This window comes from Sarcophilus harrisii, chromosome X (assembly GCF_902635505.1).
Source record: "Sarcophilus harrisii chromosome X, mSarHar1.11, whole genome shotgun sequence".
Taxonomy (NCBI): Eukaryota; Metazoa; Chordata; class Mammalia; order Dasyuromorphia; family Dasyuridae; genus Sarcophilus; species Sarcophilus harrisii.
This window is the reverse complement of record NC_045432.1, coordinates 81753336-81882216: the sequence shown is the minus strand read 5'-3', so window position 1 is coordinate 81882216 and position 128881 is coordinate 81753336. Positions and strand designations below refer to the sequence as shown.

Below are 128881 nucleotides of genomic sequence, written 5' to 3'. Positions count from 1 at the left end.
GCAGGAGAGAAAGAAGGAGAGAGGAAGGCCTGTGGTTAGAGCTGGGTCAGGTGTACAAGAGTCAGTTCTCTTCTCCATGACCTGGGGTCTTGGGGAGTGAGGGAGGGCTGGGGAGCCTGATTCTCTCCTCCTTCACCCCCAGTTCATTTGTACTAGATCTTCCACACGCTGGTGGTTGGCAAGCCAGTGTATGCACGGACACGGACATGGACGTGGACATGAACATGGAAGGTACAGCTCTGTACATTCTGGTCTTCCCTGGTGGGTGACCCTGGTTGATTTTACACCTACTCAAGGGTCACAAGGCCTGCGTTCTCCCCAAACCCCTGCCTCCTTGGCCCGGGCCCTTCAGGTCTTGCTCTTGTCCATTTTTTGTCTTGGCCTTTTTGTCCCAAGCACTCGAGGGCATTCCTCCTCAGCTGTCTGTCTGTTCTACTTGCTCTTTAACCCCTCAGTCTCTCTCCACCTCCTGATTGGAGTCACGCTTTTCTGTCCCTCAGCAAACCTGACCCCTCACAGGCTTACTTTGTTGTATCTTGAGAGAGGCTGGAGACTCAGGTTGTTCCCTCTTGTGCCGTGATCCTGCTGGCTTCTTACTGTCTCTCTCTGCTCTAAACGTCCCCAGGAGGAACGAGGTGCGGCTCCCCCTCTCCGGGCCCTTGCCGCTCTCCTTCCACCTCCACTGCAGCCTTTTTGAAGGCTCCATATTTTGCTTTTTTCTCTTCTGGTATCTTAGAGTCGCCCAATTAAAGAAGTTCATTTTCCATCTGGGCTTTGGATGGACTACAATGATGACTGCAGGACATGTGGATGGATACAATGGAGTACACGCTTAACTCAAGCACGTAAAGCCGGTAACATGTGAAAACGTGACCGAGTTAACTTAAGGAAAGCTCTAGCAGTTCCAGCGGTCGTCAATGTTGCTGCTGTTATCTTCCTTCTCAAAGCAATTGACCTGGTAGAGCTCGGAGAAGGCGTCAACGGGATCTTCCTAGATTTCTGGAGAGCCTCGGCCAGACTTTTGTGCTTTCCTTGCGAATGAGATCTGGGCAACTTGACGGCTTTGGAACAGAATTCTAAGTGCCACGAGCTTTATACCAAAATGGGGGTGATCAGAGTGGAAATCCCCTTGGCTCTGGATCATCAACTTGATCGTTGCTAACAGCAGATTATATATAAGCAAGTTTGTTAAATTTGCCAATCATGCGAAACTGGCTTTGAGGAAAGCATGCAGATGGGGGTGACAAAGTCAAGATCCCCAAAGATTTTGGCAATGAGCTGAATCTAATATGAAATTGAGAAGGAAAAGGAGAAAGCCTTTCTAGAGGCCCTACTGTGTGCCCGGGACTGTGCTAAGCACTTTTTACAAATAGGATCTCATTTGATCCTCATAGCCACCACAGGAGCCAGCTGATGATGTTATCATTCCCATTTTACCCTCAAGGAAACAGGCAGACTGAGGTTACGAGACTTGCCCAGGTGGAGGGCACATTTGAACTCGGATCTTCCTGACTTGGGACTCGGCCCTCTGTGTACTGTTATGCCATTTATCTGCCCCAGAGAGGAAATCGGCGTAAAATTTTAGGTTTGGATTAAGAAAAAAATGGACTTTGCCCACTCATCCAAGATGGAAAAGGTGTAGCTGGACAGCAATTTGTCTGACTGACAAAGATCTTGGGCAGGTAGGGCTGGCTATTAAACCGCAAGCTCAATGGCAGATGGTTCATGTGGGAAAGAATGGCTGGGTGGGAGCAGCCTACTGGATGTCCAGAAGAGTGGAAGAGGGTTCAGCGACTGGGAAGTCTTCCAGTTTACCTCAGGTGGCAGCAGCAAAGTTGGCGGCCCAGATTTCCCCTCTTGTATAGGACGAGGCCTGGTTGACATCTTCAGGGTCACCATGGTGGTGACTGAGGATGAAGGGAGGTTTTCTCTCCTTTCCCCTTTGCTTCCAGATCTATCCGCACTGGACAACCAGCATCGTCACTGGTTGAGGGGACGAAGAAGGAGGAAGAATTAGGGAGTGAAATCAGTGAATCGGATCCTGCCATAAAGTTGGAACATGCCCTTCCCAGCTTTGGGTGGTTTGTTCAGTCTGGATTTCAAAGTGTGCCCAATGCGTGGGGTGCTCTCGAGGTAAAGCTCTAATGGTCAAAGGGAACAAATATGGCCAGAGGGAAAAGGAAGATCTGAAGGAGACCCTGGAGGGACCAGAGTTCTGGGGGACCCTGAGGTGTAAAGGGACAACCTGTGAAGGGTAAGTTTCCTGGGAACAGAGCCTTGAAGGGAGCTCAGGGATGGCCCCCAGAACACCAGTGCTCAAGAAGGAAGTGAAATAGGAAGGTGGCAAGTTCCTGCCATTCTGCTCTGGGTCCAGGCTCCTCTAGGCTCTGACTAGAATTTGCCCAAGTGAATGGACCATTGATGTCATAAATTCACCCCATATTCAGCTCATATTTGGTTCTCTCAATGAAATTTCCAACTGGAACTCATCTCTCATGATAAGCTCCCTATCTCCATTCCAGTTCAGCCCAGGAGGTAAACATGCTCCTGGTATCCATTGGGTACACTGCCAGAACTCCAAAGATCATAAACGGAGAAACCATGGACAGCACGTGAGGTAATTCAGGTCAGCAGCAAAGCATCAACTGTAATGGGCTGAAGCTCGAGTTGACACACTGAGGTCCCAAGCACTTGAGGCTAAATAGCAATTGGACCATACTCTATTAATACATGCTTGGAGAAAGAATGGCCCCGCCCACTCTCTGGGCAAGTCCTCATGTGTTGTATAGGAAATGATGTAGAGACGATTGTGGTGGGTGGAGAGAGAGGCAGAGAGACTGCTGGTCGGGTTCCTGTGGCAGCTGCTCTCACTTCCTATCGCCATCCCCCTTCACCTCTGCAAAGAATAAAGATCGAGGATTTTCCCTTCACCTGAATTCCTGACTCCGGCTGATTTTAAAATATGCGGTCATCACAATCAACCCTTTATTTTTCTCAGGGGGCTGCTGGGAAAAGAAGTAAGTATTGGGCCAACTAGATGGTACAGTGGATAAAGCACTGGTCCTGAAAACAGAAGAAGCTGAGTTCAAATGCGGACTCAGACAGTTTACACTTATTAGCTATTTGACCTTGGGCAAGTCACTTAACCTCAATTGTTGAGAGACAAAGAGACAGACACACACACACACACACACACAGAGAGAGAGAGAGAGAGAGAGAGAGAGAGAGAGAGAGAGGTATTCAAGTCACAGGAAGATGAAGCAAGTCAACTGCCTTAGTCATGGCATACTAGCTGCAATCAGGCCAGCTGGTTTTCAGTGGTTCTAGCTATACTTCCCTGGCAGGAGCATCTATAATAGCTAGTGCCCAGCTGGCTTTGGAAGACTCTAACCCTAAATGCCTCCCGACTCTGGCTCACTTTTCTGCTTTTACCCCAGCAAAAGGAGAGCAGCATAATGATAAAGGAATTCAAAATTACAGTGTGCCTTCTTTCACCCCCAGGCCTTCAAAAAGTCCTACAGAAGCTTTCAGGGAGGAGAACAGAAGGGCAAGGGTCCATCCTCAAAGCTAGTATCAGCTCAGGAAATGGCAGCCTCCTTTAAGGATCAGAGACTTCAGAGCCATGTAGCCTTCTGGGTTCAGGGTCAGGAGGCATCTAGATAGAAAGGATATGCTTAGAAAGCACCAGTGTGGTCAGAAAAAATCAGAGTGTTTGGAAATCCACCATGGAGACTTTGGAAGTCACCAGAAGTGGCGGCAATCAATGCAGTACAGCATTGTTCAGATGGAGACAGCCCAGAGGCTTCTGGGACTCTAGCACACTTGAGGTAGCCCAGATCCGGGATGGAGTGGGAAGCAAAGGGAAGCTAAGACCCAAGGTGAGACTAAAACAAGGCTAAATACCCCATCAAAAAGTAGAATAAGGGGTAGTAGGGGGCCCTGGTCCAAAGCTCCGAGATAATAAACAAAGAAGACGGACCAGCATGAAACATTACTGTAGATATGAAAATGAAAGTAAGAGTAACTCCGTAATAATTACAAGCAGATGCTCAAAGGGGAAACAATAGATTTTCCAGAGGGACTACTAAACACCTGGGAGAAATAAAGCAAGACCTAAAAAAAGAAATGAAAGTTCTGAACAAAAGAATTGGAATTAGAATAGGGAGCTTAGAAGAGAAAGTGGCCAAGCTCATCCAAACGACAGAATTTTCTGAAAATAAGGCCTGAACAAACAGAAATCAGTGACTCCATGACATAACAAGAAATGTAAACTGTGAGAAAGTTGATGTCAAAAACAAGTAACCTGGAAAACAAGGTAAAAAGAGAGAACTTAAGAATCTTTAAAACTGTGATTAAAAAAAATAAAAAACCAGCCACTGTATTTCAAGAAATCATAAACTAGAACCGCCCAGCTCTCTTCGAGTCATAGATCAAGACTATGATGTTAGAGAAGATAGGAAAAATACACTGATCATCCCCCTGAAAGAAGCCTCTAAAAGGAAAAGGCCCTAGGAGTACCATTGCTAAAACCCAGATTTCTCATGTCAAAGAAAAAAAAATGCCGTAAGCATCTAAGTGCCAAGGAACCACAGTCACGATCACAAAAGATTTGTGCAAGTGTGGTGGTCCTCACTTTTCAAAGGGAATCGAAATGACGTGCTACATTGGGATCACTATACAGCATGTTCAACTGTGGCCGATCAGATCAACGAGCGCTCCAAAGGCCTTGCCACAAGTCGGGCACAGATAAGTCCACATCAACAGTAGGAGTGGAGATGGCTCAACATTTGCACATCTCATTTCTTTTGAGCTACCGCAATTCTGCTTTGCTCATAAAGTACAAATGCCTTCTTTGAAGTAGGCAGGTCATGCCTGGCCGCCCTAGAACGGTACGTCCACGTCTTAGAATCGTGGAGCTCACATTGATTGGATAGGCGATATGCAAACAAACTGGGTACCGATGAAATCTATATATGGTAAGTGGGAGGTAATCTCGGAGGGAAAGCATTAAGGGGGGCCACAGAAAGTTCCTTGCAGGTGGGATCTTAGGGAAGGCTTGAAGGAAACTAGGAGGGGAAGATGAGGAGGGAGAGCATTTCAGGCATGGGAGACAGCTAGGAGAAAGGCAAAGAGTTGGGAGGTGGAGTGTCCTGTGTGACACTACTGGCTTATGAAGCATTTACAAAACCAGCCATAGGGATTTTATGTTTGCTCCTGGAGTATAGGGATCCATGATTTTATTGAGCGGGATGATGTGATTAGATCTGTTTTAGGAAAATCACTTTGGTGTCTCACTGAAGGATGGGCTGGAGCTGGGGGGAAAAGAGGACTTGGGGTAGGCAGACCTTCCCCCCCCCCCAATCCTCCAAAGCTACTGCAATAATCCAGGTCTGAGATAATGAGGGTCTTCACCAGGTGGGGACCATGTCAGAGAAGAGATGCTGCAAGGGTGAGATCGCCAGATCTTGGCACTGTCTTGGATATGGGGGGTGAGGGAGTGTAAGGGGTCCAGGATGAATGACCTGAGGGACTGGGAGGGTGATGAGGTCCACTACAGTAATAGAGAAGTCAGGAAGAGGGAGAGTTGGAGAGCAGAAGGATGAGTTCAGTTTCAGACATGGAGAATTGAAAATATCTACGGGGCATCCAGGCTGAGATGTCCAATCGGCAGTTGGAAATCAGTAGAATAGAGAGATTAGTACATAGGGATGAACATAGAAACTGATGAGGTCACCAAGTGAAATGGTAGCGAGGAAAAAGAGAAAAGAGTTGAATCCCACACCCTCCAACATCTCTGATGAAAAGAGCAGAGACGAGTAGAAGCTTTGATGAATGAACCACACGAGTCTAGAGAAATCTACAAAGGTGAGGTGAGTTTATTTGAGCAACTGGAAAGAGCTGTATGACGTGTGATGGTCAATAAAAGGCAAAAGAAAAGGGTACTACCTATCCCCAAGGAGCTTACAGTCTAATGGGGGAGACAATTGCTGTACAAGATAAGTAGGACATAATCAACAGAAGAAAGATCTTAGAATTGAGAGGTACCGGGAAAGGCTTCCTGTAGAACAAGACTTCTTAAACTGTGGCTTGTGAATCCATATGGGGTGTCATAAACAAATGTGAGGGTTTCAAAATGATGATTTATTCTCAGTAAATGTTTGATTTGTATACCTATTTTATATCCCCATATACCTAGGGTCACGTAAAACTTTCTCGGGTGAAAAGGGGGCACAAGTAGAAAAAGTTTAAGAAGCTCTGCTATAGAAGATTTTAGTTGGAACTTAATGGAAATCGGGGAAGCAGGAGGTTGAGATGAGGTAGGAAAGAATTCCAGGCATGGGGGGGGGGGGGGGGGGGGGAAGAGTACAGCCAGAGAAAATGCTTGGAATCAAGAGATGGAATGTTTTGTTGGAACAACAACCAAAAGGTCACCGGATCGAAGAGTACACGAGTTTAAGGGTAAGAAGACTACAAAGGCTGGGCTGGGCTGGGTGGTGCCGGGTTAGGAAGGACTTTGAAGGACACAGTATTTTGTGTTTGATCCTGGAGATGACAGGAAGTCTCTGGAGTTTGCTGGCAAGGGGAGGGCGTGTTTATGTGTGACATGGTCGAACTGGAGCTGGAAGAAAATCGCTTTGGGTTTTCAACGGAGGACAGATTGGAGTAGGGAGAGATTTGTGGCCAGTTGACCAACCCAGACCATTGCCGTAGTCCAGGTGGGAGGAGATGAGGGCCTGGCCCGGGGCAGGTCAGAGGAGAGAAGGGAGAGAATTCTAGGGGTGTGGCAGAGGTGAGATCGACCTGTCCCAGTCCTAGAGCTGGTTGTTGAGACTAAGGGAACGAAAGGGAACGTTAAGGGAGGGATGTGAAGAAAAAGAGTCCGGAGCAGATTGTCCAGGAACACCCCCTTTAAGGGTCCGAATCGTGAGGTCTCTGAAAGGAAGATTGTTCAGTGAGGATTGGGATGACCTTAGAAAGGTCAAGAGAAGGTGTTTAGAGGATCAGAAGACCTGAGCGTGTTTGTAAGCAAAGATGGAGGACTCATTGGCAAGGAAAGACTAAAAATGCAGGAGAAGAGAAAAGGTCTGTTTTAGTTAGTTGGGAAGAGGAGGAGCTGGGGGGAACAGGACTGTGGCTAAGGAGCCCAGCTGAGGCTGTGTGCCAGGAGTCTCAGTGGGTGAAAGCAGCATGCTTTGGTTCACTTCTCCATTGACAGCAGCAGAGAAATTGTGTGCTTAGGGCTTCCAAAATATGAGGAATTAGAGATTGGGAAGAGTTGAGTGGGTTACTGATGATACAGGAAGGTGGTAAACCGAGGGGTTGAGCCTGGACAGAAGGGTCATTTGCCAATAGAAAGAGTCCCAAAGACCTGGGTTCCAGGCCTCCCTCAGCAGGGCTACAGTAGCTGTGTGATTCTGGGCAGTTGTTTAGTCTCGGTTTCTTTCTGTGTAAAATGAAGCCGAAAATGGCTTTACATGAATGCCACTATTTGGGAAAGTTTCAATTTATTTTCAGGTCCTCTCTCTCTCTCTCTTACTTAGGCTAACTGCCTGAGGACTCATCCCCATTCAGTCATCCTCCACATTTCTTTTGAAGAGGTTTGGGGGTGTCTGGACTCTTTGCAAATGTCTCCAGCTCAATCCCACTGATGTTAGGATGAGCTTTTACAAAGAAATATTTACTTCAAAGGTATAATCACAAACAAGGAAATTTCCTCTCCCAATATTTGGGGTTTCATCTTGTTCCACCTTGCTTTGTCCCACGGGAGGCAAGAATTGAGGTTTAGGGTTAGCTGGGTTCCTCTGGAGCACAACCCTAAGTTCCAAGGCCCAAACCTGCTTTGTGTCTGGTTTCTGTGGGCTTCCTTCTCCGGCTGGCTCGATGCCAAGTCCTATCTAGAATTCTGGTTGTAAGGTCCCCTGGCTATTACTGGGCTGGTGGAACCACCATCACCGCTTGCAACTGAGGACACAGAATCGAAGCAAACAGGTGGCCTGGTGTATTGGTGATCACCCACTCCTAGGCACATCAGAAAAGAGAGCCACTGTGTCAAGGTGGAAAGATGTAGGCTGGTCTGGCTACCCGGCCAATCAAAGGATGTGACTCCTGCCCACGAGGCTGTTTCGTTCTCTTTCTTTTTGAAAAATCAAATTGGGTTTGATGATAGTTTATGTGTTTTGTTTTTTCAAAAAAAAAAAAACACAACAGATCAGAGTTTTATTTATTCAATGTTTTGAATTTTGTTAATTGCTTTGATTTTCAGGATTTCTGTTTCGGTGGGTTTTTAAAATTTCTCTTGGTTTTCTAAGTGTTAGGTTTTTTTTTAGCTGCATACCTAATTCATTCATTTGTTCTCTTTTGCCGATGAAAGTTCTTAGAGCCACAAATTCCCCTCTAAGTATTTCTTTGGCTGTATCTTAACATTTTGGTATTTATTTCATCTCATCATTTTCATTCTTTCTCTCTCTCTCTCTCTCTTTTTTTTTTTTTTTTGCTGAGGCAACGGGGGTTAAATGACTTGCCCAGGGTCACACAGGTAGGAAGGGTTAAATGTCTGAGACCGGAATTGAACTCAGGTCTTCCTGACTCCAGGGCTGGTGTTCTATCCACTGCACCACCTAGCTGCCCCTCATTTACATTCTCTTTAATGAAGCAATTGTTTTTTGACTCAATGTGAGCCATTGTTATTAAAGCGACAAGTTGTGTAGTCCGGTTGCTGTTGCTGAGGATGATGGCAGAAGATGGGACAAACACTGGAATCTAGGTTAGAAAGGCACTGACAAATTGGAGGTGAACATAAGTGAGAGGCGAACCCAATGCAACAACTAACATGCAGAGAGAAAAGGTTCCTCTGGGCTGGTGGGAGAAGATTGTTTAGTAATCTGGGGGTGGGGTGAGAAGAAAGGAATGAATACAAGAGAAGGGAGCAACTGGAAAATGAGAATCGTTGGCAGGATCCAAAGAAATCGTGTTTATAAAGTGCTTAGTTCGGTGCCTGGCACACAATCCGACTTATATTCATACATACACATGTTGTTGTTTATCGAGACCGTGACATCGGGGAGGTGCCGCCATGACATGCAAGTGAATTGATTTCAGGGAGGCAGGGTTGTACGGGGTCGCCTGCCTCACTTTCCCCTCCAGAGCCAACTGGGTCCAGCGGCCAGAGAGAGATCAGGGCAACTGGACAATAGGAGAATTTGACCTTTTTAAGTTAAGGTCGTCAACAGGTCTCAGTGGGACTCAAACTCTCTCTCTGTCTCCTCTCACACACAGACATACAGACACACAGACACACATACACTTGTCCCTTTCCTTCACCTTCTTCAAGGAGTTTATAGTTTAATGGAGGAGCCAATATGCAAATAACTACTGTATGTACAAACAATATACAGAGAAAGGCGAGAAGCAGCTCTCTCTCAAGAAGCTCCCAGACTAATGTACAGGTATGTCCGGACTAGTTATAGTCAAGATAAACTGGGGAGTCTGGGGGCGGGCGCCAGCACGGGGTGGGGGGGACAGAAAAGGCTTTCCGTAGAAGGGGGCGATTTGGCCGGGACTCCAAAGGAAAGCCAGGGAAACCAGAAGGCAGAGTGTGCTCACCGGCAGCTGCCAATATCACCTTGGTGCCCTCTGGGGTTATTCTTGGTCATGAGTAAAGGGGAGTAGCAAGGCCTACCACACCACACACACACCACTTACCACATACACACACAATGCTCACTACATACAAACACACACAACACTCACCACATACGCATAACAGTCACCACATAAACACACACAACACTCACCACATATACCCCCAACACTCATCACACACACGTAACACTCAACTACATAGAAACACACACACAACACTCACCACACCTCACCTTACACACACTACATAAACACACACATCACACACATAACTCACCACATAAACACACATTACCACACACACGTAACACTCACCACATACAAACACAGCTCACATACACACACCAGACACACACACATTTCAACAGTCACACTCGGAATGTTCCTGCAGGATCAGTGAGCCCCCACTGGCTGCATGAAGATTTCTCACTGGGTCGGAGTGGTCAAGGCCCACCACGGCCCACATACTCCACTCTTTTGGCATTTGAAGACTGTCAAATGAAAGGAGTCCTTTGATTCCTCAGCATCTGGGACCTTTCCACATCACACACATACAAAACCAGTTCCCTAGGCCGGGTGCAGACAATAAGCCCTGTTCCCTCGCTGACGGAAGAGTTAAGAAACAGGCCAAGTTCAGGTCTCGGGGGTACCTGAGCTACCTTTCCCCCCAGTAATGGCAAGAGTTCATTTTATGAGCAAACTTGCCCTAAGCCCCAACCTCAATTAGCCTCTTGTGGCTTCCATTGCTCTAGGTGAGGGCCACCGTCAGGCTTCTGACCTGTCCTCTACCCTAGCAGACAGTCGGCAGACAGTAACGGCCAGACATTGATTAATTAGGGACAAGAGAGCCCAAGCTCTAGCACAGATCCGGGACCACTACATCGGGGACCTCTTCTCCAACTCTGCTTTGGTCCTGGCTGCTCAGCTAGTTATAAGTCCACTCAGTCACATTTGGAGTGTCGAATTTTGGCACACTCTGGCCGCAGCATTCTCTGTGAGGTAACAACCTAGTGCTGGTCCGGATCACTCCTTCTTACCCAGATCTCTTTTTCTGGTTGTACATTAGCCCTTTACATTCTGGAATCTTCATGGGGTTAGAGACACTGGTGCTCCCTCCTTGCCCCTCACGTACCGTGTTTCTCGGAACATACACGGTTGTTTATGTCTTAGATTGGAATGGGGCACCTAGCGTTGAGCACCCTTCCTGGCACAGTGAGCCCTTAAAAATGCTTCTGGACTGACTGGCATGCGGATCCGTCTCCATTCCGTTCCTTATTCTGAAAATCGGGTCAACAAAAAGAGAACTGATAAATGAGCCCCGCTGTAGTAGCCATAAGCTTGCTTGGGCTCCCTTACTACTATCCCAGGGCAGATCACCTTAGCCCTGTGCCTAGATTTCACATGCATTCCTGGACTACGAGCTGACATTTCTTCTACGGAGTTTTCCCTAGTTTGCTTGCTTTCTTTTTAAGCTATAGCTGGGGCGCAAAGCCGGTCCCTTTCTCAAGACGGCTGCTCGGCAGCCACTCTGCAGGCATCTCAACAGCTGGACTCCTCCCTCTGGGCCCCACTGCCCCCACTGTATTATAGTTGGGAACGTGACAGAAAAATGCTCTCCATGTGGCCGAAGTGCTTCTCTAGTATCTGGGTTCCTAAGGGCTGCAGCAGATGGGAATTCTATTTTTTAAATCTCGCAGCACATGTCAAGGTGCACATTTGTTCTCTCTAAGGCCTATAGAAGGGGGACAGAAAAGGACATTCCTAAGTACGGAGTGGACACTGAATATGAGAGGAATGAGGGCAGCTGTTCCCTTCCCTAATCAGGCACATGCCGTGCTGTGAAGCGGCCCATCTTTTTGGCAGTTAATTTGACCTTCCAAGAAGAGAAAGGCCTACTGCTCTTGTGGCTGAGACAAGGAGGATATTATTTCAACTTCCTGTTCCTCAATAAAAGGCCTCGATTTTGTACAAGTGAACATCGGCAGCATGACTGGATGTCCTCGACTCGTGGCTCCCCCTATTCTGTTCCCTCGCATCCATGATGGCCCTTGACCCTCGTAAGCCTGCTGTCACGTGGACAATAGCAGGATGGCCAAACGCTCAGCTACGCGTGGACCAAACAGTAACGACTGAAATGTCCCGTTTGGCTCTCGCATCCTCTTCTGCTGTTATTACTGAGCATTCTAAAAGGTTCTCAAGGGTTACTACTGAGCATTCTCAAGGCACCTTCTCGTGCCCATAGTCAGTGTCTAGCGGGATTTCATTTCTTCCACCTATCTTCTTTTCTACGTCCTGCACACTTCTAAGCGGAGGGGACAAAGTGAGAACATCTGTTTGGAAGCCAGTCCTCTGAGCCATAAGCTCGGAGCTACTGGGATAATTGCTGTAGAAGCAATCACGCTTGGGGACAGCGCGAACGAGGAGGTTGAAGTAAGGTCCCTTGTTGTGAAGTCTCCTGGCTCTTGTGGTTTTGTCCAAGACAATGATCCCAAGTCACAGCCTTTTGATCGCTCGTAGCTTTGCTACCTTTGGTGATCTTAGGCGTGTAAGGAGGTTTCTCTTCTGAGCATGCAGGGGGTCAGGTGGTTGGCAACCAGTTGCTTTTTTCAGTCAATTTCTTATAGTGTGAGAATATCATACTTTTTTTTTTCTTTTTACCAAAGATTTTTCCCTTTCAATGTGAGATGCACTGATTTTCATTATGCAAAAACTCCTCAGCTTGATAAAAATCCTTCTATTTAGTCTCCTCCCATTATTTTTATTTGTTCAGGGGTTATTTTATAACTGAAATATATATATATATATATATATGTTAGTGCAAAAGGTCCACAAGATTTTGGACTTTTTTTCTTTCTTTGTATGTCTATCGCTCTAAACGCCGAGCCCCCACCGACACTTAGTAAACTGCCGTTGTACTTGGTCACTAATTTAAAGCTTATCAAATTAATAGACGTCAGGCTGGAAAAGGGAGCTAATGATCTGGACAACAGCTGAGATCCCCAAAGATCTCGACAGGCTCGATCTAAGAAAATGAAATTTAATAGGGACAAAAAAATGGTACATTTGAGTGTCAAATCTTCATCGAGTACAAGAGGAGGCAGGAGTAGACTCTCAGTGGAATGCGCACTCGAGATCAGTTAACAGCAATAATGGTGGCCAACAAAAAGCTAATGCGTTATAATCTCCAAGTCCCCTTTGAGGCTGACATTTGAGGCTGAGATCTCACCACATATGGTCAGAAAAAGGACCGAGAGCAAGGGATGACAGCTGGATGTCTCAGTCCTGCACTGAGACTCGGGCAGTGAATGCGTATAGACCTTAGCCTCAAGTGTATCGTGTAGACCCTCTAGGTGCTTAAGAAAGTCACAGAGTATTTATTAAGCACCTACTCGGTGCCAGGGACTGTCCTAAGGGATGGAGATACAAAGAAAGGCCAAACCAGACCCTGCTTCCAAGGAGCTCGGACAAACGTGGCTAATGACATGCAAACTCTAGATCCACACAATATCTCTACGTGTTACATTGGAGCTGCTCAGCAGAAGGAAGGCACTGGAATGAAGAGGGATCAGGCAAGGCCTCCTAGAAAAGATGGAACTTTGGCTGGGACTTAAGGGAAGCCAGGAAAGCCAGGTGGAGGTGAGGAGGGAGCCAGAAAAACAAAAGCCCAACGACTTCAGACGCGGAGTATGTGGTAGGGATAGGGAAGTCAGGTGTGAGGAGATTGGAAAAGGAGGATCCTCTTCTGGTGTCACTACCGGGCATTTTCAAGGGTTATGATGTTCTCATGCCTATAGTCAGTGTCTATCGGGAGTCTGTTGGTTCCACCTACGTCTACAGAGCAGGAAGGGGCCAGGCTACAGAAGACTTTATAAGCTACACAGAGGAACCGCTAATTGACCCTGGAGATAAGAAGAGAGTCCTTGGTGGCGACCGACCAGATGATACGTTCTGACTTGTACTCTGGGAAGAAGAATTTGACAGATGAGTGGAAGATGGAATGAGTGACAAGTTGAGGCAGGAAGAAGCAAGCTATTTCAACAGTCTATAGCATCAGAGGAGAGAAGGGATGTTGCCAAAGGGGAAACGACAGTACTTTATCACTAATTGGCCATTGATGAGGAAGAGGGAAGAGCTGCAGGTGACCCGGGTTTTAAGTCTGAGTGATGAACATGGGTGATGATGTTGATGGTGACAGAGAAGTCTGGAAGGGAGGCAAGCGAGTAAGTTCAGTTTTGAACATGCTGACTTTCAGCTGCCTTCAGCAGAGATAACAAACTTGGCTCTGCGCCACCAAACTTCCGAGTGCAACCCAGAGCAGATTAGAATGGAACTGGGAAATGTTTAACAAAATAAATAAAAATATGTTCTGGTATTTTGTGGTTTTCTAAGTCAACGGGCGGCTCGTAGGGATCAGTTTCTATCTGTCTTTGACAACGCTGCTCTACAGGATGTCCAGCTGGAGATGTGAGAGTGGAGGCCAAGAGGGTTAGGACTGGCTCAATCTGGGAATCTTCGGCAGTCAGGGATCAGGCTCAAGGGAAGAGGTGACCTCCCACAGGGGAAGTCATTGAGGCTCAGGGCTAAGATGATCAGCCCCTGGGATAGTAGCAGTAAGGGAGCCCACTGAGAGGCGGGGCCCAGCCTAGCAGTGTCAGCGATTGGACCCGACTTAATCCAATTTGTGACATGCTAGAAATGAGTGGCCATTGACTGGCCTGATGGCCCATCGTCAGGAATTAGTGAAAAAGAGAAACACTAAAGAGATCATTCAAGGAAAAGGAATAGAAAGAGAAGCATGCCTAAGACAGAGAGCCTCAGGAGATGCAACCTGGATGAAGATCCAGCAGAGGAGGCAGTAGGAAAGCAGTCAGGAGAGTGGCAGACTGCAGATTAGTGAGAGTAGGGATGATAGAGGGGGGGAAATCTGCTGGGAAAGCCAGGAAGAATGGGATTCCTTCTCCATGTCCAGAGCCTGGCCTGGCAGGGTCAGCTCTTCACATGAGCTGGGATTAGTTGGGCAAAGAATCTGAATGACTTGAGATAAGGAAGGGAGAAAAGGGAACTCTCACTGAATGGCTGGACTCTCAGCTGAGAGGGAATAAAATGGTTCACAAGTGCTGCTGCAGTGTAGATAGCGAATCGAGATAGAAAAGGACAGCCTTGCCACAGCGGGATCCCCATCGAGATCGACACCATTATAAATTTGTAGTGCAGTATGGTTTGTTTCAACAGTGAGCGTGGGCAAAGGCAACACACGGGGGCGATCGTCTAAGGCTGAGGCCTGGCAGGGCAAGCTCAGAGCTAGAATAAGGTGGCAAGAGATTCGAGAGGACAGCGTTGAGTTAAAGCGGCTGACCGAGGGGTCGAGATGAGGAAGGGAATGCAGCCAGGGATGCTGGGATGCGAGGTGATGGCCTGGTTAAATATCGAGGCGGGGAACAATCGGAGGTCTCGAGGAGAGCCAAGGACAGGGTTTGCCGAACGAGATACCGAGAGGTTCACCAACGCAGATCGGCCTAGGTAACAACTGAGATCGGCCATTTTGCAACATCACAATGGAGGACCTCAAAGCGGCCCTCCTGGGGCTGTTGCTAGAACTCAATGAGACAATCTCTCTTCAGTGCTCTGGAACCCTCAAAAGTGCTAGAGAAAGCAGCTCGTCCCATGCCTTGGAGGTTCCAGAGGACGGTCTGGGTTTAATGCTCCCGAAAGGCCTTTTCTACAATTTGGGAACAGGTGCTCGAGATCAAGCTGACGTCAATCGTGGCGTGACTGTGCCATCAGTGGATGGGCTTTAGCCATCGAGGAGCGCCTCTGGCCCTGTGGGCTTCTCGTCTGTTCTAGCAGAACCGGGTCCCCACCGAATTTCTGTCGGGCTTTTCTTTGCGTTTTCAGTGCTTTGGCAAGCATGGTACCTCACGCACAGTAACTGTTTAAAAAATGCTCGTAGACTGATCGGACCTGCCCCCAGTTCGTTTAGGCCTTTTCAGCCTTGGCTCTTCCCTCTCGTCTTACCCTGTCCCCTCCTCCCAGCCACGGGGTGCAGAATCCTTGTCGGGTCAGTGGGGGCGATCGGCGCGTCCGGTGCTGGAAGGGATGACGACATTCTACACGGGAGGAAACCGAGGCCCAGGTTAGGGGACCTGTCCAGTCACACACTAAGCATCTGAGGCTGCCGGCAACGTTTTGGTCCTGTCCTTAACGGGACCCCAGGGGCCTCCTTCCATTTGCTTGTGGGGCACCTGTCCCACAGGACATAGGGCAGGAGTGGCTGTTCTTCAGAGCAGAACCAGGGTGAAGTGAGAGAGCTAAGGCACGGCAGTGCAAGGCCTAAGGACCGCACAGCAGTACCTCCTCCCCCCCACCAGCCCTCTCCTTTGGAGGATCTAAGTCTGCCGGCCAGCCGGCCTTAGGCGAGTCGCTTCCCCACAGCGGGAGGGGTGTGGGACTAACTGACCCCTAACATTCCTTCTGCCTAAAGCCAAGTCTGCTTCTGAAAGCCCAACCTTTCCTTAGGCATCATGGGATTTGCGCTTGCCAGCAGATCCCCCAGCTGGGGCAAGGCCATCGGAAAGCCATGGTCCCCGCTCTCAGGCTGGCCATTTCCTGAGCCCTGGTGCCCGGGATCCCAGTGTGAGTGGCACCCGGGGCAAAGGCCCGACCCCACCAACCTCACAGGCTCAAAGTCTGGGGCTTTTCTGGTTTTATTAGAAAAAGAAGAGGAGAGTCGGCCAGAGGACAGGTGAGTGGGCAGGAGCCATGGCTTCCCAAGAAAAGAGACAGGCTGGAGGGAAGGAGGGCCAGCCAACAGGCCGGGCAGGGCTGCCCTCTTCCCTCTCTTGGAGCCTTAAGGTCAAGGCCGTCCCAGATGGGGGCTGAGGCAAGGGGGTGGGGAGGCCTGGACCAGGGTCTACTCTGCCTCGTTGAAGCGAGTCAGCATGGTCTTGTGCAGGCTCTCCTTGTAGGACTCGGTTGCGGTGATGCCATAGGAGCTGCCCCGAGCCCCCAGTCCTGAGCCACGGACACGGGTCTGGGCCTAAGAAGACAGAGGGCCAGTGGTGAGGGGGGGGATGGCCAGCTGCTCTGGGGACCCAGCCAGTGGAGAGGAAACGGGGCGGGGCAGGCGCACCTCGATGGGAGTGATGATGCCTTGCTTCTTGCGGCCCAGCCCGCTGCCCTCCTTCCAGCCCATGGCCTGCAGCATGCGGCTGCCGATGTTGTCGCTGCCCAGCCCGTCTCGGGTGGGCTGTTCGAAGTCCCTGCAAGAAAGAGTGGAAGAGGGTGAGGGTGAGGACGGGTGGCTCAAATGGGCCAGGGCTTCCCTCATCCTGCTCCTCCCGGGCCTAGGAGCCCCTCGCGGGCCACTTGCAGTGGCCGGCCTCCAGACTATTTCCTCTTCTTGGGCTCCGGGGGCTCTGGGATGCCGTACTTCTCCCGACGCTCTGCTGCCCGGTCCCTGTACTTCATCTGAGGTGGAGAGAAAGGGCCCAGGTCAGGGCAGGGAGAGGAGTGAGGCTGAGGTGGGGAGGGGGAGGAAGACGTACAGGGAGCTGGGGGCTGCGGGGGGAGAAGATGCACGGGGAGCCAGGGGCTGGGCCTCACCTCCATGTCACTCTTCTCCAGGGCTTCCAGCTCATTCTCAGACAAGTGAGCCCGCCGGTGGATCTCCAGGTTTTGCTGGGGAAGGAGGAACGCAATGAGCCTGGCGCGCTGCTCCCCGCCCATGCCGCCCTGACCTCCACCCGGGCCACCCCCCTCCCTGACACAACATACTTTGTGCAACCCAGAAAGCTGCTGGTGGCGGATCAGGGCCTCCTTGCTAGGGAACTGGCGTCGGCAGAGAAGGCAAGCCAGCTTCTGCCAGTCGGTCAGCCTCTCCTCCCTCTCCGCGCTCCGCTCGGGCTCCTCCTCACTGTCACTCTCACCGCTGTAGGCGGCCACCAGTCCCCGGGGTGGACTCTACGAGTGGAGGGGGCAGCTTAGTGCCACCGAGGGCGCCCAGACGGGGAAAATGCCCACCGCCAAGGCCATCCCAATCAGGGGGCTCCTCACCAGGCGCTCATCACTCGTCAGCTTCGGCAGATCCATGGTGGTGTGCTGTCTCTCAGCCAGCGTCCCCTGTAAGAGGGGACGGCACGGACTGGGGTCAGCACTGGCCCAGGAACTGGAGGACGGCAGGCAAAGAGGGCTGGGAAAGGCTGGGGGCAGGGGGAGAGGGGGAAAGAGTACCTTCTTTTCCAGAATGGCATAGCCAGCGTCAGCTGTGGCCGACTCCCGGCGCTCGTCCTCCCGCAGGGAGCTGATGGGTTGGAAGCTGTTTTTGAAGTTCTCCTTCTGTTTGTTGAGGCTCCGGGCCCAGCGCTCCATGTCCTTGGCTATCTGCGGGGGCAGAGAGAAAACTCTGGCTCCAGCCTGCTTTGGGCCGCTGCCACGCCCCACGTCTTGCTCTCCCCATCCGCCCACCCAGTGGCGGCGGCCTTCAGTACCTGCTGGGCCGTCTTGGTCTTGTGCTTTTCCTTCTTCTCCTTGCCTTCCTTCAGGCTCGGCCCCGTCTCCTTGTGCCCATCAGTCACCTGCTCCAGGGCAGGGACGTAGGTGCGCCGCTCTCCATCCCAGTAAAGGTACTGCTGGCTCTGGGAGTTGTAGTAATACTGCCACGGAAGGAGAGAAGCCGGGTTGATGCGGCTCCCCGGGCCCCAGGCGAGCCCTTGTCCCTTGGCGCCCTTTCCCATCACTCACCTGAGAGTTAGGATCATAGTAGAGTCCTGTCTGAGGGTCATAGTAGTAGCCCGATGTCTCGTCATATTGGTAGGTGGAGACGTCGGGGATGGCTGTGGGAGAGGGGAGAGAGGGACGTGCCAGGCTGCTTTCCCCGGAGATCCAGGAGCCCGGTGCAGCCTGGGGGCGGTCCGACGGGAATCCCAACCCAGCCCCCACAGGTACTCACGGTACTGGCCGTAGGAGTCCTGGGCGGCCGGACTGGTAGTGGGTGGTGGGGCAGAACTGGGTTGGGCTGGGCTGAGCAGCTCAGCTTTCAAAACGGCAGGGGACACGATGGTGTAGGGCTGGGCCTGGGGGACACGACAAGACAGGACAGGACAGTTCCACCTCTGCCGGTGTGGGACGTGTCCTACCCCCCCCACGATGGCATACCTGGGCGTTGGGCACCATTCCCGGAGCACTGGGCCCCTCGGCCCCCGGCTGCGGATACATGCCAGGCATGGCACTGGTTTGGGCCCGGGGAAAGGCCTGGATCAGAGGCACGGCATCAACACCAGGTACACAGGGGTCCAGGGTAGGCTCGGTGCCTGATGAGGAGGAGTGACACGGCATTGAGGCAGGGTCTCGTTCCCTGCTCCCCCAACTCTGACGATACCCGTGCCAGGCCCTCACCTGCTGCGGCGGGGTCTCCCTTGGTGTTCGGCACACCCAAGGCCTTGGGGGCACCCTTCAGGTAGCCGCCGTGGCCGTAGAGCGTGGCCTCGTTGCTTGGGCCGCAGTAGGCCTCGTCTTGCTGGTAGTAATTGTAGTCTGGTGCTGGCTCCTCAGGTGCCGCCCAGTTCCCCTCCCCAGGCTGGGATGCCTGTGGGATGCGGTAAGGGATGCTCAGGTGAGGCTGGGCACCGGGCAGGGCCCCCCGGGATTCAGGACACTGCTGCTGCCTCCCACGGCTCCGTGAGCTCTTCCCAAGGTCACACAAGATAGCGAGTGGCAGGGCTAGGATTTGAACCCAGGTGGAGAAAAGTGCCAACCTCATACCTCCCCTTGGCAACTAAGCCTGGGCCCAGCAGCCAGCCTCTGGGGTTTCCAGAGAAGCAAGACAAGGGGGCGTGAGGCCCCCAAAACTCCCGAGCCCTCGGTGTGAGGCACTGGGAGGAGCCCCAAGTACCTGTGAGATGGCCCACTGGGCGGCGGCGATTGCCGTACTGGCCACAGAAGCAGCATTGATGCGGTTGCCATCATTGGAGGCCATGTCCCTATGGGAGAGATGGAGCACAGGGGTCAGGGAGGCCCAGGGGACCGAGGGGCCACAGAGGAGGAGCAGGGGCTTGGGGGGCGGGGGGGGGGGGGGCGGCGTGACCCACCTCTTGGAACCCTTGGCAAACTCCACATTAATGGTCTTGCCATCGATGGTGAGGGGAGGGTGGAGAGCCTGAAGGATCTGCAGCAACTGAGCAGCCTCCTGCAGGCAAAAGGCAGGGTCAGGCTCCAGACCGGGGTCAGGCCCTGCAGCCCCGCTCCCCCCAGCCCCGGGGGCCCCCTGGGCCCCCCTCTGCCGCCCTCACCACGATGGTGGAGAGCTGGATGAAGGCAAAGCCTCGGTTTAGCTGGGTCTGCTTGTCCTTGATCACGCGGACGTTGGACGAAGACAAGACGGCATAGGGAGCCAGGGCTCCCAGGATGGAGTCCATGGTGCTGTGGGGGTTCAGGTTGCGCAGGATGATGGCTTGGAGACGACAAAGAAAGGTATCATGGGGGAGGTCGGCCATGGCCCGCCCACTGCCAATCATGCCTCGGGGCCCCAGGCAGCACTCACTGTCATTGGCGTTCTCTGAAGTGGGCTCAGAGCCTTGGGACAGGGCCTGGGGGGGCAGGAGCCCCTGAGCTGGGTAAGGTTGGGGGAGGGGAAGCAGGCCCTGGCTCAGCTCCCGGCCGCCCAGAGGCATCAGCTGCGGGTCCAGCCGTGAGCCCAGTGGCATCTTCTGCTCTGCTTCTAGAAGGAAAAAAGAGGTGAGACCACTGGCCCTTGGAGCTACAGCGAGTGCAACCCCCCCCCACCCTTGCCCCTGCAGGCTGGCTTTCCTGGGATCAGCCCCCCCCCCCCCGCCCCCCCCCCCCAAGGGCAACTTTCTGGGGCCCAGCACAACACCCCCTCCTCAAGGCCAGCTTTCCTGCCTCCCCCATCCCCGGCCGGCTTTCCTGGACCCAGCTCACCTGACTTGGGCACACCACACTTGAAGCATTTCTCTCGCCGTTTGAAGTTCTGGACTCCACACTGTAAGGGAAGCAGAGGCCAGACTCGGCATGAGGGGCAGATGGGCGCACAATGGCTCCCCGACAAGTCCCATCTGCCCTTCCTCAGGCCCCCGCCTGCCCCGCTCCCATCTCTATGCATGCCGGCACCCTGGTCCCTCCCTCTCCTCCAAGAAGTTCGGCCCCAGCCCGTCCTTCCTTGGCCTTTCAAAAGCTCCCGACTGAGCCAGGCGGGCCTCAAGGCCCTCCCCCACTCAGTCTCTCCCACAGCCCAAGCTCCGGCCCGGCCCTCGCGTCACTGGGCCTTGATGGCTCCTCGGGCCAAGTGTATCGGCAACCCTCCCCCGACTCCCTCCCCCAGAGGGCAGCCTCGGGGTCACCAAGAGAACCACTTCTGCGTTTCTGCCCCCGCAGCCATCCTGACAGTCCAGAGGAGGATGGCACATGCCCAGGATCAAAGAGCCAGAAACCCTCCTTGGCCCTGACCCTGGACTGCTCCCTCCCCTCCCCCTCCTCGGGATTAACAGAGCTGCTGAATGCATGAATGGCGCACCCCACCGAACCTTCTTGGGGATGGGGGGGGGGGGCAATAACTAAGTGAGTGTGAAGGAAAGCTTCACTTCATCCCACTCGGCTACAGAGGCTCAAAGCGGGAGCCATGGGGGCATGGGGGAGGACGCCGTCATTGTAAAGCCACACTTTCCCCACAGCGTGAGATGTCCCGGCACGGACCCGGAGCGGCGGGCCTCTCGAGGAGTCTAAATGAAGGTCTGGGACTCGTGGGGCAGCAGGGAGTGGGGGAGGGCGGGAAGAGGAACCCGCTCGGCACCGGTTCCGGCTCTAAGAAGTCTGGGGATGAGGGCGTGATTTTCCAGCGGCCCCAGCCCTCCTTTGCCTCTCACCTTGTTGCAAAGCCAATCCTCGTTAATTTTGGGTTTGGGGTCGCTGTAGTGCATGGAGACCTTCTGGCCCAGGATGCTGAGGGAGTGCTGTAGGGAAAAGCAGAAGGCCGTGAGGTCCGAGCCCAGGGGGGCAGCGCCTGGCACACACCTCAGCACAGGAGGAGAGAGAGTGAGCCAGCCCTTCAGCTGAGTGGATGAAGGACAACAGGGAGTGGAGGGAGGGAGGGAGGGAGGGAGGGACAGAGGGAGGGAGGCCACGGCCGCAGGGGGTGGCCCCCGGGCATTGCCGCTGCTTCTCCGGACACAAGCACGCGCACGCACACGCGTGGACACACACCAGCAGGCACGCACTGTCTAACCAACAGCAATGGACCGCTGAGGGGGCCACACTGGGGGCCCTGGGCTACCCAGGCTATGCTCGGGGACATGAAAGAGAGGGATGTAGGGAGAAACAGAAATGTGGAGAAGAAGAGAGGGAGAGAGGGAGAGAGAGAGAGAGAGAAAGAGAGAGAGAGAGAGAGAGAGAGAGAGAGAGAGAGAGAGAAACAGAGAGAGAGATAGAAGGAGAAAGAGAGAGGAGAGGGGGGGAGAGAGAGAACAGCCACAATCAAAGATTGCACCTCCTGCCGGGGGGGCCTTCTCCCCCGCGGCCCATCAACCACACTAGCCTTGGCGTCCACAGCTACCTGCTGCCAACCGAGGCCCAGACCAGGACGCCACACCTGCCCTACCCTGCAATATACAAATGGCTGCCGGCTCACTGAGCTACGAGGGGACTCTGGGCCCCTCACACTTTCCTGAGGTTGTACCTTGGCCTTGAGGTGGAAAAAAATGGGAGGGGAGGGAGAAGGGGGGAAGAGAGACACGTATCAGCCTGGCCCTGCCTAACCTGGTTCCCTTTGACAGCAACCTGCCACGCGAGGAACCTGTGCCCGGCCCTGAACCGATCACTCTGGCCACGGTAATGGCTCCTGGGGCCCCAACCTCGGGGCCCCTCCTCATTTGCCTGCGTTGGGGGCATTCACACATGGATGTGTGCTTGTGTACCAGCGGGGAGGGGGGTGGGTAGGAAAGACCAACAGCCAATCCAAACACACAGAAAGAAAGGAGACCGAGCTCTTGCCAACAAAAGCCTCCGGAACACCCCCAAGGCCACTGCGGGAAGAGGGGGACGGGACGGCTCAGGCCGGTGGCTTAAGCAGAAAGGAGGCGGTCACCTGGGGCCGCCTCCTGGTACTAGCACAGCTACGCCTTGGCCGGGCCAGAGGGGGTCGAGGGGAGAAGGGGTTCCCCCTGCTCCGGTAAGGTAAGCCCAGCTCCTGCTCCAAGGAGGGGGGCAGAGATCCGTATGACAAAGGAGAGGGCGCTCCGGGACGTCGCTGGCCACTCCTTCCTCTCGGCGAGCGAGGGGAAGGAGGGGGCAGCGAGGTGGGAGACGACTCCTCAGGAGGAAAGGGGAAGCCAGGACTGAGGAGGGCAGGAAGACGGGGGGGCAGGCAGGGGGCCAACCCCGGGTGGGCGGCTGGCGCCCGCGGGCGTGCGCCAGGCAGTGCCGGTGTGTGCGTGGGGGGGGGGGCAGGGTTCCAAGTGCAGCAAAGCAACCTGATTGGCTTCCATCCATCGTGCAGCGTCCTGCAAGTGACTAAACTCGACGAAGGCGAAGCCCCGGCTCTGACCTGGAGACAGCATTCAGATACAGACGCAGTGGGTTAGTCAACAGCTGGAGACAACGGGCGGGCGTTCCTAGGGGGGGCTGGCAGGGAGGGGAGGAGGGTGGGGGGCGAGAGAAGGAGGGTGAGAAGGGCCAGGGGTGGCACCGAGGGGACAGCATAGGCCGGAACTGCCCACAGGGGCTCAGGGGCACCGCCAGCTTGGGCTGCAGGGAAAGGTGGGGGCCAAAGCGAACCCGATCCTCCTCGTGGGGGGGGCAGTGGCCGGCCCCCCGCTTCCAGGTAGCCCAGGCCCGGATGCCCCCTAAGTGTGGCCGGGCTGGGAAAAAGCCCTCCCAGGGCCGTTCCAGGGGGAGGGGGGGCTCGGAACAGAGGCCGGAGAACGAGTGAAGGAGAGTACCTCACCTCGAAGGCCCCATTAGATGCTCCCAGGAAAGCTATGGTTCAAGGATTGGGGGGCGAGGGGGTAGAGGATTGGGAATGGAAATAACCCAGTTGGCTCTAGTCGAGGAGGGGCAACGGGTGGCAGATGAAGCCCCAGTACCCAAGTCCACGTGGGCTGAGAGCCTGGGGTGCAACTGAAGGCGAAAGGGTCAGCTACAGACTTAGCTTTCCCATGTCCCAATGTGTCCGGGCTAAGGCGTGAACTGACCGACAATGGCTCCGTGCCTTGAAGGAGGGGATACGGGAAGAGAGGCCCGGATAAGGCTCCCCGGCCTTCAAAAAAAGGTCAATGGGCAGAGCTGTCTCAGGAAGGACTAGAACCAGCGGGTGAGAAGGAAAGGGGGACGGTGGCGGAGAGAAAGAGAGGAAAAGCCAAGAAAGGAAAAAGGCAGCACCGGGCTGAGTGATCCCCACTGGGCCTCAGGGCCTCAGCCGCCGGTCCTGACAGCCTTCGGCCGGAACTGGCTGCCAACCTCCAGCCTGCGGTGACGGGCTGGGGCCAGCGAGCCACAGCCCCCCCCCCCCCCTCCCCTTCCCCCACGCCTTCCCCAGCACGGGCAAGTGGCGCCATCCCATCTGGACTTCAACACAGGCTCTCAGTGGAGGAAGGGGACGGTGGGCACGGGAGAAAACCACCATCTCGGATGCTCGGGGTCGGCTCCCCAGGCTAGGGAGGGAATCGGTCCCGGGCTGAGCTCGGCACCGAGCCTCCGCTCGCCCCGTCAGTCAGCCCCTCCCCAGACCAGCACCAACTTCCGGGATGCCCCAGTGGAGGAGCTTCGGGGAAGGAGGGAAGGAAAGAAGAAAAGCAGCCGCTGATGTCAGCTTCAATGGGGAGGTGGGGGGGGGGGGGAAGGGGCAGGAAGGAAGAGATGCACTGGCCAAGAGCAGCAAGAAGAGGGGCCACTGGGAACAAAAGCTCACCTGATGACTTGTTCCGCATTAGCCGCACCTCCCGAGCCTGGATCCCGTGGGACTGTAGTTGTGCTCGGATCTGTGGGGGTGGGGTGGGGTGGGGGGGTGGGAGACACAGAACAGAGAAGTCATTAAGAGTGTGGGGGGCACAGGCCAGAGGCAAGCTGGGAGAGAGACCTCTGGGTGACCCCGGTGGAGAGAGAAAAGGAAAGAGGCCCTGTCCTCCGCGAAGCCCAATGAGCTAAAGCCAACCGGTCCTTAACACTGAGTCAAGAGAGAAGGGAGGGACCGGCACCAAGCTAGAGTCAAACGCTCTTCTCGTATCCTCTTTGGGGCTACGGAGACCCACCAGGGCCACACCCCAAGCAACAGCCAACGAGAGCTTAAGCTGACCTCCTGTTGCAAAAGGTCAGAAGCCAGAGGTCACCTCTAGGACACTATCCAGCTTTGATGGGAAAAGGGGGAGCAAAGAGCAGTTCACATATTGCCCTGGGAACTGTAAACTTTGTTCTTTTATGTTTTGGTTGCCCTATTACAACACCTTACGCTTTTCTTGGCCACCTTACGCATCAAAAAACCCAATTTGTTTGAAGTGGCCCAAGGGTGCCAGGAGAAGGAGAAAGGGTAAAAAAAAAAAAAATCTCATATAAGATGCTCTCTGGTCCCCCAAATCATCACTCCCACAACCCTCGTTCTGGGAGTACCGGAGAGAGCAGACAAAGGCATTGTCGGCCAAGAAGCGCCATCCTCTCAACTCCTCCTCCCCGCCCTGTGGCCCAGAAAACCTTATGGCAACAGATGGTGACGGAACCCAGAAAGGGTCTCACAAGAACACACCAAAGGGGCTCAGGGACCACGGAACCGCTGGGCCCCGCTTCTCCCCTCATAATCTCACCCATTCTGAAGGCTCTATTCAGAGAATTCTCAGAGCCAAATGGTCCTCCCCTCCTCCCCCAGGATCTGTCCATGTGCTTACTGCGCCCTCACCACACCTGCCCCACCAACCCCGGAAACTCTTGTCGGCCTTCTCATGAGATCTGCCCCCTTTCCCGTTCCTGTTCCTGAGGATCCTTCCAGCACCTTCCTCTCTCAGCTCCAAAGTGTGCAGTCATTCGGGACTCTTAGGAGAGCAGCACACGTAGGAGGCAGAAAGAGGTCTGGTTTGAGAAGTAAGGCGTTTTCCCTCTGCCGCTTCTGGCGCTGACTGGGCCTGGCCTCGCTCAGCTAGAGAACGAGGGAGATCCCAGAGGCCATCGTCACGGTCCTTGTCACGCCCTCATGCTCGGAGCGGAGCATCTCGCCCTTTCCCAAACTCCTCCCGTTGGACCTGCTGGCCGAGGACCACCCCTGCCTTGGTCTCCATCTCTGTTCACGCCGTTCTGTCATCTTCTTCCCTGCCCCATCTTAGTCTCAGGTTGTTTTGAGCCCATTTCTTCCACGAAGGCCCCCTGTCCCCCAAAGTCCCAGGGCTCGGCCCTTGGAACTGCTCCACCCTCCCCCGGGTGGGCTGGAGGACCTCCCCCCCAATAGAAAGTAAGCTCACAGGGGGATCCTTGTGGGCTTTCTCTTCCCAGGGCCTTGCCCAGAGCACACTAAATAGTTTGAGAATCATAGTGGATGACGGGGCAGTGAAGTAAAGGTCACGTTCCAGGCTCTGGAGGAGGCTCTCGGGAGGGGAAGTCATGCCCTAGGAGCAGAGAGGGACGGAAGACAGTAGGTGGCTCAGGGGAGGAAGGGGCATGTGGGGCTGGCACATGGGGATGTGAGCAGGGGGCCAGCTCGCCCCCACTGCAGCTCCTGCTCTAACAGGCGAACAAGAAGCAACTGCATGAGACAGAGGGCCCCTGAAGACGTGAGCTGGGAAAGAAGCCAGGGCAGGGCCTGGAGGGAGGGGGCAGGAAAGAGAGGAAGAGGAGAAGAAGGAAATGAGTCTGATGGCTTAAAAACTCCATTCTGAGGAACGGTGGGAGACAAGGTAAAAGCACTCTGTTAGGGAGCAAGGGAGGCTGGCCAAGCCCCCGAGGGAGCCCGGTACAAGGACACGGTCCTTTGGCCTGGGCTCCAGGGCCCCTTGTAGGCTCTGGGGCCAGCTCTCGGGGGGGCCCAAGCACGTGGATAGAAAACACTCACATCTGTCTTTGGACTAACCTCTGCCTTCCTTTGCAATTCTGTTTTTTATTTTAATGTTTTTAAACCCGCTTCTCAGAAGGTCCACGGGCTTCACCAGACTGACGCCCGAGGGGCCGCGCCATGTAAAAGGTGAAGAACCCTGGCTCTGGGGAAGAGGCAGGACTCCCGGAAAGCCAAGCAGCACCAAGATGCCCCAAGCAGGCCATGCTGAAGGGCCACAAGAGTCTTCAGGGGGAGGGGAGGAGCTGAACCCCAGCTAAGTGGTAGGAATTGGGGGAGGCGGACAGGTTCAAGTCAGCCACCATGAGGCAACGGGATGATGGCTGACCCGGCTTTGGGGAGGCTTCCAGCCCGGGGAGGCTTCCAGCCCGGGGAGGCTGCCCGGGGGGAGGGACAGGAGACACACGCACGCACACGTGGGAGATGGGCCAGCCACTGTTGACACACGGGCCCTCCCCAGCTCTCTGTGAGGCTGGGCTGAGGGAATATTTGCTCCCCAGGAGGATGCAAGGATCCCTGAGCCCTGGCACTGGGTGGACGGAAGCACCAGGGATGGGACTGACTCCCTGTTTCCCAGGAGCCTAGCGCGCTAGGCTCATGGCAGCCGCCTACCGTAAACCCCACTCCCCCACAACTTCCCTTTTAATTTAGGAAGAGCCCCCCAACCCGGATCTGGGGGAAGGTGGGATCAGGGTGGCAAGAAGGGGCACAGCACGGCCCCAAAGGCACGTACGTCGTTTTCTGCAGCTGCCTGGGGCAGCATCCTCAGCATGATGATGTGACTGGCCTTCTCCTCCTCCTCCTCCTCCCCTTGCTCGGTCCGATAGTCCTGGTCTCGGTAGTCCCCATCTCCGGGGAAGCCCAGGGGCTCGGTAGGACTGTCCCGCTTACGCTGCTGCGTCTCAGAACCTGAGGAAGCCTCGTAGGAATCCTGAGCGACAGAAGGGGATGAGAAAAACCAGGCAGTCAGCCCACCGTGGGTCTGCAGTACAGCCACGCTGCTCTCCATGGCTTTGAAAGCCAGAAAACTCAGGGAAGCCAGGGCCACGGGCAGGCGGGGCCCTTCTTGGGCCCACAGGGATGCCCGCTGCCCGTGGCCTCCCACTCACTTCTCATGGTGAGGCTGGCCCTTCCTCTCCTCAAGGGGCGGGGGGAGTGGGGGGAGCAGAGGCTCCACCAGGTGGGAGACCGAGAGAGGCGACGCAGCTCAAGGGGTGGAGGACAGCCGCCCACCTCCCTAACACAGGCACCGCCATGGCCCAAGCTCAGGGCGGGCCGACGTTTCCAGAACACGACGGCCCGAGCTTGAGACTACCCAGCTGCCAACGCTAGCTTCATCCTTGACCCCCAGCACAGAAAGGGGGGAGAGGGCTTGTGGATCCAGCAGCACAGGCTCAGCAAACGAGGCCCCGCCCCTGCCCTCGATGGCTGGCATTGATTTATCAAGACCCAAGAGGCCATCTGGTCTACTGCCCCCCAAAACCAGGCTTACACTCCAAGCAGGAGGGAGAAAGGTCCAGCAATGACAGGAAGGGGCGGGAAGGAAAGCAGGCTCACCTTGGGGGGGCGGGGGAGAGAGTGTGCAGCAAGAGCAGCTCACCTGCCATCTCTGCCCAGGCAGTCCCAATCGTAAACGCCAAGGACTTTTCACAGCCTTTCCCGAGGCTGGGCCGTCTCCTTGCCATCAGCCGGACCTTATGTCCCGTGCCTCCCTCCTCTCCCTAACATCCCACGGCCCCAGCCTGGCCCAAACAAGTCAGCCAGAAGCCACGACACCCTTCCCTGGGGTGAGGGCAAGAAGAGAAGATTCCTACTCCTAAAGGACATTTGGGCCCGATTCTTCCTCTCCCCGGTAAATGTTTCTGGTAATCCTACAGAAAGCCACCATAAGGGCCCTGGCTCTGGTCTTGAGAACCCAGGCAGATGCCCCGGCAGCCCACTGGGGGAAGAAGAGACCGGGCCTTTTTCTGCTTCTCTCCTCTGGCTGAAAGCTTGTTCTAAAGCAGGGGCCGGTTCCCCACCGAAAGCTAAGGGATGTTGAGGTTCTCTGAAGTTCTCCTCCCAAATTTCCACAGGTTCCCTAAATGCCAGACCAGGGGGTCCACACACAGCACCTTAGGACAACAGGACCCAGCTCAGGGGCAGGGCCCGAGGCCAGTGACTCAAGATTGTTCTGTGGGTGGCGTGAGGGGCAGCGCCTCCTACGGTGGGCAACCCCCCTCGTCCCGGCTGACCCTCCTGATTACACAAACGTGGGGCTCCTCGTCACCCTAATGTGGCTTTCTCTGGGTGTTCTGCAAGAATCAAAGACTAGTTTGGGGGGGGGGGGGCGGTGAGTGAGTGAGTAGGTGAGGAAGAACAGACCTTGTGTGCTCTGGAGGCAGAGACAGAGACAGAGAATTAGAGATGAAGTGAGTGTCTGTCCCCAGAGACCAAGACCTCACTACCACCACCTCCTCCTCCTCCTCCCAAGAGTCCTCCAGAGACAGACAGGATTATGGCATTCTCAGAGGGAGAGCTGGGTGAGAAAGGAAAGGCACAGCCCAAAAGGCCTGAAGGGCACGGGGTGGGGCAGGCAAGGTCAGGCCCATCATTCCCTGGGAAGAGCACGAGGCTGGGGCAGCACAGACGGGACCAGGCCAGAAAAGAGTCCATCTGCCTCAAGGGGGTCTCGGCACTCACCTCTGCGCTCTGCTCTTCAGATGAGTCATCATAATCATGGCGGGGCTCCTGGCTGCCAAAGTCCCGGGGATAGGAGCGGTAATCCATGTCCCGGTAATCATGGTCTCTCTGACTCCGGCTGTCCAGCCCGTCGTCCTGGAGGCCACGGTCAGTGGCGCCATAGCGGCCGGTCCTGTCTCCACGGCCACCTCTGGAGAGGGGAGACAGCGCCGGGTCAGTAGAAGCCTTTGGGCTCCTATCTCTAAAGAGTGGGCAGGGAAGACCAAGGGGGAGTGTAGAACCCTAGGTCTAAATCCAGCTCGAGCACAGAAGTTGCCACTCCTGAAAGGGCTCAGTGGACCCACCTGCAGCGGCCCACGCCCCATCCCTACACAAGGCTCAGGGGAGGGACGGGGAGCACATTTCCTCAGAGAGGCAGCCATTGAGCTGGCCGCTGCCGCATGCTAGCTGGGAAAAGGACAGAGAAACAAGGGGGAGCCTTTAGCCTGGGAATCGATCACCCAGTGCGACTCAGAACAGCCCCCGGAGTAGCCGGGAAAGAACCACAAGCCAGCCTGGGCCCAGGCCCGGGGCTCTCTACCAGCAAAGCTGGAGCTACTCAGTCTTGCCGGAAAGCCTGGCAGGGGCTGAAATGACCAGAGCGGCACTTTGGGAGCCGGAGGACCTACTTTCTTTACGAGGGTCCCTTGAGAATGAGAGGTAGTGCCAAAGATTAACAATCCCAAACTTACAGATGAGAAAATCAAGGCTTAAGAGAATGTTGGTGGTCTGCCCAGTCCTGATCTTGGCCCGAAGCACTGGAGAGGGAGGAAGACCCCCCCAGGGCTGGGCAGAGTGGGGCAAGGTAAGCCCTGCCTACGAAATGGAGACAACGATCCTGGCATCTTTTTGTGCGCTGCTCGATGGCACCATCTGTGCGGAGGTCAGAGGCCATGGGGCCTCAGGAGCTCCTGCACAAACTGCCCACGCGAGAACAGCCTCAGTAGAGACCTTATCGAACCTAAACGGGCAGAGCTACCAGAATGTCTGGACCCTGACCCGTGATCTCCGGGAGGGATCTGTCCCCAACTTGGCGCTTCTCTCAATCACTGAGCACGAGAGGGAGCGCTGAATGGTGAGCCCGTTGACCTCCAGGGCAAAGCGTCAAGATTTTCTGCTCAGGGAGGGGAAACGTAGCACGGTCCAACCCCTACCCCCCACCCTCCCAGCTCAGCATCGTCTCAGGTTCCAAGGCAGGCCGGGAGTCCTCTGCTACCTGGCATTCCCCACCACGAGAGCCATCACATGCCCACGCGGCCACATCTCGGCCTGGGCTGTGGGGGGAGGCCCTCTGGCTGGGCACAACTGGGGAGGGGGACACAGGGCCGGCCCCACCACACGGCAATACTGCTTCCCTCTCTGCCGTCTCTCTCCCAAGTCCTGGCTAGGCTCCTCAGAATCAAAGGGAGGCCGATGGAGCCATCCCGTCTGTGGCCCAGCATCCCAGAAGAACGCTAGCGTGAGGCTGTCGGGGACGGGCCTTTCTGCTGCTGCTGGCAAGGCAGACAACGGGGCCACCAGAGCAGAGGAGGACTGTACCCAGTCAGCTTTCTACAAAGAATGGCCCCAAGATGTCGGGGGGGGGGGGGGGGGGGAGGGGGGACGCGCAGGGATCAGAAACCTCACTTCTCACACGGTCCTTGAATCTTTCTTGAAGGAAAACATTAGAATCCCAGCTCATTCAGTTTGAGTCCCCTTTTCACCCTTTCCAAACAAACCAAAGTAGACCTTAGAGAAAATCAGAGAGTGCCCCTCGTTTGTGCCACACGTGCCGGTCTCCAGTACAACAACTTCTCTGTTCCTCGCGTCATATGTGCGGCGGACACGGGCGCTACCTGACATTCACCAGTACCGTGTGGGAGCTCAGTAGAGACCCAGGGCCCAAAGAATCCTCACTTCTGGATAGCCCCCTCCCCACAGTCTCACCGTCTTTCATACTCCATGTCCGGGGGGGGCCTGCTCCTGGGCCGATGGCTCCGCCTCACTTCCCAGCTGCCACCAGCCCTGCTATTGCCACCATGCTCCGCCAGCCTGTACAAGAACTCCCGTGAGGGATCTGGGAAGAGAAAGGAAAGAGGGGGTCAGGAGCAGCCCAAGCCCATCCGGGCAGGGCTGCCTACCCAACTCCTGGCATGGAGGAAGAAAAAGACAAATAGCAGCAGCCAATCTGAATCGTCTCCAGCATGAGAAAGCTGGGGTGGGGGAGAGAGGAAGAGGGAGGGAGAGAGAAAGAAGGGGGGGAGGCAGGAAAGAGAAAGAAGGGGGGGCAAAGAGGGAGAATGAGCCCGGGTTGCCACTCTGTTCTGACTGAGAATTTCCAAGTGTCTTTGTATTTTGGTTTGCTCTTATGTAAACAAACAAGAATTATTAACAGTAAACACCTCAGAGGCCCGCTGGGAGAAAGCACAGATACGAGCACCTCTTAGATTGGCTAAGATGACAGGAAAATGATAATTGGTGGAGGGGGTGAGGGAAAACTGGGACACTGATGCATTGTTGGTGGAGTTGTGAAATGATCCAACCATTCTGGAGAGCAATCTGGAACTAGGCCCAAAGGGCCATCAAATTGTGATCCCTTTGATCCAGCAGTATCTCTACTGGGTCTGGATCCCAAAGAGATCCCCAAAGAGAGAAAGGGTCCCACGTGTGCAAAAATGTTTGTGGCGGCCCTTTATGTAGTGGCGAGGAACTGGAAACCGAGTGGCCGCCCCTAGTTGGGGACTGGCCGAATAAGTGATGGGATACGAATGTTATGGAGTATTATTCTGTAAGGAACAATCAGCAGGATGGTTTTCGAAGGGTCTAGAGAGAGATACATGAACTGATACTAAGTGACGTGAACAGAAGCAGATCAGTGTAACAGTAACAAGATTACCTGATGATCTGCTGTGATGGGTCTGGCCCTTCTCAGCAATGAGGTGATTCAAGGCCATTTCAATACATCTGGGAGGGGAAATGCCAATCACACTCAGGGAGAGAAGTCTGGAGATCGATTGTAGATTGAAACATAGTGTTTAAACCTTTTTTTGTTTGTTTGCTTTTTTCTCTCGTGGCTTTTTTTTTTCTCCTCTGGGTCTGATTTTTTTCTGCCCAACATAACAAATCTGGAAACATGTTTGCACATATTTATCCTATATCAGGTGCCTTGCTGTCTTGGGGAAGGGGCAGGTGAGGGATGGAAGGAACAAAATCCAAGATACAAAGTTTAACAATAATGAATGTTGGAAACTATCTTTCCACTTGGGGGAAAAAATACTATATAAAAAAGAAAGCACGGCTACATGCGAATGAACTCTTAAAGGGCCAGAGAAATGGCAGGTGTCATTTTCAGTCACACACCCAGAAAAGAAGTGACAACCGCCAAGAACAGAAGGGGCTGGCTCCCAATCTGTGCCAGAGCCCAAGGTCAAGGCCAGGTGAGCCTGAAGCACTGTGAGCCGCCCGGTTCTAGCTTCCAGGTAGTCCTCCTATGCCAGTGCAGGGGCTCAGCTGCCTTCCTCTACGGCTAGAACCCCGCTCCCCAAATGTCCTGGAAATGACTCAGGATTGAGCTCAAGCTCCTTGTCTCCCAGAATCTGCTCCAAACTATCTTTTGCACCTTTTCTTCTTCCCCAGGTTTCTTCCCTTTTGTAGTCTGGAGTGAATACCAGGCTCCCAGCTACCTCGGGTTGGGGAGGGAAATCCTGGAAGCCCCTTGGAGCACAGGGGGCTTCAGCACCTGTTCCCTCTGGAGCCCTGGTTTTGAAGTTGGACTCCACAGCCAGATGGGGGGAAGGCGCAGATTGTTATTGCCACTAACTGAAAGTGAGCATCTCCGATTACATCAAGACCCGGATTCCGAGAAGGCTATGGCTTTCACCAGGCGGCCCTAGAACCTGGGCCCAACTGGCTCGAGGAGCTCCAGCAGGGTGCCAGGTGTGGCTCAAAAGGCTGAGCCCAGGCCGAGACCTTGGAGGTACCTTTTGGTCACGGCTCGGTGGAGAAGGGAAATCCCTTCCCCCCCTTCAGGTGGGTTCCCGAATCTCCCTCACACATCAAGTTTCCACAGCCCTGCTGGCAAGTTTACAGAGTTCTTTCCTTACAGTCCAATAGCCTCAGCCCCGTTTTTCTGAAAACGGTGAGACTCAGCCTGCCCGGGAGAAGGGCTGGGCTGCAGTTTGGGGTCAGGCCCCTGATTGCCAGGGCTGGAGAAGCCCGCCGATCCGGGTGGGCCAGCAGAAGCCACCAGCGTGCATCCTTTACTAAGACGTTGTTGCGGCTGCCAGAGCCCCACAGGTGAGGCCAATAGAGGGCCTTCTCAAAAGCAGGGCAGATAGCGGGCCCCGGCAACCGGGGCCAAGACAGGGCTGGCTGGGATCGTCACTGGTCAGCACAGATGGGATCCCACCCCTCAGATGGCAGGCAGAAGGAAAGAGAGAGTGGGCGTAGGAGTGGCCTCTAGACTCAACCGGGAGACTCAGCCTAGCCTCTGCCCGGGCAAGGCTGGCAAGGTACAGAGCTGCCCTCGCGAGGGTTCGGGGAGAGGGCCGCGCAGGAGGAGGTGTTGGGTGCCCGAGCAGTCGCCAAGCACATGGCAGAACTTGGGGATGCCCCGGTTGGGGCCTGGCACTGGGGGGGAGCCAGGAGGCCAAAGGAGCGGCCGTGCCAGCTGCCCCGCCCGATCTGGGCCCCGTCCAGCCGCCTGCTCCCGTCATTCATCCATCTGATCCTCCCCAGGCCTACCGCAGCCTCTGGGGAGGGAGGAGGGGGCTGGAGAAGAGGGGAAGGAGGAGGAGGGAAGAGGGAGGGAGAGAAGGCGCCAGGGAGGGGGGAGGGGGGAGGGGGGAAGAGAGGAAGACAGAAGAGGAGGGTAGGAGGAGCGCGCCGCCGCCGAGAGCGCGCACGCCCGCTCGGACTCGCGCCCGCTCGGCGCCCGGGCCTCTATTCCGCACCCCCACCCCCGGGGGCCGCCTGCGCCGCCGCCGCCGCCGCCGCCGCCGCCGCGGGTCGGTGCCTCCGGGCCAGGTCAGCCCCGGCCCCATCGGGCTGCCCGCCTGCCCTCCCCTGGGCCCAGCCGCTCACCTGCCGGGTCCGGACCGTGAGGCGAGGGCTCGGGCACATCACCCGGCCTCCGCCGCCGCTGCTACCACCTCCCTCGCGGGCACGCGCGCGCGCGCCCGCAGAGTGCTCAAGCGCGCCGGCTGTCACCGGGGCCGGCCCGGGCCCGCGGGAAAGCACGGCTCGGACCACGGCGAAGCTGGCGAAGCTGGCGAAGCTGCCGCTGCTACCGCCGCCGCCCCCGCCGCCGCCTTCCTTCTCCTTCTCCCCTTTCTCCGCCCCGGGGCAACCCACTGCTGCCTCCCCCTGGCTGGCCCCAAACTACCAAGTGAAGATGGCGGCGGCGGCGGCGGCGGCGGCGGCAGCTCCGCCCACCCCTCGCCCCGCCCCGCCCCTCATTTTCCCGGCCCCCAGCCGCCCAGGCGCGAGCCCGACCCGTCCCGACGTGCTCTGTCGGGCTGGTGCGCCCTCTCCCGAGCGTTTTTTTACGGTGAACCGCCAAGTCCCCTCAGCGCCTCTCCGCCGAGTCCCGCCCCTAGCTCCTCAGAAGGCGTGGCGATTGGCCAAATGGGCGACACGTCCGCCTAGAGAGGAGGCGGAGTTCCGCCTCACGTGATTCCAGCTCGGAGGGGAGCGGACGAGCCCGACAGATGGGCTCCGCCCCTTGGTCCTTTAGAGCGTCGCGGAAGGATCTTTCCTCGAGCTAGACTCTTTTGGCGCCACTGGACGGAGTGGAAATGGTCGCCGCACTTCCCTTTAAACTCCCTAACTTGGAGTGACCTACTACGTTCTCCGTGCCTTGCTGACCTTTGCGAGCCATCTCTTTCTCTATCGTTGCGTGTTTCGGTAGCGTTAAGATTGACTTTGGCTCCCCAGCGCTTTCCCAGGTAGATTGCTTTTGCAAGTCAACAACTACTTAAGTGCATGAGGATCGTGTGCCTGTCACTGGGTTCCGGGCCCGAGGAGAGGAGGCCGTAGCCTAATAGTCCATCTACTGGAGTTGAGCACTCTACGGACTGTAAAACGTTATTGCTCCTCAGAGCCGGCTCAAACTTTTCGGAGCACCTTGCTGAAAGCGAGGATTCAGGCAGTGAAAAATCATTACTCTTAAAAAATAATTAAGCACAAGCCTAGAGTAACAATCACTGGAGAGATTCTTTTATGGGGGCGTTCGAGGAAGAGAGTTGGACCAGGAATGGGTCAGTTGGGTAACCATGGTTTCAGATCATGGCTTTGACTCTGCTGGTATGATCTTGGGCAAGACCCATACTTTTTTTCTTTTTTTTTTTTTTTGGATCTCAGCCTTTCCTCAATTATGAAAATGGAATTAGATTTGATGACTTCCAACTTCCCTTCAATGGATAAAGCGCCGGAGTTGGAATCAGTAAGATCTGGATTCAAATCCTACCCCCAGACAACACCGTGGGACCCCAGACCCCCTAAGCTTCCACCTATAAAACGAGAGGATTGCATTAGATCTCTCCCTGCTCTCGTCTACGAGCCTGTCTTTGCCATCTGTACCGAGTACAGCTCCACGGAAAGCTCTCCGATGCTTAGCTCAGATGCACAGCACAGAGAAGTTAAAACGAATTCTCAAGCTTCCTTTCGGGTTTTGGATCCTCTTCTTCCTCCCTCCACGTTCCCTTCAGGGTTTTGATCTCGGGTTCTGGCTCACTGCTTCCCCGTCCCCTGGATCTTTGCTCTCATTTCAGTCTCTGTATTAGAATGTCTCGATCCGTTTCTGCTTCAGACACCAAGTCTAGAGTAGACGCGTCTGGCCTCACGTTGTGGCTTTGACTCTAGGTGTCTTCCGTTCTCCTCACCCTCACCCCACCCCATCCCATCCCCCTTTACTCCTAGGTCAATCTGTTCCAGAACCTGTACTTTAACTTAGAGTCGTCTCCGCGAAGGATTTTCAAAATCGGTCCCGCCCTATTTCCCAGCTTTCCCTAATGCCCGCGCCCTACTAGGAAGTTGTTTCCGCTACAGATCCCTAAGCCTCCTCTTCCCCACCCCGGTCCAGTTTAGGGTAGTGTTCACCACGTGCTCCGGTCTAGTGCCAGCGTAGGCTGAACTACAATTCCCAGCAGGCTCTGCTACGGCTACCAACCTGGAGCGTACCACGTGCGCTCGACCAGGGGATTCCCTCGGTACCTCTGGAGCCAGCTTCTCCCTGGCACGGGCCCAAAAGAGCCAGGATCTAGTATGAATTAGGGCAGTGATTAGGCTTGAGGTGGAAAAGGGGCGCATTCGGCAGTGAGAGCAGAGGTTAGGCTGCGAGAGTCGCGTTTAGAGGAACACTTCCCCCTTGTCACAAGTAGTACCTCCCCCTTCAGGCCCGGGGACCCCAAGTTCCGCGCTCAGCCCATCGCTACGCAAGCCGGGGCTCCTCGGCGGCAGTCCGCTCTGGCTCCCGCTCCATCACCGGCTCCAGCTCTAGGGGAAGGCTAGGCCTCGGCGGCTTCGAGCCGGAGGAGGGGGTGAGTTGAGAGACGTAGTGTTGGGGGAGGGGGACCCCGGGGAGAGCTTTTACGGGAGACCGAGAGTGGGGGAGGGGGTTGCGGTGAGGGTTTAGTCCTTGTGTAGCTGGCCCGGCGCAAGAGGCGGGGTCGTCTTTAGCTATTATTCATTAAGGGGCGGGGCGCCTACCCCCGCTCGGACTTTATTGCTCCTTTATTGCAGGGGGGCGGGACAATCCGTGCTGGGCCTTTATGTAGGAGGTGCGGTTCTTCCCCTCCCGCCCCTCCCCCGCCCCCGCCCCGGGATTGCGTGCATTATTAGCTGGCGGGGTGGAGGGATGCGGTTTCTGGCCTGCGCTGGGCGAGGCGGATGGGCCGCGGGCAGGCGCGTGCGCGAACTTATGCCTTCTCCGCGTGGGGAGGGGTAGGCTTGGGCCCATCTTGGGGCGCGCAGGCGCGAGGCGTAGACACCGGAGAATTTCGGCGAGGCTGGGCCTGGTAGCTGGCAGTGCTCCTTGTCATTCAAGAGACGGGAGGGCGGGAGCATTTCGGGGGTGAGGATGGGGACACCTATTTGATTGGCTTGAGCGCTGGGGCCGGGAGATTGGGGAAAGGCCGCTTGGAGGTTTGCTTATACCCGCCCGAGCCGCTGGCATCCCGCTTTCGGGGCATGTATCGGCTTTGCTGCCTGCGATCCGGGGCTCGGGACTCGTGAGGGTGGGGTGTGGGACTCGGGGCTCGGGGGGGGGAGTGGCTCGCCAGCCGGCTTAGGGGAGGGCCCGGGCTTGGGCGGTGCCTGCGGCAGGAGGCGGAGCCACCCGCGGGTTTTGTTCCGGCTCTGCGGCGGCGGCCGCCATCTTGTGTCTGGGACCGAAGCAGCCCGTAGAGAGGCTGAGACTCCAGGCACCGGGGCTGGCCTTGGGCGGCGGCGGGGGCTATTCCCTGAACACCAGACGGCGACGGCGACTGCAGCGACTGCGGTGATCGGGCCCCGGGGAACAGGCCTTGGTAACAGGCCTGCCTCCAGGCCTGCCGGCCGCCCCTCTCCCTCCAGAGATCTCCTGTCCTTCTTCCCTTCTTCTCCCTCCCTCGCTGTCTGCCGCGATCTGTCCCCCCCACCACCACCCCTGCCTCGCCTCCCTTCCCCCCTTTGACTGCCGGGATCTCCTCCCCCCCCCCTTCCAAGCTGAGATCTCTTCCCCCCCCCCTTCCACCCCCTGCTGCGATTTCTCCACCCCCAGGGGGCGGGGCCGCTGTACTGCCGGGCCCCACCCGGGATTCTGCCGAAGGGGTGGGGCAGGGCCCGCCATCAGGCCTGCCTCCCTCACCCTTTTCACCCCGGGACCTTGAGTGGGTGGGTGGGAAGGTGGGTGGCTGGCTGATCTGCATCCACTGGAGATAAGACCAAGGAGCACCCTGGACAGCGCCTTCCTTTCATCCCCTTCCCCTCCCCCCCTCTCTTTTGGCCTTCTGTTGGTTTGGAAGCGTCTTTGACACTCTTCCCCACTCCTACCCCGTTACCTGAGGCTGTAGGAAGGACGACAGATTTGGCCAGTCAGGACAATGGTGCTTCTTTCTTCTTGTACCCTGTGTCATCCCTCGCTTGGCAGATAGCTGACCCACTGCTGTTCCCCTTTCTTCACAAACTGTCATGTGCCTCCTGGACTTGATCAGATCTTCTCTTTCCCACTGACCCCATCCATTCCCGGGCCTGCTTTGCTATTCCTCTCTAACGACACCCTGTCCTGTTGTCGGTCTCTCTGTCTACCTGTCCAGGAGGCTCCTCTGCTCTCATACTCCTCTCTACTTCCGCTGTACCCCAACCCCCAGTATGACCAGTTCATTCCCTTCCCTGACCTCCTGGGCCATCTGGGCACAGTTTCTTTTCCTCAGATTTCCTGCTGCACCCATTTCGGGGCGAACTTCTCCCACGTGTTCTAATTACTATTAACCTGTTCTCAGTGGGACTGTCCCAACATTTTTCACCACATCACCCCCATGTGTGGTTCATTGTTGTGCTTCTTCCCCTTTGAGTTCTCCTCCCTCTCTTTGGGCTCGCCCTAACGACCCTCCTCTCTGTCTCTTAGATGTCCAGCTCGCCGCTGTCCAAGAAGCGTCGCGTGTCCGGGCCTGAGCCAAAACCAGGTTCTAACTGTTCTCCTACCCATCCTGTTCCCTCTGAAGTGCCCACTACACCTGCCAACGTGAGTGCTCAGCCCCGGGTCCCAATGGCCGGGTGGGTCCCGGGGCTCGGGTCGGCCTCACCTCACCCCGTGCGGCTCTTTGTCACTCTCTACGTCTACAGGGAATGGCCAAGAACGGGAATGAGGCTGACATCGACGAGGGCCTATACTCCAGGCAGCTGTAAGGCTGGAGCTGTTGGGAGCTGGGAAGGGAAGAAGCTGTCAAACTGGGGTTGGGTTCTAGAGCTACCCAGCTGAGATCTCGCTCTTACCTCCTCAGTTACGTGCTAGGCCACGATGCCATGAAGCGACTTCAGACTTCCAGCGTCCTAGTGTCTGGCCTCCGGGGCCTAGGAGTTGAGATCGCCAAGAACATTATCCTTGGTGGAGTCAAAGCCGTTACCCTCCACGATCAGGGGGCTGCCCAGTGGGCTGATCTTTCTTCTCAGGTAACCTCGACCCATCTCTATGGCTCATTTCCTCCAACCCCTAACTCTCCCCCCCCCCCCCCCCAATCCCTTCTTCCAATAAGGAATAAGGAAGTTATTCATCCTTTCCCTTCTTCCAAACCTTAGTTCTACCTTCGAGAAGAAGACGTGGGCAAGAACCGGGCAGAGGTTTCCCAACCCCGTCTGGCTGAGCTCAACGCCTATGTTCCGGTCTGTTCCTACACAGGGCCTCTCACTGAGGACTTCCTTAGCAACTTCCAGGTACCCTGAGAGCTTCACCAGCTGTGTCCCAGTTTCGTTTCTCAGATATTTCCACCTGTCTTTCTTTTGGATTTTCTTCTGGGGCATCTGAGAAGGTCTATGCTCTGAACGCACGGACTCCAGTTCCACCTCTGCCACTTCCTGGCTGACCTTGGCTCAATCTCCCAGATCCATCCTTGCTGGGGGGGGAGGGGGAGGGGATCGTAGATATCGTGTGTTTCCCTTCCCTTTGTTGCCCAGAATTGAAAGGGTCACCTGGGTAGCAAGCGACAGGTCTGGAATTAGAATTCAGGACCTCTTGGCTCCAGATCAGCTTTTTCCTGCTTCGTTTTGCTTCCAACGCTAGCTCACCGAATCTCTTGGATCTCCTTGTAAGTTCCCATTTTCTAGCTCCCAGCAGCCTCTGGGTTTACCTCCCCTTAAGTCGGTTCCTTCCACTCAGGTGGTCGTCCTCACCAACTCTCCTCTGGAGGAGCAGCTGCGCGTAGGCGAGTTCTGCCACGGTCATGGTATCAAGCTGGTGGTGGCCGACACTCGGGGCCTCTTCGGGTGAGTCTGTCCTCTGGCCTTCCCGGTCTGCCTCCCTTGGGTTTCTCGGTTGCCGCTACAGAAGGTAAGGAACGGATTCTGCCGCTTCACCCACAGGCAGCTGTTCTGCGACTTTGGTGAAGAAATGATCCTGACGGACGCAAATGGGGAGCAGCCACTCAGCGCCATGGTTTCTATGGTCACTAAGGTAAGGCACTGGCTTTGGGCATCCCTGTCTGGGCTGGGTGGGCTCCGGACCCCGGTAGCCCTCCCCATCACCATCTGGCCTTTTCTCCGGCTCCCTCAGGACAGCCCGGGCGTGGTAACCTGCCTGGACGAGGCCCGGCATGGCTTTGAGACTGGCGACTTTGTCACCTTTACCGAGGTGCAAGGCATGAATGAGCTTAATGGCATATCACCTGTGGAGATCAAAGTCCTAGGTGAGCGGGCAGAGGATGTGGCTGGGAGCAGAGGGGTGGCTGTGCTGCTTGCTTTTGGGTGACCATTCCGACCCCACAGGCCCATACACCTTCAGCATTTGTGACACAGCCAGATTCTCCGACTATGTCCGAGGTGGGATCGTCTCCCAGGTCAAAGTGCCCAAGAAGATCAGTTTTGTGAGTCTCTGTGGGGTGGGGGGTGGGCTGGGGACTGGCGCTATTGCAGGAGGTCTGAGGTCACATCCCATATCAGAGACGAACAGCCATGAGACTCTCGGCGAGTCACTGAACAGAGGCTTGCCTCGGTTTCCTCCTTTGTACAACGGGGATCATGCAATCGATACCCTCTGGGATCGTCGTCGGGGTTTTAACGAGCTCCTGCAGCGCCTGGCACCCAGCAGACTTGTACTGAGTTCCTGGTTTTTTTTTTTTTTTCCCCCTCTCTCGATCCTCCTCGTCCTCCCTCCAGAAATCACTTTCTCTGTCCCTGGCCGAGCCCGAATTTGTGATGACCGATTTTGCCAAGTTTTCTCGTCCCGCCCATCTCCACCTGGCCTTTCGGGCACTCCACCAGTTCTACAGCCAGCGAGGGCGGCTGCCTCATCCTCAAAATCAGGTGCCTAATCCTCACGGGGGAGAGCGACCGTGAGCGCCCACATCACTCTTCCTCTGTCCCATCCTGGGTGTGGGCCACAGGACTAGCTACTTATTGCTCATCGTCCCCCTCGGCAGGCGGATGCGGCGGAGATGGTGAGCCTGGCGCAGGCGATCAAAGAGTCTGCCTCGCCCCGGCTGCTGCAGGAGGATTTGAATGAGGAACTGGTGCGGCAGTTGGCCTACATGGCAGCCGGAGACCTGGCTCCCATAAACGCTTTCATCGGGGGCCTGGCCGCCCAGGAAGTTATGAAGGTGAGCTTGGTCGTGAGGGTGGGTTCTGGTTCGTGTGCCAGGTTCTCTGGGGATCTGGCCTAACCGGCCTGATTCTGCACCCTCCTCTCTCCCCACAGGCCTGCTCGGGAAAGTTTATGCCCATCATGCAATGGCTGTACTTCGATGCTCTGGAGTGTCTGCCCGAAGACAGACAGGTCTTGACGGAAGACAGTTGCCGCCCGGTAAGTTCTCCCAGATGCTGCACGTGAGCCGGGTTCGATTCCGGGGCCGACCCTCGCATCTGACCTGATTTTTTCCTTGCAGCGCCAGACCCGCTATGATGGCCAAGTGGCCGTGTTTGGCTCTCACCTGCAGGAGAAGCTTGGCAAGCAGAAGTATTTCCTGGTGAGTCACCCCACCCTTTGCCCTGAGAGTTGCCTATCCAAGGCTGCTCCTCTGTGTTGTTCGTGAGTTCATTCAGGTTGTATGCTAGTCTGTAGCAGGGCCTGTCCCCGAGGGGCCTTCCTAAGCAATCAGGCCTCACCTCTTGCCTAGTTCTGGTCCTCTTTGGCCCTCTGTTCACAGGTCGGGGCAGGGGCCATCGGCTGTGAGCTGCTCAAGAACTTTGCCATGATCGGCCTGGGCTGCGGGGATGGCGGAGAGGTCATCGTCACAGATATGGACACCATCGAGAAGTCCAACCTCAACCGGCAGTTCCTCTTCCGGCCCTGGGATGTCACGGTGAAGATCTTGGGAGCCCGGGGGTGGTGGGCGGCCGCGGGCTGGCCGCTCAGTGCTTTGACCCCTGGCTCTTTCCTCGCGTGTCCATAGAAGCTAAAGTCCGACACGGCCGCTGCTGCTGTCCGTCAGATGAACCCGCAGATGCACGTGACCAGTCACCAGAACCGTGTGGGGCCCGACACCGAGCGCATTTACGATGATGACTTCTTCCAGGCCCTGGATGGTGTGACCAACGCCTTGGACAATGTTGACGCACGTGCGGAGAGGGCTAGGGGCTACTGGGGGGGATGGGGAGGGAGCAAGGCTCCTGCTGTGACTGATCTCCTGGTGGGTGTTACCCCGTCTACCTCTTTTAAACACTCTCTCCCCCCTCGCCTAGGCATGTACATGGACCGTCGTTGTGTGTACTATCGGAAGCCCCTGCTGGAGTCGGGCACCCTGGGCACCAAGGGCAATGTCCAGGTGGTGATCCCTTTCCTCACCGAGTCCTACAGCTCCAGCCAAGACCCCCCAGAAAAATCCATCCCCATCTGCACTCTCAAGAACTTCCCCAATGCCATTGAACATACACTGCAGGTTTGAAGCTTGGGGTCACTCTGGTGGGGGTGCGGGGGGCCCAGACAGGGAGGTGCCAACATTGGTGGTGGTGGTGGGGCAGTGGAACCAAGCCAGGCTAGGAAGGTCCCATTTTGTGTGTATGTGTGTGTGTGTGTGTGTGTGTGGGGGGAAACAGTGGAACCAGGCTAGGCAGGTGCCAACGGGGGATGAGATGGAGGCTCAGGGTCCCAAGCCTCCCCAGAAGGACCCAATTGTACCTTTGCCTGCAGTGGGCCCGAGATGAGTTTGAAGGCCTCTTCAAGCAGCCAGCAGAGAGCGTCAATCAGTACCTCACGTGAGTGACAGCAACCCCTTTTTTTCAAATCCTCGATCCTTTTGCTCTCCCACACCTCAAGTCTTGACCCCCATGCTAAACCACTGGTCTCTTTTCCCATGCCCACAGAGATCCAAAGTTTGTGGAGCGAACATTGCGACTGGCAGGGACACAGCCCCTGGAGGTACTGGAGGCCGTCCAGCGGAGCTTGGTGCTACAGCGCCCGCGTACGTGGGCTGACTGTGTGGCGTGGGCCTGCCTTCACTGGCACGCCCAGTATGCCAACAACATCCGTCAGCTGTTGCACAATTTCCCTCCCGAGCAGGTAACCAGACCTTTGTGCCTCCCCCAATCTGAGCAGGGATCCCGGGAGGCTGTGGGATCTCCCAAGACCTCCGGGAACACCCTGCCCACTTAATTTCTCTGTCAGTTGACCAGCTCTGGTGCCCCCTTTTGGTCCGGACCCAAGCGATGTCCTCATCCTCTCACTTTTGACGTTCAAAACGTGAGTAGCTTCTTACATCCGGGGCCGTGGGGAAGGAGACTCTTGAGGGAGGAGGTCCAGATGGAGGCAGAGAATCTTGATAATAGCATCGCTTTGTGATCTCCCCCAAATCTACCTTTTCACCCTTACAGCCTTTGCATCTGGATTACATCATGGCGGCTGCTAACCTGTTTGCGCAAAGCTATGGCCTGGTAGGCTCTCGGGACCGGACAGCCGTGGCCACGCTCATCCAGACCGTGCATGTCCCCGAATTTACTCCCAAGTCTGGTGTTAAGATCCACGTCTCTGACCAGGAGCTCCAGAGCGCCAACACTTCTGTTGGTAAGCAGCAGCTCCCTTTGGCCTCCCAGTTTCCCCCTTCCCTTGAAGTTTCGGGCTAGCTCTTGGGATTTTCGGCCTTTTTACCCACTCTGCCCTCATCTCCTCCTGGGGACCCCACCCCCACCCCCACCCCCCGGGTCTGATCGGACACTTTCTGCTTCTGGCGGCACCACAGATGACAGTCGGCTAGAGGAACTGAAGGCAACGCTCCCCAGCCCAGAGAAGCTGGCTGGGTTCAAGATGTACCCCATCGATTTTGAGAAGGTACCAGGGGATTGTGGGAGAAATCTACCTTCGGGGGAGGTGGACATACTTGGGTGGGGGGCGCGGCTCCTCGAGGACTCAAGCTTCCCCTGCTGCTCCTGCTAGGATGACGACAATAACTTCCACATGGATTTCATCGTGGCCGCCTCCAACCTTCGTGCAGAGAACTACGACATTCCTCCCGCTGACCGACACAAGGTGAGAACCTTTGTCCCTCCCTTGGAACTTTTCCCCTCTTTCGCATCCTAGAGGGCAGACTAGAGACGTGGAGGTCGGGGTTCTGTCTGTTCACAGAGCAAGCTGATCGCGGGAAAGATCATCCCGGCCATCGCCACGACCACCGCGGCCGTGGTTGGTCTGGTGTGCCTGGAGCTCTACAAGGTGGTGCAGGGCCACCAGCGACTCGAGGCCTACAAGAACGGCTTTCTCAACCTCGCCCTGCCTTTCTTTGGTTTCTCGGAGCCCATCGCGGCGCCCCGTCACAAGGTGAATCACCGGGCACCCACGTGGGGAGGGGAGCTGGGGGGGGGGGGGGGGGGGGGGGGGGGGGGGGGGGGGCGCAGCGGATGGACGTGCTGACGGCGCGCCTCGGCCTCTCGCACACACACAGTACTATGACCACGAATGGACACTCTGGGATCGCTTTGAGGTCAAGGGACTCCAACCTGGAGGCGAGGAGATGACACTCAAGCAATTTCTGGACTACTTCAAGGTGCCCGAGGGCTGGGGAGAGGGGAGGGGGAGCGGCCCAGGTCTGGGGAGTTGGGCCTGCTGACCCCCGGGCGGTTCCTCCACAGACAGAGCACAAGCTGGAGATCACAATGCTGTCCCAGGGTGTGTCCATGCTGTATTCCTTCTTCATGCCAGCTGCTAAGCTCAAGGAGCGGCTGGACCAGCCGTGAGTGTCCCTGTGCCAAGTTGGGAGGAAGGGGCGGGGAGGACTGGGTCCTTGTGGCGGGACCCATCCCTTATTCTCCACTTCTGGGCCCTAGTCACGTCTCGGCCTGCTTTCGGGCACCAACTCCGTCCGGGCCTCTGGCCTAACCCCGTGGGGAAGGGAAAGACTCAGTGAGTTGAGGTTGGGGTAGGCTGGGGTTTTCACGTTCTTTCTTGGAATACCCTCAGTATGACGGAGATCGTGAGCCGGGTGTCAAAGCGGAAGCTGGGCCGCCACGTGCAAGCGCTGGTACTAGAGCTCTGCTGCAATGACGACAGTGGTGAGGATGTGGAGGTGCCCTACGTGCGCTATACCATCCGCTGAGCAGGCGGCAGGCCGGTGCCTTCGCCTCCCCTTCCCCATCCTGCCTTCTCCCAGGCCCGCTCCCCTCGGGGGGCTGGGTGTCCCTGTCTCCCCCCACCTTTGCCCAGGGCACTGAAGGGCACGACTTTGTACTGGACCCGTAATAAAGTTATTGATGGAAACCAAAGCCCCCGGCTGCCGTGTGTGTCTCTTTGGGGTGGGGCACAGCTGGCAGAGTCTGAGCGGAGCCCCAGTCAGCTGGGGGGGGGTGTCCACAAGTGCCATCCGTAGCCTTGGCTTTGCTCTGAGATGATAGGCCCAGACCGAGCGACCGGGGGCCTGGGCCCAAGTTCCCTCACGTTAGAGTGGAGTCCCTTTGTGCTAATGGGCATCTTCCCCGGGGATTCCTGCCAGGATCATCAGGTCACTAAAAAGCTCCCAGGTAGCCCAGGAGGGGAGCGCCCGCTGGGTGCTTACAAAATCCTACCCACACTTGACCTGTCCCTGTACTAGATTAGCTGCTTCCTCTTAACTGGATGGACCTAACCCTAAATTCGCGCTGGACGCCTGTGGGGACGGGGCTGTCCAGGTCCTCCCTCGGCTACCCTCGACGTTCGAGCCTTCTGTAACAGCTGATTGACAGCTGGAACAGCCGGTGTGGAACCGAACCCCTCCCCCCCCCCCCGGATGTGAGCCCCGGACCTCCCAGAGCTTCCAGTCAGGCGGCAGGCAGGCCGAGAAGGCGGCCCGCTGGTGGATGAGCTCGCCATGGGAATTGGTTCTCCTTGGCCCCGTGCTCATTTAGCAAAGTTTGGGTTTTTGATGGCAGCTGGAGAAGGGGGAGGGAGATGAGGGGGGCTTGTGAGTGAAGAGATTCTGCTCCAATGTTCCCAGTGCTGGGATCTCCAGGACAGCCCAGCATCCCTTCCGCCCATCTGCTCGCACCTATGGTGTAGAGCAGCCAGGCCAGACCATACCTGGTGGTGGGGGGGGGGGGGTGATGAGGTTCCCGTCACCGAAGCCGTGCCGGAACTCCGTGTGCGAAGGCGAATCCAAGAATGGGACCCATGACGGTAAGAAGTTAAGGAATCGACAGCCTGGGTTCAAAAGTCAAAGGGGGCTAAGGGGCAGGGAGTTGCCGAGGGGGGGGGGGGAAGGGGCTGGTGAGAGCAGAGCAGCTTCAAATGAAAGGGAAGGCGGGGGACCGAGCAGCAGAAATCTGCTGCCTCCGCCAGACTGTGGCCGAGGGCTGAGCCTCAGCGAGAGTGGCTCGTCCCCAGGCAGCGGGAGCCGCCTCTGCCAGTTGGCGGAGACTTGCTGGGCTATATCCTCGTTTCCCCCTACCTCAACCCACTGGCTGCCCCAGAACCTAGGGAAGGGCGGTGAGAGCCCGGGCCTCGGCCAGGCAACCTGACAAGGTGACTGGTGTCATTTCAGGAGGCCCAGGGCCCAGTCACAGGACTCCACATGGGAGACGGCAATGTTTTGACGGCTGGGTTCTGCCCCCTGCCCAGGGGTGCTCACTTTCCTATACTTGCTTGGCATCAGTAAAGGTCTTAAAAGCTAAGGAACAAGTATTGAAGTGCCTACTGTGTGCTAAGTGCTTTTTGAACACAAGAAACACGGGAGACAGGCGCCATTATGGTCCTTGGCCAACTAATAGGGAAACTTACCCAAGATCACCCCAGCAGACAAGTGGGGTCCTAGCTGGAGGAACCGAGGCCTGGAATGACCTCGGCGCCCCTTGTCCACAGGCTCGCCTGGCCCGCCTCGCTCAGCAGGGCTGTGCCCGGAGGGGCCGGCTACTTTGTGCGCCGTCCCCCCAAAGTCCATTCAAGGCCTCGATTTCCAGATTCTTGTGGTGTCTTATCTGAGGAAGGGGATGGGAGGCCCACGCTTATGTGACAAACTGTCACTCTGGCAAGGTCATGAGTAAAAGGGGCCACGGAAGCCACCTCTTCAATCCTGACTCCCAGGAAGGGCACCCAAGATACATGGCAGGGGTGGGGTCGGAGGGCAGAGCTGCCTCTCCCTGGCAGTGTCCATAGGCTTCTCCCCGATGCCCCCAGAATCAAATCAAGGGGAGGGTCAGGCTAGTGGCTGGGACTTCACAAAATGGGTGGGGCTTGGGGTCCGAGTAGACAGGATGATAATAAACAAAAGCAATGAAAAAATCAGCCAACTTACCTTCCTGGAGAAAGTTACACCCCCCCCCTCCCCGAACACCAGTAACTACGAGACTGTAGGCCACCTTGCCCACTCAATAAAGATTTTATTAGCACAATTTACAGGCAGCAGGCCAGCAATGAGTATAGTGCTCCAGAGTTCTGAGTTCAAATCCAGCCTCAGCCACTAGCTGGCCGAGTGACCCTAGACAAGTTGAGTTCCTCTTTTGGGACAAGGTGGGCTGCGGGGGCTTGGGGGAGGGCAAGGGCTTGGGGACCTAAGGTGGGTGGGCTAAGCATGGAGAACTGAAGTATGCTGCTTTGAGGAAGGTCCCAGCGAGCTGAAGGGAGAGGAAAGGAGAGTCCACCCTTTACTGGACGGGCTGAAGCAGCGTGGCAGCTTCAAGTGGGAAGGGCGGCTCGGAGACTACGGGCCGGGGAGGGGCCGAGAACCTCTCGCTGGCACAGCATTGGGGGGGCCTCCCCAAGTCTCCTCCAGCTTCTGCCCTCCCTTCCAAGATCAGTGCTCCTCCCTGCCCCCCCATCCCCTCCACGTAAGATCCAATGGCTCTCCAGGACCCCCTGGCAGTGCTCCTCCCCCAGAGCCCTGGCAGCCGTGCCCAATACCGGAGAGCTTTTTCTCCACATGGAGTACAGCCCATGCCCGCAGGACCCCCCCCGCCCCCCCCAGCCAGGCACTAACGCCAACCGTCCAGCCCGATGGAGGTTCCCAAGGCTCGGCTGAGCGGGCTTCGGCTTCTCTGTCCTGCCAGAGCATCCGGGGCCCGCAAGGGCCCTGAGGAGGGCTGCCGAGGGGGCTGGTCCCCCCTCCCGCCCCCGTACCTTCCTTCCCACTGCCAGCTGTGCCCTCCGACATGACTGTGGCGGCCTCTGGCCCACGCCCCATGTAAATATGCCGCAAGAACGAGCTGCTCCAGGTGAAACACGGGCTTTTATGTACAATGGGGACCAGATTGGGGGGGGGGGCATCAGTAATAAAATACATTCTGTATTCATCGTGGCAGCCTTCTCCCCCACCCCAAAGGCCTTGCCCTGGCTGCCCCCAGTGGGCAGCGGACCATAAATTACAAAATTGAGAAACACATTGAGAAGGGGGGGGGGGGGGAGGGAGGCCAGGACTTATTGCTCTGACTGGGAGCAGGGCAGGCACTTGAGCGGCTGCCCGTGGAGGGATGAGCCCAGGGACGGGAGGGGGCAGCGGCCATGGCTGGGGGTCCCCGGGGCCAGGGAGAGAGGGCTAGAGGGAAGCCCTGGGGAGCAGTACCTGAGATGGTCCAGGGCAGTGGGTGCTGGTGATCTGTGGGGATAAGGAAGGGGATAGGGTGTGGCCCCCCTCTCCCCCCCAGCCCCCCCTTCAGTCCATGTCCATGGGCTCGGCCCGGGGACAGGGGCCTGGCCCATCACCAGGGGGTGTAGAGACCGTGCTGGCCGCACCAGGTCGGGTTGGGGACCGCCGCACCTTGTCCTGCCGCTGATAGAATAGAACATAGGCCGCCTTGGACTGTGAGGGTGAACGAGAAAAGGAAGGGTCGCGGGAGGGGGTTGGAGGCGGGGCCTCCTGCGCCTGGGGACTGAAACGCACCCGCGGGCGCTGACGCACACACACTCTCTCGTACACAGACACAGACACAGACACACTCACACACATGCCACTCCCCCCACCCCCAGCTGCCCACCTCAATCTGACTCTCAGATACGGGCGAGACGCTGCTGTCATCAAAGTAATGCCACTGGCCGCTGTCCTTGTTCCGGGCGAATGTGGTGTCTGCGGGGAGCCAGTTGCTTCCGTGAGCCCTGGGGAACGGCCCCCCGGCCGGGCCAGTCCCTCCTCTCCACCCCCACCCCCCCAGGCCCTCCCGTACAGTGCCCATCTCGCAGGCCCCCGTAGTGGTTCGAGACGGCGATGAGGTCATATTTGCAGGGTGTCGGGTCAGCCTCAGTCCTTGGTTTGATGATAAACTCAGAGAAATCGAGGTCCCTGGAGAGGAAAAGGGGGGGGGGGGAATGGGCAGGAAAGAAGATCGATGAGGTCCCCCGCCCCCAGGCACCTCAACCTCCCCAGGCCAGCCTGGGCACTGACCGGATGGGAAACTCGACCAGCGTGTCCAGCTTCTCACGGGAAAACTTGGTGTAGGAGAAACGCTTCAGGTGGATGATGAGGGCCTCGGGGAGGGCCCACAAATCCAGCTTCTTGGTGGCCAGCTGATGGCGCTTACAGGTCGGGCAGTACCTGGACAGCCGAACCCAGAAGGGGCGCGATGTACGTTATCTCCATCCCCGACCTTCATCCCCGGGCCCCGGAACGCTGCCCGATCCTGCAGGGCCTCTCCCCCACCCCCACCCCCATCAAGAGAAGGGTGGCCCCAGGGGCCCCCTCACCAAGGATTCTCTTCTTCCAAAGTCTCCACGGTAGTGAACAGCTCGATGCACTCCTGAAGGCGCACAGGGGCCTTCCTCAGCACGTAGCCCATGCAGTCGTGTTTCACGTAGCCCTGTGCAGGGGGTAGAAAAGGGGTGAGGTCTGGAGCAGGAGGATGGAGGGAGAAAGAGGATGGGGCAGCTCGGGGGCAGGGGCACCAACCTCGGCTTCCACCTCATTGTAGTAGCGCTTCTTCATGTCGGGCTCCCAGTCGATGGCGATGTATGGCTGGGCTGCACGGGAAGGACGAAGATCAGGGTCAGTGTGGGCTTCCCGAGAGACCCTCCCAGCCGTGCCTCCCTCCCCCCTCCTTCTCTCTCTCACAGTTAAAGGAGACGCCGTTGGCATCTTCGGCAAAGCCTCTGCGGTCACTGGTTCCGTTGGAATTCACGGTGTGGAGGCTGAAGAGGACCTTCCGCCGGGGCCTCCTCCGCCGCCGGCGGCGCCGCCTCCTTCTTGGCCTCTTCGCGGGGCCGGGAGGGGGACTGGGAGGGGGACTGGGAGGAGGGCCCTCCCCCTCTACCTCCCCTACCTGAACCCCGCTGGTTGCCCCTGAGCCCTCTGTAGAGGGCCGGACATCCAAGGTACTCCCCCCCCTCTCCTCTTCCTCATCTTCCTCGCCTGGCAGGGAGCGAGCATGGGCAGGGAGGAGAGGGAGAGTGTTAGAGGAGGCAGACTCCAGAAAGAAGGGCCCATTTACCCCAGCCCTTCCCCAGACCCTCCCAGGTGACCCGCCTTCCACCTCCTTTAAAGAACCTCACCCTCACTCAGCCTGCTGGGACGCTTATACAGATCTTCTTCGTCGTCCTCCTCTTCCTCCTCCTCATCATCTTCACTGTTGTCTTCCTCCTCCTCCTCGTCGTCGTCATCCTCGTCGTCGTCCTCTTCCTCGTCGTCATCGTCATCGTCGTCGTCGTCGTCCTCCTCGTCGTCCGATTCGGGTCGGGTGACGTAGCGCCTGGGATCGGGGAGAGGGTGTGAGCCACGGGGCCCTTGGGGCACGGGGCAGATAGATCTTTGGGAAAGATCTTAAGGTGTGTCTGGGACTGCCGTGTCTCCACCTTCTCCGTCTCCTCTCCCCAAAGTCAGTGTTTCTAGAACGGGGCCTCAGACCGAAATGCAGCTGGTCTCGTTTCTTTTGACTGGTTCTGCGCAGCCTAGCGAACCCGGGGTCTTGGGGTTGGGGGATGGGTGGCTTACGAGAGGCGATGTAGCAGAATATGGTAGAGGGCGTCCCAGGAGAGTCGGTCACGGGGCACAGACACCAGTAGAGGGTGTCCGAAAAGCATGAGGCCGTAATAGGAGTCGCTGTAGTCCCGGGCTGGGGTCCGCTCCCGAAGGTAGACGGGCAGCACCACGTCCTCTCCCGTGCCCTCTCCGCCACCAGCCCCGCCAGACACCTCGTACCTGGATCACGAGGAGGGACGCCAGGTGTCGGGAAGATGGGGGACGGCCCGTCATCCCATCCCATGGCCCCGGCCTCCCTCGCCCTGACTCACACAAAGATGTCATCCCGATCCAGGATACAGCTCAGAGACTCCTCCAGCTGGTAGATCTTGTAGAAGCGATGACTGAACACATCTGCCACCATCATCTGTGGAGGGCGGGAGATGATGCAGCCGGGAACCCGAGGGGGCCGGTTTCCCCAGCTCCCCTCAGGTTGCAAGCACTTACCCGGTCCGGAGAGACGCCCGTGTGCTTAGCCAGGGCGACACAGAGATCCAACACTTTCCCTGCCTTGGGCACAACCAGACGATGCTGCGGGGAACAAGACGGCCCGGCTCACATACAGCACGGGCTTCCAGGGATACCCGGGAGCCACGCTCCCACTGCAGTGTTCTTTGCCAGCTCTCTCTCTGGGCCACACATTCCACCTCCTTCCTAGCTGCCTCTGTGCCACGTGTCTGTCCCTGCGCCCAATGCTGCGTTTCCACCTCTTTGGCCCACGCCTGTCCCTCTGTGTGTCTGCAAAGCCTCTCTGGGCCTGGTGCTTTCCTGTGCTGTTTGTTGCAGCGTGTGGCCCTGGCCTCCCTTCTGCTCCATTGCCATCGCTCCCTATCTGTAATGTCTCCTCTGCGTGTGACTAAGTGTCTCCTGGGTTCTGGCATCACGTGCTGGGCCTTTGAGAGCAGTGGCGTCAAGCGGGCCACGGGGTGATTTTGAACACCACACGTTCCCGTTTGCTCTGCTGTATTATGGCTTTTATTATTTCGGGAGACCTTTCTGGGTGACCTTGGGACAAGGTTCTTTGGGGGGAGGGGTTGGAGACCTGTGCTACCTGTCGCTCTGCCCCTGGGCACCAGAGGCCCGGCTGTCTGGGGAGTGCCCTTCGGTCTGTCTCTGCCGCTCTGGCATCTGGCTAAATAGGCTCCATCCTCCTGTCCCTCTAGCTCCTCATGCCAGGGTTACGGCTCTGGTCCATTCTTCAGCTCCCTGTGCCTGACCTTCCACACTGTGCCCACCTCTCCCCACAGCTTCATTCCTTTCCATGCCTCTGTCATGCAGCAGACCTGAGGCCCACCCTCCCACTTCTCAATGACTAGCGCTACCTGTCTCTCCCCCCTCCCCCACATTCTCCTGGGGTTCTGCGCCCTACTCTTCAACATCTTAGGGTCACCTGCTCGGGTTTTCGGCGTGGGTCCATAGAAACGAAGAAGACCTCCATGCCACGTTCTTTGCTCACAGGCAGAGGAACACTCAGGTAGCAGAAGGGGTCAAAGGTTACAGACACCTTTCCACACTCGGGGCAGACCAATGTTGACTTGAAGAGCCCATGGAATGTGTCCACAATTACAGAATCATTCCGACGCTTATGATTTCTCCAGGCTTCATCTGCCACCTCCTGCCAGGGAACCCCCGGCAGTCAGAGAAAAGATTAGTCGGGGGGAAGAGCACGATAGGGGGTGGTGTCATTGCAAGCTCCCCAGAGAGTACCCTGGGTCCGAGTCCTACCTGGTCGGGCCGTCCAGCAGCATCCCGAAGCTCCACGTACTCCTTCTTCTTGACCCGGTTCAGGTCCTCGTGCAGACCATCGAGCAGGAAGGAGAGCAACTCCTGGGAGTCATGCTGCTGGTAGCCAAGGAACTGGGACGCAAAGTGGCCGACCTTCGTCTGAGGGCACAAGGAGCAGAGATTCAGGGCGGCCTCAAGAGGGTTGAGACTCAAAAGCAGCAGCAGAACCAAGGAAGGGTTCGGGCGTGTTGGAGGACACCCGAAGGGCATCGATGACCCCACCGGGGCCCGTGAGGAAGCAACGCAGGGGAACCCACAGACAACTGGCGGGTGGCACAGAGGTTCGAGGTTAACAGGAAAGGGCGGGTCCAGGAGAGCCGAAAATACGAAAGGCAGCAGGACCAGGGAGGGGCTCCGGAGTGTTGGAGGACACCCAGAGGGTCAGCGGGGAGCTTAATGACCCTTCCAAGAGAGGGCTCCGGCTTGACAGCTGAGGGATCACATGAGCGACCAGTGAGTCAGAGAGAGGCTCTGGGTCACAGCTGAGGAATCAGGGTCGCATCCAACTCACTGAGCTCCAAAGAGAGAATCGGAGAGGACTGGATTCGATTACAGCCAGTTCTCGTTTGACACAAACTTACATTACCCAAGTTAAGAGTTGGGGGAAAAAATTCAGAAAGGTGTGGGCAGAAAAGCACACATGAAGAAAGCTCGGGGAAAAGCGTGCCTGGAGTTTGCTCCCCCCATCTTTGTGGATCTGACAAAGCTGAAACGTTTTTGAACAAGACTGGGAAATCGGCACAAGAATTAGAGACAGAAATGCCTGAGAACGATGTGGAGTTCTGGAGAAGTGGGGAACGGGGACCCACTTGAGGGAAGCCCCGGAACCCAGGTTGAGCTAAAAAGGCTTAGGAAAAAACCCACCATCATAGAGCCACCGTTTTTCCCTTGTTCCAAATACTTCCAAGATTTTAAAAGCTCAAAGGCAAGTTGAGGATACCATGGCTTGATATCCTAAGAGAGCCTCGCGTTGCCAGACTCCAGTGAGAAAGGCTGGGCACAAAGGTGCAGGGGGAGGGGCGGCAGACACCTGGACTACTTAAGCAGACCTTTGGTCTCCTAATTCTCTCCATTATCCCTGGGCAGTGATTAATGGAGCAGGTGGGCAGGGACTAACTTGCATTAACTAACTAGGTCTACAGTCTGCTTCAAACAAGCAAGTCAGTGGGAGCTTATGGGATCACAGAGGCACGGAAGGAATAAAGCAAACCATCAAGTGAGGTGCTAGGACTGGGGGAGGGAGGAAAACCGCTGCAAAACTCAGAGCGACCTTGAACATCCGGGGGACCACAGAGCGGTGGTGGCCAGACCAGGCCTGTTTGACCAGGTCAGCGTAGGCCTCAGCGATCTCGCCCTTCATGCCAAGGGGATTGCAGAAATTCAGCTCCTTTAAGTAGTGGTTGTGGAGGAAGTATTCCGTCAGCGGGGGGACATTGCTCAAGCACTGCAGAAATGGAGCCAAGTTTAGACCTCTTGGAGAGCTCCCCCCCCCATCCCCCCCCTAGTCTTCTCTCCCCCCCAACTTCAAGGCCGAACCTGTAGGGCCGAGTTCATGAAGCACGTGTTGCCCAGGTTGGTGAGACCACAGACACCTGGCTGGCCCCGGAAGCCGTCCTCCTCATCTGACACGCTCTTCCTAGGGGCCCCAAGAAGTCAACGTTTGCCTCAATGAATTCCCAGACAACCCCAAGACTCCTCTGGAGTATTCCCATTTCTTCAAGTATCCCCACTCCTAAAATCCCTATTCTTGACCTTCTAAAATGCCTAAGTTCACCCCTGGATTCCCACACTTTCTCCTGTGATCTCTATAGTTTCATAGAGCACCCAAAGGATACATTTCCCCACGGCTCTCAGGTCTCCCCAAGTATTGCCAGAGCTCTTTCCCTCACCCTCGGGTCCCTTCCAACACCCCTGGGATTCTTTTCTTCATAGGCCCTCAAAGATACCACTTGGGTCCCCAAACCACCCTGAGCTCGTCTCTGAGCCCCTTCGGGCCTCGTCTCCACTCACATGATGTGAGGCCGGGAGCTAGGCCACGTGCCATCTTTGTTCCTCGTCTCCATGATGACGACCTGTGGGCAGTGACAGGGCCGGAGTGAGGGTAAGCTGTGTCTTCAGAATCTTAGTTCTTTTGCACCCCTCACCCTTTATTGGACAGCATGGAATTCTGGGGAGTGAGGGGTCCTGAGGCCTTACCTGACCAGGCCCAAGGCAGGCATCTAACACAGACATATGTATATTCCTCAGTCTCTCGCAGGATCCATCTGCATTCTTCACCCACAGGCGTGTCTCCTCGTCTGGCCCCACTAAGAATTGCTCCCTGGCCGTATGAAGGACCAACTCTGGAAGAGTTTCCAAGAGGACCTTAAGTAAGGAAGGTTCACTGCCTCGGCATGGGTCAATCCCCATCCGGAACACTAGACTTCGGTGGGGACAGAAATGCTACCGTAGACTAGCAAACTCTTGCTCGTGGAAACGACTGGAGGGCCAGTTCTATCGACCAGTCCCTTCCCTAGGGCACCCAAACTACAAACGAAGCCCAACAAAGAACAAAGGTTCAAAAACGATCCCTAGCACATCCAGAATGCGGCCACACTTCTACTTGGGGCAACAGTCCTCACCAACAGGGTCTGCACGGCTGAACTGGGCAGGCCGGGATATTTCCATGTCATTGTGCTGACACAGGAGCAGCTCTACTAGGTAGACTTCTACCTTGTGGGTGCTGGGCAGCTCTACCACCTGAAAGGAAGGAAAAGGGACCATCTCCTCAGGGATTGCAAATCTTCGAAAATAACAGGCAACTTCCTTGGGTTCCTCAAAAAGCAAGGTCGTTCTCGCCCCCTGGTGTGCCTCTAATTTGTCTGTACTTAACAGTGCATCGCATCATAAATTGCCGTGGTCTTCTGCAGGATTTTGCCAAGAATTTTGGGGTCTGCGTTTGCTAATGATATCATTCTATGATTTTTTTCTCTCCCTTTGCTTTGTGTTTCCTTGTAAGTACAAGGTTGATATCTGCCTCTTAAAGGACTCCAATAGTTTGCAGAGCTAACCAGTTTTCTGTTTTTAAGATGTGGAAAATTTTGCCTACTGAATTCACTTGGTCTAAAGTATTTTCCCTAAGGGAATTCAAATTTTTTCCATTTGCTGGGGAAGGAGAGGGATACAGCGGGCCCTCACCTTCCGCTCGATGGGTGGCTGCCCGGGCTCCAGCCCATACCAGTTAACCAGAAGATGCCAGGCCATGGCTGGCAGCAGCACATAGTCCTCGCCTTCCACCAGCCGTTCCTTCAGACGCCAGGTTTCTTGGTCTGTGTGTGGGAAGGGGGTCAGGGACAAAGACATACAGATCTCAGAAACCAAAGGGGTAGGGGTAGGGGTGTGTGTGTGTGTGTGTGTGTGGATTATAGAGGAGATAGACTCGGAGGAAAAAAAACAAACAGATGGGACTGAAGGGAAATAAGAAGACTCAAATCAGAAGAAAAAATGAAGGGTCTGAAAAGATGGCTGGACCATAAAGGAAGATCAGGAGGGCACCAGAAACAGGCCCAAGGAAGGCAAAAGGACCAGGGAGAAAAAGGACTATTGAATAGAAAGCTCTCTTTTCTAGGGTCAGCTTGCTGTTCTTCTACTCCTCTGCAGAGGCCCCTTTCTCTCCTCAAGATCCTTCTCATTGCTTGAAGTGTCTCCATTCTTCCAGTGGCCCTTCTGACTCTGGCCCCCTTCCCATCATGCACTTGGCTAGCCAATCTCACTCTTATACTTAGCTTCCACCTCCCTGACTGAGGTTCCTTCTGCCCTTGGGACCCAGAGTAGGGTTCCTGGCTTTGTACCTGCTTCTCCTCTCTTCTGGCCTATATGCCCTCTCCCAAGTCTTCCTTGTTCAACTGAGCAACGTTCAGCTCTAGAATCTTCAAAGGAAGAGAGGCAGGGAACTATCGGGCCAGAATGCTGTGGTGAGCTGTACCATTAAGGTGCCCTTTGCTGTGTCTGCTGTTTTGCTTTGGAATCAAGGGATACACGGGAACTAACGAAGATGGAAGGCAAAACGTCCCAATAAAACTGACTTTCCAAACAGATCAGCGGCTGTGGATACAAGCGCTTTATGGGTGGTCCCTCTTTTGTTCTTCACAACCATGTTGTAAAGGGCTCTCCCCATTTTACAGATAGGGGACTGAAGCCGACTCTTGCCCACAAAGTTTCCAAATGGCTCCTAAGGGACCTGAAAACTCCTTCCTGCCTCCCAGTCTTCCTAAAGCATATGTCTGCCCCTGTCACTCTGGTGTTAGAAAATGTTTCCTGTGGTTTTGAGGAGAAACCCAGAACTCCTCAGCCTGGGATGGAAAGCCCCCTGCTTAAACTTTTCAATTTACCTTTTCAAAACTATTTTGTATCTGTCTTCTCAGGATCAGCTACTCCAAGCATTCTGGCCCCTCCTGTGTACCCCCCTCCCAAGCTTTCAATATGCTTTCTTGGGTCTCGGCTTATTTTTAACTTCCTTCCTACAAAGAGGTTGAAGAGAGGGGCCTGTCACGACAGCTACCGCATGTGGCATTTACTGTGTGTCCAGTACTCTGCTAAGTGCTTTTTAGACCTTTATGACAATTCTGAGAGGAAGATACTGTTATCATCCCCATCTTACGAATAAGAAAACTCAGACAGAGATAAAATGACTTGCCTGGAATCAAGTTTTTCTGACTCCAGACTGGGCCCAATTGACTTTACCACCTCGTGGACACTGGCCCCACTGATATCCCACAGTGGGAAGGGGTGTGTGTGTCCCCTTTAGCAATTAAAACCTCTCGGAAAATACCCCAGGCATTCCCCCCATGGCCCGCTGCCAACTTTAGACAGCAGGCCAGGTCCCTCTAACTGTCCTAGGCCCCCAGCTAGCGCCTAAGCGGGAGGCAGGAGAAACTCAGTCTGAAGGGAGAGGGAGCTGGTGAGGGATGGGACACTGCGGCTCCGTTTGAGTCTGGGCCGACCTCGGTCTGCTCCCGAGATATTAACAGCTGTTACATCCTAGGGGGACTCAAAGGGAACGTAAACGAGCTTCTAAAATGCCTGGCCTGCCCCCTGCCCCCAGGGACACACAGAGAAAAAGTAAGGCAGGATTGGGTGCGGAAGCGTGACTCTGATGACCCGGGTAGGCCTCAGTACCTTCGAAGAGCTCCGCATTGTTGACAGGCCCCGGGAAGGCGCTAGAGTCCTGGTCTCCACCTCGGACATAGGCCTCCCACTGCTGGTACCAGTGTTGTTCCACCAGGAACCTGGGGGAGGGGCGGGAGGCGAGCAGAGCGGGAGGGGGAGGGGTCAGAGCCTGACGTGCTGCGCCCAGCCCCAGTTCGCCGTGCTCCTCTTTCTGTCAGCCAGGCGCCAGGCCCCAGCCCACCTCCCCCCTTCCCCTCCCCCCTCCTTCCCCAGCCCTTTATCCTCGCTCCTCTCCATTCCGCCGCCACCACCCCGCCTCGGCCCCTCCCCTTTCCCCCAAGGCCTCGGCCCCTCCCCTCGCCTCCCCCCCCCACCTCCTCCTTCCTCGACCGTGGCCGCGACTTCGGCCTCGGCCGTCCGGCCCTCCTCCCGTCTCCCGGTCCGGAGGCCCCCCGCCGCTCTCCCTCCTACCAGCCCCGCGGCCTCCAAACTCGCCCACCCCGCCCCAGGCCCGCTCGCCCCCGCCCCGCCCCCCGGCCCGGCCCCTCCCCGCCTGCAAACCAAACGGCCCGGCCCCTGGCTCCGGCCCGGACCCGCCCGGCGACCGGAACGGCCGGCCCTGGCCCCCGGGGCGCGCCCCCAGGCGGCGGAGGCAACCCGCGCGCCGGGCTAGGCCAGGGCCGCGGCCCGCGAACGGCCCGGCGGGGCGCGGGCCCGGGGCCCGGGGGCCCCGGGCGGGGCCCGAGCGGGCGCCGGGGCCGGCCGGCGGCGGGGCCCAGGCCCGGGCCCCTTGGGGGGGGCCCGGAGGGCCGGGGGGCCCTCTTGGCTCCGGGCGCCACCAGCCCCCGCCTGCAGGGCGGGGCCCCAGTGGGGCCGGACGGTGGGGCCGCGCCCCCCAGGCGCTGCTGGGCGTTGCGCGCCCGCCACCCCCCCCGCCAGTGCAGCCCGGGCCGCCCCCCCTCCGCGTCCGCAACCCCAGCCCAGGCTCCGCCCGGGCCTCCCGCCGGCAGCCTGGCTCCCCCCCCCCACCCCCCCCCCCGACGTCGAATCCGCCGAACGCCCCGGCCGCCCGCGTGTTGTGAGGGGCCGCTCGCTGGCCCGCGGCGTGGTTGGGCGCAGTCCCCTCCCTGCCCGCGCCAGACCCCCCGGGGCCGCACCCGCCAACGCTCCCGGGCCCTCGGCCCCCTCTTTGGGGGAGCCCTTTAATAAAAGTTCCCTCCGCGACCAGGGGACAGGGAGCCAAGCCCTCCCTTCCCGGCCCCGCGCCGGGGGGAAGAAGGCCCCCCCCCCCCCCGCCGGGGCCCGGCCCCCGGGCCGGGGGCAAACGGAGAAGGAACCGTCCAGGGCCCTCGGGCCCCAGCTCCCGGTGGTGGGAGCAACTCCCTCTCTCCTGCCCTGCCTTCCACTTCCCCATCCTCCCGAAGCCCGGTTCCCCCACCCGAAGGAGCGGGGTGGGGCGGGGAGGAGGGAGCAGGGGCGGACATGATTCGGGGGACACGAGAAGGGGGCCACAGGGAAAGGGCGGAGCCAGCCCGGCGGGATCCCAGACCTGGCCCTCTGGCACCTCCCGAGCCCCTAGCGGAGAGCTGCGGGAAAGAATTCCTCCCTCCCCGGCCCCGTGGTTCAGGAGCCCGGGTGGGAAGGGGGCGGGGAGGAGAGGAGGGGCTGGAGCCGGGCCAAGGTCCCAGCCTTCTGATTGGCCAGCAGCTGGGGAGGTGGGGGGACACTGATGAATAAATTGGGGGCTCAGGGGGGGGGCAGCCAGTTATTTGATTTACGGATATCATTCTTAAAAAATAAAACTCTTCAAAATTTTTTTTTTTTTCAAAATAACAAATTTTTTTTTTTAAAGGGGACATGGGTGGGAGGGGGGAGGCCTCCTTTCCCTAGCTCCCTCCTGGGGGCCAGGGGAGAGATGAGCACAGAAGGGAGGGTGTCAGTGGGGCCGCCGCCCCGAGCGAGGGGTTACCCCATGCGCCGACTGAGGGAAACAAAACAGACAGCAGACAAAGTGGAGGGGGGAAGAGTTTTAGCACCTTCCAAAGTCGGGTGGAGGAGGGGGGGGGGGGAGGCAGTGGCCAGGAGCAGGAAGTGGAGGGGGTGGGGGGCGGGAGGTGAGAGCTGTGCGGGAGGGGGGAGTTGGGGGGAAAGGAAGAGAAAAGGCAGGGAGAGAGATAGGTAGAGAGCAGGACTGGCTCCACTGCAGCCCTTCTCCCAGCGGCCTCCATGGGCCTCCGGAGGCTTCAGCCTCCAGCCAGTCACCAGCACCTTCTCAAAGCCAGCTGCCCCGAGGGCTTAGAACTCGGTGTCCACCACCCGGAAGGCTGGCCTGCCTGTGGGGGGAAGCAGAGAGCTATTGGGAAGAGTCAGCCGGCCCACAGCTGGAGGAGCCTAGGGGGTGGGAGCCACACCCACCCGAGTCTGTGAGGGAGGCTGCGCGAAGGCCGGTCTCCTTCTGTAACTGGATCTCCTTTAGTGCAAATATGGAAGTAGCTGCAGAAAGAGCAGAGGCCAAGAGGAATCATTGGAGTTTCCCGGCAGGCCCGGCCGACCCCGGATGCGTCCCCTCCCAACTAGCCCCAGCCCACTCACTGTCAGGGAGTTTATGAATTCTGGACCCCAAACTCTGGAAGAAGGGGTGTCTCATGGCGTCATCCGCAGAGATCCGATTCCGTCCTTCAAACTGACAACGAAGAGGCTCAGTCAACTGGCGCGCCGGCCGCTGCCCTGCTTCCCCTCCCCCTCCCCCATCCCCAAGCTGCTGGGCTTCCTTTCCTCTTGGGCTTCCCTTGGGACCCCAGTTCCAGGCAGCCCTCACCTGCAGGAGTCTGCCCAAGAGGTCCGCCCCATCGGTGTCCAGCCTGCAGCAGGAACAAAGAGAATCCTTGGTCCCAGGTCTCCCTCCTTTTCTCCTCGGTCTCCCCCCATCATCCCCACACCCCCCCCCCTGTTCTTACCGGGGTGCGTGGCTCAGTAGCGCCTCCGCTCGATATTTGGGGTAATCGTAGTTTTTGAACTCTTCGTTGGAGGAGATTCCCGGCCAAGTCTCTTCAGTGGGGGTCCCTGGAGGGAGGAGCCAAGGAAAGAAGAACCAGTCAGTGGAGGAGTCTGCCGAGTGCTGGGGGGGGGGGGGGGGCCACCCTTCCCCGGCCTCCACAGCCCTCACCCAGAATGCGAAAGATGAAATGCAACTGCTCCTCCACCGTCGAGCCGGGGAACAGGGGCCTGCCTGTGGCCATCTCGTAGAAAATGCAGCCCACGCCCCTACAGAGGGGGGGAGAAAAGGGGGGGGGCCTGAGGGGGGGGCCCGGGCGGCAAGGTGCCCAGCCAGCGAGGTGCCCGGCCCTCCTCTGTCCTTCCTCACCCATGGCCTCACCACATGTCTATCTGGGTGGAGTAGTCCGTGGAGCCCAGCAGGATGTCCGGAGGCCGGTACCACAGGGTCACCACCTCGTTGGAGTACGTTTTGGTTGGGATGGACTTGGCCCTGGCCAGGCCTGCGAGACATTAGAGTCTGGGTCAGTCGGGCACCGTGGGGTGAGATCCGGGGGGGTGGGGGGGACAGGTCGGGAAAGGAAGGGCGGCGAGAGGGTTAAGATCGAGGGTGCTGGGGACAAGGGGCCAAGGTCAGAGCCAGCCGTACCAAAGTCCGCTAGCTTGAGTTCCCCTCGCTCGTTGATCAGCAGGTTCTGGGGTTTGAGGTCACGGTGTAGCACCTTCTGTCGGTGACAGTAGGCCAGGCCCCGGAGCAGCTGAAACAAGAAGAGCTGGGGAACAACAAGAAGAGGCCATGAAGGCTGAGCCCTGAATGGCAAGGACAAGGGGTCAAGCCTCTCCCTCCCGCAGACCTTGACGTTGTGCACGTTAATGACGTTGCCACAGTCCTCCAGGTACTGCTTCAGGTCCTTGTCCTGACGGGGAGAGAGGAGACAACAGCCTGTGTTTTCCCGAACCCGGGCCGTGCTGCTCCCGAGCCCCGGGCCCCTGCTGTCTTACCAGGTACTCAAAGACCAAGGTCAGGGACTTGTCAGTATGAATGATGTCATGCAGGGTGACGATGTTGGCGTGTTTCAGGTCCTTCAGCAGAGATACTGCGAGGGAGACACGAGGGGAAGGCCACATGAGGGCGGGGATCGGCCCGGGGTTCGAGGGCCTTGGGACTGCAATGACGTGTTCCCTCCCGTCCTCCTCGTCCCTCCCCAGCACCTTCTCGAATGGCGGTGCAGGGGGCACCCTCCTCATGCTCCAGTCGGATCTCCTTCAGGGCAACCAGGTTGTCTGTCAACTTGCTCTTCCCCTTATATACAGTGGCATAGGTACCCTGGGGACCGGGGGAGGGGCGCAGTCAGGCCTGGGACCCAGATTCACCAAGATTCTACCTGCCCCTCCCACCCCCCCCACCCCGCCCCATCTGCTCACCTCTCCCAGTTTGTCCAGCTTCACATACGTCTCCAGCTTGCCAAAGCCAATCTCAGACTACAGAGAAAAGGCAAGGGGTCAGTGGCAGCAAACGCAAAGGGGCCCGGGGACCGAGGGAAGGGACGGTGGCAACGGGGAACAAGACCGAGACGGGACCAGCACCCACAGAGGCCAAGGATTCCTGGCGAGCGGCTCCTCACCAGGGAGACCCGGCGGAGGCGCCGGCTCAGGGGCTTGTCAAAGAGCGGGCTATTGAGGGTCAGCTTCTCCAGATAGCCCTCAGGCAGCCGGATGTCGGCAGGTAGGGAGAGGCGCTTGTTGATGTCCTGAGATTCAAGAGGCAGAAAAGGGGGTCAGTCTCTGCTAGGGACAGGAGGGGGGCAAACAAAACAGACGGAGCTGAGAGGACAGTTCGGGCACCTAGCAATCGGAGAAGCAGGCACGTCGGCGGGTGGCCGGCGGGAGGACGCCCCACGTGCGGTCAGGCCGGAGAACGGCCAGACTCTGGAAACCTCCGGGACGGAACAAAGGACACAACTAAGAGCGGAAAAGGCAGAGGATCTGATCCGGTCCTATTCCTGCTCCCCATCTCCCACCGCCACTAGAGGTCTTCCGGCGACGGTGCCAAAAGACCCTCGTCGCTCGGATCCGAGCCGACCCGGCCAGCCTCCAGAGGCCCTCCCGGAACAGAGTCCGGGGCACAAGACGCCTTCAAACCGGAGGAAGACAACTCGGTCCTTTAAGAGTGGGGGAAAGCGAAGGGGCTTCGGAAGAGCTGCAAGTCAGGGAAGGCTCAGAGAAAGCCTGAAGGTCCCTATCTGAGGTGCTTCTCTCCAAAGAGATGCCAAGAATACGGAGAATCTGACAAATCGTGTGCTAGATCGTGGACGCGAAGCTCTGGTGCAGGGGCATGACCCTTCGGAGCCCCACGGGGCCAAAGGCTTCGGCCTAGACTCCCCGTCCGCTTTAGATGTGGCCAGTGAGATCTCCCCAAGGCGATCAGTGAACTCGTCCCAGAGTAAGGAGAGGGGAGAGCAAAGAGGTCACGACAGACCCAGGATCCAGGAGGGCCCGGCTGCCCCGCGCTCTGCTTAGGCGTGGACAGGGGGACGAGAGCACGGCCGAACAGAAGCGGCCGGCAAGATGGGAAGATTGAGCCAACCGGATGGAGCTGCCCCCGCCCCCCAGCTCGCCATCTCTGGCCAAGCCTACCTCGGTAGAGATCTTGCGGGCCGGATGGTTTCGCATTCGGACCCTCACGGGTGACTGCACCTCGTCGGAGGACGTGGCTGACGCCTGGTCGCTCTCCCCATCTGAACCAATCTTCAGATCTTCATGCACAATCTCTGGGGTGGAGTAGGGGTCGGCTCAGAAGCCAGAGACATCCCTCCTTTCCCTTCCACTTGCCCTTTTCCTCCTCCCCCCACCGTCCCTCACCCTCTATCACACGATGGCCTCAGAGGCCCTCAGACACTCGGTGCCCCAGAACCACTCTGGAGAGCCGGACCTCTGCATAAAGCACAGGCCTAGAACCAGGCTGGAAGTCAGAGGCCACAGACACGGCGGGCCAGGCCTCGGCCAGCCGAGCCGGGGGGGCGTATAGTCACCTAGTCTGGTGCCATGGTCCAGTGGGGAGCTGAGGCTGCGACTGGCCCGGGGCCGGCGGGCCGGCGGTGGTGGAGGCTGCCGGGGTGCCCGGGGGGTGGGGCCAAGGGCGGGCAAGCTCCTGGATGCTCGGGGGGGCAGGCGAACCGTGGGTAGCAGGCTGTGGGACGAGGGCAAGATGCCCTTCCTCCCACCGGGGCTAGGGCCTGGGCCATGGAGCAAAGCCAAAGGGAGGGTGGGTAACGGACAGGGAGGACACGTGGGAATAGCAGGAAGCACACAAGAAAGGAAGAAAAGGGAGAAAACAAATCACCCAAATCCGAAGGGAGCCGCCCAGCGAAAGGGAGACCCCAGCGGGCTCCCAGAAGCCCCTCAGGCCTGCCCTCACCGTTGTCACTGCAGTTACTGTCTTCGATGTTGATCTGCTCAGAGCCGCCAGTCTTCTCCGAGGGTCGGCTTCCCCGGAGTGTCATGGAGAGCTGCCGCTTGATCTTCTTCATTCGGTCCATGGTGACCTGGGGGAGGGGGCAGATTAAGTCCCTGCTCCCCAGGGCTTCCCTGGGGCAGGGTCTCTGAGGGCAGCAAGCCCACCTGGCTGGCGAGAGTCGGGTGGCCGGCCAAGGGCATGGGGCCTCCTACCTGTGTGCCGCCCTGCCCCATAGGCTGGCCAGGGGAGGAGCCCAGGGCCCCCCGACAGAGCTCATTGGGGGGAAGGGCAGGCTGGGCAGGGGGTTCGGCTTCTCCCGCATGCCCCGCAAGTCGGCCCCGGATGCGGCCGTAGAATGGTATGTTCCGTTGGCACCAGCCCCACATCCCCCCCAACTGCCAGGGGACGGAATGTTCCCACTGCCCCAGGGAATCACATGACCCTGGCAACGGTTGCCACGGGGACTAAATTGGACAGTCCCATAGGCCAGCTAAAGGGGGGGGAGGGAGGGGGAACTAGCTAGAGACCTCACTCCTGGGCCCAAGGGCTTTGGGGGCTCAGTTCCCCCCCCCTTCTTACTTGAATAGGGCAGCTTGTAGAATGACCTGTCTGTCCTCCCAGCTGCTGGGTAAGGAGATTCAATAATGAGCACGTGAGGGGTCCCCCACCCACCCCCAGAAAAACCAGGTGGGACAGGAGCTAGAGTTCCCTTCACTTTCTTCCCCAGGGTCTCCCTAGTGCAGTTCTAGGGTTCCTCCTTCCCGCCTGTGACTCCCCACAGAACAGCAGAGTGGCCCGGGGATGCAAGCTTTAAGGCCGAGCCTCAGCCTCACCGCCCCCCCCCCCATCCCAGGAAAGAAAGAGGGGTGTTCCTCTATCTCGGGCCTAGCCCTGGTTGCAGGGAGAGGCCCTGGCTGACTCAGCAGCTATAAATATCTCAGCAAAGGCTGGCAGGGGGGCCTAGGCCTGGGCCTTGGCAGGGAAGGGAGAGGATCTGCAGGGCTGAGACCATCGAGAGGCTTCAGGACTAGGGCCCGGGTACTGGCGGGGAAGGGGCAGAGGAGATCTTGGGAAAGGGAAGGGAAGGACGTTCGGGAAGACCTCAGGATTCTCTGTGTGCCCAATGTATCAGCTGCCCGGTCTTGGCCCCAGATGGTCCGAGGCCCCAGAGGAGAAATGCAGCCAAGCGGGATGTCTGAGGTACCAGCTGCTTGGGGAAAAGTAAGGAAAGGGAGGGCAGGAGGCCAAGCCAGAGAGCTGCCCTATTCCTGGGAAAGCTGGGCCAGCTAAGGCCTTGGGGCAAAGGGGCAGCCATTCCCAGCAGAGAGCCACTGATTATTCAGTGTCCCCTCTTCCTAATGAAGCTTTTACAGGTTCAAGTTCACTTGAGCCTCATGTTACAGATTAGGGACCAGGGAGTCAGAGGTTCCAATTTCACGGTTACGTGGCAAATGTCACGAGTGGGACTCCAAACCAGGGCTTCCTGCGGCACTTAGGTTTCAGAGTTAGCCCCCACCGTCTCCTCTATTGCCCCGATTACTTTGCAAAGTGGAGGTTGCAACCTTGTCCCTTGCCCCAGGAGTCAGGTTCCCACAGGGTCTGAGCAATCACCGTCCTCTGCTTTCCCTCTCAGCCAGCCAAGAGCCCTGAGAAATGGGGGGGGGGGGGCCCTCCGGCCTAGGAATGACAGGAGCTAAGGAAACGGTCGACGGCCTGCCGAGGGGAAGGCTGCGAGGGAGGGACTTTTATGTCTAGGATGCAGAAGAATTTCTGGAGCTTGCTGGAAAGGTCCTGACTACCCAAAATATCTAAGAACGGAACCAAGGTCATACGGTGGGCTAGCAGCTGGGACTTCTGATGTCCACCTGACCGTCTGCTTCTCAGCAGGGAGAGGAGCCCTTGAATTTCCAGAGGCTGCTGGAAGAAGCTCTTATGTAGAAGGGAGCTCGTGGGACCCAGGGGATGGCCAGGGAGCTTCTCTAGGCAGTCAGGTGCTGTACCCTGGGTGAGCTGCACCCTCCATTTGCCTCAGTTTCCTCCATCAAAAAATGGGAATGATAGCATCTACTTCCCATGATGGTTGTGGGGATTAAAGGACAATCCATATAAAAGCTTTTTGACTAAATTGTAGAAATGCATGTTATGATGACAGTGACAGAACACTTTTAAAGGAACGGGGAGGGGGTGTAGTTTTATAGGGAAGCACTTCAGAATTACCCAAGAATCTCATTCCAGGGGAGGGGAGGAGCCTCCTATTCCCGTTAGGGGCCATGTTACTGAGGCTGGGCTTTTTTCCCCCCAGAGGGTGGGGAAGGAAGAAGCAGAGAATCCTGGCGAGTCTTGGGGGAGGAGAAAGGAAGGAGACCTTGAAGAATTGGGGATCACGGAATTAGGGTTGGAAAGGCCCTTCAGCATCACTTAGCTCAATCTCACTTCACAGAGGAGGCAAGGGAAGCTCCAATTGACTTGCCCAAGGTCACACAGGTAGGAAACGGCAGAGCCAGCATTTAAGGCAAAGTCATCGCACTGGAACAAGCCCTGCATGCACCACACTGCCTCTTGTTCTTGGGGAGCCTGGGGAACCCCGAGGAACCGATTGCTGAGGACCGGAGGGCTAGAGATCACTCATTCCCTCCCCCCACCCCCACAGGATCTTGGGGTGCTAGGTAGACAGCGGACCAGGGCAGGGGGCTGGAGGTGGCTCTAGAAGGCAGGGCTGGGGTGGGAAGAGTGGAGGGCAGAGTTCCAAGGTGGCCACACCCCCCCCCTTTTTCCCCAGGCCCCAGTGCATTGTAGGAAACTCCCAAGCTCGCATCCTCTGGCCTGGGCTCCCTCCCTTTGGGGGAAAAAAGGAGGGGGGGCGGCGGGGGAGGGGTAGGCGCTTACCGGAGGCAGCGGGGGTGGGGACGCGGGCTGGGGCGCGGGGGCGCGGGGGGCCTCAGTGCTCCGGGCCCGGCGCGGTGGCGGCTGCGGCGGCGGCTGCGGCGGCGACGGCCCCCTGGGCTCCGTGGGCGGAGGCTCCGGGCAGGCCCCGGAGGCGGCGGCGGCGGCGGCCCCGGCGGCGGCGGCGGCGGCGGCGGCGCGGGAGGTCCCAGTAGTCGTCGGCCATGGCGGCTGGGCTCGACCCGCCCGCGTCGTCCCGCTCAGCCGCCCATGGGCCTGGCCGCCGCCGCGGAGCCCCAGGAGCGAGATCCCGATCGCGCCGCGCCGCGCCCTGCGCCCTCGCCTGGGCCGGTCGCTCTGCCTGGCGCGGTCCCTGTCCCGGCTTCGAGTCCGGGTCCCCGCAGCCGCCCAAGCAGCGGCGGCTCAGGCACCTGCGCACAAGGCCCCGCCTCGGGGCCAGGAGGAGGAGGAGGAGCCCGGAACGTCCCACAGGCTCGACCTCCGGGAGGGGGGAAAGCGGGGACGGGAAGAGCTCGGCTTCGAGCCGAGGCCCTGTCGCGCCGAGCCGCGGGGCCCCCGGGAGTAAAAGGGAAAGCCCTCTGAGCAGACTTGGTACAGTCCCAGGTGTCGGCGGGGGCGGCTCGGGCCGGGCCACGAACGGCGGCGGATGGGGAGGAAGGTTGAAAGAGGAGAAGACGGGATTTATTCGGGGGCGGTGTCAGTCGACCAGCAATCTCTCAGACCGCCCAGGAGAGCTTAAGAAAGTCAGGCGACAGCAACGGCCGGTTCCCAGGCGTTCCCCCGGCCCGAACCAGAGACACAGGACCTGAGCTGACAGCTCCTCCCCGCTGCCCCAGATTGGTACGTCCTTCCTCCGGGCTCTCTTCACCCTGGCTCCTCCCCGAGGGAGGGGCCCGTCCCCTCCCAGGAGCCGATTGGCCAGAGACTCCTTTACCCACCTCCTGCGATCTCGCCCCCCTAGGTGCACAGTTCCCGGTTTGGCCCTGCCCTCCTTCTTCCCACCCCGCCCCCTTCAGTCCCGGGCCAGGTTCCATCTGCCGACCCCGCCCCCGAATCCCGGCTGGGCCCTCGGGCGACAGTCGCACCGGGGTCTCTGAAGCTTGCCCTCTCTGCCATCGCTTTTACGGCGCTGCCGCCGCAAGGCTGGCTACCCGGACCTTGGGCTCGCCAGCGACCGCCGCCTCTTACCGGCGGTGGGCAGGGGCCGGGAGGGTGTATGTGCAAGTTTCACTTTCGTTCCTTTGGATTCTGCCTCTCTCACGGGCTGATTGGCATCCTAAAGGCCTTCCGAGTGGCTTTTCTCCCTGCTCAGCGGCCGCTCCTGAGGGGCTTCCCAGTCTGCCAGCAAACTTGCCTTTCCAGCCTTTCTCAGGGCTCGACGATGTTCCATTCCATACCATATTTAGCCATTCTCTAAGAGTTTCCAGATTTGGGCGATCACCAGGAAAAGATGCCCAAGTAGCTTTGGACGTGTGGGTTCTTTTCCTCTTTTGCGGGCTTAAGCCCGACAGTGGCCCGACTGGGTCAGAGGCCTTGCACGGATAGAAAACCCATAAAGTACTCCGCAATATGGCCTGGAGTCTGCCAGAAACAATGTGCTTGAGTATAGAGCCAATGCTTTTCCACCTTGGAGAGAGACAGGTCCCAAATGACATAGTTTTCCATGCCCTCTGACATGACTGCCCCTGCCCCGAGATTCATGGGAATCTTGAGCAAAGAAAAGATACTCAAATAGAGTTCGGGGCTTACCATCCAGAATAGTCACCGTCCAGTTTCTTCCTATGATCAATCCCTTTTTTTTAAATAAAGGTTTTTATTTTCGATACACACGCACAATTTTCAACACCCACCCCTGCAAAACCTTGTGTTCCAGATTTTTTTCTCCCGCCCTCCCTTCTGCCCCTCCCCTAGACGGCGAGTAATCTAATATATGTTAAACACGGGCAATTCTTCTATGCCTATTATTCACAATTATATGATCAAGAACATAAGCTTGACTTTCCAAAGAAAAGACTGTCCTTAAGAAGGCTCTGGCACCAATCAGTTCACTTGGAGGAAGACAGTGAATGATTCCATCTAAACAAGAGTTCAGTTTGCTTGTCACTCTTCCTCCATTTCAAAGGAAGACTTTGTTACCATTTTCCCAAAGGAAAAAGGTAGGAAAGGGTTGGGACTAGAGAAAATTTTTTTTTATATTTCTGGAGAAATGGAAAAAAAAGGAGATTTTAAAAATATTTTATTTTATTATAGCTTTTTATTTGCAAAACATATGCATGGGTAATTTGTCAACATCGACCCTTGCGAAACCTGTTCCAAATTTTCCTCACTTTCCCCCCACTCTCTCCCCTAGATGGCAGGTAGTCCAATACATGTTAAATATGTTAAAATATATGTTAAATCCAATATATATATATATATTTATACAGTTATCTTGCTGCACAAGAAAAATCAGATCTAGAAAAATAAAACCTGAGAAGGAAAATAAAAATGCAAGCAAACAATAATAGAAAGAATGAGAATGCTATATTGTGGTCCACACTCAGCTCCCATGGTCTTCTCTCTGGGGGTAGATGGCTCTCTTCATTACTGAACAGTTGGAACTAGTTTAAAACAATCTCATTGTCAAAGAGAGCCACATGCATCAGAATTGATTATCGGATGGTCTTTTTGTTGCCGGGTACAATGATCTCCTGGTTCTGCTCATTTCACCCAGCATCAATTCATGTAAATCTCTCCAGGCCTCTCTAAACTCATCCTCCTGATAGTTTGTTACAGAACAATAAAATTCACACACCTTCACTTATTCAGCCCTTCTCTACTTGATAGGCCTCCACTCAGTTTCCAGTTTCTTGCCACTACAAAAATGACTGCCACATTTTTGCACATGTGGGTCCCTTTCCCTCAAAAAAAAAAAAAAAAAAAAAAAAAAGATTTCAAAATATATTTCCACAACAGTGACTTTTGGGGCATAATTCCAAATTGCTTTCCAGAATTGCCCGACCAATTCCCGATCATACCAACGGTTCATTAGTATACCTGTTTTCCCACAGTTCCTCCACTGTTTATCCTTTTCCTCATTTGTGACCTTTATCAGTCAGCTGTGAAGAACTTCAATATTGTTTTTTTCCAGACAAAAATGATTTAAATGAGTTAAATTGAAGAAGGCTGAAACTCTGAATCAATGGCTCTATTAGCATATATTTGGATGATGGCTTTCCTCACAATTGGTGCTTGCTGAATGTTTGGTAGTGAGATAATCATAGGCAAGGATTGGCGGGCAGGAGGAGAGAGGCCGGAGGCACTTGGAGGCAAGACAAGAAGAAGGAAAGAGGCTGGAGACTCCGGACTCCAGAATCCAGGATACACCTTTGGCAAACCGAGTGGCAGCTTGCCTGCCGCCTTCACTTCTTCCCCTAAAGACCAAGGACTTTGATTGATCCTGACTTTGGCTGACCCTGAGGCCCTCCAGAGAGCTAGCCCATACTCTACATTAAACAATATGGTTTCATCTTTGCATCATTTACAATGCTAGCCAAGTCAGTATCTTAGCCAGTTTAGTACTTTTAAAAAGAAAAAAAACACCTCAATTTTGATTAAGAAAAGCAACATCAGTGAGCTATGTTAAAGATCAAATATAATAGTCCATGCAGCCACATGGAAAATAATTTCTGCTACTTTGTTACTACACAGGTAGTGGATTCTACCAGCTAAAGCTTACCGATACACTATTTTATGCATGGTGGGTTACTTCTATTATTTCACGAGATATTAATAATACTTTCTTGAGTCATCTGTGTTCACTGATCGGAATAAATTACAGCATCTGAGATGATTTCCATTAATCACAGACAAGCCAGGATGTGTGAGTAAGGTAATACAAAGATACAAACAGTATCCGGTCTCATTTAAATATGCTTATCAGTAATCCAGCAGGAGGTTTCAGGAATTCTTTTTGAGTTTAAAAAACACCAAAATGTGTAATACCGAAAAGAAAAAAAAAAAAGACATTCTACATGAAATACTCAAGATCTTAGGACAAAAAAGGGCCTACACCAGAAAATGTCAGCATGACATCACTTACAGTCTTTCCCATAAAGCTCCCAGGAAAGTTGGTTATTTCTTCAATTCTTGTAAACAATTCGGTTTGCACTTGCCCCCAAACTCTAGCAACTCCACAAAAATTACTGTAGTAACTAATGATTCTTCACTAAATTTCAAATTTTCTCCGTGAAGTGCATATATTACCATTTAAAAAGTAAACTGCTTGTTTCTACTGGGCCTGTATTTCAAACAGATCATAAAAAAGGAAAAGGACCCACATATGCAAAAATGTTTGTGGCAGCCCTTTCTGGAGTGGTGAGGAACTGAAAACTGAGTGGATGCCCATCAGTTGGGGAATGGCTGAATAAAGTATGGTATATGAATGCTATGGAATACTATGGTTCTGTAAGAAATGACCAACAGGATGATTTCACAGAGGCTTGGAGAGACTGACAGGAACTAATGGTAAGTGAAATGAGCAGAACCAGGAGATCATTGTACACGGCAACAAGATTATAGGATGATCAATTCTGATGGGTGTGGCTTTCTTCAACAATGAGATGGTTCAAAACAGTTCCAATTGTTCAGTGATGAAGAGAACCATCTGCACCAGAGAGAAGATGGTGGGAACTGAGTGTGGACCACGGGAACTGAGTGAGGACCACAACATAGCATTTTTACTCTTTTTGTTGTTGTTCGCTTGCATTTTGTTTTGTTTCTCCTTTTTTCCCTTTTTGAGCTGATTTTTCTTGTACAGAAAGATAATTCTGGAAATATGTATGGAAGAATTGCACATGTTTAACATATATTGGCTCACTTGCCATCTAGGGGAGGGGGTGAGAGGAAGGGAGGGAGGGAAATTGGAACACGGGGTCTTGTAGGGGTGAATGTTGGAAGTTATCCATGTATATATTTTGAAAATAAAAAGCTTTAGTTAAAAAAAAGAAATTCATTATAATCACAATATTTTTGTACTCCATATAAAATAGTTCTCTACTTTTCTAATGTAGAGAATTTCCTCCTTTAAAGCTAGCGATAAAAATTGGACTATAAAAATAAAAGTCTTATCTTAATTTAAAATATAAAAATTAAACTGCTTTGCTAAGGAAAAGCCAGCTAGTGTGGTTATTGGAGACAATTATTGGGGGCCAGTTACATTTGAATACTTATATGTACCTCTTAACCTACCAATATGTCTGAAATTGTAAAATTATAAAATATTTTCTACCTCTACCTATCACCCAATTCGTGTTAAGTCATTTTGCCACAAAAATGTTTTTCAGTTTTGTCATCTTTTTTTTTTTAACTTGGAAAAAAAATCTTATTTTTTAAATCGAATGTTCCAGGGAGCTATTGAATTGAGGTTCCAATAAATTGATTGAATGGTCTGGGGTATAAACGGAATTAAAATGACACAGAAGGAATGGTGACTGTTACGGCACTTCAATAACAAGCTTAGAAAGCAATTTTAAGTCTGAAAACTTGAACTAAAATGGTGTGCAGAAATGGACTATCCATAGAACTTTTATTCCATACCGCAATTTTTATAATCTATATGTGTTCATAAAAAAGACCAATGGGAATCAAAATACATTTTACAGCCTCTTGCTCCCCAGGCAGGATTTTTTTTTAAATTTACACAATTTACATCCAAAATACCATTTACCTTCCTAGTGTTCTCTTTTTTTTTAAATATAGCTTTTTATTTACGAGTTCTATGCAGGGGTAATTTTTCAGCATTGACAATTGCCAAACCTTTTCTTCCACTTTTTCCCCTCCTTCCCCCCACCCCTCCCCTAAATGGCAGGATGACCAATAGATGTTAAATATGTTAAAGTATAAGTTTAATACTATATAAGTATCCATGTCCTAACCGTTATTTTGCTGCACAAAAAGAATCGGACTCTGAAATAGTGTACAATTAGCCTGTGAAGGAAATCCAAAATGCGGGTGGACAAAAATAGAGGGATTGGGAATTCTATGTAGTGGTTCATAGTCATCTCCCAGAGTTCTTTCTCTGGGTGTAGCTGGTTCAATTCATTACTGTTCTCTTATAGCTGATCTGGTTCATCTCCTTGCTGAGGATGGCCAGGTCCATCAGAATTGATCATCATATAGTATTGTTGTTGAAGTGTATAATGATCTCCCGGTCCTGCTCATTTCCCTCAGCATCACTTCGTGTCAGTCTCTCCAGGCCTTTCTGAAATCATCCTGTTGGTCATTTCCTACCGAACAACAATATTCCATAACATTCATATACCACAATTTACTCAGCCATTCTCCAATGGATGGGCAGCCACTCAGTTTCCAGTTTCTGGCCACTACAAAGAGGGCTGCCACAAACATTCGTGCACATACAGGTCCCTTTCCCTCCTTTAAGATCTCTTTGGGATATAAGCCCAGTAGAAACACTGCTGGATCAAAGGGGATGCACAGCTTGGTAACTTTTTGAGCACAGTTCCAAATCGCTTTCCAGAATGGTTGGATGTATTCACAACTCCACCAACAATATATCAGTGTCCCTGTTTTCCCACATCCCCTCCAACATTCCGCATTATCTTTGCCTGTCATTCTAGCCAGTCTGACAGGTGTGTAGTGGTATCTCAGAGTTGTCTTAATTTGCATTTCTCTGATTAATAATGACTTGGAGCATCTTTTCATATGGCTAGAGACAGTTTCAATTTCTTCATCTGAGAATTGTCTGTTCATATCCTTTGAACATTTATCAATTCCTTCCTATTATTCTTGTGAGGGAATAGATTTATGATTTTGTTGTTGATAATATTCAGTCATGTCTGACTATCTATGATCCCATTGGGTATTTTCTGGGCAAAGCTAGTGGAGTGTTTTGCTATTTCCTTCTCCAGCTCATTTTACAGATGAGGAAATTGAGGCAAACAAGGGTAAATGACTTGCCCAGAGTCACAAAACTAGGAAATGTTTGAGTTCAGATTTGAACTCAGAAAGATGAGGTCAGGGCACTTTGTCTACTGCAGCACCACCTAAGTGCCCTATTTATGAGTTAAACACTTCATAAAACTTGCGTCTATATTTCTGAACTCAAGTTCAAAAAGTAGTTCCTATCGTTTTTCTTAAGCTGAGATGCCAAAATCCATAGGAATTGGCTACTGTTTCCTTTTAGAAATAATAAGGGGGCAGCTAGGTGGTGCAGTGGATAGAGCCCCAGTACCAAATCTGGTCTCAGACACTTCACACTTCCTAGCTGTGTGACCCTGGGCAAGTCACTTAACCCTGATTGTCTCAGGGAAAAAAAACATACTAAGGACATTTCTGTAATTTATGAAGTGGTGCTTGTGGCTATACTTACCTAAAATAGAGAGGGTTAGCACAATTGTTTTAGTCTGTAGTAAAAGAAGGAAATCTAACTACAAGACAATATATACCAATCAAAGTATAGTTGAAATAGTGGATGGTCATGGAATACTATGCCACAATGGAATCCAAATCGACTTTTAGTTCCTCACCTTGTTATCTGAACTTGCTCTCTCCGATAAAAGCTTTGTATTTCTAGCCAAAGGAATTGAACCCGTGGTAATACAGAGGGCTTTTCCATTTGGTGAAAGAGGAACGGGTTTTTGGAGGTTGCCGTTAAAGTGTCCAATTTAATTTTGTACAGTCTTTCACTAGCTTTTCTGGGGACTGGTGCACAGGCTTTCTGGCCTGGAGATGGAGTTTGGAAATGTTGTTGCACTTGAGTCACAAGAAGTCGACTAGCTATTTGTCTCTAGTTCTCAGGAGGCACGTTGCACGTTACCGCGTGGGATGCGTGGCCTTGTGTTCTTGGGATTTTCTTCCTTGGGCTGATCTTTGGGTTTAGATCTTTGCACTGTTGTGTTATTACACTCCTGTATTCCTCAGTTCCAGCTCTTGTTCCAAACCATGGATTTTCAGGTCACTGCTTGGCCACCTCCCTCTTCATATGTTGAGACTCAGCACATCCTCCCAGAACTGGAGGAATTGTACTCCTACGTCTTGAGCTGTTCATCGAATATTTTCAGAGTCGGAATTGAGCAAAGATTCCCATTATCCCATTTGCTTTTGTAAATGCTCTCCGTCCATGCAGACCTCTGGAGAAGCACTCTAGGCCTTATTTACTAATGAGGAAACTCACCCCATTTGTAATGGGCTGAAGCTGAGCAGACGCGCCGAGGCCCGAGCACATAAGGCTAATTACCAATTGGCCAATACTCTGTTAGTATATGCTCGGAGCAAGAATGGCCCTGCCCACTCTCTGTGCAAGTTTGATCTGTTGTACAGGAGATTGGGTAGAGGATTTAGGGGTTGGAGTGTGAGAGCCAGACGCACAGCTGGCGGGCTTCCTGTCCCCATTGCTCTCTCTTGGTGTAGCCATCCCCCTTCACCTCCACAAAGAATACAGATCAAGGACTTTCGCTTATCCTGACTCCGGTTGATTTTAAAATACCCTGGATGCTAAACACTGTCATCACACCCATTGAATTGGTTTCTTCCTCTAATCAGGTTTTCAGAAGCTTTGCTTCCAGAAATCGCATTCTTTTCTTCAAGAGGGGATTCTCCTCCTCTGAATCCTTAAGTCTCTTATGGATGTGCAGTGACAAAGGCAAACTCTGAAGTTGTAGAGAGTGATAGAGAGTGATGCCGTTTTCCCTCTCGAGTTCAGAATACAGATGTCATCTATTGGTAGGTTCATGATGGAGCTCCTTGGCACTTTTGCTGACCAGAGAACATCCTGGGTCAGTGGGGTCACCCCGGGCTTCTGGCTTTCTTAGGAAAGCTCCAGTATCTGTAGTGCTGCCTTGTGCCAGACATTCACATTTTTCTATTAGTGATTTGAGGAGCAAAGTTATAAAAGGGTTTTTTAAAAAAATAGCTTATTATTGACAAAGCATAGGCATGGGTAGTTTTTCAACACTGACCCTTGTAAAAAACAAACAAACAAAACTTCCGTTCCAATTTTCCTCTCCTTCCCCCCACCCCCTCCCCTAGATGGCAGACAGTCCCATACATGTTATATATGTTAAATACAATATATGTATATATATTTATACAGTTCTCTTGCTGGACAAGAAAGATCGGCTTTAGAAAGAAGGTAAAAATAACCCGGGAAGAAAAATAAAAATGCAAGAGGACGATAACAGAAGGAGTGGAAATGCTATGTTGTGGTCCACGCGAAGAGTTTGTTTTTGATGATCATACTTCTTTCCATTCCAAAATGGAGACCTACTTGGGCATTTGCTTAGACCAGTGGTTCCCATGTAGTGGTTTCTGATGCCGAGCTAAGGTGTTCACGCTAAAAAATTCATTAATGGCCCCGTAAGCAGCAAATAAACGCCCAAGTTATGTTACAAATATAGGTCAAAGAGTATGGGTAGTTTTACAGCCCTTTGGGCATAGTTCCAAATGATTCTCCAGAATGATTGGATCCGTTCACAGCCCCAGCGATAGTGCATTAATGTCTCATTTCCCATCATCTCCCCCGTTTGTCATTTTCCTTTTCTGTCCTATTAGCCAATCTGAGGGTAGGAGGTACTTCTTCAGAATTGTTTTAATTTGCATTTCTCCAATCAACAGTGAGGCAGAACATTTTTTTCATACAGCTGTAGACAGCTTTGAATACTTTTAAAAAATAAGAGCTTTTTATTTTCAAAATAGATGCAAAGAAGTTTGCAACATTTACCCTTGCAAAACCTTGTATTTCAAATTTTTCTCCCTCCTTTCCCCCACCCCCATCCTCTTTTATGTATAATATTTACCTCATATTACCTCTTCCTTTCCCTTTCTCCCAGTACATTCCTCTTCCATGCCTTAATTGTATTTTTTTCAGATGTCATGCTTTCACATTCAAATCCACCTGTGCCCTCTGCCTAAATATCCTCCTTCTAACCGCCCTAATCATGAGAAAGTTCTCATGAGTTACAACTATCATCTTCCCATGTAGGAATGTAAACAGTTTAACCTTATTAAGTTCTGTATGATTTCCCTTTCCTGTTTCTCTTATTATGCTTTTCTAGAGTCTTGTATTTGAAAGTCAATTTTTCTATTCAGCTCTGGTCTTTTCATCAAGAATCCTTAAAAAAAGGACTCAAGAGTTATTTATTTCATTGCATGTCCATCTCCGCTGCCCCCCCCCCCCCAAGGATTCTGTTTAGGTTTTCTGGGTAGGTGATTCTTGGTTGTTATCCTAGCTTCTTTGCTCTCTGGAATATCATATTCAAAGCACTCCGATCCTTTACTATAAAAGCTGCTAAGTCTTGTGTTAGCCCGACTGTGGTTCCCACTATGCTTAATTTTTTTTTCCTTTCTGGCTGTTTGCAGTATTTTCTCCTTCATTTGAGAGTTCTGGAATTTGGCTATAATATTCTTGGAAGTTTTCATTTGGGGATTTTTTTCAAGAGATAATCAATGGATTCTTTCAATGACCTGGCTCAGCCTGCCCTAAATTGTGCTCTTCTCCTTCCTTGATGCAACAGACCTTTAATGACTGGTTTTCCTTGACTGGAAAATTCTTCTGCTCCATCTTTTTGTGGGTTCTGCTGATACAGAATTTATTTAGTGTCAGTAAAGACATTTAGAGGGGTTTTAAGGGAGAGCTTGGACAAGTGTCACCCCATCATCTTGGTTCTGTCATCACATTTATCATTTAACACAGTGCTCATCAGTAGTAAGGAGAAAAGTAAATATTTGTATTGTAACTATTTTTAAATTCAAATGTTTTATATTTTATTTTTTCTAATTACATGTAAAATTTTTTTTAACATTCTTTTTAAAAATTTTGACTTCCTGAAAGGGACCCACATGTGCAAAAAATGTTCGTGGCAGCCCTTTTTGTAGTGGCTGGAAACTGGAAACTGAGTGGATGCCCATCCATTGGAGAATGGCTGAATAAATTATGGTATATGAATGTTATGGAATATTATTGTTCTGTAAGAAACGACCAGGAGGATGATTTTAGAAAGGTCTGCAGAGACTTACATGAACTGATGCTGAGTGAAATGAGCAGAAGCAAGAGATCATTGTACACAACAGCATCAATATTATACAGCGATCAATTCTGATGAACATAACTCTTTCCAACAATGAGATGATTGATGGCAGTTCCAATGATCTTGTGATGAAGAGAGCCATCTACATCCAGAGAGAGGACTGTGGAGATTGAGTGTGGATCACAACATAACATTCTTACTCTTTTTGTTGTTGTTCACTTGCATTTTGTTTTCTTACTCATTTTCTTTTTCTTTTTTTTGATCTGATTTCTCTTGTGCAGCAAGAGAATTGTATAAATATGTTTATACATATTGGATTTAATATATATTTTAACATGCTCAACATATATTGAATTGCTTGCCATCTAGGGGAGGGGGTGGGGAGAATGAGGAGAAAATCTGAAACACAAGGCTATGCAAGGGTCGATGTTGTCAAATTATCCTGCATATGTTTTGAAAATAAAAAGCTTTGTTAAAAAATAATAAATAAATAAATTTCTTAACTCCCCCCCAAATAAAAATTAAAATTAAAAATTTGCCTTCCAAATTCTCTCCCTCCTATCCCCTCCTTGAGAAGGCACACAGTTTGATATAGATTCTACATGTACAGTCACACAAAGTATATTTCCAAGTTAGTCATGTTACAAAAGAAAACACAAACAAGCAAAAACCAACCCAAGAAAAATAAAGACAATTTTTAAAAGTATTCTTTGATCTGTATGCAGATGCCATTAGTTCTTTCTGTAGAAGAGGAGAGCATTTTTCATCATAAATCCCTCAAAATATGTCATCATATTGTTGAGAATAGCAAAATCATTCACAGTTGATCATCAAATATTGCTTTTACTGTATGCAATGTTCTCCTGGTTCTGCTCACTTCACTATGCATCAGTTCATGTAAGTCCAGGTTTTTTTTTTTTTTAAAGAATTCTGTTTGCCATTTTTATAGTATTACATCACAATCATATATTTTAACTTTTTCAGCTATTCCCCAATTGATGGACATCCTCTCAAAAAAGAACTGCTATACAGGGTCTACGGGGCCTGTATCCCAAAGAGGGATCTCAAAGGGAAAAGGACTCACATGTGCAAAAATGTTTGTGGTAGCCATTTTTGTAATGGCAAGGAACTAGAAACCGAGTGGAGGCCCATCAGTGGGAGAATGGTTGAATAAGTGATGGTATACGAATGTATGGAATATTATTGTTCTGTAAGAAACGATTGGCAGGATGGTTTCAGAAAGGCCCGGAGAGTCTTACATGAACTGATGCTGAAGGGAAGTGGGTAGAAAACTTCTAGAACCAAGAAAACATTGTACACTGCAACAGCAAGATAATACAATGATCAACAATGTATTAATTCAGGCTAGTTCCAATAGACTCGTGATGGAGAGAGCCATCTGCATCCAGAGAGAGTTCTGTGGGGACTATGTGAATCGCAAAATAGTATTTTCACTTTTTTTGTTGTTGTTGTTTGCTTGCATTTTATTTTCTTTGTCATTTTTTTCTTTTTGATCGGATTTTTCTTGTGCAGCACGATAATTGTGGAAATATGTATAGAAGAATGGCCCATGTTTAGCCTATATTGGATTACTTGCCATCTAGGGGAGGAATAAAAAAGATTTAGAACACAAGGTTTTTCAAGGGTGAATGACGAAAACTATACATATATTTTGAAAATAAAAAGCTTTAAAATAAAAAATAAATCTTAAAAAAAGAACTGCTATAAATATCTTTCCACTTCATAGTATTTTTTTTCTAATTACAAGTAAAGATAGTTTTCAACATTGGTTTTTATCATTTGTCGAGCTCCAAATTTTTCTCCTTCTCTCACTTCCCTCCTCCCCAACACAGCAAGCAACCCAAAATAGGCTATATATGTATAGTTATGCTAAACACATTTCCATATTAGTCATGTTGTGAAAGAAGAATCAGAACAATCTCTATGGATGTGGATGGTATTTTTTATAACAAGTCTTTTGAAATTGTCTTGGATCGCTGTATTGCTGAGGAAAACTAAATCGATCATAGTTGACCATCACAAGATGTTGCTGTCACTGTGTACAATGTTCTCCTGAGTCTGCTCACTTCATTCAGCACCAGTTCATGTCTTTCCAAGTATTTTTGAAACCATCCCACTCATCATTTCTTATAGCACAATAGTATTCCATCATAATCATATACCACAATGTATCCAGCCATTCCCCCAATTGATGGGCATCCCCTCGATTTCCAATTCTTTGCCACCACAAAAAAAAATCTTCTATAAATATTTTTGCACATATGGGTCCTTTTCCTTTTTCTTATGATCTTTTGAGATACAAACCTAATAGTATCGCTGTTGATGGTTCAAAGGGCATGTCAATTTTGACTGCCCTTTGGGCATAGTTCCAAATTGCTTTCCAGAATGGTTGGGTCAGTTCACAATTGCACCAACAATGAATTAGTGGCCCCTTTTCCCACATCCCACTACTTATTCATATCCTTTGACCATTTATCAATTAGAGAATGACTTGTATTTTTTTTTTTGCTAGAGTGTTATGTTTATTCTTTTGAAGTTTGTGATTGTTTCTTTGATTAATATTTTTTTGCTTTCATCTCATTTATTTTTTATGTTAAACATGGGAGAAATATGTTAAATCCACTATATGCCTTCATATTTCTACAATTATCTTGCTCCCAAGAAAAATCAAATCAAACCAGAAAAAAATGATAAAGAAAATAAAATGCAAACAAAGAACAACAAAAAAGTGAAAATGCTGTGTTGTGAACCATACTCAGTTCCCACAGGCCTCTCTCTAGCCATTGTTGGCTAATACCAACAATGTATTAGCAGTTTTCCCGCATCCCCCCCAGCATTTATCATTATCTTTTCCTGTCATCTTAGCCTATCTGAGGGGTGTATAGTGGTACTTTAGAATTGTCTTAATTTGCATTTTTCTGATCAATAGTGATTTAGAGCACCTTTTCAAATGACTAGTGAATGGCTCTCTTCATCACAAGACCATTGGAACTGGCCTGAATCGCTTCATTATTGAAGAGAGCCATATTCATCAGAATTGGGTCGTATAATCTTGTTGCCCTGAACAATGATCTCCAGGTTCTGTTCATTTCATTTAGCATCAGTTCACAGAGGTCTCTCCAGGCCTCTCTGAAATCATCCTGTTGATCGTTTCTTATAGAACAATAATATTCCATAACATTCATATACCATAACTTATTCAGTCAATCTCCAGCTGATGGGCAGCCACTCAGTTTCCAGTTTCTGGCCACTACAAAAAGGGCTGCCACAAACATTTTTGTACATGTGGGTCCCTTCCCCTCCTTTAAGATCTCTTTGGCATATAAGCCCAGTAGAAACACTATAGGATCAAAGGGTTTGCACTGTTTGATAACCCTTTGGCATAGCTCCACATTGCCCTCCAGAATGGCTGGATCCATTCACAACTCCACCAACAATGTATTAGCGTCCCAGTTTTCCCACATCCCCTCCAGCATTTATCATTATCTTTTCCTGTCATCTTAGCCTATCTGAGGGGTGTATAGTGGTACTTTAGAATTGCCTTAATTTGCATTTTTCTGATCAATAGTGATTTAGAGCACCTTTTCAAATGACTAGAAATGATTTCAATGTCTTCACCTAAAAATTGTCTGTTCGTATGCTTTGATCATTTATTAGTTGGGGAATGGCTTGAATTCTTATAAATTTGGGTCAGTTCTCTACATATTTTAGAAAGGATGCCTTGATCAGAACCCTTGAATGTAAAAAATGTTTTCCCAGTTTATTGTTTCCCTTCTAAATGACTTGTATTCTTATTAGTTTGACTCAGTATTCTATACATTGGAGAAAGGAGGTTTAATCAGAGAAACTTGTAAAAAAAATTTCTGTGTTCAGTTTTCCTTCTAATCTTACTTGGATTTGTTTGTGCAAAACCTTTTAAATTTGATATTATCAAAAATTATTCATTTTACATTCTCTAATGTTTTCTATCTTTTGTTTGGTCATAAATTCTTCCCTTATCCATCTATCTGACAGGTAAGAAATCCTGAGCTCCCCTAAGATGCCTATTATCTAATCCCCTAATATGCCCTTTATAGCTAAGTCATATACTCATTTTGATCATGGTAAATGTGGGGTCTATACCTTGTTTCTGGAATGCTATTTTCCATTTTTTTCAGCAAAAACACCATTTTGGTCAAATAGTTAAGTTCTCATCCACAGTCTGCTCTGGGCTCCTGGTCCAGCCACCACCCTGCTGAGACAGCCCTTTCCTGTCAATCTCCTAAATTATCTTGGATTGCAAAATTGTTCCACCTTGACCTTTTGTCGGGTCTGTTGCTCCAGAATTCAATTTGAGGCACTGTTTTGAAATTGTTTGGATGGAAATTTGAGAGAGTTCATGAATCCCTGCCTTTATTCTGCCATCTTGGCCTCGGGCCCTTAGTTATTTATTTTTGTTGATTGGTTAGATGGTCACACATTTTACAATGAATTTAATCTCTCACAAAAAGAGCTTTTAGAATTCTCCCATCATTTTCCACCACATTTTTGTGCGTGAATCTTTTCATTTAATTCTGGTGTTAAATCAAAATACAGAAATAAACTAGATTTAAATAAATATTAAAGAAATAAAATAGAACCAGATTTAAGACAGGGTTTGTCTAGTGCTGAGCGAATGTCGCCAACATTTGTTCAAATTTTTAAAATCTAACATAAAAATTAAGTTCATCTATGATTATTTTATCACCTTAAAATCTCCTGAATTATATTATTTCATTAATATGTTATTTATCTTCAACAAAATTTGTAAAATAATGTGAAGTCTTGCAGATAGTCATAAACATGGGAGATCTTGCTGGATCATTTATCTACATTCTTACAGAATGTCCCATATAAACTATTCATGATCCTTTTACAATCGATTTTATAATTTTATATTTAGGATTCTCATAATTATAGGTAGAAACAGCATATTTTGTAATTATCGTTATATGCATTTTAATTTATATCTTTTCAGGGGAGAAGTTATTGTTTAAAATTAGTGAGTAAATCTAAGAGAATATTACGAGCAATATAATAACCTACTCTACAAGTTCAAACACATTTTTTGTTGTTGTTGAAGGGCGTTCAGGGAACCAAAAAAAAGGTTGAGAACCACTTCTTTAGGTTATAGTGTTTTCCAAATGGGAGTTTAGAATATGGCTCCAAAGATCCTTTCTGTATCTCCTTAGGAAGTTCTGTCCATTTAAAATACCCTCCATCTCCATGCCCCCCCCCCAAAAAAAAAAGTATATAGGCCAGGGATATACTTCTTCTATAAACATTAGTTTAAAATCCCTGGATACAATTTTTTTTTTTTGTTTTCTCTTTTACTCAAATTCAGCAGCAAGTGTCAATAGGTATGAATTCCTTAAAATGGCCTTTGCAAACTTCCTGGTTGGAATTAGCATCGTGTTGTTTCTTTCTCTAGAGTTTCTCATGATGAGTTAAGAGGATCCTTGAACTTGTTCTGTGGCAGAGGTTTAGACAGGAGCATGGTCTGGTAGGGGCTTTTTGCTGCTTCCTGGGGGAGAAAGAAGATTGTCACTGGCAGTTTCCCTGCCATCCAATTTGTTTTCAAGAGTTTTATGTTGCATTAAGAGAGCTGCAAGAAGAAATAGACAGCAAAACTATAATGGGGGTGGTAGTTCTCAACCTTGCACTCTCAGAACTGGATAAATCAAACCACAAAATAAATAAGAAAAGTTAAAGAGGTAAAAAGAACACTGGAAAAGTTAGGTATGATAGATCTTTGGAGAAAACTAAATGGAAACAGAAAGGAGTACACTTTGTTTTCAGGAGTTCGTAGAACCTATACAAAAATTGACCATATATTAGGACATAAAGACCTCAAATTCAAATGCAGAAAGAGTTTTATGTTGCAGAGTTCCTCATATTTCCAAAGGCTATGTATTGAATCACACAAGGCTGCTAATATCTAATCTTTACAGAAACTCTCACCAAATTGGCCAGATATTTTCACGTAGACATTGGAGACCATCATTGGGCGACCAACACTTTGAAAGACTCACCTCACACCTTCCCAGGAGCCCAGCTACCTTCCCTTCCAGTTCTCCAAAGTGTCTCTCTAAATCATCCTGTCGCCATCTCCCCTTAGTGAGTTCGGATCTGAGCTCTTCTTCTGTCTCTATCAGGTCTTCAGGAATGAAGATCCTAGCAGTCCTCGTATCTGTTGAGGTATCTGTCATAGTATCTGATAGCAGACTGTTGTTAAGAGAACTCAGGTGGATATTTTGAGAGGTGGGAGATCCTATTAAGGAGTAAAGGTGGAGGTCGAGCCTGAGGTCCGTAGTTCCCACTCTGGAGTGCCTGAAAACCAGAAACTCTGCAGGTGCCGCTGCTGGATCTTTTCAAACAGCCTTCCCATGTTTTCTCAAAAGTTACCATGAATCCCAAGCATCAGGTCAATTGAGTGAATTTAATCCAAAGAACATTCGGATTGGGTGATTGACATCATGTTGACAAGACACAGGACAAATGACAATATCTTCCATTTTCCATTGGGATGATGGGGGTATTTTATGGATGTGGCCCAGAATGGTGTAGTGGCAAGAACATTAGGTTTGAAGGCACAGGACTTGCCCGAGTTCAAATCCTTATTCTCCCATTTGTCACCTGGGGTGACACGCTTCTCTTTGTTTTTGTTACAAGAGAAGATTAGACTCAATCTCCCCTAACTTTGACGTTAGTCCCATGGAGAAGTCAGTCAAATAATGCAACTGTGGAGTTTATTGGTGAGGATATTTCCCCATTATCTCCTCTGGCCCTGGATTGATAGAGAAGTGGGGAACAAGACAGCATCTTCTGGCAGGAGCTGGCGGGCTTGCCCCAAGCGTAAGAACACTCAGCAGGGCATCTGTCGGATTCCAGGTCTTTGGGCTCACAACTTCTTGTGGAGTCTCTCCTCCTGAGAGGGTTCTCAGGCCTTAATACTCACCTGCCAGGTCTTTGGGATCCTTCCTCTCTTACCTTCCCTCAGTTCCACTTGCTGAGCAAGGCTTTCAAAAAGTTCACTTTGGTCCCAAGTTCGCTAAGTGTCCACATTTAGACCATCCCGTCTTTTTCCTCCTTATTTGAAACATTTCTCTTTACACAGTCTCATCCCTACTGAGTTAACTTCTAGAGGATTTTCTGGAACTTTTGAAATCTTCCCTCTCCAGATGTTGGATGCATGTTGCACGCTGCCTGCATCTCTTCTCCTTTCCTACCAACTCAAAGGTCTAGGTGTGGGAGCAATTCTTGCTATGGAGTAAATGTGTGAACTAAGTCTGGCAACAACATAGTCTGCGGACTATGTCCGACCTGGACTCCGACAGATGCCCTGCTGATTGTTGTTACGCTTGGGGCAAGCCCGCCAGCTCCTGCCAGAAGATGCTGTCTTGTTCCCCACTTCTCTATCAATCCAGGGCCAGAGGAGATAATGGGGAAATATCGTCACCAATAAACTCCACAGTTGCATTATTTGACTGACTTCTCCATGGGACTAACGTCAAAGTTAGGGGATCGAGTCTAATCTTCTCTTGTAACAAAAACAAAGAGAAGCGTGTCACCCCAGATGACAAGGTGACCCTCCGGGGGTGGGGAGAATGAAGAACCTGAAAACTCCTGAGCAAATGCTGCCCCTTTCAGGCCCGCTTCCCACCATTTCCAGCTCAGTAACTTCTTTTGCCTTCTGGGTAAGAACCAAGTCCAGGAGAGAACTGCTCTGGCTGTTGAGGTTCAGGTTGGATGGATGCCCTTTGGTTTCCACACCAGGATGACTTGAAGATAAGGCTGCTCTCTTTCTGTAGAGTAGGATGTCTGGTGATGAAGGGAAAAAGTAAAGCAAACCCAGCCCAAGCACCACGGACAGCAACTCTGCCGCTCTCCTCCGGCCTCCCACCTGTTTCCTCTCCCCTGGCCGGTGGGGGCCATGACACGCGCTTATACACACGCACAACCATGAGCACGCACACATGGGCCAGCACACTTGTTCCTGAAGGATGGAGGTGAGTTCTTAGCTCTATATTCAAGACTGATCATTTCAGTGAAATGGAGCTCAGGTGCGCTCCACGTCGCCTTCATTTTCATTATTTTAGACATCGTGTGCAATAATCTCCAGCTTCGGCTGTGCAATAATCTCCAGTTTAGGTTGTGCAATAATCCCCAGTTTGGTCTTCCTTGTCTCCCTACTTTCTCTAACGATCCAGGTTCCTTCATCCTTTCGGTACAATAACGGTGGTCCATCCGTAGACCACAATTTCTTTAGCTTTCCCCTAATCAGAGGGTGGGCAGTCAGGTGGTACCGGGCCGGGAGGCAGGAAAACTCTTATTCCAGAGTTCAAATCTGGCCTCGGATGTTTACCAGCTGTGTGACCCTGGGCAAGTCACTTAACCCCATTAACCTTAGTCTTCTCAACTGGAAAATGAGCCGGAGAAGGAAATTGCATTGTTGGAATTCGAAAATTAAGTAACTAAAAGCCTTTGACCCAGAGATTGCACTCTGAGCCTTACACCCCAAGAAGGTCTTTGAATAATGATGATGAAGGTGGTAATAAGACAATAACATTTAGTCACCTTTACTTAAGATATCTCATTTAACCCTTACTACAATATTGGGAGGTAGATGCTATTATCATTCTCATTTAATAGATAAGGAAAGTGAGATAGGCAAGGGTTAAATGACTTTTCCTGGGCTATACAACTGAAAAGTGCCCGGGGCAGGATTTAAACTTTTTAATCCCATTATGTATTTTATACATATATTCTGCCGCCAGAAAAGTCACTAAATATTTATTGCAGGGCTTTTTGTGGAAACTGCCATAAGCTTTTTAAATTCCTTTTTCTCCATTGTTATTTTAGGCTCCGTATAACTACTTTAATCTTTTTTTAAAAACAATTTTATTATATCTTTTTATTTACAAAACATATGCATGGGTAACTTTTCAACACTGACCCTTGCAAAACCTTCTGTTGCAAATTTTCCCCTCTTTCCCCCATTCCCTCCCCTAGATGGCAGGTTGTCCAATACATGTTAAAGAAGTTAAATCCGATTTGCGTATACATATTTATAGTTCTCTTGCTGCACAAGGAAAATCGGATCTAGAAAGAAAAAAAAAAAACCTGAGAAGGAAAACAAAAATGCAAGCAAACAACAACAGAAGGAGTGAGAATGCTCTGTTGTGGTTCACACTCAGTTCCCATAGTCCTCTCTCTGGGTATAGATGGCTCTCCTTGTTACTGGACAATTGGAACATAGCCACTTTAATCTTGAGGAAAGTCACAAAGCTGGCTGATATTTTCACAAGACTCCCTATTACTTTGATCTTGATTAAAAAACACCAGATATATGTTTTGTATCTGCTGTTGTTGTAAATGGTTGTAAATCCTAGCATCCTCCCTTGTGGTGATTTTTAATAAATTAGATCTGGTGCGATTGTCTTCTTCAGTTATCTTTGAAATAGAAAAAACAGCAGCATAATCTTTGTAATGTAAATCTTTACTTTTTCCTGTCAGCGGTTATAAATTCCTTTTTCCTTGTGGCAACTATAATCTAAAAATTATATTCTTTTCTTTGTCTCTCTGATGTCTTTAGAAACTTTATAAACTCGAGGAAATCTTTGTCTTTGACAAGATTTTTTTTTGAGTTCTAGACCTATGCTGAAGCAAATATAATCAACTTTGGTTTTGCTTCCTAGATTTCTGCTTGTTAAAAAGCATGACCGGTGGCGGTACCTGTCAAGGTATGGTGGGATTCTAGTTCAACAATAATATGGCAGTGATGAATAGAATTGGAAAGGTGGATCCTTTACTTCCGAAGCCCTCCAGCTCACACCAGGTAAAACTGACATAGGGAATCTTCTGGAGGTGGGGGCAGAATCTGACTAACCATAAGGGTTGCTGTTGCTTCTAGAAAATTTGGGGCTGTACATTGTATGTATTTCTGTGCACTGTTCTGTATTTCCTGTATATGCTGTTCCTAAAATATTCTGGAGCACTCAGTTTGGCAGCCACCCAGATGTCCACTGTGATTCAAGCGTCTAAATCGGGGTTGGACTGAGAAAATCTGGATTCTTAACAGGAAGGAATTAAAATTTTTCCTTTTATGTCATTTTCCTACTTTTTGGTTTTTGGACATTTGTGGTCCCTATATTGTCTGGCCTCTGTCTCTGTGACCCTGCTATGTTTCTGGTTACTGTGACAAAGAAACAAATTGCCATCGTGGATTTCAAAAAAGCCTGGAAAGACTTACATAAACTGATGCTGAGTGCAGTGAGAAGAACCAGGGGAGAACCCTGTCCACAGGAACAGTGACATGATGTGATGATTGACTGTGATAAATTTAGCTTTTTTTCAGCAGGACAGTGCCCCCAAGGCAATCCCAATAGACTTGGGATAGAAAAAACCATCTGCATCCAGAGAGAGAACCATGGAGACTGAATGTGAATCCAAGCATAGTCTTTTCATTTTCTTTGTTTTTTTCTTTCTTGTGGTTTTCCCCTTTTGTTCTGATTTTTCTTTCACGATGTGACTAATATGAAAATTTGTTTAAAATGATTGTACATGTGTAACCTATCTCAGATTACTTGCTGTCTTGTAGAGAGGGGAGATAAGAGAGGGAGGGAGAAAAAATTTCTAAGTAAAAATCTTATAGAAATGAACGTGGAAAACTCTTCACATGTAATTGGAAAAAAATGCTATTGAAAATTTCAAAATACAATTAAGTAGAAAAATTTTATAAAGGAAACAAAACTGGAAAAAAAACCCTAGATCATCAGCACACCAAAATATTTGTTTAGAGTGAAACGAGTAACAGACTCTGTAGAAAACTAGGACTCTCATAAAGCCAAAAGCTTACCAGCATTATAAATCATTAGCAAACGAAGATTAGACAGAAGTAAAAGTAAAAAAGATGATTAAAATTATATGCTGCAAAAAACCTGCCACAAAACTCTGATTATAGTGGTCACTGGCTAGTTATGGGATACCCTTTGTTGCTCTGCTCTGGTTTGTTTCCAAGAATACGAATCTGGCACAAGCCTCCAATTTGTAGTAGAGGGAGGTCAGCCATCATTTAAAAAATGTTTTTATTTTTTTTTTATTATAGCTTTTTATATACAAAACAAATGCCTGGCTAATTTTTCAACATTGACCCTTGCAAAAACTTCTGTTTCAACTTTTCTCCTCCTTCCCTCCACCTCCCCTCCAGATGGCAGGCAGTCTCATATATGTTAAATATGTTAAAGTATATGTTAAATACAATCTATGTGTACATATTTATACAGTTATCTTGTTGCACAAGAAAGATCAGGTTTAGAAAGAAGGTAAAAATAACCTGAGAAGAAAAAACAAAAATGCAAGCAAACAATAACAGAAAGAGTGGAAATGCTATGTTGTGGTCCACACTCATTTCCCAGTGTTCTTTCTCTGGGTGTAGCTGTTTCTATTCATTACAGATCAATTGGAACTGATCTGGATCCTCTCATTGTTGAAGAGGGCCACGTCCATCAGAATTGATCATCATGTAGTATTGTTGTTGAGGTGTATAATCTCCCGGTTCTGCTCATTTCCCTCAGCATCAGTTCATGTCAGTCTTTCCAAGCCTCTTTATATTCATCCTGCTGGTCATTTCTTATAGAACAATAATATTCCATAACATCCATATACCACAATTTACTCAGCCATTCTCCAGTTGGTGGGCATCCCTTCAATTCCCAGTTTCTAGCCACTATAAAAAGGGCTGCCACAAATATTTTGGCACATACGGGTCCCTTTCCCTTCTTTAGTATCTCCTTGGGGTATAAACCCAGTAGTAACACTGCTGGATCAAAAGGTATGCAGTCTGACAACTTTTTGAGTATAGTTCCAAATTGCTCTCCAGAATGGTTGGATCCGTTCACAACTCCACCCACAATGCATCAGTGTCCCAGTTTTCCCACATCCCCTCCAACATTTGTCATTATCTTTTCCTATCATCTTAGCCAATCTGACAGGCTTGTAGGGGTACCTCAGAGTTGTCTTAATTTGCATTTCTCTGATCAACAATGATTTGGAGCACCTTTTCATGTGACTAGAAATAGTTTCAATTTCTTTATCTGAAAAGTTTCTGTTCATATCCTTTGACCATTTATCAATTGGAGAATGGCTTGATTTCTTATAAATTAAAGTCAACTCTCTCTATATTTTGGAGAAGAGGCCTTCATCAGAACTTTTAACTGTAAAAATGTTTTCCCAGTTTGTTCCTTCCCTTCTAATCTTGTCTGCATTCGTTTTGTTTGTACAAAGGCTTTTAAATTTGATATAATCACAATTTTCTATTTTGTGATCAATAATGATCTCTACTTCTTCTTTGGTCACGAATTCCTACTTCCTCCACAAGTCTGAGAGGTCAACTATCCTATGTTCCTCCAATTTATTTATAACCTCATTCTTTATGCCTAGATCATGAACTCTTTTTGATCTTATCTTGATGTACGGTGTTAAGTGTGGGTCCATGCTGAATTTCTGCCATACTAATTTCCAGTTATCCCAGCAGTTTTTGTCAGATAATGAATTTTTTTCCCAAAAGTTGGGATCTTTGGGTTTGTCAAATACTAGATTGCTATAGTTATTGACTATTTTGTCCTGTGACCCTAACCTATTCCACTGACCAACTAATCTATTTCTTAGCCAATACCAATACTGCTGCTTTATAATATAGTTTTAGATCAGGTAGAGCTAGGCCACCTTCATTTGATTTTTTTCCCCCATTGATTCCCTTGAAATTCTTGACCTTTTGTTCTTCCATATGAATTTTGTTGTTATTTTTTCTAGGTCATCAAAATAGTTTCTTGGGAGTCTGATTGGTATAGCACTAAATAAATAGATTAGTTTATCATCTTTATTATATTCTCTCGGCCTATCCAAGAGCACTTAATATTTTTCCAATTATTTAAATCTGACTTTATTTGTGTGGAAAGTGTTTTGTCATTTTGCTCATATAATTCCCGACTTTCCTTTGGTAGATAGATTTCCAAATATTTTATGCTATTGACAGTTATTTTGAATGGAATTTCTCTTTGGATCTCTTGCTGTTGGATTTTGTGGGTGATGTATAAAAATGCTGAGGATTTATGGGGATTTATTTTGTGTCCTGCAACTCTGCTAAAGTTGTGAATTATTTCTAATAGCTTTTTAGTAGAATCTCTGGGGTTCTCTAAGTATACCATCATATCATCTGCAAAGCGAGATACTTTGGTTTCCTCATTACACACTCTAATTCCTTTAATCTCTTTCTCAACTCTTATTGCCAAGGCTAGCCTTTCTAATACAATATTGAATAATTATGGTGATAGTGGGCAACCTTGTTTCACTCCTAATCTTACTGGGAAAAGTTCCAGTCTATCTCCATTATATATGATGCTTACTGACAGTTTTAAATATATGCTCCTGACTATTAAGGAAAAGTCCATTTATTCTTGTCCTCTCAAGTAGTTTTTATTAGAAATGGATGTTGGATTTTATCAAATGCTTTTCCTGCATCTATTAAGATGATCATATGGTTTTTGTTAATTTGGTTATTGAAATACTCAATTATGCTAATAGTTTTCCTAATGCTGAACCAGCCCTGCATTCCTGGTATAAATCCTACTTGGTTATAATGTATTATCCTGGGGATGATTTTCTGTAATCTTTTTGCTAATGTTTGATTTAAGATTTTAGCATCAATATTCATTAGGGAGATTGGTCTATCATTTTCTTTCTCTGTTTTCAGCCTACCTGATTTAGGTATCAGTACCATGTCTGTGTCATAAAAGGAGTTTGGTAGTACTCCTTCAATCCCTATTTTTTCACATAGTTTATATAACATTGGAGTCAATTGTTCTTTAAATGTTTAGTAGAATTCACATGTAAATCTGTGGTGGTTTTCCTGGGAAGGCAGCTTTAGTCTCAGTTGCAATAAATAATTACTCCAAAATCGCAGCCAGCTGCTAAAAATGCAAACGTTTATTTCTCCTTACAAATTAGCCTGGTTAGTTGAGGCCTATCTCTCTGCCTGGCTCCAAGAGATCTTGTAGTTTTGTCTTTGGGTCCTGCCTCTGCTTTCTTCAGCCTCCAGCTCAACTCCGTCTCATGGCGATCTCCCAAAGGTTAACTCCGCCTTCTGGAGGGAGAGGGATTCTGGGTTATCTCCCAGAGTGCTCTCTGGTCCTAAGGGAGGTGTGAATTCAGCTCTCATACTAGCCCTGAACTCTCGTGTGAACTCCATTGAGTACTTAGATACTTGAGCTCTCTAAAGGTGTGAACACAAGCATTGTTCAATCAGTTCCACTTAGTACCTTGTTTCAAGTTCTGGCCCAAAATAATTCTTTCTAAGATTAAATTAACTCCAATGTCTTAACACTTTGTAAAGATTCCAACATAAATCCATCTGGTTCTGGGGATTTTCTTTTAGGCCATTGATTAATAGCTTGATCTATTTCTTTTTCTAAAATGGGACTATTTAACCAATTTACTTCTTCCTCTGTTAATCTGGGCAACCTATATTTTGAAGGTATTCATCCATTTCATTTAAGTTATTAAATTTATTGGCATAAAGTTGGGCAAAGTAACTCCTACTTATCGCTCTAATTTCTTCTTCATTAGTAGAAATTTTTCCCTTTTCATTCTTAAGACTAACAATTTGATTTTCCTCTTTCCTTTCTCTCATCAAATTTACCAAGAGTTTATCTATTTTGTTGGTTTTTTTCATAAAATCAACTCTTAGTTTTATTTATTAATTCAATAGTTTTTTTTTTTACTTTCAACTTTATTGATCTTTCCTTTTATTTTTAGAATTTCAAGTTTGGTATTTGATTGGGGGGTTTTAATTTGCTCTTTTTCTAGCTTTTTTAGTTGTAAGCCTAATTCATTGATTTTCTCTTTATTTTCTGCAAGTAGGCCTCTAGAGCTATAAAATTTCCCCTTATTACCGCCTTGGCTGCATCTCACACATTTTGGTATGATGTCTCATTATTGTCATTCTCTTGGGTAAAATTATTAATTGTGTCTATGATTTGCTGTTTCACTCAATCATTCTTTAGGATGAGATTATTTAGTTTCCAATTACTTTTTGGTCTATTTACCCCTAGCTTTTTGTTGAATGTAGTTTTTATTGCATTGTGATCTGAAAAGAGTACATTTACTATTTCTGCCTTTCTGCATTTGAATTTGAGGTCTTTATATTCTGATATATGGTCAATTTTTGTATAGGTTCCATGAACTGCCGAGAAGAAAGTGTACTCCTTTCTGTCTCCATTCAGTTTTCTCCAAAGATCTATCATACCTAGCTTTTCTAGTGTTCTATTTACTTACCTCTTTAACTTCTTTCTTATTTATTTTGTGGTTTGATTTATCTAGTTCTGAGAGGCCAAGGTTGAGATCTCCCACTATTATAGTTTTGCTGTCTGTTTCTTCTTGCAGCGTTCTTAACTTTTCCTTTAGGAATTTAGATGCTATACCATTTTGGTGCATATATGTTTAGTATTGATATTGCTTCATTGTCTATGCTACTCTTTAGCAAGATATAGTGCCCTTCCTTAGCTCTTTTAATTAGATCAATTTTTGTTTTTGCTTGATCTGAGATCAGGATGGCTACCCCTGCTTTTTTGGCTTCACCTGAAGCATAGTAGATTCTGTTCCAGCCTTTTACCTTTATTCTGTATGTATCAACTGCTTCAAGTGTGTTTTCTGTAAACAACATATACATCATTTTTTAAAAAAAGTTGGGGTCTCTCAAGTCACTGTGTGATTGTTCAGACGGTGTGATTGTTCAGTGTCATTGTGCCCACCAATGTCTGATTTAGAGACTGACTAACATTTTCTGGTCAATGATAATTTATTGGCAGGGGGTGGGGAGGGGGGAAGGAGAGATGGGTAGGAGGGCTTTCTTAGACTCTAGTTATTCCAGTCTGGTAAATTTGGTTCAGAAATCATTTATTTTTTGGATCCCTCAGTTTTTGGCTTGATGAGTCCTAGTTAAGTTGACTCTGAGGTATAGAATCTGGTCAATTCACTCCTGCTAAAGATGTCCTTTTGGATTGTCTCCTTGCTGGTTGTTAATCCACTGTGTGGTAATTGTCAGTTCAGAAGTTAAAACTCTTTGTGGTCAAAACCACTGCTAGTATTGGAGTTCTTGTTTGGTAAAATGAAGAAAAATATGTAGCTTTCTTGAGCTGTGAAGAAGGCTGAAATAGAACTTCCTTCACTTTGGGAAGGAGCTCTTCAAATTGATATCTTATCTATGCTTATGTTAATTGACAAAGTTCTCCGTTGAAATTAGCTGGAATTGTAATCCCAACCTTACTGTCACCTTAGTTCATTTTTTTTTTAAACAACTGGTGGGAAAACCTGAATATTTTTGGAGAAGGGGGAAGGGATGAGATAGGATGAAAGTTTCTTCTTTCCAGAAAGTGTTTTAATACATTGATATATATATATATATATATATATATATATATATATATATATATATTTTTTTTTTTTTTTTTTTTTTTTGCTGAGGCATTTGGGCTTAAGTGACTTGCCCAGGGTTACACAGCTAGGAAGTATTGAGCGTCTGAAGTCAAATTTGAACTCAGGTGCTCCTGACTTCAGGGCTGGTACTCTATCTACTGCACCAACTAGCTACCTCTGTACCTTGATTATTTATGAAAATGTGATCTGCAATTCTAATGGAAGTGGCTCTCTTCCGCAATGAGAAGATCCAAATCAGTTCCAATTGATCAGTAATGAACAGAACCAGCTACACCCAGTGAGAGAACACTGGGAAATGAGTGTGGACTACAACGTAGCATTTTCACTCTTTATTGTTGTTTGCTTGCATTTTTATTTATGTTTTTTTTTTCTTCTTGATCTGATTTTTCTTGTGCAGCAAGATAACTGCATATCTCTATATGTCTACATATATTGGATTTAACATATATTTTAACATATTTAACATGTATTGGACTACCTGCCATCTAGGATAGGGGGTGGGGGAAGGAGGGGAGAAGTTGGAACAGAAGTTTTTGCAAGGGTCAGTGTTGAAAAATTACCCATGCATTTGTTTTGTCAATAAAAAGCTATAATAATAATAATAATAAAGAAAATGTTATCTGAAAGTCCTGAATTGTCCCAAAGGATTTGGGGAAATCAAAATCCCTCTGTCACACTCTTTATTCCCTGGAATATTCTCATTTTCCCCTCAATTTTATGCATTCCTTTTAGTCTTGATTTTATTTTATGTGTACAAAAAATCAAATTTAAAAGATTCAAAATTATTCTTTTTCCATGGAATCATAGATTTAGAGCTAGAAGACATCTTAGAGGTCATCTAGTCTAGCTTTCCAAAAAATATATATTTCTATATAGAGAACTATAATAAGTTCTAATTTTCTTTTTTTTTAATTTAAATATGTAAATACATGTTAGATCCAATATGTATATACATATTTATACAGTTATCTTGTTGGGCAAGAAAAATCATATCAAGAAGGAAGAAAAAGAAAAACTGAGAAAAAAACCCCAACAAAAAGCAAGCAAACAACAACAGAAAGAGTGAGAATGCTATGTTGTGTTCCACACTCAGATCTCACAATCCTGTCCCTAGATGTAGATGGTTCTCTTCTTCACTGAACAAATGGCACTGGTTTGAATCAATGTCAAAGAGAGCCACATCCATCAGAATCGATCATCATATAGTCTTATTGTTGCCATGTATAATGATCTCCTGGCTCTGCTCATTTCACTCAGCTTCAGTTCCTATAAGTTTCTTCAGCCTCTCTGAAATCATCCTGATGATCATTTTTTTTATAGAACAATACTATTCCATAATATTCATATACCACAATTTATTCAGTCATTCTCCAACCGATGGGCGCCCACTCAGTTTCCAGTTTCTCACCACCATAGAGAGGGTTGCCACAAACATTTTTGCACATGGAGGTCCCTATCCCTCCTTTAAGATCTCTTTGGGATATAATCCCAGTAGTAACACTGCTGGATTAAAGGGTGTGAACAGTTTGATAACTTCTTGAGCATAGTTCCAAACTGCTCTCCAGAATGGTTGGATCCATCCTGGAATATTCTTTAGAGAAGAGAAGAAAAATATGTATACACACACACACACACACACACACACACACACACACACACAGAGATTTCCCCCCATCCCTTAATTTAGTGAATGCTGAATTTGATTTTCAGAGATGAATTTTTTTTCTTTATTTTAATAGGAAGCGATTTCACCAATTGGAGAATGTGCAGTCCCAAACTGAACTGAAACCAGTCTGAAAACCTTGCATTTAGTAATTCCAAAAGCCTAGGGGAAAAGCTGCTTTGCAATTTCCTTTCAAAGTCTTACCTCAAATTTGAGAGTGACCTAACATGGGTATTAAGTATTCTTGAGTTTAATTGTTTGTTTTAGGAGAAAGGTAAATTTAGAAAAATGAAAAATGTTTCAAAGTGGGCAGATGTGGTCTTATGTGAATAATTTGGCAGAATTTAATTGTCTAGGTAAATTACAAGCAAGGTCACCTTGAAATTAAGATAGAAATGAAAGAAATAAAAATCGAGCATTCATTTGCAAGCTCTTTAAAAATTACATCTGAAATATTTTCCTTGGGAAAAATGAGCAATTGTCCCTAAATCCTGAAGTTCAGTTTTGATTAGGGAAAGAGTAAACGTTTTTGCAATAAACTTCATTTATTTATTATTAAAGCTTTTTATTTACAAGACATACACATGGGTAATTTTTCCACATTGACCTTTGCAAAAACTTCTCTTCCAACTTTTCCCCTCCTTTCCCCCACCCTGTGCCCTGGCTGGTAGGTAGACCAATATATATGTTCAAATATATGTTAAATCCAATATGTGTATACATATTTATATAATTATCTCACGGCACAAGAAAAAATCAGATCAAGAAGGAAACAGAGCTGAGAATGACCCCTCTTATTTCTAATGCCTCCCCTCTGTTAACATTTGCTTTTTATCTTGTCAGCAGCTTGTTTGTACCTATTTCTTCGCGTGTTGGCTATCCCATTGGACTGTACGCTCCTTGAGGTCAGTGACTACTTTTATGTCTCTTTTTGTATTCTCAGAGTGTAGCACAGTGCTTGATACTTATTAGGTGCTCAATAAATGTTTATCAATGATTGATTGTATCATAGTATCTTTATGTTGAATCGTGGCATGATTTATAGGTTTGTAATGGATTTATTTACAAATGTGTCTTTAGGAGGTTGGATCCTGTTTTATATTTCAGTGCTGTGGTTTTGTCAGGTAACGTATAGTATCATTCCGGTTAAAGATTACATTATGTATTCAAAATGGCTATTCTCTGGGTTATCAAAATTAACTTTGTATCTTGGAAAGTCTTTGAGCAGCTTTGGGCGACTTTGCCAAGCTCTCAATTTTTGCACTTAAGGAGGGAGTTTTTTTTAATTCATTTATTATTTATTTTTTATTTCATAGTTATTATTTTGAGGCAATAATAAATAAAAATATTTATTATTGTGAGGCAATCGGGGTTTAAGTGACTTGCTCAGGGTCGCACGGCTAGTGTCAAATGTCACAGGCCAAATTTAAAGTCCTTCTAACCCCAGGGCCAGTGCTCTCTTCAGTGTACAGCCTAGCTATACCCCCACTTTATTTGTTCCCCAAATTTATTTTAGACCAGATGGATGGAGTGGGGAGGAAGATCAGAGACAGACAGAAAGACAGAGACCTGTTCAGGACAGCGACAGGCCTCCTTTCGGGATGTATTTGCCCCAAGGAAAGCAGTGAAAATGGGAAGCTCTCATGGACTCAGAAGACCGAGGAACTGGACTGAAAAACAGGCATTTTGGAAGGATTTGGCAAACAAAGAATTCTTCCCGTTCTGATTTCAGTCAGTGCAGTAGATAAAGGGCAGGGCTGAGGAACACAGCAAGGGCCTAGCGGGAAGCCGGGGGAAGCAAGCAGGCCTAACAGAGGCAGCCATCTGCTACCTGATGCAGGTCACGCCAAGCCCTACCGCAAAACCAATCAAGTTGTGGGGCAAGGGGAGGGGGCCAAATGTCAGTGCTGAATGGACTGTCCCAAGCTGAGCAATCCACTTTGAGGGCTTCCTTCCTCTTCCCCCATTCGCTCAGGAAGACCCCCCAGCAGAAAAGAGGGGGAGGTTTTGCCAGGTGGCTGCTTTATCCAGGACAAATGATCACAGGGGGTTTTCGGGAATCATATGTGACCACAAGTCTGCAGCATTTTGGACTAGCTCCTAAACATAACGTTTTTAATACTGACATGATTCACCTGTTCAAAGGAGTAGCCGCTGTGGAGGGGAACTGGGAAGTCTGAGATTTCATGGAAGTTCAGGAAGCTTCAGGATTGGGATAGGAAAGGCTTTTATCAGAGAACTCCAGGGCTAATCATACAGAGAGGAGAAGTGAATCAGCTGAGCCACTCTCTAGGCTAGTGCTAGGGTAGGAATACACGTAGCTATCCTCCCATTCTACTGAAGGAGGAACACGATGCTTAAACACTAAATGAACACAAGTCACAGGAGTCATCACACGCAGACGGATGGACGGAGGGATGGATGGACTTCCTCCGGTAACCATTTTGCACACACAGAGACAGCGGCCTGTTGCTTGCTGATGCTCCCTAACCCGATGCCCTAGAAGGTGTCGAGTCACCTTCCAGTGTAGATTACCAACCCAGCCGTGAGGAAGTGAGACAACAGCAGGGAAAGAAGGAAAACCTTCTGAAACTCTGCCAAGAAGATGCCCCCTTTTCATGACCCTGGTGGGTGCTTAAAAAGAAATTTCTCTGGAGGGATGTTTTCTGGCCTGCTGCTCCTGTCCCAGATCTAGTCTGAGTTCTGCTTCTTTCCATCTTTCCTCGGAATCTTCTTCAGACTGAGAGCTGTTCTTTTCTCCAGTTCTGTGAGTATCCTTTTCAGAAGTTCTGTTAATATCTTGGGGTGTCTACGAGTGAGGCAGGCTGCAGCAGTGAGAACTCTTGGAATTGCACCATCCAGAAGAATCTTATAAATCTTATAATTCTGTTGCGAGACTAGAGATAATTTTAAGACTTTAAAATTGGCCATACCAAGGGAACCAAAAATCCTCTAACAAATGCTCAGGCTAAAGAAGAACAGCTTAAAGATTGCTTGAATTCCATGGTAAATCATATGATTATTGATGATTATGACAGCTATGAAAAGTCAGTGGATAAACTCTAAATCAAATGATCTATCTGCATTATGTCTTAACTAAGACTTTAAATCACTGGATCAAAGTCTTGAAGATTTCCCTTTCATCTTTGGAGGTCCTTGAAGTCGATTAAGATAACCAAGCCATATGCAAACAGTTTCTTGGGATTTTGAGTGAATTCACAAATTTACTTCCTCTGTAAAACTGCAGAATGTTTTCTCAATTTCTAGTGAATGGTTTTGCTTAAGGATGTCTTAAACTGGAAAATTAAAAGCATTTGGAAAGGTATTCTATACTCTTAAGAACTAAGGATGAAATTTGTTTTTACTAATTGTTATTTCTTATAACTGTACCGAAATTGCTATTAACTTGGGAAATAATCACACCCTGCTTGAAAGTTGTGAGCTGTGAAACTTGCATGTGAGATGGAACATTTTGGGATTTGTGAGCTAATTTGCTCTCATTTTGAATCCAGTTATAACTGAATTATTAACCTGTTTAAAGTTGTCTCTATTCAAGGGAAAATGGGAACGACTGCTCAGAGGGTATGATATTTTAGCTAAATGGCAGTCCCCGGAGAAGTGAAGAAGATAACCTATGTAAGTAAGCCTCTGGACTCCATTTCCCCATTAAGCTATTTCCTTTCTGAACAGGAAAGATTGTGTTCTATAAGTTCCTGGGAATGATGTAGAAGTGTTGTATTATTTGGCTGTTCTAAAAGATATCTGTGATTTTACTGGAAATCAAATAGAGCTAAGGAAGTTTCCTTCTAGTTTACCTACAATAAGTCAGTCTGTGACTTTGGACTTAGGCTTGAGAAAAGACTCTTGACTTGATGTTTTTATAATCCTGTCCCTCCTTTCATAGCAACTTTCTTTGACAGTGACAGAGGAACTCCAGGTGTTTTTTATAATGGATCTTTGTCTCAATCGGCCAGTAGTTCTGAATTGTTAAGTATAAATAACCCTAGTGCTTTGTTGTCTTTTTTCCCTGTTCTTGCTTTGTGACCATTACTTACTTGACTCCCTATGTAAAATTAGGTCTATAGTATCATCTTTTTAAGATAATTTAAGAGAGTTAGTGTGTGTGTGTGTGTGTGTGTGTGTGTGTGTGTGTGTCCTGGGGGGAGGGCAGGAATGAGATAAAGATGTGATATGAGAAAGATGCAGAATGCTAAGATTTTTTACTTTTCACCAAGTAGTAAGCTTCACTTAACCAGATCATACTATTTCCATTTGAGAACTAGGGAATAGGTGATTGGCTTTCACATGCTTCGTTGGATAAAAGAATATACTTTAAACCTCTGGTGTTAGCGGTGATGGTATTAGGAACCTTGAAATTTCTGCTGAATGATGAAAAATGATGGAAAAAGCCAAGTATTAATGATGATGGCACGAAATGATCAATTTAAACTTTCATCTTAGAGATAACTTCTTTCAGGTCCCGAATATTCCCAGATACCTAAATACATAAGCTTTGGATATGTTTTTAGTCACTATCTCTGGATATAGCTACTGATGGTTGATAAAATCTTAATTTGGATTTCAGTTCTTCTAAATAGAATTGATTGGAGTTGTCAGTATAATTTTTTTTCTTTCAGGCGTTCAATCTTAAAGCACTTAGCTTTATGAAAAAGGTTTGTCTCAATTTGTTGAAATTGATAAATTAAATGGACTGGCTGTTCATAGCATTTCAGCAACAGAGAAAACAGGAGTCTGTGGTCTCATCTAATTGCTTAAAAGACCAGTTTTCAAATTAGGACAAACACTAGAGAGTTATGATTTTTTAAACTGACTTTAATATGGTAGTTAATGTTTTTTTTTTTTTACTAAAGCTTCAATATATTTTTTTCACTTTGAAGCTTCTGATAACATTAAAATTGACAAAAAGGATCTTATGTCGCAAAATCCAGTTCTTCCCTAGTTTATGGATAGCATTATCCAGATGTTTAGGGGGTGTTCAGGGAGGACTAGCACCTCTGGTGTGAGGGCTTGCCGCGCTCTTTTCAGGCCGCTCATCTACCTTCCGCTCCCACCTGGCTTTCAACTCTCACCCGTGGCTCCAAGAAGTAGAGCATGTACAGTGACCACACCCCGGGGAAAACCAGGTTGAGCGTAATCAACAGGTTTCAAACCCATTGATGATTTGGGGGACATCTATCCCAAGCATTACATGGCCGAACTTGGGAAATAGATCTACTGGGAGGAACACCTCTTCAAAACTGCCCTACTGATATGGCGTATTCCCGGGCCAGCTGACAACCGACATCCTAATTAAGGACATCAGAATGTTTGAAGTGAACTGGACACTTTTTTGTGAGCAATTAGGGTTAAGTGACTTGCTCGGGGTAGGCAGGATTTGAATTTAGTTCCTTCTGTCTCTCTCCACTCCTGCTCTATCTACTTCATCTAGCTGCCCTGAACTGAGCACTTTGTAAACAGACCATTTAGGCACAGGATTTCCAAGGGAAAATATTTCCCAGAATCACATGAGTTTATGGGATGGCTAAACCCATGATGACAGAATAAGAAATATGTTGTTTAAATGGACATTTGATGTTGGTTGCCGGGAAAAAAACTGGACTAAGGAAATTATGATATGATGCTAACATCACTTACTGTATTGTTTTAGTTTTGCTGTTGTATTCAGGGTTGTCCAGTACCGGAAATGTCTGTCATAAAACTGGTGTTGAGATATCTAGGATGGTGGTCGGCAGAATGTATAAGAATACCATCAGTCAATTCATTTTCTTCTATGACCATAAGAGGTTGTAGGAATTTTTTTTCCTTTTTCTCTATTATTATTATTAATTTTAATAATAACTTTTTATTTTCAAAATACATGCAAAGATAGTTTTCAACAATCATCCTTGCAAAACCTTGTGTTTCAAGTTTTTCTCTTTCCCTCCCTCCCCCTCTCCTAGATAGAAAGAAATCCAATATAGACTAAACACGTGCAGTTCTTCCACATATATATCCACTTTTATTATGCCACACAAGAAAAATCAAATCGAAAAAGGAAACAAATGAGAGGAAAAAAAAACCAAGCAAGCAAACAACAACAAAAACGTGAAAATGCTACACTGTGATCCACCCTCAGTTCCCCAAATTTTCTCTGGATGCAGCTGGCTCTCTTCATCCTAAGTCCGTTGGAACTGAATCACCTTGTTGAAAAGAGCCCGTTCCTGCAGCAAGAAAACTGTATAAATATGTATACATCTATTGGATTTAACATATGTTTTAGCATATTTAACATGTATTGGACTACCTGCCAGCTAGGGGAGGGGGTGGGGGGAAGGAGGGGATGATTTGGAACACAAGGTTTTGCAGGGGTCAGTGGTGAAAAATTATCCATGCATATGTTTTGTAAATAAAAAGCTTTCAAAAAAAGAAAATAAAAGACCCATTCACCAGAGCTGATCGTTACATGATTTTGTTGTTGCTGGGTAAAATGTTCTTTTGGTTCTGCTCACTTCACTTAGCATCAGTTCATGTAAGTCTTTCCATCTCTGTTATTATTTAAGCCTATTTAAGCATGAGGAAAGTCACATAGCTGGTTGAGATTTTCACATGACTTCCAACTATTTTAATCTAGCTCAAACCCCCCAACTGTAATGGGGGCAAAAGGATTTATGATACCTATCTGGTGGTTAGCAGTCCCAGACTCCTCCCTCATTAGTGATTTTTTTATAAACTAGATCTGGTCGATTGTCTCCTTCAGTATCTTTGAAATATAAATCATACATAAATCTTTGCTTTTTTCCCGTCTGCAAAAAGTATGTTCTTTTCTTTGTCTCTCTGTCTAGGAACTTTATAAGCTGTCGGAAATTGTTTATTCCCTGATTGACAGATATTTTTGAGTTCCGGACCTATGTTGAAGCATATATAATAAACCTTGTTTTTACCTCCTCGCTGTTAGCTTGTTGAAAAGCATGATTGGCAGCAAGTCAAGGAACCACTGGATATTTCTACAACCAAACAAAGTGGATCCGTATCCATCAGAGAATAAGGACACAAATGGTGGTACCTGAATATCAGGGAGTGTTACTTGGCTATAAATGTGATGACTATAGAAAAGCATGGAAAGATCTCCATGAGCAGATGCAGAGGGAACTGAGCAGAGTTGAGCAATCAATCTACAGAATGACTGCAACAATGTAAATGAAAAGAACCATCAGACAATAAAAAATGAATATTCTCTCTAAAAACCAAGCATGGTTCCAGAGGAGAGAGATGAGAAGACCTCCCTCCCCTGATCCTTTGCAGAGGTGATACGGAAAGATGGATTTTGGGATCATAATTCCATTTTGTGCCATATCTGGTGTTATATCATCCAACTACTTTGTTTACAAAAGCTAATTAATGGGACTGGATATTTCCTGGAACTCTTCTCCTATCTAACAGAGGTTGGAGGAGCTTAACTCCTTAACTGACTGCTAAAGGTTCTGTTGGCTTTGGGCCGGTGAAACTAGCTATGAGAAAGGCCTTTGTAATGGGTTAAGCATTCTTTTTTATATTCCTGTTCAAAGTGACTTCTCTCACCTACCACGGGGGGGGGGGGGAATCTTACCCCAAACTGCTTTGTATGCCCTCTGGGTAGAATAAGCATACATACAAACTATATCTGACAGATTACTGTCTTGGGGGAAAGAGGAGAAAGAAATTGAACCGTAAAATCTTACAAAAAATGAATGTCGAAAACTATCTACATGTGTAAGAACTGTTGAGAAAAAAATATACAGATATACAGAAAATAACGGGCCATATACATGTTATCTGGTCAATTGTGAGTAATGGAATATGTGCCCCTCGAGTGGGTAAATTCTCTGGATCCCAGGGCGATGTTTCCTCCGGTGTCCCTCGAGGACCCTGAAAATTCTTGCAACAGTGAGATGTGCACAGCCTTGTGTAGATTTCTGGCTTTTCCCTCTGTATTGATCAGATTTGCTGCTTTTTAAAAACCCCTTTTAACAAAAACATGATTTGCTCCAGGAGATGGCTCTCTGGAAACAAAGATACTAGAAGAAATTTAGCGATAGCGACCGACAAGAGATGTGCAGCTAGAAAGAAAACTTGTTGATGAACGATTCATGGGGCTGAGGGAGGGAAAAAGTCCATAATAAGGCTTTAGTGTCAACCTTCACGCCCCAGCCCCCACTTCAGATAACCGGGGCCACATGGAGGGGCGTGTAGGGGGAGAGTAGCAAGGCATCAGTCTGAGATGACTCAGTAAAGTTCCGGGCACCCCCGGAGAGCCTTGAGGGTGCTTCGAGGCCCTCCAGCTTACACAGAAGCGGGGTGCGCATTGATGAAGCACAACTGGCTGCCAAGCACTGGGCCAAGGGTCGGCAAACAGGCTTCCAGCTCTCCAGGAGGTCACGGAGAGGTGAGGAGGGAGGGACCAGTTGCCGGCAATGAGGTCAGAACCAAGTAGGCTCGATGGGAGGCAGTCTCAGAGGGGAAGGCACGTGCGGTGGGAGGAAGTGCGAAAGGCCCTTTGCGGGACCAAGATCGCAGGCAATGAGGGCAGCCGGAATGCACCGGGCACGGTGCCTGCAAAACAGTAGGCGCCTAAAGAATGCTCGCTACCAGGGGAGTAGGGCCTTATGGCACAGGGGGCGCGGGCGCGCCAAAGTCACGCCAAGGGACGCGACGAAGAAGGTCAGAAGACGTCACTCGATGCTCCGGCGTCTTTCTTTTCTAGGCCTTCTGCGCATTCTCCCGACCTGGCAGCGGCCGCCTATCCCGGAGCCCAGGGCTACGCAACGTGCTCGAGGGGGCGGGGAGTGCGTCACCGGAAGTGACGCGCCCCAACCCGGAAGCGAGCCATTGCCTCGCGGCTACCCCCCGGAAATTAGAATCGGTTCTCGGCTGGCGCTGGTGGGTCAGCTGGGATTGACAGGCGAGGGGCCCGGGCTGGGGGCGGGGGGGGGGCGCCAACATGGCGGCGGACCCTCGGGAGGCTCAGGCAAAGGTCCTGCAATATGAAACCTTCATCAGCGATGTCTTGCAGCGAGACCTGAGGTGAGTGTGAGGGGGCGTGGGGGGTCTGCGGGGGGCGTGGCGAGCCGGGGGGGGGGGCGGGGAACCGAGAGCCCGCGATACCCGTTCCGCCTCTACACCAGGCAGGTGCTGGCGCAGCGAGACGAGGTGTACGGACAGCTGGCTGGTTACCTGCAACTGAAGAACGTCCTCGAGCGGCTGCAGGTGAGCATGGGGGGGAGGGGAGGGGAGCTCCGGGGGAATCTGGCCCCTGGGACGAAGGGATCTACAAACACCCTCCTCCTCCTTCCCAGGAATCAGGGGATGAGAAGCTGCGCACACAGGTGGATTTGGGGTGCAACTTCTACGTGAATGCAGAAGTGTGAGTGGTGTTAGCCATGGGAACCCCCTCTCCCAAGTCAGTGACTCGATCCAGGGGTCCTCAAACTACGGCCCCCGCGGGCCAGATGGGCAGCTGAGGACGTTTATCCCCCTCACCCAGGGCTAGGAAGTTTCTTTAAAGGCCCACAAAACAAAGCTTTTGTTTTCACTAGAGTCCGGCCCTCCGACAGTCTGAGGGACGGCGAACTGGCCCCCTATCGAAAAAGTTTGAGGACCCCTGAATTCTTAGAGACCTTCTGCTCTCATGGAATCCTGGAGGGCAGCTTATGGCTCTCTGCCCCTTGCAGAGTCGTTAAAGTGCACGAAATATAAGACGTGGGATTCTAAAGGAGGTCAGTTGCATTCATTTCAGATGGCGAGGTGTTTTGTTGCTGCAAGTTTCTTCCCCCGCTAAGTTCACGCACTGGCTTAAGAAGCCTTTGCTCTATAAGGATCCCTGCCTCCTCATCCCAGAGAGCATTCCCGAGCGCAGAGGAATTCCAGAGGGGCCACAAGGACCTTTAGAAGCCCCTTGAGAAATGCCTCTATCTTCCAGGCCAGACCCTTCCCGGATATTTGTGGCACTTGGCTATGGCTTCTTTCTGGAACTGACCTTGATGGAAGCCTTAAATTTCATAGACCGGAAAAGCCGCCTGCTCACCTCGTAGGTTTCTCTGGGTTTGGGGGTTTGGGGGAGAAGGGAGAGGAAAGGGACTCTTAACAAACTCTGGCCACTATTTCCAGGATCAGTGACAGCCTTACCCAAGATTCTGTTCGAATCAAGGCCCACATCCGACTAGTGCTGGAGGTGAGGAGCAAAGGGCCCCCACGTCTGTGTCGAGAGAAGCATGGCTTCTTGGGAACGTCACTTCTCTGATCCCCTGTGCTCTCTTCCCTCCCAGGGCCTTCGGGAGTTGCAAGGGCTCCAAGAGCTGTCCGACGATACGGGACATTGATTAGGAGGCTGAGAATTTCCTTTCCTGACTAGACTGCTACAGGGACTCCGACTGTGTTACTTGAAATCAGAAATCCCTTCAATAAAAGCTGGGAATAAAACTAGGGGGAGGGGAAATGTTTCTCGCCATCTAGAGCTAGGCCATTCTTCCTCCTCTCCATTGCCTTCTCTGCCGTCGCAGAGCCTCTGTCTCCGTTTTCTTGGTGTCCCTCTTTGCTCGCGTTCGACCCGGCCCCTCGCGTCCCTCCTCCCCCGCCCCTGGGCGCAGACACTTTCCGAACGGGGTTATGCCTGCGCAGGCGCACAGCCCAACTCCACGGGGTCCTTCGCTTTGCGGCTGCTTGCTGGGACTGGTTCCGTGTCCCCGCCCCTTCAGCCTTGCCTCGCCACGTGACCGATAACGTCAGCCAGGCCCCGGCTCTCCTCTCCGGTGGAGCTCTGGGCCCGGGCCGAGCTGCTCTGGGCCGGGGCAGGCTTAGGTCCTGGGGGGGGGGGGAAGGAAGGGAGGTGCTGTAAGCCAGGTCGGGCCTGGATAAGAGGCTTCAGAGTGGACAGGGGCCGGGGATCGGAGTCAGCAGAAGAAGGAGGAGCTAGGGGCGGGAGGGTGGCTGCTACCGGGCTGGGACTCCCCCATGGAGCCCCCGCTCCCCGGAGCTGCCATCGGGTTGCTCACAGGTGAGGCAGGGACAGCCTGGGAATCGGGAGGGCATCTCCTGCAGAAGAAGGGCGAGCCTTCTCTGTATTTGGTGGGGGAGGGCTGATCCGTTCGGGGAGGGACACAGGGCTGGGCTGGAGGCCCCACCCCCACCCCCATCCCCCGCACCTCTTACAGCCTGAGAACGGACCTATTTGCGATCTCCCATGAGACCCGTCGGCTGCAATGGCCCTGGCTGTGGCTTTTCTATCCCCGGGCGTTACGGACCGGCCCCTTACGGCCCAGTTCTGTCGCCCCTTTGCATGGCGCCTGTCCCCCGTCGCCCCTGTATGCTAATAGGCCTCCCCAGACATCCTGTCCTTCATGTTGCCCTTTCTGCGGTAGTGGTGTCAGCCGCCCCCCCCCCCCCCCCCCCCCCCCCCCCCCCCCCCCCCCCCCCCCCCCCCCCCCCCCCCCCCCCCCCCCCCCCCCCCCCCGCAGTGATGGACCAGGTTCTGTGGTCCTGTGCTGCCGTAATTGCCACATTCGATGACTCTATCCTCCCGAGTCTCCCTTCTACCGTTATGGCCCCGTCGGTGACTCTAGGCCAAGCTCTCTACCCACGGTAACGAGCCAAACTCCTGACTGTGCCTTCGTCGTGCTCCTCCGATTAATGGCTCCATCTGTGGCACCTGCAATGAGGGGGTCAGGCCCCGATTACGTGTCGTCCTCCATTCCCCTCCCCCCCTCGTCAGGCTAGGCCTGGTCTCGTCCGATGTCCACGCTGCATGGCATAATTTCATCCCTCATACGCTTCCCCCTCACGTCTCCGTGCCCCTCCGTCTTCCCTCGGAGTCTTGGGATGGCTTAGCGAGCCTGTAGCTCCCCCTACGCTTCGCTTCGCTGTTGTGATGGAGCCATCCAAAGCCCTCTCTCTCTTCCCACCCACCTCCGGGATAACCCAGCTGACTGGCCCATGACCCTGTGCTTGGAGTGATGGACCCATCTGTGACCCTGTGGCAGTTCCTGCTGCAACTGTTGAAGGAGCAGAGTAACGGGCACTTAATAGCTTGGACGTCCAGCGATGGGGAATTCAAGCTGGTAGACGCCGAGGAGGTGGCACGGCTCTGGGGGCTTCGCAAGAACAAGACCAACATGAACTACGACAAGCTGAGCAGGGCCCTGCGGTACTACTACGACAAGGTGTGCTTCGCCCGGCCTGCCCTTGCTCCGGGGGTCCCTCCCCCCCTTACCCTGGGGAGGCCCGCCCATCGGGAGAGGGGGTTTGCGGGGGGGGGGGCCACCCCTGAACTCCCCTGCCCCACGAATTTCCACTCTCCCCAGAATATCATCCGTAAGGTGAGTGGGCAGAAGTTCGTCTACAAATTCGTGTCCTTCCCGGAGGGGCCGGGCCACGATGGGGAGGAGGGCCAGGCCCGGGCTGAGATCCCTTCGGAGCCCCTCCGGCCGCTGAAGGCCTCTCTAGGGAGCATTGGCTCCTCCGCCCCGACCCCTGTGCGCAGCAGCCGGAATGAGTACATGCGTTCTGGGCTCTACTCCACCTTCACCATCCAGTCCCTGCAGCAGCTAAGTCCCGCCCGGCCCGCCCGGCCCGTCCCGGAGCCCCTGAGCCCAGTCGGCCTTGAGGCCCCGGAAGCCCGAGTGCCTCTGCAGGTAGAGTATGTGCGTGCGTTCGGGTGTCCGCGTCTGCCTTCCCCCCCCCCTCCCCCCCCCCGCCCGGCGGGGGGCGGGGGAGGGGCCCTCTGACTCCGGAGCCGCCGGGGAGGCGGGGGGAGGGCGGAGGATGGGCCCCGGGCCGGGCCTAAGCCCCGCCCCTCCTCTCCTCCCCGGCGGCCAGGTCATCTTGATGGCCCCGGCCGAAGGTCTGACCGAGACCGTGGAGCCCGAGGCTTCGGCCGCAACCGCCTCTTTGCTTCTGGCGTCCGAGACGAAGGGGGAGCGGCCTGTGGAGGAGGGGGCTGCTGTCGCCATGGAGACTGGCGTGGAGGTCGCCGACCCCCCGGGCCCCGCCCCCGCGCCGGCCCCCGCAGCCGAGGCCCACCCCCCCGCCCCTTCCAAGGGTCGCAAACCACGCGATCTGGAGTTGCCGCTGGGGCCGAGCCCCGAGTCGGCCGCGGTTTCCGGCCTGGGCCCGGCCCTCACTCCCTCCCTGCTCACCTCCCACGCCCTGGTAAGCCAGACGAGCCGCCGGGAGCGGGGCGGCTGGGGGTGGGGGGCGGGGCGGAGCGGGCGGCGGGCGGGGCGGGAGCGGCGGGGGGCGGGGCCGGGGCGGGGCCTGGGCTTAAGCGGGCTTGCTCCAGCGTCCCTTGCCCTCCTGCCGTCCACCGCAGACCCCGGTGCTTCTGACGCCCAGTGCGCTGCCCCCCAGCATCCACTTCTGGAGCACCCTGAGCCCCATCGCGCCCCGCAGCCCTGCCCGCCTCTCCTTCCAGGTGCGGCCCCTGGAGGGGCGTGTCAATCCATGTCTTCTTGACTTCTCCCCACCCAGGTCCATGTGTGTGTGTCCCTCACGGCTTCTTCTGGTGGGCTCTCTGTGTGTCTCCTCATCTTACTCATTCTCATTCTCTCGCTCGCCTCTCCCATTCTCTCACTCACTCCGTTCTTTCACTCTCTCCTCTCTCTGTCTCTCTCTCTGTCTCTCTGTCTTTCTCTCCTCCCAGTTCCCGGCCAGCAGCAGCAGCAGCAGCTCCCAGGCACATGTGTCTGTCCCCACACTCAGCATGGACGGCCTCTCCACCCCCGTGGTCCTCTCCCCAGGTCCCCAGAAGCCATGACTCTTTCTTTCCCAGGGACTTAAGAGACTGCTTTATTTCAAGGAGGATTGTGGGTCCCCACGGGCCGAGGAGGGGTGGGGGCGGAGGGGAAAGGGGATAAACGGTTATTAAGCATCGACTATGCTCCAGGCACTGTGCTCAACCCTTTGACAAATATGATCTCGTTTTGGTCCTCCCAATAATCCTGAGAGGTAGGTGTTGTTTTTAACCCCCATTTTACAGATGAGGAAACCGAGTCGGGCAGAGGGGAAGCGACTCACACTGCTAGGAAGAGCCTGAGGGCCACATTTGAGCTCCCCCCCCCTCCCCGTTTTAGTGCCTGCAGGTGGAAGGTGAGGGAGAGGCGTTTTTTTTATTTTCAGGTGCCCCGAGGCCCAGATTTGCTGAATGGAAAGGAGGAAGATCCAGCCCCACTCGGCCCTCTCTTCTCCCCATGTACCCATCCCTGGGGGTGAGCAGCTAGGGGATGATTCCGCTTTCTCCTTTTCACACTCCCCACACTTAGACAAAGGGGGGGGGAACAAACACAGAAAAATAGCTTTTAAATGCCTCCCCCCCCCGCCCCCCGCAGTGGCAGCAGAAGTCCCACCCCTTTGACTGTCAGTCAACTGGTCTCCAGGAAAGCACCAAGGGGCCCCTGTGCCTCGGAAGTACTGGAGAGGAGAAGGGAGCCCCACTGCTCCGCCCACGACAAGCCGAGGTGCAGGTCTCCCAGTCTGGAGGCCCGGAAGTGGCTATTGGGAGAGAGAGGCAGGGCCGGTTTTCCTTCCCACGGCAGAGGCAGCCCGTGATCCGCGGCCTTCGGGGACGGCCGGGATGGGCTCCTGGGCCAGAGGAGCAAGGTCCGAGCCCTTCTTGCTAGGCGGCCCGCCGAGGGTTTAGTTTTTATACCAAGGGCCCAGGCTCTGCTGGGATGGGCAGTCCCCGAACGTTGCCGGAAAGGCCGCCCCCCCCCCCCCACCGAGGTACGGTGGTGGCGGAGAAGTAGAGGGGTAGCGGGGCAGTTCTGGCCACGACCGTATGCATGCACATGATATGTATACCCGGACCCCACACAGTACGTCCAGAGACACGGGAGCCACGGTTCCCGGTACTCCCTCTGTGCCAAATGCTTTAGAACGATCACGCTTGATCCTCAGAACCCCGGGGAGGGCAGCGCTGTCGCCCCTAATTTCCAGATAAGAAAACGGGGGTCAGACAAGGGAAGCGATCTGCCCCAAATCACAGGCTGGATGTGGACTTAGGCCTGCCTGCCTCAGCCCAAGGCTTACCCAGTCACACACCCTCCGCTTGGTCCTGGTTCTCCCAGTAGGAAAGGGCATACCCGCTGTGTTCCTGACGGAGCCCAGAACTTAGTTCCAGACCGAGACCTGAACATCTTAGACCTCTGCCCTCAAACACAGCCAGTCCCCTCACCGTCCACCACCTGCCAACTCTAGTCCCAGGAGGAGCCCCGGCTCAGGCCTTCCCTGAAACCTGGGCCCCGAGGAAGACCTGAACCTTGGCTACAGGAAAAGACCCGAGTCCATAACGGTGGCAGACCTGACCCCAAGGTCAGCGCCGGCCCCTCTCCCAAACACCACCACTCAGTCTCAGTCCCAACTTGAGTCCTAGCCAATGTTCTGACCCTCTGGGTCCAACCTCCCACCTGGCTCTGGTCCAAATGAGACCACGAGAGGGGCTGACCGAGCCTCAGACTAAGCTCTGACCCCATCGCCCAACTCGGATGGAGAACCGAGCCCTGATGCCCAGAGTTCGAGGGCAGCCAGGCCGCCATCTCTGCCGAGGGTTTCAGTCTGGGCTTATAGATTGCTAGTGGGGCAAGGCCCGGCTGCTCGCGAGGCAGCTCATTCAACACTGGGCTAGCTCTTGTGGTTGGTGAGCCCTGCCCCACGGCCAGGCTAAACCCTTGCCCTGGCAGCCCCTGCTCACCCTGCTCCTTATTCTTCCTTTTGAGCCGAGCAGAAGGAGGTGTCCCACAGAGTTCCCCCAACTTGACTTTCCTGCAGGCTAAACCCGACTCCTTCCTTCAGCTGGTCCTCCCGGCATGACCTTGTGGCCCTTGGTGTTCCTGGTTGCTCTCTGCATTTTCTACTTCCCCAGTGGCTAGCCCAAAGGGTGTGCCCAGAAGTGCACCCAGCGGCGCCCCCCCCCCAGCCTTTCTAAATGCAGCTGGTGATTCTACTTCCCTTTTGGGTTGCCATGTCCCACTGTTAACTCCCGTTGACCTTTTTGGTCAACGTGAGGGGCTTCTATTATTGAAGTTGAATTTCCCATCGCAAGCGTGAGGCTCCCAACACCTAAGTAGTGATCTCAGGCCAAGGCTCAGCCCTTGCATGGGGCCACAACCCTCCGGACACCCCCTGCCCTTTGTCCTGGACCGAGTACGGACCCCAGAGCGGCGCCCTCTCCCGGCCCCGACATTTGCTCTGGGAATTATGAAATGATCCGAGTTCCGGATTCCGCTCTGAACTGGTCTGAAAGGTCAGGTCAGGCCTTGGCACCCAGATGCCCTGCTCCAGATGGAGCTTTCACCCTAGAGCAGACTTCCACCCTGGTCCCAGTCCCACGCGGGGCCCCAACTCCGTCTTCAGACGGAACCCATCCAACCCTCCCTTCTGTCTTCCCAGCGTAGCCCTTGTAGTCACCTAGACCCTTAGACCTTCATCAGGGTGGACTGGGAAATGCTCTTCCGTGATGCTGATAGGCTGCTTCTCCCCCTTCCTTCTGTCCACCCCCAGCCTACTTGCATCTTCCTCCCCGTGGCCTTTTCTTTTAGGTCGCGTGCCTGTTCCGGCCTCCCTCCCTTCCTTTCCCAGTAGGGCCCAGACTTCGTGGTTCCAAGCGTGCATTGTCTTGCCTTGACCCTTTGTCCATGGGATGTTCACACGCCAGGGCCTCGGCCTCGGTGCGCTCGGCCCGGCTGGCTGCGCTCCTTCCAGGCTGCTGACCGCTGCAAGAACTTAGTTACACAACGACCTGGACTTGAGGTTTCCTGCCGATTCTTGCTTTCTCAGCTCAATGAGCCTGCACAGGGTGCATTTCCCCAGGCCCCCATTGCCCTTCTTCTCCGAGGAGCATTTGGTCCCTTTATGGAGGAAACTCGTCTGGGTCATTTCTATCCCCCACTGCTGGGGAAGAGTAGGTCTCCCTTCCCCAGGGCCGCTGCCTCAATTGCTGACCTTGGGCCCTCCTGCAAGCCTCAGTCTTCTCCAGCCAAGGGCTTTTCTCTTCCTCCAGGAAGCCCACGCCTCTCTTTCTGATCTCGGCTCCTTGGGCCTCCGGCCACCTCCCCAGGGAGTGCAAAAGGACTTTGCCTTGATCCTGCCATCCCCTCCAGCTACTATCCCATGGCCCCTCTGCCTCCCAGACAGTCCTCAGAGAAGGACCTGTGGTCACTGCTCACGCTCCTTTGCTTGAGGGGGGCAGCCCCGTGGCCTTCTCTGGGCCCCAGGGCACCCTCGGCCTCTCGTCTCCCCTTTCTCCCTCGCCTTTTTGAGGCCCTGTCTTCCCATCGTCAGATCCTCCTCCCATGGATTCCCTGTCCTCTTCTCGGATGAGTCACAGATCCTCCAAACCCGGATGCTCGTTCTCTTTCTTGAACTCCAGGCCTTCTGCAGCCCTCTTAGCGGGCCCATCTCATCACAGGCTCAAGGGGCCCAAAGGGACCATCCCCTTCTCTAACAGCCTCTAAATTGGGCTCCTTTCCGGTCTGTCCTCTGGAGGGTCGCCAACAGCTTTTGCCAAAGGCCCCAGCCTGTCTCTGGAATCGAGCACCGGTTTCTCTGGTCCTCGTGTCTCATCTCACCTTTCCCTTCTTCTTGGCCAACTCCACATCCTATCTCCCATCGCACCCGTGTTTGGACCGTTCCCCCTCTTTAGAGCTGGCTTTTGGGAGCTTTCTTTTGCTCCGAGCTTTAGTTCCATCGCTCCGGGAAACCTCCCTCCGTTTCTCCGGTTGCCGGGCCCCTCGGCCGGACTCCCGGACCTTCTACTGCCACTATCTGGGCCTCTAGCACGGGCCTATTCCCCAAGACGCTGCCCCGCCTTTTCTTGAATGGAATTGATCCAGTGCCCTCCCTCCCCGCCCAGGAGGAGTCCTTGGCCCCGGCTTTTGTAGGGAGAGACACGGGGCTGGAGGGGCGGGTTGCTGAGCTGGGAACAAGTGCCCCGGTGAGACTCCGGGGCCCCTTTGGCAGCCTCTCCCTCCTCCCATCCCCTAGGACACTTGTTTGTGGCCCAGGCCATCGACCTGGTCTGGGGAACCTTTCAGAGGGGTCGGTGCGGCGAGGAGGCCGAGGGAGGCAGCCGGGGCACGGACCAATCAGAGGAGGGACGGAGCGGGATGGGGCTGGGCAGGAGGCCAGGACGGCTTAGGGGCTCAGGGCCCCACTGGGGAAAGGGCCAGTCCCGGCTTCCTCCTGCACTTCCTTCCCCTAAGGTCCTGGCTTCCCTTTTCTCTGAGTCGGGGGGTGGCCCGAACACGGGGCAAGAGGGACCGAGGCAGGGCTTTAAAACCCGGGACTTCCCGGCTTCCCTCCCCACTGGTAGCCATGGCCCTCCAGCCCCGGCCATCCTGGGCTCCCTGTGCTGCTGCTGCTGCTCCTCCCCCATCCTCTTACCCCACCCCGGGCCCTCCCCTCCTCGCGCCTTTTCCTCTCTGCCCCGGCCCCGGTCTCTCTCGGGGGAGGCTCTGGGTTCCCCTCCCTGGCTCCCGGTTGGGGCCAGGCCCCCGGCTCTCCACCCGGGCGGGGCCTTTTCTCCGGTGTAGGCGGGGAGTCCGTCCTTCTTCCAACTTTGAGGGAGGCCCAGCCAATGCCAGGGGGCTCCCTGGGCAGGAGTGTCCAAAGGTGCCTGCTGCCCCTTCAAGCCCGGCCCAGATCCCGGGGAGCCAAACCTGCCAGGCTTGCGGGTGAGGGGTGTCTGGGCCAGGATCCACCAGCTTCTCGGTGGGGGCAATGGGCGGGGGAGGGAGGGCCTGGGGGGGAAGAGCGGCGGAGCAGCCCACCTGGGCGGAGACCCACGGAGGACCAGGGGCCCCCAGGGCGGCGGGGAGGAGCAGCTAACCCCAAGGGGCGGGGAAGGAAGCCACCGTAAGCCGGGGGCTCCCCTCAGCTCGGGCTCAGGAAACCGTCCGGCTTCCGGGGCCTCACTCCGGTGACCTCACCTTCGTAACCCAGGGCCCCCCGATGGTCGCCGTGGTCCGCCTGGTCCCCGTGTTCCGTGTCCTGCGGGGGGGCTCCCAAGCTGCCCATACCTGCCTGGGTAGGGCCGTCTCTGGGGAAGGGGCAGCCCGGGAGCCTTCGTTGGGAGCTCCAGGTGTGCCAGGACCGGGAGTGTTGCCCGGGTGAGTGAGGCCCAGGGGAGCCGCCTACGGGAAGGGATGGAGAGTCGCGGCTTCTGATCCCGGGCCTCCTTGTCTGTCCGTCTCGCAGAGGCTGGCGGCTGGTCCGACTGGGGGCCATGGACCCCGTGCTCCGTGACTTGTGCTAAGGGTCTGCGGAGCCGCCGGAGGGCCTGTAACCGGCCCGTCCCAAAGTGTGGGGGCAGCTGCTCTGGTGGGGAAACCGAGACCGAGCCGTGCGACACGCAGAGCCTCTGTCCCAGTGAGTGCTCCTCCCTGTCCTGCCCCGGATGTGTGCCCGGGAAGGGCGGGCTGGACGTGACGCTCTCCTTTTCGTTTCAGTCCACGGGGCCTGGGCAGCCTGGGGGCCTTGGGGACAGTGCTCGGCCTCCTGCCACTGGGGACCCCAGGTCCCCGTCCAACAGAGAACCAGAATGTGCTCTTCTCCGGCCCCCTCGACCCAGCCCCCGGGGAGACCCTGTTCCGGCCCCGCCTACGAGCAGCAAGGCTGCAAGGGCCTCCCACCGTGCCCTGGTAGGTGCTGAGGGGAATTAGGGTCCATCAGGGCCCGGCCCGGCTTCCCCTCCTCCCTCCCTTCTCTCCGGGAGGGAATTCTCCCCCCCCCCACCCCACCCCTTCTCCCCGGGGGGGCATCCTCTTGTCCTGCCCTGGTGCCAGGGGTGGCTGGGGGGTCCCTGGGGCCCCGCCAGCCCCTGCCCGGTGACCTGTGGCCTGGGTCGGACCCGGGGCGGCGGCGTGCAACGCCCCTCACCCCCAGCCGGGCCGCCGGCTGTGCCCGGGGCGGGGCCAAGGCCTGTGCAACCACCCGGGAGAAACCCTGCCCGGATCCCCGGTCCTGGGGCCCCTGGGGAATGGGGCCCTGCACCCCCCAGATCACCAACATCGCGTGTCAGAACGTGCCAGGCCAGCAGCAGCGCTCTCGAGTGTGCGAGGGCCGGCTCCACAATGGCCAGCGCTGCACGGGCCGCTTCCAGGAGACCCGGCACTGCTACAACATCCACCTGTGCCCCTGTGAGTGACCTCTTCCCAGACGGGCAGGGTGGGCCCATCTTGCCGGGTCCTGACCCTGCCCCGTTCTCCTTCTCCCTCCTCAGTGGACGGCTCTTGGGCAGCCTGGGGGCCCTGGGGTCTCTGCACGCCCCCCTGTGGGCCCTCCCCCACCCGCTCCCGGCAACGTCACTGCACCGCCAAGTTGCCCGCTTACTCGTGAGTGGGGGACCCCCTGGGGAAGGAGGAAGGGGACTTCTAGGGGACCTCAGGGCTCAAGAAGGAGAGGAGAGGAGGGGGGCCTTCCCGGGGCAACAGGGTCGAGAAACTGGAGCCGCTGCCCTCCCCGGGGACCCACCTGGGGTCCTCGGTCGAGCGAGCCCGCGGCCTCCAGCGGCACTGGCGTGGCCGAGCCGCCGCAGAGGGACGCTCGGGGCTCGGGCCGCCACGGAACCGCTGTCCGTGTCTGACCTAGGCCCACCGTGACCGTGGTAGAAGGCCAGGGGGAGAGGAACGTGACGTTCTGGGGAAGCCCCCGGCCCCGCTGCGCCGAGTTGCAGGGCCAGAAGGTCAAAGTGGAGGAGAAGAAGCCCTGTCTGCACCCTCCCCCCTGCAAAGACCCTCTGGAGGAGGGAGGCTGACCCGGCATCCCGAGGAGGACTCGGCATCCTGGGTGGGGGGGGAGCCCGGGGTCACGGAGGGGATTCTCCTGCCCCACAGGCCCGAGTCTTGTGAAGCGCTGCCCCCAATAAACAGATCTCCCAGCTCAAGTCTGACTTTTGAGGGGTACGGAAGAACGTGGAACCAGGGAGAGTGGTCCTGGAGAAGGGCAGGCCTGGGTCTGCCCCAAACTCAAAGGGATGTGTGTGTGTCCATGTGTCTGAGCGTGTGTGTGAGTGTGATTGTGTGCGTATGGTGTGTGTCAATGTGGGAGTGGTGTGTGTATCTGTCAGTGTGTGTATCGGATTGTGTGTGTGTCTGAGTGTGTGTGATTGTATGTGTCATTGAGTGTATGATAGTGTGTGAGTATGGTGTGGGCCTGTCATTGTGTGTGTGTTTGTGAGTATCTGTGATTGTGTGTGTGTGTGCTGTGTCAGTGAGTGTGTGATTGTGAGTATGCTGTGTGTGTCTGTGATTGTGTCAGTGTAAATGTGTGTGTGTGTGTGTGTGTGTGTGTGTGTGAGAAGTGGGAGGGGAGGAGCAGGGAGGAATGACCCCACGCTCAGCCTCCCACTCAGGCCAGAGCCAATGGCTCACTGTGGAAAGCCGCTTTCCCACACATGGTCAGTCCTTCATGTAACGGGTCCGGGGAGCCGGGGACAAAGCCCGAGCCTTCCCCCCCAACATCTGATGGAGGGGGAACATCTGAGTTAGGAGAGACGGAAGATTCCGCCACAGCCACCGGAAGAGGGAGCCTCCCGGGGAAGGTAGCTTCTGGCGAGGCTGCCTTGGAGCCGCACAGGAGGCGGGCACGGGAAGGTGCGGCGGGCACAGGAAGGCACAGTGGGCACGGGAAGGCGTGGTGGGCACGGGAAGGCGCAGTGGGCACAGGAAGGCGTGGCGGGCACTTGAGGACACCAACTTGGGGCGCTCAGGGTAGAGCCCACAGCTGGCGATGGAGATGGCACAGAGAGGCCGTGTAGAAAGGGGAGACGGGGAGTTCCAGGCCCAAGCTCTGGGCTCCGATCCCAGTGAGGGACAGGCCACGGATAGGGAGCCGGCCAAGGCAATGGAGGGGAGAGGAGCCGGGAGGAGAGGCCCTCTGCACATGCCGGGAGGCCGAGAGGGATGGGGCCTGAGGAAAAGCCGCCGGCTTTGGCCATTGAGAGACAGCCTGGGACTCAGGAGACCCGATTCCATGAGGTCGAAAAGCACGCGACAAGAGGAGAAACGGGACGTGGCCGCAAGAAAACGAGAGCTCCCTTGAAGTTGGTCTGGTAAAGGAGGCTGGGTAGAGCCTGCTCCTACGTGGGGAAGGGAAGGTCCAGGGAGCGAACATGCCAGGAGACGGTCGGGTTGAAAATGAAAGAGAACAGAGAGATGGGGAGAGCAAGCTTCTTGAAATGATGGCAGGAACAAAGGCCCAAGAGAAGGGCCCTTCACCGGGGAGAAGAGACATCTTGAATGGCCTCCTTTTTCTCAAGCGGGCAGGGAGGGTAGAGGTCCTTAGTGACTTGAGGAGAGAAGGGAAGGTCTCGAATGACCGTTGTGGACAGTGAAATAAAGGATCTTCTATGGTCTTCCTTTCTTTTTCTTTTGAGGCAGTTGGGGTTAAGTGACTTGCCCAGGGTCACACAGCTAGGAAGGGTTAAGTGTCTGAAACCAGATCTGAACTCAGGTCCTGACCTCAAGGGCTGGTGCTCTATCCACTATAGCGCCACCTAGCTGCCCCTCTCCTATGATCTTGAGGTAGGGAAGTCCCAGTTGAGCTATGACCGATTTGTTTCCCCATCTGCACTTCCTCCTCATTCCCCTCTCCCTTAGCCCTTCCTCCTTCCCACTCCTTTTTCCTTTTACAGAACTGAAGGGACTAAAAAGTGCATCCCTTTTTGGACCCCCAGATTATACCCTAAGGAGGCCAGAGAGAAATAGAAAGTTCTCACACACTCCCCAATAGCGGCACTTTCTGTGACAGTGGAAACTCGGAATCAAAGGAGACGCCCATTGACGGCCCCACAAACTGGTACAGGATGCTAGGGAATAGGGCTATGCCGGACTGAGTGGCGGGGCCCGGAGAAGCACGAGGAGACGTCCGGAAACCGGGGCGAGGGCAGGAAGCGAGCCCGGAAAACGAGCACGATGACTATGGTGAGGAAAAGAGCCGTCGCCAAACAGTCCAAAGTGAAGGGCTGGACATCCCAAGGCCCCAGTGGGCTTTTGAGAAAGGCAGGGAAAGAGCCCTCCCTTAACACTGGCTCTCCTTTGCAGAGGGGGCGGGGTCCATGGATATGGAGCATTGCATACATTGATTGGTTTTGTTTACTTTTGATTTTTGCTTACTTTTCTCTTTTGTCTTAAAATATATCGTTTGCTATATGGGATAGTTCTCGGGGAGTGGAGGATACTGGGAGAAATTCTGGTGAGGTTAAAAAAAAAAGATGTCCATTACAATGGTTTTTCCAAGTCAATACACTAATGGATAGAGCACCAGCCCTGAAGTCAGGAGGAACAGAGTTCCAATCTGACCTCGGACATTTAACACTTCCCGGCTGTGGGACCCTGGGCAAGTCACTTAACCGCAATTGCCTCGAAGGGGGGGGGAAGTCAAAACACCAAATGTCTACTGTGGGGGTCAGAACTAAATAAGAAGGTTCCAGATGGAAATTCTAGATGGGAGGTTCTAGATGGAGCAGAAGGGTTTGAATTTAGACTTGGACACTGATTCCCCTATCTATGCCCCACTTTTGCGGCTTTGGGGATGGTGGGGATTGGACTAGCTACCCCTTGGAACTCAGACCTTCCATTATCCTTGGTCCCTCTCTCTCTGTCCTCCATAGAGCAAGTGGGGGGTGGAATATCTTACGTGATTCCAACTGTTTTAGGCCTTCTTGACCTCAGTTTCTCCCTCTGTAAAATGATGGGGATGCACTACACAACGTAGTCCAATAGTGGAGTGGAGGGATCAGAAGTTCAAGAGCCCTAATTTCTGGGGAATTAATGGTTGTTATTAATTGGGGTTCGTGAATAATTAAGAAAAGGAGGCTCGTTTGGCCTTTTCTCACGAACCAAAGACCGACGGAGGTGGCCCATGGGACGCGTAGATGCCCTTGGAAGTGGGGGTGATCCTGACAGATGGCGAGCAACTCTGATTGGCCAAGAGTGAGAAGAAGAAGGTGGACCTATTCTAACGAGGGGATGGAGGATGGACGGATTATGTCAGTCTTAGTCCGGCCCGTGGAGGTCTAGACCAAGTATCTGTTCCTTCCCCCCCGCCCCCCCCCCCCGGGCAAGTCACTTAACCCAATTGCCTCAGCAAAAAGAAAAAAAAGGAAAAAAAAACTTTCTTGGGGGGTGGACTCTGAACAAGATTGAAGGGGATGTTAAATTTGATCTTGTTCTCAGTAATATCCCCCAAATTCTGGTTGAATAACCCACAAGGGCTGCTTTCTGACTGGGAAAATAGAAAGAAGGGGGAAAAAGCTTAGTCCTAATTCAATAATTGGGTATGAATATAAAAGAGATCCTATATAATATAAAATAAATTATAATGTAAAAAATATAAATATAATCCTATATAATATAAAATAAAACGAATTATAATAGAAAATATATAACTATAATCCTATATAATATAATATAAAATGAATTATAATATAAAATATAGAAGTATAATCCTATATAATATAAAAGAATCCTTTCAGTGGAAAGAGCACTGGCTTTAAGGTCAGCAGGGCCCAAGGTCAAATTCTGCCACTTATTATCTGTGTGACTTTGGACAAGCTAACTTTTATTTGACTTAGTTTACTAATGTGAAAAAAAATATTTGCTATCTAAGGTCCTTTCTCTATGACCCCTCTATGTATGCATATATAGGATCACACGAGATGGGGGGAGAGTACTGCAGAGAGGGGCCAGCACTCTGGAGTTCAGAGAGGCCTGGAGGGACCGACAGGAAGTGATGCTGAGGGACGTGAGCAGAAGCAGAAGATCATCGGACATGGCAACAAGAAGATTATACAATGATCAATTCTGACTGATGTGGCTCTTCTCAACAATGAGATGATTCAGGCCAGTCCCAATGAGCTTGTGATGGAGAGAGCCATCTACACCAGAGAGGACTGTGGGAACAGGGGCGGATCACAACACACCATTTGCACTCTTTTTTGCTGTTGTTCACTTGCCTTTTGTTTTCTCACTCCTTTCTTCCCTTTTGATCTGATTTTTCTCGTGCAGTTAGATAACCGTATAAATAGGTTTGCAGAGAGTGGATTTCACACATTTTGACATGTATAACATATCGGATCGCTCGCCATCTAGGGGAGAGGGGAAGGGGGGAATTTGGGGCACGAGGCTAGGCAAGGGTCAATCTTGAAAAAAATATAGAGAGACATCGGGGAAGGAAAGGAGAAGACAGGAATAAGTACAACTCACTCTACAATGGCCCCTCTATGCAGCACTCTCCCCCCACCTCGTGTGATCCTAGATATGCAAACATAGAGGGGCCATTGTAGAGTGAGCTGAAGAATTCCACGAGGCAAAGGGAAGGACGGTTGGAGATAGGGCATAAAATGTGGGAGGGGGAATAATGGGAATGGCTCCAGAGAGAGGCTGGAGGCCCATTGGGAAGGGCTTCAGAGGTCAGAGTATTCTGTATTTGACCTAGTCAATAGGGAGCCATGAGAACTTTTGGAGTAGGGGAGCCATGCGGTCGAACCTGGGCTGTAGGAAAATCACTGGTGACTGACGGGGAAGAGACCTGAGGCAGCAGAGAGCTGTTGGACAGGAAGTACCTGACGACCGGCAGCTGCAATTGTTCTTTGGAGGCCATGGGAAATAGGCAGCTGAAGCTTGGAAGAGAGGTGATGAGGATGCTTGGAATTGCGACCCTCAGAGGAAAGCGGGAAAGGGATTCTCGGGCTCACGGAGCAGAGGAGCCAGAAGAGTTGGATTGGAGCAGCAGGAGCGCGTGTTGTTTCCAAAGCCAAGGGGAGGGTTAGGGAGTGGGGGTGGGAGGGGATGGCCTCTGGGAAGAGGCAAGGCCAGGGGGCCGGTGGATGGGCCTAGCTCTGCCTCCTTCCTCTTCACTATCGTTTCCTTGGATGAATCTTTTTTTCTGAGAGTGACTTGCCCGGGATCTCGCAGCTAGTGTCTGAGGCTGGATTTGAACATCCTGTCATAGACAGGATGAATGATGAACGGATGAATTCTTTGGTTGGTTTTTTTGGAGGTAATCAGGGTTAGCGGATTAGCCCAGGGACCCCCAGCTTTTACGTGTCTGAGGCTGAATTTGAACTCAAGCCCTCCGGACTCCAGGGCTGGCGCTCGATCCCCCACAGCACCGCCTAACTTTGCCCCGGTGGGTGAATTCTTGAGAAGGTTCTTGCCTGCTCTTTCCCCCAGCCTCCACGTCAGCAGTTTTATGGAGCCCTCTTCTCTCTCCCTTCCCACCCCCATGATTTGTGGAGTGCCCAGACTTGGAAACAGCCTGGGATGGCCGGGAGTTGGACCGCAGAGTCTGAGGGCTGGTTACGGGATGGTCCTCTTTTGTAAGACCTCCCCACCCCGCCCGCACCCCCCAAGGCCGTCCATTTTGCCTTTTGGCATCCTCCAGTTTATCACTAGGTAGACCACTAGGTGGGATAGTGGGTAGAGCAATGGGTTAGTGTTAGGCTTAGAGATAGCCCCGGGCTGAGTGTTAGGCTTAGAGATAGCCCCGGGCTTGAAGTCTGAAAGGCCCGAGTTCAAATCCGGCCTCAGGCACATTCTGCCTGTGTGACCCTGGACCAGACAAACCCCTGTTTGCCTCTGTTTCCTCACCTGTAAAATGGGGGTCAGAATAGCACCTGCTCTTCAAGATTATTGTAAGGATCAAAGGAAATATCTGTAAAGCGCTCAGCACGGTGCCCACCACGATCAGGAGGTGGTTATACTTCCTCCTGTCCTCTCCTTTCCTTCCCCGATGTCTTTCCTAACTGCGCCCCCAACTGGGCCTAGTGGGCCATATCTACTCCAGCCAAAGGGAAGAGTAGGATGTTACTCTAACTTGCCCCATTTGGACCCTATTTCTACCGTATTTCAGGACCTGGTTCTATTAAGGCCGGTCAGAGGTTCCCCTCCAGCCCTTCCCCAAGACCTTCAGGAGACTGGTGAGACCCTGGGTCTGTGAGGTTTAGTCCGGCAGTTACGGCTCTGACCCTGCTCACCGAGGTGAGGAGACTAGACCAGATGATCCAAGGCCCACCTTGGCAATGCCCCCAGAACCTCATCACTAGATCCCTGTGGGGAGATGAACTTGTCAGCCACAGCAGCTCCAGGAGACCATCTGCCAGCTCCTCAAAGGATTGCAGCTGGCAGCAATGGGATCTGGGCAAGTTCATCTGGCTAATGCCAAATCACGCAAATCATGTGTCACATGACTCCCTTAGGGTTTTCTGTCCAGCAAAAGTCTCGACATCTCTTCGGGCAAACATCTGCCTTGCTACCTGCCCTACAGTTGCTTTTCCGAACCATCGGGCTTTTCGCTTACCCAGTTCTTGTTCAATCACTTCAGTCGTGTCTGATTTTTTGTGACCCCACTGGGGGTTTTCTTGGCAAAGATACCGAAGCGGTTGGCCATTTCCTCCTCCTGCTCATTTTATAGATGAGGAAACTGAGGCAAACAGGGTGAAGTGACCAAGCCATACATCTAGGAAGGGTCAGAGGCCAGATTTGCACTCAGGAAGATGAGTCTTCTTGTCTCTAGTTCTGGTGTTCTATTTACTTCAGTGCCACCTCGCTGCCCTACTCTGTGCCAAGACCTAAGTTAAATGCCAGGGACGCAAATACAAGCCAGAAAGACAATCCCCATTCTTCAAAATCTTCCATTTTGGTAGGAGAAGACCAAATAGACGGGGGAGTGGTGGCCAGGGAAGAATGTTTTGGACCAAGAAGATGGCAGGGATCACGGAAAGGGGGTGGTCCAGTGGTTGGAGATCAAGGGACATAAAGCTAAATGCCCATCAAGCAGAGCCATTCGGTGAGCGCTCCAAGATAGGAACCCAAAGTTCTCAAAAGACGAATTACAAACTTAATAAGCAGAGCGGTGAATGATCCAAATCCCTAATCTTAAGAAAGATATGAATCCAACCAGCCCTAAGATTCTACTGCAAAGTGGCAAAGATGGCAAAAGTTGAGACTCGTCAGGGCTGTGAGAACCGTTCTGGAAAGCAAGCTAGAATTACACTGAAAAGACTAAAAGGCTGAGCCTCTGCTTTAATGAAGAAATCACTGTGCTAGTCACAGGCTCGAGGAAGTCTTGAAAATAAGCCCTCGCGAACGTAGGGTAGTTTCTCTCAGACTTGTGGAGGAGGAAGAAATTTGTGACCAAAGATGAACTAGAGATCATTATTGGTCACAAAACAGAAAATTTTGATTACATCAAATTAAAAAGCCTTTGTACAAACAAAACGAATGCAGACATGATTAGAAGGGAAGCAACAAACTGGAAAACATCTTCACAGTTAAAGGTTCTGATAAAGGCCTCATTTCCAAAATATAGAGAGAACTGACTCTAATTTATAAGAAATCAAGCCATTCTCCAACTGATAAATGGTCAAAGGATATGAACAAACAATTCTCAGATGACGAAATTGAAACTATTGCCACTTGTATGAAAAGATGCTCCAAATCACTATTGATCAGAGAAATGCAAATTAAGACAACTCTGAGATACCACTACACACCTGTCAGACTGGCTAAGATGACAGGAAAAAATAATGCTGAATGTTGGAGGGGCTGTGGGAAAACTGGGACACTGATGCATTGTGGGTGGAGCTGTGAACGAATCCAACCATTCTGGAGAGCAATCTGGAATTATGCCCCAAAAGCTATCAAACTCTGCATACCCTTTGATCCAGCCGTGCTACTACTTGGCTTCTACCCCAAGGAGATACTAAAGAAGGGAACACCTGTATGTGCACGAATGTTTGGGGAAGCCCTCTTTATAGTGGCTAGAAACTGGAAAATGAATGGCTGCTCATCCATTGGAGAATGGTTGGGTAAATTGTGATATATGAATGTTATGAAATATTATTTTTCTGTAAGAAATGACCAGCAGGATGAAGACAGAGAAGCTTGGAGAGACTTACAAGGACTGATGCGGAGTGAAATGAGCAGAACCAGGAGATCATTATATATGTCAACAACGATACTGTTTGAGGCTGTATTCTGATGGAAGTGGATTTCTTTGACAAAGAGACCTCATTCAGTTTCAATTGATCAATGATAGAAGCAGCCACACCCAAAGAAAGAACACTGGGAAATGAATGTAAACTGCATTTTTGTTTTTCTGCCCGGGTTATTTTTACCTTCTGAATCCAACTCTTCCTGTGCAAAGAGAACTGTTCGGTTCTGCACACATAGATTGTATCTAGGATATACTGCGACAGATTTAACATATATAGGACTGCTTGCCATCTGGGGGAGAGGGTGGAGGGTGGGAGGGGAAAAATTGGAAAAGAAGTGAGTGCAAGGGATAATGCTGTAAAAAATCACCCAGGCATATGTTCTGTCAATAAAAAGTTATTAAAAAATTTTAAAAAAAGAAAAGAAAAGAAGCCCTTGCTTAGGCAGCTCCGTGGTGCAGTGGAGGGAGCATCAGCCCTGAAGTCAGGAGGACCTAAGCAAAGGTCCTTTGCTTCAGCAAAGAAACAAAAAGAAAAGAAAGACCTCATAGAACTGGAAACAAAACGGGTACCCACTGATTAGAGAATGGCTGAAAGAAATACGCTACATAAATACAATGGAATATTCCTGAGCCAGTAGTGATGTGCACGAGTTCAAGAGAAACAGATGGGAGACTAGAGCAGTGGAACATCGTGGAAACCATCAGACTTGATTGTTTCATGGGCTTGTTTTTCTGAGCTGGTTTTCACCCTGCGTCTATTTTTTTATTCTTTGTTATAAGCGAGAGGGAAGTGGTAGAGTAGTCAGAAACGAAAGGGATGGGAAACACAAGATAGCCATGACCATTTTAAAACAGAAAGTGGAATTGTTTCTCCGTTCTGTATGGTTGGCGTAGTGGACAGCACTCTGGATCTAGAGTCAGGAAACCTTTAATTCGAATCCTGCCTCAGATGCTTTTTTTGCTGTGGGACCAGGGCAAAACCCCTCCTTCACTTTCCATTTCCTCGTTTGTAACATGGAGATAATTCTAAAAATGACTCCATCGGTTGCTGTGAGGATTCAGCGAGGCGATGTCCATAAAGTGCTTTGTGGCTCATTATTATTAGTCTCATCTCAAAACCCTTCGGTTTCACTCCCCTCCTCCATTGCATTCGTTAGGGCGGGGCCAGCTCTTCCACTCATGTCCTTGATCCCATCCCCTGTCATCTTCCCTCTACTTTATAATTTGCCATTTTACCAGCCTTCTGCCAGTTCCTTCTTTACTGCCCCTGCAAATGTGCCTAGGGCACAGTTAAGCCTTTCCACTTGATCCTGACATCCCATCAGGCTATCATTTTGTCTCTCTCCACCTTTTCAGAACTTCTCTCTTCATTGTCCCCATTTCTTCTCTTGCTTCTCCACATTTACAATCTAATTTATAACCTTGGTCCTCCATTGAGACTGGTCTCCCCAAGGTTATATTGTGATAAGCTGCTGACAGATCTGATAGCTTTTTTCTCAAGTCTTCCCTATCTTCGGCCTCTCTACCCTGCGCTGGTGAACGCTGTTGCCCTTCGCTTTCTCCTGGATCCTCTGTACACTGCTCTCCTTTGGTTCTTCTACTTGTCTGGCCACTCTTTCTCAGTTTCCTTTGCTGGATTATCATCCAGCTTTCTGTAGCTGTCCCATGGGTCTTTCCTCAGTCCTCAACGATCCTTTCTTCACACACTCTCTTGCTTACCTCTTCAGCTTTTAAGAACTCATCACTTTGTGGGCCTGTCTGTCCTGAGCTCTCATTTTGAACGGACATCTGCTCTTAGGCATTTCCAACTGGGTATCCATTAGACATCTCAAATTCAACACATCTAAATTCTCCCCAAACCCTCCCCTTTTCTCAACTGCTCTATTATTGTCATGTCACCCAGGTTGGCAATTTGATGTCCTCCTTGTCTGCTCTAGAGCTCGCCTTCCCCCCCCCCCCCCCCCACCTCCCATCTTATAATTTCATCCTTCACAAAATCTCTGATTCTTGTCAAGGCTCCCAATGTCCTTATACAAGCTCAGTCATCCTTGACTCTTCTTGGTCTCTCATCTTCTACATCCAATCTTGTAGTTCTGTTTCTATCACTTAACTCAAATCTGTGTAGTATTCTCTCCATTCACACAGGCACCACCTAATTCAGGTCTGTTTTTACTTCTCACCTGAACTATCAGAAGATTTCCTAAGTCGAATGGGTCTCCCTGTCTCTAGTGTTTCCTCTTTAATCTATCTTCCTCCCAGTTGCCAAAGAACTCCCCTGCTCAAGAAACTCTAATGGCTCCCTTTTGGCACTTGGCTAAAATTCGGATTCCTGCGCTGTCACATTCTGGTGACTTTCCAATTTTCTTTCTTGGCCTTTAAAACACAGCCTGCTTGACCAGCCAAGGATTCTCTCTTTCCTGACCTGGGCCTCTTTGATCAGCTCATTTCAAGGTTCAGCTCAATACAGTCTCCTACTGGAGACTCATCTTGATCCTTGCCCCACTGTTACTACTGCTCTCCTCCTGTGGGGGTAATATGGAGTTATTCAGTATCTCTCTGTGACCGTGTTCTCCCCCAGTGGAATGTTAGCTTCTCGAGGGCAGATGTTTCCCTTTTGTCTCTCTATCCTTGGCCCCAGCACCATGTTTGACAGAGTAAATGCTTATGAATAATTAGATAAAATTGAGACCAGGGGAGTGTGTGTGTGTGTGTGTGTGTGTGTGTGTGTGTGTATGTGTGTGTGTTTGTGAAAGAGAGAGTGACAGAGACACAGAGACAGACAGACAGGGAGAGAGAGAAAGATAGAGACAGAGACAGAGATGGGGAAGAGAGACAGAGGCAGAAAGAAACACACAGAGTGAGACCAAGAGAGAGAGGAGACACAGATACAGAGAGAGGAAAAGAAAGAGAGATGGGGAGAGAGACAGAAATGGAGACACACAGAGAGAGGACACAGACACAGACACAGAGAGACAGACAGACGGGGGGAGACAGGGACAGAGACGGGGAGGGGGG

The 128881-nt window shown here is 51.8% G+C and overlaps 7 protein-coding genes across 19 annotated transcripts; 4 read left to right on the top strand and 3 right to left on the bottom strand.

Moving 5' to 3' along the window:
* Nucleotides 1-16328: 16328 nt before the first annotated feature.
* On the bottom strand, nucleotides 16329-34540 carry RBM10 (RNA binding motif protein 10). Of its 2 annotated transcripts, XM_031944989.1 has the most exons (23): nucleotides 31325-31451; nucleotides 29360-29549; nucleotides 27411-27608; nucleotides 24557-24626; nucleotides 23121-23194; nucleotides 21519-21605; nucleotides 20578-20638; nucleotides 20180-20356; nucleotides 19929-20089; nucleotides 19728-19825; nucleotides 19532-19619; nucleotides 19036-19225; nucleotides 18796-18950; nucleotides 18590-18713; nucleotides 18382-18473; nucleotides 18129-18293; nucleotides 17872-18021; nucleotides 17695-17760; nucleotides 17416-17601; nucleotides 17245-17319; nucleotides 17030-17109; nucleotides 16772-16943; nucleotides 16329-16678 (listed from the first exon to the last, which is right to left on the bottom strand). In XM_031944989.1, exons 1-23 carry the CDS (start codon nucleotides 31339-31341, stop codon nucleotides 16553-16555), a joined length of 2802 nt encoding a protein of 933 aa, XP_031800849.1. In that variant the 5' UTR covers nucleotides 31342-31451; the 3' UTR covers nucleotides 16329-16552. The 2 variants fall into 2 exon arrangements, with proteins under 2 accessions (XP_031800849.1, XP_031800848.1); XM_031944988.1 differs by lacking the exons at nucleotides 16329-16678; nucleotides 16772-16943 and adding an exon at nucleotides 34460-34540 and having other exon boundaries at nucleotides 17018-17109; nucleotides 31325-31454.
* Nucleotides 34541-36773: 2233 nt separating this feature from the next.
* Nucleotides 36774-45754, top strand: UBA1 (ubiquitin like modifier activating enzyme 1). Of its 4 annotated transcripts, XM_031945254.1 has the most exons (27): nucleotides 36774-36915; nucleotides 37323-37448; nucleotides 38982-39098; nucleotides 39200-39258; nucleotides 39358-39526; nucleotides 39653-39787; nucleotides 40230-40336; nucleotides 40433-40523; nucleotides 40623-40755; nucleotides 40835-40932; nucleotides 41225-41371; nucleotides 41488-41664; nucleotides 41763-41867; nucleotides 41950-42030; nucleotides 42211-42366; nucleotides 42457-42622; nucleotides 42746-42942; nucleotides 43194-43258; nucleotides 43367-43562; nucleotides 43668-43742; nucleotides 43874-44063; nucleotides 44239-44327; nucleotides 44433-44525; nucleotides 44622-44813; nucleotides 44938-45039; nucleotides 45125-45225; nucleotides 45453-45588. In XM_031945254.1, exons 3-27 carry the CDS (start codon nucleotides 38982-38984, stop codon nucleotides 45586-45588), a joined length of 3177 nt encoding a protein of 1058 aa, XP_031801114.1. In that variant the 5' UTR covers nucleotides 36774-36915; nucleotides 37323-37448. The 4 variants fall into 4 exon arrangements, with proteins under 4 accessions (XP_031801114.1, XP_031801111.1, XP_031801113.1 ...); XM_031945251.1 differs by lacking the exon at nucleotides 37323-37448 and having other exon boundaries at nucleotides 36783-36915; nucleotides 45453-45754; XM_031945253.1 differs by lacking the exons at nucleotides 36774-36915; nucleotides 37323-37448 and adding an exon at nucleotides 37732-37902.
* A 2061-nt stretch (nucleotides 45755-47815) lies between these two features.
* USP11 (ubiquitin specific peptidase 11) lies at nucleotides 47816-58437 on the bottom strand. 2 transcript variants are annotated; one of them, XM_031944344.1, is made up of 22 exons: nucleotides 58342-58437; nucleotides 56362-56492; nucleotides 55806-55923; nucleotides 55381-55526; nucleotides 55195-55256; nucleotides 54721-54820; nucleotides 54455-54628; nucleotides 53125-53283; nucleotides 52790-53014; nucleotides 51847-51930; nucleotides 51672-51766; nucleotides 51373-51579; nucleotides 50934-51130; nucleotides 50497-50793; nucleotides 50335-50405; nucleotides 50133-50245; nucleotides 49834-49983; nucleotides 49616-49731; nucleotides 49430-49518; nucleotides 49018-49050; nucleotides 48576-48682; nucleotides 47816-48073 (listed from the first exon to the last, which is right to left on the bottom strand). In XM_031944344.1, the coding sequence occupies exons 2-22, from the start codon at nucleotides 56425-56427 to the stop codon at nucleotides 48025-48027; spliced, it is 2658 nt and encodes an 885-aa protein (XP_031800204.1). In that variant the 5' UTR covers nucleotides 56428-56492; nucleotides 58342-58437; the 3' UTR covers nucleotides 47816-48024. The 2 variants fall into 2 exon arrangements, with proteins under 2 accessions (XP_031800204.1, XP_031800205.1); XM_031944345.1 differs by lacking the exon at nucleotides 47816-48073 and having other exon boundaries at nucleotides 48635-48682; nucleotides 49018-49254.
* Nucleotides 58438-60431: 1994 nt separating this feature from the next.
* On the bottom strand, nucleotides 60432-68351 carry CDK16 (cyclin dependent kinase 16). Of its 8 annotated transcripts, XM_031944377.1 has the most exons (19): nucleotides 67670-68351; nucleotides 67217-67357; nucleotides 65363-65407; nucleotides 64745-64871; nucleotides 64359-64562; nucleotides 63964-64097; nucleotides 62952-63077; nucleotides 62752-62808; nucleotides 62539-62653; nucleotides 62329-62423; nucleotides 62181-62243; nucleotides 61976-62099; nucleotides 61709-61829; nucleotides 61499-61596; nucleotides 61290-61395; nucleotides 61151-61193; nucleotides 60925-61015; nucleotides 60748-60825; nucleotides 60433-60685 (listed from the first exon to the last, which is right to left on the bottom strand). In XM_031944377.1, exons 2-19 carry the CDS (start codon nucleotides 67325-67327, stop codon nucleotides 60591-60593), a joined length of 1833 nt encoding a protein of 610 aa, XP_031800237.1. In that variant the 5' UTR covers nucleotides 67328-67357; nucleotides 67670-68351; the 3' UTR covers nucleotides 60433-60590. The 8 variants fall into 8 exon arrangements, with proteins under 8 accessions (XP_031800240.1, XP_031800237.1, XP_031800239.1 ...); XM_031944379.1 differs by lacking the exon at nucleotides 65363-65407; XM_031944381.1 differs by lacking the exons at nucleotides 65363-65407; nucleotides 67217-67357.
* A 37441-nt stretch (nucleotides 68352-105792) lies between these two features.
* On the top strand, nucleotides 105793-107439 carry UXT (ubiquitously expressed prefoldin like chaperone). The gene is made up of 6 exons (XM_031945201.1): nucleotides 105793-105967; nucleotides 106069-106150; nucleotides 106240-106307; nucleotides 106863-106970; nucleotides 107051-107114; nucleotides 107209-107439. Exons 1-6 carry the CDS (start codon nucleotides 105885-105887, stop codon nucleotides 107260-107262), a joined length of 459 nt encoding a protein of 152 aa, XP_031801061.1. The 5' UTR covers nucleotides 105793-105884; the 3' UTR covers nucleotides 107263-107439.
* A 100-nt stretch (nucleotides 107440-107539) lies between these two features.
* On the top strand, nucleotides 107540-113410 carry ELK1 (ETS transcription factor ELK1). The gene is made up of 6 exons (XM_031945200.1): nucleotides 107540-107936; nucleotides 108861-109098; nucleotides 109240-109569; nucleotides 109754-110086; nucleotides 110247-110348; nucleotides 110577-113410. The coding sequence occupies exons 2-6, from the start codon at nucleotides 108892-108894 to the stop codon at nucleotides 110688-110690; spliced, it is 1086 nt and encodes a 361-aa protein (XP_031801060.1). The 5' UTR covers nucleotides 107540-107936; nucleotides 108861-108891; the 3' UTR covers nucleotides 110691-113410.
* On the top strand, nucleotides 111124-117812 carry CFP (complement factor properdin). Its single transcript, XM_031945093.1, is given in 13 exon segments — nucleotides 111124-111141; nucleotides 111262-111532; nucleotides 114914-115052; nucleotides 115462-115602; nucleotides 115871-116037; nucleotides 116126-116296; nucleotides 116377-116572; nucleotides 116713-116722; nucleotides 116725-116780; nucleotides 116782-116860; nucleotides 116862-117066; nucleotides 117150-117261; nucleotides 117518-117812. Coding segments are annotated over 13 exon segments (1731 nt in total). The 3' UTR covers nucleotides 117684-117812.
* Nucleotides 117813-128881: the final 11069 nt, after the last annotated feature.

What these genes read in the sequence shown, in the direction of transcription:
- RBM10 (XM_031944989.1), bottom strand. An exon ending in TTCAGAGAACGCCAATGACA is followed by an intron (nt 20,090 to 20,179) that starts GTGAGTGCTGCC and finishes GTCGTCTCCAAG; the next exon opens with CCATCATCCTGCGCAACCTG. An exon ending in GCATCATCACTCCCATCGAG is followed by an intron (nt 16,679 to 16,771) that starts GTGCGCCTGCCC and finishes CTGTCTTCTTAG; the next exon opens with GCCCAGACCCGTGTCCGTGG.
- UBA1 (XM_031945252.1), top strand. An exon ending in GGGCTGATCTTTCTTCTCAG is followed by an intron (nt 39,527 to 39,652) that starts GTAACCTCGACC and finishes TCCAAACCTTAG; the next exon opens with TTCTACCTTCGAGAAGAAGA. An exon ending in AATTTCTGGACTACTTCAAG is followed by an intron (nt 45,040 to 45,124) that starts GTGCCCGAGGGC and finishes GTTCCTCCACAG; the next exon opens with ACAGAGCACAAGCTGGAGAT.
- USP11 (XM_031944344.1), bottom strand. Translation starts at nt 56,427, where the DNA reads ATGGCCTGGCATCTTCTGGTTAACTGGTATGGGCTGGAGCCCGGGCAG. An exon ending in CTGGTCGAGTTTCCCATCCG is followed by an intron (nt 49,732 to 49,833) that starts GTCAGTGCCCAG and finishes TTTCCTCTCCAG; the next exon opens with GGACCTCGATTTCTCTGAGT. An exon ending in GGGCCTGCGAGATGGGCACT is followed by an intron (nt 49,519 to 49,615) that starts GTACGGGAGGGC and finishes GGCTCCCCGCAG; the next exon opens with ACACCACATTCGCCCGGAAC.
- CDK16 (XM_031944377.1), bottom strand. Translation starts at nt 67,327, where the DNA reads ATGCAGGGCTTGTTCCAGTGCGATGACTTTGCCTTAAATGCTGGCTCT. An exon ending in GGACCATGGCACCAGACTAG is followed by an intron (nt 64,098 to 64,358) that starts GTGACTATACGC and finishes ACTCCACCCCAG; the next exon opens with AGATTGTGCATGAAGATCTG. An exon ending in TTTCATCTTTCGCATTCTGG is followed by an intron (nt 61,396 to 61,498) that starts GTGAGGGCTGTG and finishes TCCTCCCTCCAG; the next exon opens with GGACCCCCACTGAAGAGACT.
- UXT (XM_031945201.1), top strand. Translation starts at nt 105,885, where the DNA reads ATGGCGGCGGACCCTCGGGAGGCTCAGGCAAAGGTCCTGCAATATGAA. An exon ending in GTCTTGCAGCGAGACCTGAG is followed by an intron (nt 105,968 to 106,068) that starts GTGAGTGTGAGG and finishes CCTCTACACCAG; the next exon opens with GCAGGTGCTGGCGCAGCGAG. An exon ending in ACATCCGACTAGTGCTGGAG is followed by an intron (nt 107,115 to 107,208) that starts GTGAGGAGCAAA and finishes CTTCCCTCCCAG; the next exon opens with GGCCTTCGGGAGTTGCAAGG.
- ELK1 (XM_031945200.1), top strand. Translation starts at nt 108,892, where the DNA reads ATGGACCCATCTGTGACCCTGTGGCAGTTCCTGCTGCAACTGTTGAAG. An exon ending in AAGCCCGAGTGCCTCTGCAG is followed by an intron (nt 109,570 to 109,753) that starts GTAGAGTATGTG and finishes CCCGGCGGCCAG; the next exon opens with GTCATCTTGATGGCCCCGGC. An exon ending in CTGCCCGCCTCTCCTTCCAG is followed by an intron (nt 110,349 to 110,576) that starts GTGCGGCCCCTG and finishes CTCTCCTCCCAG; the next exon opens with TTCCCGGCCAGCAGCAGCAG.